Source organism: Lutjanus erythropterus, chromosome 17 (genome assembly GCF_056507025.1).
Source record: "Lutjanus erythropterus isolate fLutEry1 chromosome 17, fLutEry1.hap2, whole genome shotgun sequence".
Taxonomy (NCBI): domain Eukaryota; kingdom Metazoa; phylum Chordata; class Actinopteri; order Lutjaniformes; family Lutjanidae; genus Lutjanus; species Lutjanus erythropterus.
The window spans coordinates 30906314-31024142 of NC_139333.1; the positions used below are offsets into that span (position 1 = coordinate 30906314).

At 38.4% G+C, this 117829-nt stretch overlaps 4 protein-coding genes across 5 annotated transcripts in view; 2 read left to right on the forward strand and 2 right to left on the reverse strand.

The window, feature by feature from the left end:
- Positions 1 to 20770: 20770 nt before the first annotated feature.
- On the reverse strand, positions 20771 to 23485 carry LOC146312507 (NHL repeat-containing protein 3-like). Its single transcript, XM_084740892.1, has 3 exons — positions 22948 to 23485; positions 21963 to 22165; positions 20771 to 21825 (listed from the first exon to the last, which is right to left on the reverse strand). Exons 1-3 carry the CDS (start codon positions 23204 to 23206, stop codon positions 21226 to 21228), a joined length of 1062 nt encoding a protein of 353 aa, XP_084597018.1. The 5' UTR covers positions 23207 to 23485; the 3' UTR covers positions 20771 to 21225.
- Positions 23486 to 24648: 1163 nt separating this feature from the next.
- On the forward strand, positions 24649 to 31755 carry nrbf2b (nuclear receptor binding factor 2b). Its single transcript, XM_084740867.1, has 4 exons — positions 24649 to 24838; positions 28120 to 28204; positions 28660 to 28700; positions 30563 to 31755. The coding sequence occupies exons 1-4, from the start codon at positions 24746 to 24748 to the stop codon at positions 31268 to 31270; spliced, it is 927 nt and encodes a 308-aa protein (XP_084596993.1). The 5' UTR covers positions 24649 to 24745; the 3' UTR covers positions 31271 to 31755.
- Positions 31756 to 47812: 16057 nt separating this feature from the next.
- On the reverse strand, positions 47813 to 95495 carry reep3b (receptor accessory protein 3b). 2 transcript variants are annotated; one of them, XM_084740261.1, is made up of 8 exons: positions 80423 to 80551; positions 71085 to 71161; positions 67503 to 67623; positions 67231 to 67344; positions 58478 to 58640; positions 49001 to 49134; positions 48723 to 48840; positions 47813 to 48656 (listed from the first exon to the last, which is right to left on the reverse strand). In XM_084740261.1, the coding sequence occupies exons 1-7, from the start codon at positions 80549 to 80551 to the stop codon at positions 48769 to 48771; spliced, it is 810 nt and encodes a 269-aa protein (XP_084596387.1). In that variant the 3' UTR covers positions 47813 to 48656; positions 48723 to 48768. The 2 variants fall into 2 exon arrangements, with proteins under 2 accessions (XP_084596387.1, XP_084596388.1); XM_084740262.1 differs by lacking the exon at positions 47813 to 48656 and adding an exon at positions 95131 to 95495 and having other exon boundaries at positions 48705 to 48840; positions 80423 to 80495.
- A 10312-nt stretch (positions 95496 to 105807) lies between these two features.
- The window catches only part of jmjd1cb (jumonji domain containing 1Cb), a 157103-nt gene continuing 145081 nt past the window's right edge, over positions 105808 to 117829 (forward strand). Inside the window, exon 1 of the mRNA XM_084740890.1 lies at positions 105808 to 106195. Coding sequence (XP_084597016.1) covers positions 106040 to 106195 — 156 coding nt within the window. The 5' untranslated portion in view covers positions 105808 to 106039. The remainder of the gene's footprint in view (positions 106196 to 117829) is intronic.

A 117829-nucleotide genomic window follows, 5' to 3' on the forward strand; every position in this document is an offset into this window, starting at 1 on the left:
CAATCAATATCTCAGGGCTTTAAAACAGGGCTTTTGGCAACCTTTATTTTACCCTGGGTAGAATCGTTCTTTTTCAGTAGTGGTCTGAAACACATTCACATCTGGAAGCTCCAAAGTCACAATGTTAAACCACAGAAAAGGTTTAAAGGAAACTCAATTAGACTTTACATAATGAACAAATTGAAATCAGACTAAGATAGATTACTGTTTTGGACAGAAATCTATCCGTAAGTTCAAAGAGAAACTGTGTGGGAGAAATATTTCTTTCTATTTCCATTATCAATTTTTGGTCCAAAGAATTTTTATGTGAATGGGAACTCACCGGACTGCACACCACTTTGCATATTCAGTGAAGTTAACCTCGAAGCTAGAAATCTTATGTGACAGGCGAGCAACTCTTATTGGACTGAATGGGCACCATCTTTGTATTCACTATCTAGTTCTTTATAATATATCAATGCTGGAAGCAGACAGAAACAGCATGTTCCCTAATTAACATTTTGTCAAATGTAAAATGATATTTTGTGGTTTCATATCATAAAATATCATCCGCCCAGTACATCTGTGCAGAGTCTCTTGCCATAGCACAGGTTGCCACACAGTCAGTGAGCAGAGGTTTTGGTTCTGGTCTCTGTACAGGCATAATGGTACTTAAATTTGTCAATTTTACATTTGTTTCTGTAAAGATCAAATAAACATGATACAATGTGGAAACCAGCAGGCTCTACAGATGTTAGCTGTTTCCCCTGCTTCCGGTCCTTTTTGCTAAGTTAGGCTAACCACATCCTGACTCCATTTTTGTTTCCATTTCTATTGGCACAGAAAGAGAGTAGGTCTATCCTCAAGTGTATTTCTCAATATGTTGAGCCATTTCTTTAAAAAAAAAAAAAAAAAGAAAAGACGTTTTGAAAGTTTGACTTATTACTTCTCTATGCAGCATCTTTTTTAGCATCTTGAAATTAGCCTTCTAAGCTAACTCTGCCTCATTTAAGCAGATATTATGCTTTATTATGCTTTTTATGATTTATCCTTTTTTTTATGCTATTTGGGAGTGAACACTCAAACTTGTCCACGTGGCCACCATGCTGATCTACTGCACACGTGTGGAACACATCATCCAAGCCGACTCCAGAAAGTAATGTAAACAGAGCTACTGTCCACCGCTGTCCATGTACGTGCTCAGATCAGAAGAGAACATCCACAGTATGAGGATGTTTGAGCGTACACTGCACATTCAGGGTAAAGGAAAAGATAAAGGTCAACTTCATTGTGGCACATATAGACCTTCGATCAGATTCAGTCTCTGTGTACCAGAGACTGAAGTAGAGTAGTAGCAGTGAGCAGCCGCTGTGCAGCACCAGGGGACCAACTCTAGTTGTGTGCCAGCACCTTGATCAGGAGTACTGAGTGGAGAATTGATCTACTGTACATGTTTTTGATGTTTTGAAACCAAAGCATCCACAGGAAACTGACACAAGCATGGGAAAAACATACAAACAACATCCTTGCTGTGAAAAGACAGTGATAACCACTGTGCCACTGTGCTGATGATGAAGATAGGTTAGCTTTTTTTCCCCTGCCTCTAGTTTGTATGCTAAGCTAGGCTAACACCATAGATCTACTTCAGTTCCTGATGCACCGATGTAAAATTAATATCAATTTCTCACTCAGGACAAGCATGCTTTTTAAAATAAAAAAATAAAATAAATAAAATAAATGAATTTATGTTGCAGAAAATGTGGTTTGCCATTTTAACACATAAGGCCAGTGCCAGCTCAGCACACTCTTTGTAGCCAGTAATGGATATGACTTTACATGTGTCTTCCACCTCCGTACTTCCTCTCCTCTGTGGCTTCCTCCCTCAGTTGAGTAAAAACTACAGACATGGCCATTATGGCTGATGTGTTGTCGCTCCTGTCTTGTCTCGTCCAGAGAACAAAGACACTGAGAGATTGACGACCTCTGTGTGTCTGTGATGAGACAGAGACTGCCATCCTCATCACTGAGATTCTCATTTTCAAGAAAACTACAAAATTAAAAAAAATGAGGCCAAAAGCTTGTTTTTGAAGCTGACGTCAGATATTGGTTTGTATAGGGTTAGCTCAGTCATCAAGACTGTATTCTGCTGCAGTGGAACCATTGATCAAGACCATTAAACACTGATGCAAACAGTTGGGGTGCTTATGAGAAGCAAGAATGTACTTTAGTGGTAGATGCAATTATGTATTTAGAGAAAACTATGACAGTACAATATGTGATCTGATATTAATCTGCATAGTGTAGACAAGCAGATGCAACCAGCAAATATGCTTCTGAACTCATTGACATTGTGATGATGCATAGTTTGACACCAGCTCTACTTTACTTAACTTTAAATATTTTCAGCAGAACTCTGGAATTAAGTGCACAATTTGGACACCTCTACAGCTGATATCTTCTAAACTCTGGAACTCACACCAAAATAATCTGGATGGATAGACAGCACTACAGGCATGTGATTTTGATTTTCAGGTGAATTGTCCCTATATATGTGACTATACAGTGTGAAAATAAAACAAATGAAAGACTATGGTGAATGATGAAGTCTTCTCCTTGCTAATTTTGAAAGTGTTAAGTCAGGTCAGTTTGATATTTTTACTGCAGCTTTGTTGGTAGAGAGTATGACGTTTTAGAAAACATACTCATGTGTTAAACTGTATAAGCACTATTTGTTTATTATTATCACTGCATTATAATGTGATTATAAATTACTCTGAGCGGGCATTGAGTTCTTTAAGAAAAGTCATGAAGCTGATACAATACATCACAAGCTGTTTATAAGTCACAATAAATGGTCATTGTTTGATTTAAGTTAAAAGGAGGGGGTGGAATACATAAAAGATAATAAAGAAAAATGTAAGTGAAAGACCAGCAGTTATGAAGTTGATTGATTTATAGAACCAAAAATCACAAATTACAGTAACATTGAGCATCCTCTATTCGTAAACCATTGATTTAGACATGGAAAAACAAAATACCAAAATAAAATAAAATATTACAAGGAAAGCTTTTTTTAAAAAAGTGTCCTAAAGGAAAAACAGATTAAATTCTATGTGAATTCTACAGTCTTTAGCTGCACTGTACAATAAATTTGTCATAAATCGGCTCTACATGTACAAACATGATCCTGGTGTGGATCAAACCTCCAGTACAGGCAACCATGTGGACAACTAACTGCTTGATGAAAGCTCAGCGTAACACTTGTCGTCCACCTCCCTTCTTCCTCTGCCTTCCTCTCTGCCGCTGACTGAGTTCCTGCTGCAGCAGAAAACTACAGACAAGGCCATTATGGCTGACGAGTTGTCATCCTCGTCGTGTCCCGTCCAGACAGACAAAGACAGAGGATCCTGTTGAACGGCTCTGTGATGATGAGACACTGGCGGTCTCCTGTCTGCCTCAGCAGGGCCTCAGGATGCAGCACAGAGCAGCAGCTACATTCACTCCCATTCACTGTGGCAGCCTGTGATGGAAGGCCTGTTAATGTTCAACCACAGACAGGAACTGACACAGAGCAACTGCCAGGGAACCACACACCCCCTCAGAACACCAGTACACCTCCTCATTGGTTTATTCATTGTCCTTTGATTAAATCTAACAGAATATAATATTATGTTTGATTAAGTATCAATTACCTTGTAATTACTATATATAAATACTAACATAAATATATGGAAAAATAATACACATGCATATACAGACAGGTATATTGTGCTATATAATATGCATACACCGTATAAACACTAGATTGATACAAGTGCAATTTCAGCATCACACTGTCCCCCTGCTGATGTCCCAGTACCAGGGTATGGGAGTGCTGGTGGAACTGGGAGACTCATCCGTCTTCCAGGTGACAGTCAGTACTACTCCACCAGGCCTCCTCCCAGCGTGCAGCTCCACATGTCCTGTTGCCCCCTGCTGCTGTCTATCTCACTGTCCTCTCAGAGAGACGATCAGTCCATCTATCCTGCTGACCTACACTCTAGTCCAGAGGAACATATCTTCACATCGGCTAGATGAGGACTGGACATACATGTTTTTCAGAGGATGAACGTTTTGACCTCAGGACTTTGATTTAGTTTTATCATTATCATCATCATCATTCCACTTCTGGAGCACATTCATGAAAGAGGGGACATTTCTTTTATATAATAAGAATAAGAATAAAAATAAACTTTACTTGTTCCCAAAGGACTACATGCACCAATTGTTTTACATAAATGAGACATACAATAAACATAAAACTGATAATATAATGCCATAATTAATGTGAAATAAGATGAAAAAAAAACCCACATGTAAAAATAAGATACATAGAATTTGCCTTCACAGAGGTAAAAACCCACTTGTAAAGAAAAGTAAAGTAAAAGTAATATAAAAATAGGGATAAACATAGACTGATGACATAAGATGGAATATGATGACGCAAAGTTAAAGTTAAAAAAAAGAGTATATAAAATGCATAAAATAAAACAAAATACAACATTTAAAAAGACTAAAAGCTAAAGTGAAGAGATTTGTTTTAGCTTTCTTTTAAAGACCCCCTCCAGTGAAAGTTATGTTTTTAACCTTGTTAATATGACCATGTGGTGTTTTCATGTGTTAATAAACATACCTGGAGTGACATAAGCAGTAAACAGCATGACTGAGCATTTCTTGCTTTGAAACTGCAGTGAGCAGAGGCAGTCTCAAAAAACCACATTCAGTCAGGCTGGGTATATGATTTCATAAACAGAGGGGGCGGTGCTATAATACATATCATGAGCAGCGATGCACAGCCCACAGCAGAAGCCAGATGTAGCTAGTTACAGCGATTAGCTCGCAAAACAGAGGAGAAGCCAAGTACAGCTTCAGGGTAAGTGTGGGGGTCGGGGGTGTGGGGTGTGTATGGAGAAGGCGGGGATGATTTGCATACTCATAAATCCTTGAATACTACATTTTAACAAGGTATTTGAACTTATTTTGAAAAAAAAAAAAACATATCAGACACAATTTATTATTTCTTGATGAACATTTTAGATTTTTTAAAACATGACAGGAGGTGGACTTTAAATATATTTAGCGCACTGGCTTCTCTGATACTGAGAGGATAGTGTGTTCGCTAGTTTTGGGGCATAATGCCGATCTCAGCTTTCTTTCAGCTGTTTCAGGGAACCTGAACCTGGGAGCCTGAAGGCAAGTAGGGAACAATATCAGCCGAATACTTTGAAAGCCACCAGTTTCCAAAGCCACCAGAGAACACAGGAGTTGTCAGTCTACAACTGCCTCAATCGATTAGTTTGTCTGTGTTATTGTGTGACTTTGGTGAATCTGAACTAACCTCAGAAAACACCAAAGTTGCATAAAAATACAAACAAACTAATCAATCACAGCAGTGGAAAATCAGTAACTTCCATGTCCTACAGAAAATTATATGAGTGGAGTCTACTGGCTTGAAAAGCTGTGCAAATATCCTAAACATAGCACACAGATGCATTGCTTAGCTTCCAACATTGATACTGCTGCTGCTTTTCCAGACTGGGGTGTGTCAACCACCACCTACTGCAGGTAATACACTCAATGTGGATAAGTACCTCATACAACCACACTTGAAAAGTACAAACTATCCCTTTACGTATTGAAGTTCATTACTAAACAACTCAGACATAACATCACCTTTGTTCAGCAGGGACATTACAGTGTGTGTGTGTGTGTGTGTGTGTGTGTGTGTGTGTGTGTGTGTGTGTGTGTGTGTGTGTTTTACCTTACACTTAGCAGTGCACTGTGTTAGCCCCCTGCTGTTTCCTTTCTCCTTCTCCCCCAGGACGGCCATTCAGCAGGCAGTACAGAGTAAATCAGCTCATCTGTCTGTGTTAGTGAAAGTCACTCTGTCACTTGGTCCCAAAATGTTTCAAAAGCTTGTGTGCACATGTGCCAGCCCATCATAAGATATATATCTGCACCTATTTTAGGCTTAGCAGCCTATCCAGGTACTTCTGCCGCATGAAAACAACCTGATTCCAAGGTCAGTGCCAATTTAAACACAGAAACCAAGAAAACCATATAGCTTTGTGAACAGTTATGCTATATCTTTGTTACATTTCTTATTTTATTTTTTATTTTACTTTTATTTAACCAGGATGTCCCATTGAGATTCAAAATATCTTTAACAAGAGAGACCTGGCCAAGGCAGCAGCCAATCACAACATATTAAAATGCAACAAACACAACATGTTAAAAATCCACAATAAAACAACAAGAGCTATTCAAACATAGTGACCTCTCAAGATAAACAAGCATGTCTCCATCACCACATCCTGTATGATGCCCATACGTTTATCAATGGATACCAGTGAATCTAATTCAAGATCTTTTTGTAGATTGCTCCATGCCCATAGTGCTTAGTAGGAAAATAAAGTTTCCCCAGATCAGTTAAAACACAGGATACATTAAAAAGTTACCAGTTGAAGCAGCGCAGCTGGTAACCACCCGAGCTGACACAAAGGAGAAAACAGAGGGAAGCTGAAAGTTTGCCCAGTATCGATTTATAGATGAAAATATATCAGTGCTGTTGTCTGCAAGTGGTAAGTGATGTCTGCGGTGATAAATGAGGGACTGTGCATTTGTAAGGAAACATAAGGATGCATGGTACACTGAATCAAGTCTATATAAGATGGAGGGGGCTGCAGACATTATCAATATGTCATATGTGCATTAAATGAAAGCTTGTCATGTATTCATGTACCCAAGCACTTGTACGAAGGAACCCTCTCAATGGATTCACCATCAGATGTGAAAATGCTAAAATCACCAGGCACCTCTGAGCAAACTTTCTGAGCTTTTACAACCAATTTTAAAGTCAGCAAAGTGGTTTGTAGTGACCGACTGACGTGGAACATGACATGGATAAAAATAAAAGAAACAGGGGTCCTTTCAGTCTGTCTCCATCAAAGTGGATGAACCTGACATACAACCTCCTTACTGAATCCTCAGGTGATGTATTTTCACATCTGTCACTTTTTATATGGTTAAGACACTTTATTTAGCTGTTTTTGCAGTCTGTTGAACCTAATTCAATCCTAAAAGCAGCTGTTTACAGTAGCAACATATTTATTTTCTCACAGTTCCACCATCACTAAAACTCTTCACTGATTCACTTTGATCTACAGTCACAATCTGTTCACGTTATTTACTCAGTAACATCGTTAACTAACCTGTGATAAAGTGCAGACACACATACTGCCTGACTGTTTTTACAGTGCTTGTTTTCACCTAAAGGGGGTATGGTCGTGGGTTGTGGTTTGCCTGGTCACACTAATCAAAAATGTTGTGCCTGTTAATGCAGATGTGGAGCTGTCTGACAGAACTCTGCACCTCTTAATGCAGAAGGATGCTGTCAGTATGTCGTCACACAGAGACAGCCTCGTATCATCCATCTCACAGTGTCTTTGTGTCTTTGACGGGACAAGACAGGAATGACGACACAGCAGCAATAATGTCCATGGCTGTAGTTTTAGCAGGAAGTCAGTCAGTGGCTGACAGAGGGGAACACACAGGAGGTGCACAGCCTCTAAAGGTCATGGGAAAAACTCATGCAATGCTGTGGGATCATCAGGGATTTTATCAAGTAGTAGCGTGTCGGTAATAAAGAGCTCACCAATGGTTACCTTTACAATCACATTCATACTGGGAGCTGACCAACACGTTGGCAATTCATTGCCATATTACTGAACACAGAAAGGCACATAACACATAGATTTAAATATTCAAGGTGTTTATTGTCACACTGGTTTTAGTGCAAGTAAGTACAATCATGAGAAAAACTTTGGCTGTGATGCTCTGATATAAAATAACAGTAGGCAAGGAACAGAATAAAAGTAATACAAGATGAGATTATAATAACAAATATATATATGTATATATATGCAATAATAAGATGAAATGTTTTTAAAAATAAAAAAAATAAAATATACAATACTGAATAATAACAGAAAATAATAACAACAGAAAAGTGCCTAAATTTATTATTATCTTTACAGGTGTAAAGTACACACACACACACACACACACACACACACACACACACACACACACACACACACACACACACGACCATGTTCCTACATTATATCTAAAACTACTCCATAAGGTATTTCATTCTGCTCAAAGTAATAATGTAGTTAGTAACTGAAAGAAATACCATGGCAATTTTTGTAATCAGTAATATGTAATCCACAGGATTACAAAAACTAGAATCTAATCTGAATATCTGAATACGTCAGGATTTATTTTGGATTAGACCTTCTTCAAAATCAAACACTGAAAATATTACACCTTATACTAAAAATGTATGCACACACAAAATTCAACAAATATACTTTTTCCTATTTAAACATCTCAGAGCATTTTCTATAAATAAAGGTATTCAGTAATCATTGGCAATGTAATTATAAATATTTTTTTCCATTGCTGATAATTTGTTACTTATTTTCATGTTGATTGAAATAACCCAGTAGCCCAAGTAGCATCAAAACTTCCTCTGTCAAACGATACTCTGATTCAATCCTTTTGATATCCAGATCTACAAAAAAAATTACTATTGATATGGTTTTGTTCTCAGTCAATCACTGCAAGAAGAACCTTCAGCCCCAACTATACTCCATCACTACCTAACTCTGTTTACTTTACAACAAATAGTTTTTGCTGCTGCTCCATGCAGCCAGTAATAAAATTCTGGAGAAGAAATACTGAATCCTTGTGGAAAAATACAAGGTCCAAAAGTATTAGAATCAGTCTAAAAACCTGTCGAACATCCCTAATGTTACTTTAAAAAAAAAAAGGAGAGAAAAACTCCATCGTCCTCAGTGAGAGGATCATGTGCGACAGGGTAGAGAAATTAAAAATTTGTAGGATTTGTTGACAGTAAAACAAATACAGAATATCACCAACTCTCTCTGGCATACAGGTCAGCTGATGTTAGGCTAAGAATAACAGCATTTCTTAAAGCTTCTTCCTCCTCCAAACAAAAATCCTGGTGATTCCTTAACATGATGCATTTAACAAATGAATACACATAACAAGGAGCTGTCCTTTGTGGAGCGTGGAATCCCTCCTGGGTGTGTGGGGAAGGTGTGTGGGAGTGTTGTGTGGGCTTTCCCCATACAGAGGGGCTCTAAAGGCCAGCCTACACACTCAGGATCCCGCCTCTCTCCCAGCCATGACATCCAGCTGGAGTCTGTCAGCAAAACAGCCAGCAAGGCAGAAACCATAGAAGAAGAGGACAACAAGGAGAGCGCAGGAGAACAAAGGCCGTGTGAGAGCGAGAGTGTGAAGAAAGGAAGAAGAGTGTGTGATAGGGAGAGTGCGAGGTGGACCGGGATGCAGAAAGTGTGTGTCGGTGTGACCATCCTGGTGTGCAGAATAGGCCTCACTCCTACACTCACATTCCTCTGTATTATATGGAAGTCAACAGGAGTGACAGTATGGACACGAGCATCCTGGACAGCTGCACAGTGAGCAGGATACACACACTACCTGCAGCAGGAGGACATGTGTGTGTAGGAGGTGATGCTCTGAATGCAGCGGGAAACCTCGGAAACAGCAACTCATGGCTTCTGTTTAGACTTCCTCAGGTTGCAGAGGTCCAGGACCCCACTGAGCAAGACAATAAGACGGATACTCATTTATATTTGCATAAAAAAGAATGTAAAGTCATGTAAAGTCATGCACAGTGCTATTACTTATTAGTCAATAAATATACATTTTAGAGCAGTGTTTCCCAAACTTTTTTCCTGAGGACCTGCTTTTTAAAAATGACAAACCGTCGTGACCCAGTTCACAATAAGCCTTTATCAATTAATCTTGAGAGAGTTCATTTGTGCATTAATGATCACTGTTACGGCCATTTCTTCATCGCCATACAGATCTTGGCACATGCATATACACATTAAATACTTTAGAAATAGAAAAAATAAATGCATTTAGGTTGAGTGAACAGGCCATTTCAATCTTTTTGTTTCTTCTCATCAAGAAGAAAAGTTGAAATAACTCAAAAATTTCAAAGCAACTTTACTTCATTTTTGAAATACAGTTTTTGGGGGTTTCTAAAACTCAAAGAGTTTATCAAGTTTATTGAAAGAAGAAAACTAAAATATCTCAACAAGATATTATTAGGTGGTAAAACATTCAGAATTTGAGTTGGGTTCAAAAATCTCAATCTCAAAAAAAGTAAGTTGCCTTGAAATTTTAATTATTATTATTATTATTTTTTTTATTTTTTTTTAGGGGACAAATAAAATCTCCTTTAGGAACGCTGGGCCAAAAAAATGGGTTTAAACCAGTAAATGTGTTTGTGTGTGTGTATTTGTGTGCATGGGTATCATGTTTTCTATATGTCTGCTAGATAGATCAAGATATATTTGTACATTCAAAGATATTATCTTTCATGTGTCCCTAATTTTGTGATGATTGTGTGATGTAGTCAAATGCAGCTAAATTTGCTCTATGTCCCTCTCCTAGAACCTTTAGCTTTACACTGTCATCTACTTCTCTAAAATTCAGGATTAATAAATTACATTTCTTATAGTATTCTGCTCTAATTTTATTGTATTTTAAGAGGCAGTGCATCTCTGTCTTTACCTCATCTGCCCTGCAGTGACCACAGATTCTTTCCCCTCCTGGTTGTGCATCATCCTCTCTCTGTGGCCACACTGTGGTCGCTGTATCCCTGTATGTGTTTTTTTTTAAAGACCTCAGCAGAGCTACAGACAACCTCAAGGGTCAGCTCATGCTGATAATGGGCTAAATCTTCCAAATTTCAGATGTTATTATCTAGTTTCTCAGTTCCGCCTATTGTGGATCTGGTTACATTCAAGAAACAGTGATGTGAGATGTGTCTCAGTAGAGCAACATGAAATGAAACCTACCTCACTAACAATTATCCCTTTCCTGGGTTTGAAAAAGACACTTTGCTGTGTATTCAAAATATCTGGTTCTTTTGGGTTCCTTTGGTGCAGGGCAGGAATCATAGACACTCTTACGTTTTACTACATTGTTCTATTACTTGCAAACACAAATTTTAGTGACAATCCTAACATCCCAAGTCCTATTGCTGGCTGTATTCTGCAAAGTTGATGTCAAAACAAAGGCATAAAAATGACTGGTGACCTACATATTATTTGATTATTATTTAAGGCCACTGGATTAGAAGTCCTAATTTCCTAATTAGGATTTCCTAATATTCCTGAGGAATCCTGACTGGACATTTCATTTATTAACTCGATCTTTAACAAAGCAAAAATGGCTGTTGGGCCTTAAGTGTTCTTATGATGGTGGGGGTTGGGGTTAGGGTTGACTTCTGTATTCTGCTAGAAAAGTAAAAGTAAGTTTTCACATATGAGGAACTTGCTGTTACGGTGGTGCATAACAATAAACATAGTATTGAAAACATAAGTAAAAATTAAGGCAAGTACTGTCATATATATATATATATATATATATATACACATATATAAACAGACAAATTCAGTGAAACACAGAGCACATTCTACTCCTCATAGACTAAATAAGCTTAATGATGGAGTCTCTACATGAGTCAGAGATGAAGACTTTCTTCAAGGACTCCTCTTCAGCAGCTGTGGAGCTGTCCAGAGGCTGGAGGGTATGTTGTGTTTTTGTCAGCTATTATGATGGAAAAAGGGAATGTACTGCATTTACATATTTCACACTTTGTATATTTCCAATAACCATACTATCCATACAAATTAGCTTCATCTTGACCAGCTACAACATTAAAGCACTGCATATATTAATCAATCAATAATAATGATCCACAAACATAATGAAATAAGACTGACAGGAGAGTCCTGCATTATGAGCACTGTTACTTTTTCACGCTTGAAATGCAGATTTTGACCATTAGTTAACTAAGATTTGAATGCAGGATAGTTACCGATAGTAGAGTACTTTTATATTGTGTTATTGTTGCATAAATAAAATGTTTCCCACCTTCACATTTAATAAGATATTTGAAAGATACAATTAACATGTTCAGATTATCCTATTAAAGGCATAAATTTGAAGTTGGTCGCCCAACTGTTATTTTAAGAATATAACAGTGCTGAGATCTTATTGGCCCCAAATCCTTTTTTTCTCTCAGCATCTAGTAACACATCACAGCAAATAATCAATGATGTTATAAAGCACAAAATATCAAGAAAACATAACAATATAAGAGAGTATCACACGTGGGGTGCAGAGGGGTTCTCAGAGCCAGAGTTTGTCAAGTGGTGCCCCCTGCTGGTCAGACCATACTGCTCTCTGTCAGTAGTGCACAACACAACAAAGACATCAAGGGCTTTGCAGATGTACATAGAGTCAGTGCTTTAACATTTAATGAGGATATATTCAATTTAATTAGACTATTACAATAATTACTGGTTGTACTTTCATTTACAGGTTGTAAAATAAAAGTCCATAAGATGAGTACAAACATGTAAAACAACACAGAGATCACATGAAACAGACAAAAATAAGAAAAGTTTATTATTTACTAACTTAGTACTGATTACCAACACACTCCTCAAGATTTTCCCATTCAGTCAGTGGTGGAAGAAGCACTCAGATCTGTTATCTAAGTAAAAATACCAATACCACAATGTAAAAGTACACATAAGTAAAAGTTTTGCATTCAGAATCACACTTGAGTGAAGAAATATCAGCTGCGTAAAGTATTTAAAGAGTGACCATTCTAAAGAAAATCTCCATTATTTTATGAGATGTTATACGATTGTTAATTCTGATGCATCAGATGCATAAATTTACTGTTGAAGCTGATGGAGGTGGAGCTACATATACCTGACTCATATACTGTACAGTCAGGCAGTTTAGTCCCTGAAAGAAGAAAAATCAAAGTTCTGAAACACAAATCTGTTTTCAGTTTTATAACTTTTCTCTAATCTGTCAGGGGGTTTGTGAAGTGCTGGACCCCTTTGGGCCTCAAACTGTTACTGAAATGAAACTATGTCAGAGGTTTAGAGAAGAAACGTTTCTGTGATGGAATTAACAACTCATACACATAGATGAGGAAACAAAACCACACGCTGCTTTGACTGTATTATAGTTTCATATCTTAATTTTTCTGCCATATTTGTGTATAAAAAGTTTTTTTTTTTTTACAACCTTGAACTGTTCTATAATAAATTTTGAGTGATTATCGGCAAAGACTTCTCTTTTTCAGGTGGCTGTGTTAATTTTCTGCAGCTTTAAACCTTCTTAAACTGACAAAGTGTCAGTCTCATAGCTGACTTAGAGAACATAAGCAGATAAACAAGCACAGAAGAGCATGTTTTATGTGCTTAGTTCAGAAAGATTATTCTGTATAAGACCACAAACCAGTTCAAATATTTTTATGGATCAGTTTATTACAGCAGTAGTTAAAAAATGTAGTATTTACATGACTTTTTATTTAATACTTGATGTACATTGATACTTAATCCTTAAGTACTGGATTTCCATATGGGATTATAGATAGACGTAGGTTTTGTTTTTGAGTCAAACACTTTTTTTTCACAATTTTTATGCACAAATTTCTACCTTTTTGTGTTGATTAATGATGGAAATATCTTTATGTAAAAAAAAAATCATGAATATTTTAGGCATTTCAAACTTGCAAAACTGAAACTTAAAACTGTTTTATTTGTTTATGTGCTCAAATATTTATTCTCCTTTAGATCAACTCTTCTCATTCAGCATGATTCCTGCTGAGTCAACACACATTTATGTTGGCATGATTTACTCCTCTATAATCTTTTGCTTTGCTAATTCGTTTAAATAATGTATTAACCCCTGGGCTTTAACAGCTCGGATGTGTTTCTGCAGAAACACAGCCCACATGTCTGAGTGTTGGAATGATTTGGCCAAGTTTTGAAACACTTTGGCACACGAGAGAAAATGTCTAATATCAGACCTCCACCTCCATTTCCCTTCTGAGTCCTCTCTGGTTATCAACCGTGCAGACGGCTTCTTCTTTCCGTTGTTTGTGAGGTTGCATTCTGCCACCACCTCTTTTACTGGAGCATTTGCATTCCTCAAAATAAAAGTCATCTGATACTTTCATGATATGATTGGAGGGGGACAAACGCTCATGTTCTGGGTTTATGGTTTATTTGTCTTATACAACTTAAAATATATAGCAAGCTATGAACTCAACATGACTAAAATGAGATTCATGTATTTGTTTAGTACCTAAGAAACAAAACATTTTTTTTATATTTATTATCACTTGATGCATCATCTGTTTTTGTGTGGAATTGATTTCATTTGGATTTGTCAAAAAGTGCAACATATATTCAGTGCAGCCTTTTAATTTTGGCAGTGTTCTTATTTTATTTAAGATATAAAACACAGTTGTGAATCTTTAATTATTTGTGAAACATTTGTTTGAAGAACAAAATAGCCCCATAAAAATTACAATCATGTATTTTATTCCTGTGTTATCTATCATCTTAATTCAGTTGTATTCCAAATAATGAATATTTTATCAGTCACATGTAAAGTTTGTGTACATTTTGAGGTTAACTTGAGAACATGAGTCCAGCCTACAGTGAGACAGAGCAGAGTTTCCAGCTGCCCTGCACCGCTCTGCTCTGCCCTCACCACTGTCTGACAGGAACTCTGTAGGCGTCCATGCAAACTATTGAGTCATGGCTCATTGAATAAAAGATAGAAGCGGAGAGAGACAGAGGGAAAGAACAGAGAGAGAGAGAGAGAGGGAGGGAGAGAGAGAGAGAGAGAGAGAGAGAGATGAAGAAGGGGGTCTAGAGCAAGAAGCTGGCAGAGAGGCAGAAGGCTGTGGGTCAGATGAAGAGGGGGGTGAAGGGGTGGGGAGCAACACAGAGCTTAATAACACAGTGGTGTCATTGTCACAGGGCTGAAGTGGCCTCTCAGCACAGGAACATCAGTGAAATAAGAGCAGAGCAGTGAAGAGAGCACAGCACATTTAATCTTAACATGACAGCAATGATTCTGTCTCTGTAAGTCATGTTAAGGAGCAAACACACATTCTGTAGACTCTGGTAAAAGTAGTTCTTCACTGCAGTAAAAGTGATAAAGTTCAGACTCTGACAAAGTCTGTACTCAAAGTATGAAAGCAAAAAGTTGTCCTCTGGACATTTCTACTGACTGTTTCTGTACAAAGCTAGCTGAAACTCACCTTTTCTCTGCGCCTCCCTCTGTCTCTTTTGTTTGTCTTTTAGTTTTTAGTGATTTTGCATATTTTTCATCTTGTTAGGGTTTTTTTTTTCTTTTGTCTATTATGTGTTTTTATATGTCTTCTATATTGTTAATTTTTGTATTCTTTGTCTTATGGTTTTAAGTTGTTTTTGTCTTTTTGCATTTACGTTTTTTTTGTTGTGTAAAATCTTTTTTGTCTTGTTTTTTTCCATAATTTTTCATCATGTTATGTCTTGTTACATGTTTTTCTTCTTGTTATGTCTTTGTTGTCTTGACACGTCTTTTTCATCCAGTTATGTCTGACATGCTTGACATGCACTGATGGATACACCACAACATCATTTTTTCTATGTGTAACTGTCCATCCATGAAGGGCTCATTGCATGGGTCAAACGGTCTCAGGAAAAAATCAAAAATGCAAGGCTCCAAGACGCATTGTAAGGTTTTTATAAAATTAAGATGCCTCTGTTTTGCATAGTAAAAACAGTCAAAAAGAGTTTTTAAAAAAATTACCAACACAGTTGATACGGTTTATAGATTTAAAATGTGTTTTTGGTGTTTTGAGCACCACAAGCCATGTGACATTTAGTCTCATTATACTGGAGAGAAGTCTGATGTCTCTACAGCTGATGTCTCTAAAACTCTGCAGCTTAGACTAAAACAACCTGGGTGGATAAATAGCAACACAGGTAAGAGAAGAAATGTGTATTTTTGATTTTAGGGTGAACTGCCCTTTCAAACTGTCCATGAGTTCATGATCAAATAAAATTGGATATATTCAGTCTCTGGTTACATTTAGCAGATACTGTTCACCTCTAATCCAGCTACAATCAGCATTCAATCAAGAAAATGAATCAGCAGAATAGTGACGTATCAGAGTTGATCTCTTCATGGAAATAGAGTTAGACAGGTTGTATAAACTGTATGAACTGAGCTCCATCTAGTGGTACGATGCAGACTATCTGCTGATTCTACCCATCAGACTGAAGGGACTATTAACAATCATCTCCAGTTCAACCAAAGTACTAATCCATCAAGTTCATCAGAAATTTGATGGAACAATTCTTATCAAGAATTCTTTTCATTAGTTCAGAGGATATCTGCTCTGCTCCTGAAATGATCTACATGGAAGAAATTCAGGGCAATAAAGACTAAAATTACACCCATATCTTCATCATGTTAACTTTGTTAGCATCTTTAAACCACTATGCGGATGTACTGGTCCGGTTCTTATTAAATATACCAAGAGAGGAACTCAGGCAACAAGACAATGGATGTTGATCTGATGACAGTGAAAGTACTAAATACCAAATGCTCTTTTTCTGTTATTACTGTTACAGCTACATATTGGACCATAAAGCACTCGACACTGACAGTAGAACTTCATAGTTTTATGTCGTAGTTTTATGTTTTATTGTGAATTTTTGTATATTATGCTGTATATGCAGGAGGGTGAGGGTTACTTTAAAAAATGTAGTCAGTAACAAAATTCAAGTAAAGTAACTTGATTACCTCAGAATGATTAGTTGATTATAATTAATCCTGTCATAATCTTTTCATTTGAAAAATGGGTCCAAATATATGGAGCACACAGATGTATGTCTATGTATTTATCAAGTCATTCTGATAACAGTCATTGATTAGACTGTTGTTTGGTCCAGAAAATTCCAGAAAATTACAAAAAAAAGTCCATGTCTTGTTTTGTCCACAACAAAGTATGACTTTTTTATATTAAAATAGTTTAATAGATGATTAACAATTGATTAATCATTGCAACTCTAAGTGTTTTATGTTCGTTGTTAAGTGTATTAGTTCATCCAGCTCTTCCTTGCTGTGTTGTGTGCAGTTTATTGATTGATTGATTGATTGATTGATTGATTGATTGATTGATTGATTGATTGATTGATTGATTGATTGATTGATTTAAAGACAAAAAATGTTGAAATATTTCCACCCAGTGAAGCTTTTTTCACTAGTGGTCATGATAATGATTTGGCAGCTGTGTGTCACTGTGCATGGTAGGATATCATTCTTTATTTTGAAACTGTAATCCTACTGATAATCCATTATTTCTTTTATTAAATGCACCTATAATCTGATTATGTCTTTCTTTATCTGTAACTGTAATGGAAAACTGTTACCTTTTTCAGTATCCAGATTACATAATGTAATGTAATCTGTTACTCTCCTAGCCTGTGTAAATGTTGTCTTTTAATATGTAGTGAATTTGTATGGCTGCTACCTTGGCTCAGTCTCTCCTGTAATAGAGATTTCTGTTCTCAATGGTAAAATAAAGTTGTTATGATTTAATTATCTTACTGTCATCAGCCTTTATGTTTCCAGCCAGTATGAACACAAAATGACTAAAAACTTGTTTATCCATAATAAATTTCAAACAACTTAAAAATATATAGCCCACAAAACAGACACAAACTAAGGCACTTTTTTAACCCATATACACACACATGTACACACTGTATATTCAGACCAAATGACTGTGTTGTTTTTATTGGGAAAAGCTTAATATGCACCACCTAACAAAATAAAGAACATGATGCAAAGACATGCATGCTTCTGTTTTTCACTGTACACATGGAAAATGATACAAATGAAACCAATTAATCCAAACATGTCAATTATAATTCATTCATTATATCACTTTAGCTGTTTTATATAGAGTACATCACCTTCAGCATAATATACAACACTGCTTCTAAAACTGTATCAGGACATAAATGCATCATGGACACAGGTCACACACTTTTCAAGGCTGTTATCCTGAGATCACAACTGAATTCAGTTATTTATCTTCAGATTATATTAAAATTAAAGGAACAGTTCACTCCAAAACCAAAAATAGATATTTTTTCCTCTTACATGTAGTACTATTTATAAATCTATATACTGTCTTCTCTCCAATGTAATGGAACTAGAGTCACTCCACTTGTGGTGCTCAAAGCACCAAAACTATATATTTGAGGGTGCTCCCATAGCTCAGTTGGTAGAGTGTTCACCCCATGTACTGAGGCTTTACTTTATATATATATATATATATATATATATATATATATATATATATATATATATATATATATATATATAATTCCACAGCACATTACACATATATAATTCCTGTTAATTCCACAGCAATGTCTCTTTCCAAAATTCTTGAGCTGGTCACTAAAAATAATACACAAACTTTGTTAGAGTAAAAAAAAAGTAGCTGCAGTAAATTCTACTGAAGAAAGAAAGTAGTTCCTTCATGAAACTTCTCACAACAGGGTGTGTGAAATATCTTGAGACATTGGTATTGAATTCAAATGTATTTTTGGTGCCTTGAGTAGCACAAACTATTTGGTATTTATTCCCATTATACTGGAGAGAAGGGAGAAATCTCTACAGCCAATATGTCCAAAACTCTGCAATTCACACCTCAATTTTTTTGTTGTTGTTGGATAAACAGCACCAGAGGACAGAAAAATATTTACTTTTGATTTGTGAATTGTCCCTTTAAGTTCATGGCGTTATTTAAGAATAATACTCTACATTAAATATGACCTTAAGACATTTAGATCAGTCATTCATCACAAGGAAACAGTCAGCTTTGTTAAGTTAATTATGATGTAAATAAAGAAATATACTGCATGACAGACATGATACATATGATTACTGAGAGAAAACAATGGCAAAATAATCACACACTGTGTTTTCAGATTCGTTGATATTTCAAACAGTGCAAAATAATTCAGTTTCAGCCTTACACACATATTCATATGTAATCATACAAATCTCCTTAAAAACCAGCAATAAAGTGGCAAAAGGCTGAACCAGCAAAAAACACAAAGTAATTTTAAAGCAGTGCAAAGTCAAAAACACAAATGGCACATAATTTCACAATCATCAAACAACAATGAAAAACAATAGTAATAGCAATCAGCAATATGTTCATTTTAATACTATTGATAACAGTGTATCGATGACAAATTAGCAACAACATGATCATTCTTATTCTAAATTGAAGAAACCTGGTTTTCTTTAACTGCATACTGATTTATTAAAAGCAGAAGGGGGTTGTTTTAAACTACTAACTAAAAAGTATTTTCCTAAAACTGATCACTGAAATGACCCAGGCCCATTTATAAATATATATTTTACGATAAATTCTGACAAACAAGTGCTGTACTCTGTGCTGAATTTAATACTGAGTATTATTCACTGTTTAAATTGGCACATGCTTAGTCACAGGAGACCCTGTCTTAAAAAAGAACCATACATTTATACTGTGTATTACTAAATTGTGTTGCCAAATACAATGGATGGATTGCTGTAATTCCCAAACTTAAAGGACCCCCTTTTTTTTTTTTTACCTTGCAGGGTAGTTGGATTCACAAGATCACGTCAGAATTATCTGATTGTGTCCACACCAAAAGAGGTGCAGCCAATCAGCATCCTAGGATGGACCACTGGCAGCTGCGGGTGTGGTTTTAAGAGTGACAACATCAAGAAGCATCCATAGAAGCGACTTGTCTCAAACAAACAATGGCGGCTCCTGAAGAGGTCAGTGTAGATTCTGTGATAGCATCAGTTTAACTGAAGGGTGTTTCTTCACTGAAAGAAGAAAAAAGAACACTGAAGGCTTTTCTTCATGCAAAAGATGTTTTCGCTATTCTTCTGATCAGCTTCAGCAAGAGTTTGATCTGACTGGTTGAAGTTAGCCTGTGTTCATCCAATCACCTGCCAGGTTTTTTTTGAAAGTGCCTGCCCTTTTGCAAACAGTTTCTAAGGACTTCATCCAAGATGGTTCTGTGTAACAAACCATCTGGTGTGTCAGGTTACTCTTTGATGAATGAACTGACAACACCTAAGTGGTATTTCATATGATATTCAATTAAATAAAACTACATAGCAGCTGATAAACTGCACAATCAACCCAAATAGTCAACACAATAACTGCAGGAAGTTTGTGCAACAAAAGCAATTTGGATGAATTTTGAGCACATTGTTTCATGTAAATGTTGCATCAGTGATGAGTTTTCCTGATATTTTAGAACCTTTTTATACAGTTCTCTGTCTGTATTATGTGTTTTTACATTTCTAACAATCATACATACTTAATGGGCTTCTGTCTTGACTTGAAGTGTTTTCTTCTTATTGTTCTATCAGCTCTTTGGTTGTTGTAACTGTGTACTTTTCTGTCGCAGGACGAAGTGCGAAGTCTGTGAAGCTTGTGTTCAGGTCTTCACTGTGTCCTTATCCTGTGAGATTTTTTTTACTTCATATCTTAAATATAAACTGAACTTGGATTCACACTTTTTCAATAATTTCTTATCTTTAGGTGTCAAAAGGGAAGGGAAGGTGTCGAAGGTATTTTCAACTCAAAAGGCTCAAAAGTCCAAGTGAAGTCACAAGTCAATGATGTGTCATTTTGATTTTGTCGAGTCGAGTCTCAAGTCATCGAATTCGTGACTAAACTCTAATTCTCTGTGGTATACTGTGGATATCTTGATCTTAGATCTTAGGCAGTGGAGCTGATCGCTGCCATTCTACACAAAGCTTGTGATTCCACCAGCAGCACTCCAGCGCGTCCCAGAAGCAGCTCTCAACTCTTTGAGTTTACTTTTGACGGATCCAGTCAGTTTTCAAAAAGACCCCGTGCAGACTCACAATCAAAGACAGACAAAGAGACTATTTTCCTACATAACCTGCTTATCCATGGTAGCAGCACAAAAAGCAAAGAAAGAGGACCTTATCAACAAAATCTGAGCAAGTAAAAACAATCAGATGGACAAAACGCTCTGCTGCTGAAACGCTGCTCGTGGGGACATGCAGCCGTACGCAGGACAGATCAAACCCGTGGCGCAGACGTGCCGTGCTCAGTGGAATCAACCAGTAACACGTGGGCATTTTGGGATGATTGATCATTCTTATGTTATAACAGTCAGTTTGTGATCAGTTCTTCAGTTAAAGTCCAGTGTGGCTCTACAAGAAACTCCCTCCCAGACTGAAGGGGGTGAACTTCTGGGCCTGCTGAGCTCCAATCTCAGCCACGTACAGGGCCCCTGTCTTCAGGTCCAGGTCCACCAAGTGGGGCTTCACTTCATCAGCCAGCTGGATCACACTGACCACTCTGCACTGGCCAATCAGACCCACCGGTGGGGCATCCAGCAGCGAGATCTGATTGGTGTTGAGCTGGACGACAACAAAGTACTTCTTATCCGGGGTCATGCGGACAGAGTAAGGCGCGTCCTCAGTGAAGCAGCTCCCCCATGTCCCCAGCCAGTCACCAGTGATGGAGTTAAACACCTGGATCCTCTTATTCCCCCGGTCAGCCACCCACACCCTCTGAGCGTTGTCAGCAGCCACGCTGTGAGGGATGTAGAATTGAGCCAGGCCTTGTCCTTTCTCTCCGTGCATCCACAACACCTCCTGCTCTTTGGACAGCTTGATGAGGCGGTTGTTCATCCCACCATCGCCATCCACGATGTACATCTCTCCAGAGTCGTGGACAAAGATCTCAGCTGGCTGGTCGAACTGCAGAGGGTCCAGCCCAGAGCCTGCCTGCCCCGGCGTACCAAGCACCTGACAAATACAAGAAACATTCACGCAATTTAGCTTCATTTGACTCTTCTGATTCTGTAACATCACACTAAACCAAGCTAGTGGAACCTGAAACAAGGACTTCTAGTGACTAATCAAGTCCTAGATAAAGCCATCACCTGCAGGAGCTTCCCAGATGGCGAGTACTGTTTGATGCAGTGGCCGTACGGACCGTTCCCCACGTCTGTGATCCACACAGTAGGGTTTGACGACGCAGCATCTGCTAAAAATATCCCATGTGGCATCTCCAGGGTGGTTGTGTTCCAGGACATAAGGAAATCTCCATCGGTGGTGAACACCAGCACCTTGGGCACATTGTCACCTGGGAGCAAAGCAAACCAAAAACATCAGGCATCACTATTTATATTAATTTGATTTTCACTTTTCAAGTTAAGTATAGCCAGTATTTTGGATTCCTGTGTTAGTTGCCAGGAATAATAAGAGAATAGGGAATGCAACCAAAGGAAATATAAATAATAACACTATTCTGCAAATTATTATTTTAAAGATCAAACAAGTCAAGTGTTTACCAAATCCAACATGTGATAGGTGATCATCCACAGACTCTGGTATGAGCTGTTTCAAGTAGGAACTATTTTCTTTCTACCAAGCTACTAGTTCCATCATACTGGAGAGAAGGCAGATGATCGATTCACAGATATTCATGAACTACACATTACCTGAATGATTAATTAATATAGGATCTCCCTGTCTGTTCTCTAGTAGCTCATCAATATTTACTATATAGTCATCCATTAGGAATTATTAGGCAAGTACTTATTAACGATTCACTTAGTGCACATTTTCAAATACAGGTAAACCTTCACAAATCACATTTTTAAATTCCAGGCATATAAATACACACAGATGTACTTGTGTTGTACACGTACATGTCTGTATGTATTTGCACACCTGGAGTCGTATTCCAAACTATTGATGGAACCTTTCCAATTGATTTGATCTATTAAACTGAAGGTAAAGGTCTTAAATACCAAACACACATGCTTTTACTAATATAACAAAAGATATATTTCCAGTACCCGAACGAATCAAAGCACAATGTGGATTTGCTCTAACTCAATAAACTGAGTTGTATTTATGTACCTCTCTGTGCTACATAGACCACACCAGCATATTGGTTGACAGCCACTCCGAACACCTCCCCGGTGAAGAGCTCCGGGTTCTTGGGCCAGCTCAGGTCCAGCTTGTAGAGCGGTCTGCCCAGCAGCTGGTAGTCGTGTCTCAGGCTGTGGCCGCCCGGCTGTTGGGTGCTGAATGTGCCGTACAACACCATCATGAGCACCACTAATGAAGCCATACTGGACGCTATCAGACACGTATGGCCTCTCTTCTTCATCAGCATCAGTCGATGTTTTGCTGCTGGCTCGTGTTGCGTTCAGTATCCTGCTTCAGTGACGTTTGCAAGAAATCTGTTTCAGTATTTTAACAGGAACCTGACTGAAGTCACCTGACGTTACATACACAGACACACAGCACATGTGATATCTGTTAAGATGTTGTCAAATTAAAAACCTGATAATTTAGATGTAATTTAAAACCCTCTAACCACATTCAGTGTAGATTTTACTTCCCGTTAAACGAAAACAAAACAGTGTGGCAAGTCGGACAAATCAACACAGAGCATTTCCGTTAAAACTATCAAAATAAAAGTATGCCTAGCGCCGTGTAATATTAAACGGTTTCTGTCCAGAGACATACCAGGACAGGTTGGTCTGGTCATAGGACCAGTAACTGTGGAGGACCGAAACTACCAAACATAAAAATAAGTGAATATATAATTAATCAATATTTAATTAATAAATAAAACTGAATAAATTCATGAATATGACACTAAATGCACCACATACTTGTAATAAACAATTAATAAGAACTGAATAAATTCCTATAAATCGACATTTCTGTTTTATTACTGTATTTACTTACCTTTGTATTAATTCCCCTATTTAATTTACTTTCCCATTTAATTTCCAAATTGATGTATTAATTTTTAATTTCTGTATTTCTGTATTTGATTCCCTGTGCATTTTCTCTCTTTCATAAACGTATTTATTTCTGTATTTTTCTTTTATATTTCTTAATGCCTTTCTACTTCATTATCTTTCTTGACTGACATTACAGATCAACTATACATATGACTATAAGGGAAATTCAGAAATAACTCAGGGAAACAAATAGGGAAAGGGGGAATGAAAAGGGAAAGTAATCCAGAAAAATATTTATTGGGATAGTAAATAAATGCGGAATTAATGTAAAAGTAGATCGTTTCAGAAGCTAATTGAAGCAGAACATCATTATGTGGGACATTTCAAATTAATTAATGCCTAGATTTATTTTTAATATTATTTTTGGTACATTAATTGGCATATTAATCTATTAATCAATTCATTTATTTAATTCTTTATTCAGTTTTGATTTTGGCTCTGCCCATCCTCCACAAGCAAGAAGTCAAGCTCAACGTGTGAATAAATTTTAAATGGACTAAGAAGAAACCCCACATACTGCAGTTCAAAATAGAAATCAAACACTAAATTAAATTCACCTCCGCTTTGTTATATATGTATATAGTTATTGTCCCATTTTGTTTTATAGACGAATTTTACACCTGGGTTATATTGTGTTTGTAGGTATGACTTAAACATGATACAATAAAGAAAAGGGAAGACAAACATCTGCGACTTCAACACCATTATTATTTTAAGGCTTTTAATTTGACAAGCCTTTTCTCTTTCCGGCATCTCGACGCAGCAAAACATATGACCCAAACGTACTGTAGAACGGCCGTGACGTCACGACGCGTTGACGCAGCTCTGGCTGTGGAGGCGACTGTGCTTCCCTGTTTTACTTGTAATTATTTGTCTCCAGATATTCAACTGCAGGTCGGATGACAGTGGGAGAGGGACAGAGACACCTTTCATGTAGTGTGAGACACCGAACAATCGACTCCATGGAGGTCGTGGACAGCCCGCTCAATCTCGTAAGTGTCGCTCTTGATGTTGCAATAACAGGCTAACGTTACTGGAGCTAACCAGAAGAGAGCAGGGGTTAGCTACATGAGCTAACAGCTCCCTCTGTAAGTTAACCGAGCTGCTAACCGCTCTGTTGTTTGTCCTGTTCGTGTTGTCGTCTGACAGCTTTGACATATTGTACAATGGACATGACACGTTGAGACAAGGCTCTGTCTCATTTGAATGTGTAGTATATTATTGTGAACTGTGACAGGCGAGTATGTTACTAGCTAGTTAACTTGTTTGCGAGGCCATTTGATAATAACTAGTGTGAACAGCTTATGTTAATATTCCATATGGCTACAGTGTCTCCAGCCTCAGTTACACACTGTACCAATGAGACAAAATGATACTTAAACACTAATATGTCTCGTTGTTATTAAGGACAATGACAGTGACACCTCCCTGAAAACAAGGCGCCTGATTTGAGTTCCAGCAGTTTTGTAATCATCATTATAATCAGTGCAAACAACACTACAGGGTTAGTGTTTGAAATAGCAGTTACAACTTCTACACAGAGGGATGGCTGACAAATGAAAGGAAAAAACAACATAAAGTCAAGATAAGATAAACAGTATTGATCTCACACAGGAGAAATCCACTTGTTAGAGTAACTCAAAGATCAAAAGTAGAAATAGAAAAGAATGAGTGATAAATAAAAGTAATAAAATAAAAACAACTATATACACCTTTCACTTTTACAGATATATGGATGTACACAATATTTGCACATGTTATAAAAAACAGATGTGTGGATCATTGTACAAAGAAAAAAAATATGTCACCCATAAAATGCTGCCCTGAAAAATGAATAAGGATGTATGATAAATAAGGGGTGTAAATCAAGTTTCTTCACAATACAATATTAAATTGATTCTTTTGACAACATTACAGTATCTGCCAATACCACAAAGACTCTGCAATTTTATGACTGAACTCTTCTTGGCGTTTGCAACACAGGGATGTCATGGGAATTTCACAATAAAAGCATGTCTTTAAGATACCCAATGGCAATTTTTTTGAAAAAGAATAAATGTGTGACATAAAAATTTTTAAGGCCCTGACTTAAAAATATTGTTTTCCACTTGAAAACAAGTAGACCACAACAAATGTGATCTTATTACAAATTTTAATGGTTTTTATTCAATAAAAATGAAAATTGCAATGCAAAAATGATCATTACCACTAATTGTATCACATATCACAGTCGTAATTTCAGTCAAAATAACATGACTTTTCTACCATATTGTTTAGCCCTAAAATGGATAATTGCACAGAGGTTTGGTTACAGGAAATGAAAGCAGGAAATTCATGGGATAGTTGCACAGTATTGATAGATATAATTGCACAGGATGATTGTACAGTAGAGATATAAAAGATTAACTGTTTGGACATATATTAAAGTAAAGGAGGTGGTCAACTTTATTGTCATTTATCATACATAATTATACATATCGTGAGATTCAGCATTTCTGCATTTAACCCAGTATTAGTAGTAGCTGATGTGCTGCGTCCAGGCAGCAACTCCAGCACATTGGGCAGAGGTACTGACTGGAGAATGGACCTATGTACGTGCAACATGCAACTCCACATAGAAAGGCCCTGCCTGAATTAGTGTCAGTGCTCACCACTGCACCACCATGCCATGCCAAAAACAAATATATAAAGAGACTAATACACATACAGTGTGCAAAAGAAGGATATATTATACAACATGATATAAATATATAAAATATAGATGTAAAAGTGGATCAGTAAGGAGGTTAGTTCATCATGATCCTCCAGGACAGCTTCAGTGTTCCTCGTCGGAACTCTGCTGGAAGGATGAAGACAGTTCTCTCAGATATGAAATGTAAGATATTCTCTCTATCATAGAACTGAACATCAGAAAAAAGAAATCTCTGCTTGTCACACTTGCCACTGCTTTGAAGGTATTTCCGGAAACATCAGGATAAAAATATTCTGCACATTCTTTTCTTAGTTGTAATTCTATTTCCTAATCCAAACAACTGTCTTGCCAGATTTGAGTACTTTCATACAAAATTGTATGTTTTTATTTTTGTCTGTTATAGTAGACAACATGCAGGGGCAAAGAGAAGGGGGGTATGACATGCAGCAAGCATGCATGCTGGTCTCCAGCTGAACCGTGGACACTGATGTTGTATGTGTGCCTCTCAACCACTCAAGCAGCAAGACATTCTAAAATACATATTTTAATCCAGATGGTTTGCAGAGTCTTTGAGGAAATACCTTTAAAAACACTGAGAATCCTGGTTACCCCATGCAACCCTGTGAAGGGGTAAGTGGGTGTAGATAATGGATGGATGGAAAGCAGGATGTTTAGCTCCGTGCTTTTAATGTCATGTTTTACGAGAAGCACAAAGTGGAACTAACGTGTTACTCCAAAACCTCCCATAGGTTCAGTTGGGTTGAGATCTGCCATGACATATGAGTCACATCCTTTTCACTCGTGAGCCCTCGTGCACTGAGGGTGTGTTTTAATCCTTTTTCTGAAGCACCTACTTTTCCTCCTGCCATCTTTAACCAAAATTGAGGTCAACTGGGCCTGTTCAGCATTTTTATACTGCACCTGTCACAGAATATTATGGGATGTTAATTGCTCATAAGTGTCATTTCTGACATTTTATAGACCAACCAATTATCAATTAATCTAGAAAATAATCGATAGATTAATCAGTGAGGAAAATAATCATTACTTGCAGCCCTTCGGAAAATGCAGTGTACACAAATTTTTTCACACTAGGCCTGACGATTTTAATAAGAATATTCAAAATCAAGTACATTTGTTCTAGCAAAATATGGCTGCAACTATTTCCATGATGTGTGTAGACAAGAGGCCAAAATTACAGGAAAATATTTGTTTTCAGAAATATCAGTATTTGTGTAGACTAGAGCTGCAATTATTAGTTGATAAGTCAATTGAAAAAAATAAGCAGGTTATATTATTATGATAATTGATTAATCATTTCAGTCACTGGTTCTAGCTTCTTAAATGTGAGGATTTGCTTCTCTTCATCATTTATGACATAAATGAGGGACCTTTGGGTTTCAGAACAAAGAAGCAATTTGAAGACATTACTTTGGGTTCTGGCAAAGCCCTGGTAGACTAGACTAGACTAAACCTAACCACTGACTGTGCTCTTTGTATTCTGTGTTTTTGATTCACTTGTCTTTATGTAAATCTCTCTCCACCCCTCTCTCTTCCCTCCATGTGTCTGCCTCTCTTCAGGCTCATCAGCAGTGCAGGAAGGCAGACCGTCTGCTAGCAGCTGGAAAGTATGAAGAGGCCATCTCCTGCCATGGAAAAGCAGCAGGTGAGTTCTGTGACACGTATGATACAGTGGACTACACTTGATACAGAACTACTCTTTTAGAGTCAATGAACCCATCCTCATGTCAAGGTTTTCAGTGTTCTGTTTTTGAAGTGAAACAGTGATTCTGTGGGTGAAGTCATCTGGCTGGGGACTGTGTCCTCAAATGAAAGACAACACCAGAACCTCATGATCATTCTTTCATTTCCAATCCAATGCATAGAACCAACATAACAAACGATGTGTCACAGTCCTAACATTCTGACTGCAGTCCGTGCATTAAGCTGCATATCTTATAGAATGACTGCATATTACAGAATTCATTGTGTAAGCTGTACAGTATGTTTTAGAAGTCTTATGGGTTGCCTGTGTTTTGGGGAAAAAATGCAGCCTCTAGACTCAGAGGAAGAGGCAAGAGGCTTATGTTACTCAACTTTCTGTCTCTGTCTCTCTCCCAGATCTTTTGACTGATGCAATGAAGACAACAGAGTGTGATCAGGTGAGACACTCCAGTGTGCCTCTGTGCGTGTGCGAATTCTATGAACTAGTGCAGCTCTTCTGTTCTGCACCATTCTTGCATTACCTTGACTGAAAATAAAGTTCTGTTTAACACAGCCTTCACTCAGGTTATCTGTATCCTACAGCAGCACTGCAGCCAAGAGTGCTTGAGAGAGAAGTTAACTAATATCAAAACCAGAACATTGGCCTGCAATACCACCCTACTGAAATCCCAGAGAATTATCTGTTAACTGAGTGCTTGGTCTAAAACCTCTGAAGCAGAAGTGTGTAATGTCCACACAGCTCCCTCAGCTAGAGGATGTATGCAAGTGGCAAATTCACCATATTACATACACTGTGTACGTTCACTATGCGCAATAAACAGAATAAACTCACAGTGTCTAAAAATTCACACCTATTTTCTTTTTTAAACAGAAAAATACAACTGTACACACACTGAATTCTTGTTTCTCTGTTTTACCAGACTAAGACAAGCTTAATAGGCTCATCAAATCGATGTAAAACACACTTCATTCAAACAAGACAGAAAAACATAAAACTCAATAAAAGTGTCTTTGTTAGTCTGTCCACTCTTCTCACACTGTGAAAAGAGTGTAAAACGTCTGACTCTGCAGGGTGTTTCCTTCTCACTCCTCATGAATGGGCATTGAGACCTAGTTCCATTTTAGAAGCTGTTTTAAAGTTAGAATTTCATTGACATAAGAAATTGGATTTTCAATTCCGTTCTTGAGTCCTTGCACGAATGCATGTATGGTTGGTCTGCACACACCAGTTCGTTCTGCTTCTTTACAGGATTCAACATTAAAATTGGAGTCTTATTTCTGTTTTTTGAAGTAGAGATTATTCACTATGAAAGGCATCCCTTGCCTCTCTTTGGAAACCCCAACTGTAGTGGTGAAATGTACAAGTCTCCTCTCTCATGGTGTCAAACTAAAAGGTCTCCAAAGCAGCACAAAAATAACAATTACCAACATGAACCACCATTTTGTGAACAACCACGTCATCAACGCTAACAGAATGTAGCAGCTGCACATTAAAAGCACCAACAAATTGTAACATTTGTATTTTGGAACATAAAATAATCAACTTAAATTCTCAGCAATGCATCATGGGCTGTGTCTCAACATTGTGTCTGTAGTACATGTGAACCTCACAATGGTTGAATGAAGCCATGAACATTAAACAAGCCTCCCAGATCCATCAATAGTTCTCACCACTGAAGTTCAGTTCCAGCCTCATGTAATCCCACATATAATACCAATAGTAATACTAATAATAATGATAATAACAGACCTACTTTTTTCCACAAAGAAAATCCACAGGAGTTGAAGAATCGGCTCGATAAGCAGAACCTCCTCACCCAGCTCAGATCACTCATGGTCCGGCTGAGTGTGTGTGTACTGTGCTGCTGGACGAGAGGAGTGGCTGTCACTCTGCAGACCATTACATTAGCAAAATAATATGACAAACATTGCCCAAAAATCTGCCCAAAAACAACTGGCTGTGGATTCAGCCCATCGTCAATAGGTGATATATTCGTCCAGTCGCCCAAATCGATCATATACTTTGGGTTTTCAGCCAAATTAATGCTTTTGAGATGTCTAATCCAGCAAAAGGAGATGGAATAATGTTTTGAGTGGAGTATGTGTTATTATTTTTGTAACACAGTGGTATTATATTGTCACTGTAACAAACAAACAAAAAATACTGTGATATAAATTTGAGGTCATATTGCCCAGCACTACTTTACAGACAAGGCTGCACACTGCCAGACATTGAGTTTTAACCTTGTTACAGTTTGATGTGAGTGCTGTGGCTGGTGTTGATTCTCTGTGTCCTCAGGCTCGTCTGTCCATGGAGCTGCAGAGGGACAGTCATATCAAACAGCAGCGACTCATCCAAGAGCGCTGGAAGAGAGAAGCTCGTCGGGAGGCAACAAAGTCCCGACCTGCCCCGGCGCAGCCGTCCGGCGGCCCGACCCTCCTCACTCAAACCCAGTCCACAGGCCAGTTCCAGCCCCACGGCCCCACAGGCCTCGCAGAGCGCGGAGGACTCAGGGAGAGAGAGTACGACACCCTTCTGTACCAGCTCCAGACACGACAGACTGGAGGCAGTCAGCCTTTGACTCCACCGTGCCCTGGAGCAAAGGCCGCCAAAGACGACAAAACTCGCCTGGAAGAACAACAGACCACCATCGAGGACCTACGGCGCCTGGTCGACCACCTGATTGACGAAAACCAGCGGCTGGCGGCCGACAACGAGCGGCTACTGTCAGAGAACGCCCGGCTGCGCTCCGAGGCGGTGGAGGCAGCAGACTTTGTGGAGCGTTCGGAGCTCTGGGTGCTCCCGCAGGCAGGAGGTGCTATGGGAACAGGGGGTGGGCAGGAGAGGAAGAGCACGGGGAAGGGGAAGGAGATCGCAATCCCCCAGCTGCCCCCGTTGGAGATGCCGGCTCAGGAAGACCTGTGTCTGGATGACCTGCCGGCTCTGGAGCTGCCAGAGGACATCCAGAATGAACTGCAGGAGCTACTGGACAGGGACAAACTGTGATCAGAGACATGTCTCTCACACACTAACACACACACAGAAGGCACCAGGGTTCCACCAATATGGCTTTTGAGTTTGGATGTCGGAAATGTTTGACATCTGAATCCCACAGCTGTGTGTGATCAGACTTCTGCTCAAGTTAAAGGTGGACAGAGCGACCATTCCCCCTCTCTGCACTAATAACAACAATACAGGTGCAACAAAACCAATATCAGCACGAGGGAGATGTCAGTCAGTCTCATCCAGGCTTGAGAGGAGGTCTAATCACACAGATTATACCACAAATACAAAACAGTCTGAGTCAGAGATAAAGGAGTAGTTCACCCACAGGTAACGTTAGTTGGAACTTCAGTGAGGTTGTATGTCAGTGAGCTCTGAATCAGCAAACAGCTGAAACTGTGAAGTTAGTCACATGTCCATTCTTGGCCTTTTTCACAGCTTTCAGACACATCTCACCATCCTCCTCTGTGTTATCATATCATTAAAGACCCATATTTGATGACAGCTGAGCTCTATCCATGGCAACTGAGCAACGACCGTGAGATGCAGTTGATAGCGAGGAGGTGGATGTTAATATTCACTGAACAAAACATATTTTCCACAGTGTTCGCAGCATAATTTAAGTGTTCTGAAGCTAAATGATAGAGCTTTTTCATAAAGCTGGGGCTGTAACCAATGATTATTTTCAATGTCAGCTAATCTGTCAATCATTTTGATTCATTGATTAGTTCTTTGGTCCATAAAATGTCAGAAAATGTTGATCAGTTGCCCAAAGCTCAAAGATGACATCCTCACGTTTTTTTTTTTTCGCAGAGGACTAAAGAAGCCAGAAAATATTCACATATGTGAAGCTGAAATCAGTTTTTCTTTTTGTTTTCTTTTTTTTTGTTAATAACTCAAAATCATTAATCAACTATCAAAATAGTTTATGGCTGCAACTAAGGACTAATTTCATGGTTGATTAATCTGATGATTATTTTCTCAATTAACCATTTCTGATTACTTTCATCATCAGTTAATCTGTGGACCATTGTTTTGATCAACTGATTAGTTGTTTTGTCCGTGAAAACTTCAGAAGATGGAGAAAAATATTGATCCGTGTTTCCCAAAGCCCAAGATGACACTGGAAAAAAAACACGGAAAATAAGAAGCTAGAATCAGAGAATTTTGACTTTTTTCTTAAAAAATTACTCAAGGCAATTAATCGATTATCAAAATATTTGACGAATAAATAAGAGATTAATAAACGGTTATTCAGTTAATCATTGCAGCTCTAAAATAGTTTGCATTTCATTTAATAGTTAACTAATTGAGTAATCAACTAATTGTTGAAGGTCTACATAAGTAAATGATGGACATAATATTTTTGCATTTTATTGAAATGTCAGTACAATAGCAACATATAATGATTTTGAAACTTGCTGGAAATATTACATTTAGCTGAGAGAATAGAGAAAAACAAGCACATGAAGACCTCAGTGTCTCTGTAGGACAGACAGCCAATGGCTGCAGTGAGATATTAGTGGAAAGGTCTTAATTACTTTTTAATTTAGTAAATATTTATTTAGCAACAATATAACATTGTTTTACGGTCACGTTTTTGTTTAAATTCATGTTATTCCAAATGTCAGTGTGATTTTTCTTCTTACCCTTTTACCTACTTGACTATTTTCTTTGTCTGGTGAATTCATGTTCTTGAAAGACAATAGCAGATAATCATGTAATCAGAGACCTCTTAGCAAAATAGTTCAGTTTCAGAGCACTTAATATGCTGCTGGAGCTGTTTGGAGCACAGCTCTGGTTCTTTTCTGTGATTCGGTCCTTTGAACAGCACCAACACACTCACCTGATGTTACACTGACATACACACTCCACCCTGGAGAACAGCTAACTGTGGATGAACTGCTCCTACAGGGCGTCTTTGGAAGTACTCAGCACTAACCTGACTGCCTGTTAACAATGCCAGAGGTATTGGTCTAACCGTGCCACACACACACACACACACACACACACACGTATAGATCAGGATCATGTGCAGCGTGATTCAGACAGAGAAGCATATTGCTGTTGTTGAGGAAAAACTACTTTGCTGCATTTTTTTATTTTAGCGTACTTGAATTAAAGGCTTCAAAGATCATTTGTGTGTGTAGTGATTTTTTTTTAATGACATGGTTGACAGTGAGAGAATAAGGACTCTGTCTGATTTTCTTGCAGACTGGCGTTTTTGTGCAACAACAGCAATATAATAACACACAAAGACAAACACACAGAGACTGATAGCATGAATAAAAGCAGAAGTTAATGGGAATGAAGGCTGAAGCACAGACAGGTGACAGAGACCTGCAGACACATCCAGTCACTGCCTGTTCACACTGTGAGCAAACAGGTTCATTAGTCGATGTGTTCTTACAGGCTGGTGTGTGATATTTGCTGTTTAGATCATGTCTTTCATTATGCTGTCAGATAAAATGATCATACCAGTGTTTTTGCCTGTTTTAGCCTTTTTGCTTCAGTTGTGAGGATTTTCTGATTCTCTGTGTTTCATATCATTTTAAAGTGAATAATTGTGTGTTTTGGTCTGTAACAAGTAATGCAAAGATCTTTGTCTTCTTTGGTTTCAGGAAATCTTGATAGAGACAAACTATTTTCAGAGCAAAAGATTAATTATTAATGAAGAAAATAACTGGCAGATTAATAATGAAATAGTTAGTTGCAGCCTACTTGGTAGAGTGACATGGTCCATCACATCATGTGACAGTGTAGTTGTAGAGTTATACTGCTTTAAACTGAATTAACAGTCAAGGTGACATGTCAAACATGTGCAAAGTAAATTTTCATACCTTACAGAGCCTGGCTGATACTGGCTTTTTGGGGCCCATGTTGATACAGGTAGTAGGAGGTAAAATAATTTTGATATTGATATACAGGCCCATATTTTTTATTTATGCATATGTATAAAATGCCAAATGAGATCAGCACATTGAGTAAACAGTAAACTTTCACTGGATTTTTTTATAACTAGAAATGCGGCTGCAGCTAATGACTTTTTTCATAGTTGACTGATCGTCGATTATTTTCTTGATAAACAATTAATAGTGGTTTGTTTTAAAATGTCAGAAAATGGTGAAAAATGCCGATCACTGTTTCCAAAAGCCCAAGATGATGTCCTCAAATGTCTTGTTTTGTCCACAACCCAAAGATATTCAGTTTACAGTCTCAGAAGAGTAAAAAAAAAAAAAAAAAATCACATTTAAAAAGCGGAAGTCTTGAAAATTTTGACTTTCTGTCTTAAAAAAAAATATTTGAACCAGTTAATCGATTATCAAAATATTTGGTGATTGATTTAATAATCAATTAACTGTTGCAGCTCTGACTATAAACAACAATAAAAACACAAATAGAACAACTTGACTTAAGAAAATGGATCAGATATACGTACATAAAATGCTGGCTATGAATAAAACCAAAACAAAAAAATAGAAGATAACAAGAAACATTTGGATCTGTAAAAGAAAAACAATGGTGTACAACGTATACATTAATACCTATGTAGACTTGTATAGCTGTGCTAAGCCAATATTAGCCTGATAATATCCCCTAACTAATATATATGTCTGGCTTTAATTCCCAATGTGAATCATTGAAAATCAGCTGCCTGGATGCTGAAGAAGCACAATTAGATGTTGGAAGTTGGTCAGCATTAATTAATGTAAAAGGACTAAAACATGCAAAAACACAGGTGTGGTTCTGTTAAAGCTGCATTAATCAGTTTCTCTTTACTTGGGGGTAAAGAACTCCAGAACGAGTCGATAGATTGTAAATCTGTTTTGGCTGCTGTGTTCGCAAACCAGACACAGAACAACATTATCATTCATTTAAAGTGTTATTTCTGGCCATCTGATGATGATTAGTCCATTCACTGTTAGCTCTGTTTTTGGTCTCCACCAGCACCTGAGAGAATTATCTGTCTCTTTAGCTGCTGAATGCCCCACCAGCTCATCTCTAACTGTGTCAGCTCGGTGCAGTTAGTCATGCTGAGAAAGCACAGACTGAACCGTACAGTCAGTGTGCTGTAAAAAAAAAACAAAAAAACACAGTCCTGCAGAGTTGCTGATAATTATCTCTGGACTCATCCCTGTGAGCCTTACCTGTAACATCATGACAACATTTGATTTGTTGTTAATATAAAACACAACTGTTCATTAATGCAGCTTTAACTGAACTGAGCATTAATCTGTAGCAGTAACAACTGTGAAACTGATGTGATCAGCAGCCTTTCTAATGAAGATATGTGATTGGCTGTTGGCACAAAGGAAAGAAAAGAACTTGAGGCAACTTGTTGCCTGTGTTGCTCACAGTCTGACTGTTTGTGGCCTGTGCATGCACACACTATCACATACTTTGAGGCATTTGTACAAACTCATGGACTCACACTCAGAACTGTGTATTTCCTTACTGGAACAATAATGATATGCAGAACTGTCTGCAAACAGGACATTGTGCTGCGTTCACGACCTATGCAAAACGTGACAGATCCACATTTCCAACAAAAATATAAATACTCAAATAGTGTTTACCCTACATTTCATCTGTTCAATACTAAAATACATGTACGTGTCAGCATTAAGATGGACCCTAATGCTGACATGGTGGCTACTGTAGAAGATGTTTTCTTTTTAGACAAAGCTAAATAATTTTCATCACTTCTGATCACAGCTCTTGAACACTATGACAGGATGAAGCTTTGCTGCATGTTTGTTATCACTGACATGATAGTGTTTGATTTCCTGTGGAATATTTCACATAATCAATGTGTGTTAAATGTAAAAAGGTAAATGAGGAGCTACAGACTTCTACATTCATGGACTCTTGAATTCAGATGTGTGAATAACTGTCTGGTTGGTTTGATTATCATTCTCATAGGACGTGAATGCAGCATTACCACTTCATACAGCTAAAGGGAGTCACTTCTCACTTTTGATCATCAGAGTACAAACTGAAAGCTTAAACTGCCGGCTGGCCGGCTAGCATTAATCAAAGTAGCCGCAACAGCTTCAGCGACCCTCCAACACTCTGAACCTTCTCAACAAACCCAACCCGTGCCTTGGACAACTTTCTGTATTGAGGTGGCAGTCACATCTTTGGATCTACAGATGGACCGGAGCAGTTTGACTGAATGTCTGATGGATGGTTCATCAAACTGTCAAACAGACACTGACTGAAAACAACAGTTCTGAAGTCATCTCAGCTCCTCTGAGTGCAGCTGGCTCTAAATAAAGCCCACATCTGCATATAGCAGAATATGTATCCAATGATGTTTTACCATGGGCCCTGTAGAGCCCGTGAACCACACTGTGCCAGGTCCTGATCATGTGTTTCCACTGTGGCCTCGCAGCAGGAGGTAACTATTCTTACTGTGGCCTTCTGATCCTACTTGGTAGCAGAGTTGACAGAAGCTGACCTGTGAACATCTCTGCCATCAAACCAAAGCTGTGGATGCAATCAGTGGAGTCACACATTCATAATATGTTTCTATCTGGTATTTTACATGAGGTACTATTCATTGAAGGACAGGTCACACTAAAATTAAAAATGCATGTCTTTCCCCTGGTGCTGTTTATCTATTATCTACATTTTTAGTGAGTTGCAGAGTTTTGGACGTATGGACTGTAGAGATGTCTGCCTTCTCTTTTCTCTCTCTAGGGAACGAAGTGGCACTTGACTTGTGGTGCTCAAAGGACAAAAAAGTTACTTTGCAAAAGTTCTAAAACCAGTGTCTCTTTCCAAAAGTCACTACACAGAGTAGCTGCATATAGGAACTACTTTCTTTCTGTTAGAAAGAAAGTAGTTCCAGTAGATTCTAAAGTAGTTCTGAGAGATTCTACCGCAGAAAGAAAGTAGTCCTATAGGCTACAGAGCAATGGAGCAAAAGGATCAGTTGCACCTTCACTAACCTTCACTAATGTGTGCAAATCTGTACGTTTGCATCCCTGCTTTTTTATCATATAAATTCTATTTTTAAAAATTTGATCCATGTTTAATATTATTTGATGGTACTGTAGGTGCACTCTCTTCAGAACCAAACAGGAATCAGCAAACCAGGTAGTTACCAAAAATGGCCAAAAAAAAATCTTAAAATACCGTCACACGCAGTAGATGGTGAGTTAACAGTGTTATGAGTAAATATTTAATTTACTATGTATCTGATCCACCAACCAGCTCCTATTTTTGTGAGAAATCTTCATTTTTTCACTAGTTTGCCTTCCATTCCCACTGTCTTCTCCCACTGAAATAACACAGCTAACAAACGGAAGCCGGTAACAAGGCGAGGAGACAAAATCCAAAATGTAAAGTTTGTACGGAAATAGTTTATCTGTGTGAGTTATATTGATGCCGAATTAACAAGAAGACGAATTGTGTGTTTTTCCAGAAATATAAAGAATTGTTAATATGTTACATTTATTAAATGTAGTTTGGCAGGGGGGTATAGTTAATTAAACTGGTAAAATATATTTTTTTTTTAAAAAGTTGTTACTGTGCCACCTCCCCTTGCCTGGCACTAATCTTGCCCCCCAACCTTTAACATTGCTGTTGAGTTTTCCAAATGTATTGTTTTGGCACTTGGAGCACCACAGAACTCGTGCCATCTAGCTATATTATATTGATGAGAAGGCAGACATCTCTATGGACGAGAGGAAGAAATATATACTTTTGATTTTGTGATGAACTGCCCCTTTACATCAATAATGTCAAAATGCATTGCCAGCCAGCCGCACTGCGTCAGAGCTCAGATGGTTTCGGAGCTGCAGACAGTGGAAGGATCTGACGTTCTCTCTCCTCACACCCAGTCCTCTTCTCTCCCTCTCTCTCTCTCTCTTCAGATGAAGACTTGTTTGATGACTTTACTGATGTGTGTGTTGTTCTGATGACATGTGATATTATGTGATCTGGAGTAATCATTTGAAAGACTGATGTGTTTTCGTTCTACCACCTGCGAGACAAAACACTGTTTGTGAGCGTTGTGTTCTTCATGTGTTATTGAACATGTGTGTTGTATGAGTGTGAGAGTTTATCAGGGTTTGACCGATATGTGGTTTGAAGGCCAGTTACTGACGTTTTGGCTCATAGTTCTTTGATCCTGATATCATAAGAGAATAATAAAATTATTTGATGGCAAAAATTTTTTAGAAGTACTCAGTGTTTTTCTCAAGAATTTTACTTGTAGCTCAGGGCTGAGCATGCTTTTACACTTTTTGATAACTGGAAATGGTCCAACACCATTTTCACCTTCCTGATACTGATTCCCATACCTGAGCTTTGCATATTTACTGACACAGAGTACCTATCTGATACCAGTGTATGCATATATTGGCCTACTATTCTTATTTTTGAGCAGCTGTATACCACTAACCCTGTATGGATGTGATATAATTGCTGTCATTGTTGTATGATCAGGCTCAGGTTACAAAAGCAGGTGTATGGAACACTGTTTGGAAGTAGCAAGGTTCCATTTAGGGGTTCATAAATTACATGGTATCAGATTAGAGCACATACTTGCATGTTTGCTGCTACTCAATCCAACATTTCAGGCTGCAGAAACAGTGCCCACATATCATTACCAAACTGAAACAGTACTGTTACTGTTGGACAAAAACAATCTTAACTCAAAGTCCACTTGCTGCATTTTTCTGGAGTATTCTGCTTCATTCTGTGGTCTTCATCAGCAAATGGAGGTTACTTTAAAAACATCTTAAAAATGTGGGATAAAAGTTTTCTACAAAACCTTTTTTTTTTTCATTTAACAAGAAGTTGTCAAATATTAAATATGTCCAAACACAAGGAACCAAAACTTTGCCAAAAATAAAATAGTTTAAAATTGGAAGTAATTAAAATTTCAGATCATCTAAATAAAGTGGAAAGACTATGAATGTGACCATTTACTCAATGCCAATGTTTTGGTTTGGACTTGGTGCTATGGACACGTGTCTTGTGTCCATCATGTCACAGTATTGACTATTTTAACCTACAGCTCACTGACATATTAAAACAACTCTTCTTGACAATAAAACAACCACACAGACTCATGTTTATTGAATTTTATACAAATTTCTATCAGAATTCATTCCAGGTATTTCCCCCATTAGACAAACTAGATCATATATTCCATATCAGTGGACTAAGACAGAGTGGACAGAGACATGTTGGCCTTATATCAGTCTAATCCTCATACACTCTTATACTAACAGTCCTTTGTCTGGTTTCTTCCCTTTCTTCTCCTTTCTCTGTTTTGCTCCCATCTTCCCTCCAACCTGTGAAGGAAGCAGAATGTTTTGTTTTGTTTTTGTTTTTTTTTTTTTGGGGGGGGGGGGGGTTGGTTTTGGAATTTTATTTTTGTTAATTCAAATGTATTTGCTTGTTTTACAATGTAATGCAGTATACTATTTGTAGTTAGTCTGCAGATAACAAGCTTATTAATGTGGTCATGTTTTGCCTTATAAAGGAAGAAGCGAGATATACAATATGCTTGGTCTCAGTTTCTTATTGGCGTTCAGGTGTCCCCTGTTGTCCACTGACAATAATAATAATGGTCGTGCACGTCATCTGTGGCAGATGGGTAGACGATGATTTCAATTCTAAATGAATGCAACATCTAAAAGCTTTTGGAACTCTGCTGACTGATTTTCTGGGACTAATTAAAGTTTTTGGGAATCCATGGTTAGTTTGGTCTGGAATTCACTGTTGAATGATTTAATAAAGTGAAGAAGATGGCAAAGTTTGCTTTCAATAATGGCAGGAAAATCCGTCCATCCATTCATTTTCTGCCGCTTGTCTGGGTCGGGTTGTGGTGGTAGCAGGGTATTCCAGATGTCCCTCTCAGTATCAGTGCTTACCAGCTCCCTAGGCGTTCCTAGGCCAGATGAGATGTGTACTCCCCCCAGCGAGTTCTGAGTCTACAGGACTCCTCCCAGTTGGACGTGCCCAGAAAACCTCCAGAGTAAGGTGTCCAGGAAGCACCTAATCAGATGCCTGAACCACCTCAGTTGACTCCTTTCGATGTGAAGGAGCAGCTGCTCACCTCTGAGACCCTTTCAGATGTCCCAGCTCTTCACATTATTTCTAAGGAAAATTGTTATGGGCACTTTTTTCTGCAACCTCATTCTTTTTGTCACTAGTCAGCTCGTGACCATAACCATGAACATCATGATGTTGAGAACATAGATCTGCTGGTAGATTTAAAAGCTTTGCCCTCTGGCTCAGCTGTCTTTTCACCACATCAGTCTGTCAGTCATGTGGTCCTTTCTAGTGCAACTCATGAAGAAGACCCCAAAACACTTAAACTCCTTCCCTTGGAGCAGCAGCTAACTCCTTAGACTTACAATTCTTCGCTCAGTGTAGATTGAGATTGCCCAGCTTTTGTTGCTAAAACTGTGTGGAAACAATTTAAAAAATATCTGCACTGCAGAACCAATCCAAAGTCTTAAAGGTGACCCTTCATATTGGGGTGGGGTGGTGACCACCTACGTTGCTGGTGAGAGGGACATCCAGAATACCCTTAGGATGCTTTCTGGTCAACTTCCGCTGGAGGTTTTCTGTCCAGCTGGGAGAAGCTCAGATTTCTTTTACATTAGCATGGATATTAAGCAATACATCCACTAGGAGAAAAGAGATACCCACATACCAGTCTGGCTGAGCTAGAAAGCCACAAAAAGTCCACACGCTGAGATAAATGCAAAAATAGTTTATTTAATTAAGACATGAGCATTCAAACAAAGGGTGCTTACAGTGTAAACAATAAGACGAATAAAAACATCATCATGTTTCCGTTTCAATCTTTGACTATCATCAGTGCTGCTGACATGAATGCTTCACAGTGTACATAGAGACAAAAGACCAAGGCAGATAACCAATCAGGTGGGACCAACCAATCAGCTGGTGCCACTAATTAGATGAGACCAACTCACTCATTTGAGGACACACCAAATCACAATATCATGTCATACAAGTACTGAGCTCTTTACAAGATTCTGACAAGGAGTTAAACTGGAGAAATAAACAAAATGAACATATGATATGCATAGAATATACATGGACACATAAAAATACACAACTGTGTAACTAATGGTACTAATATGTCCAAGAGGAGCCATGCTGGTACTGGAGGAGAATCTGAATGTCTATAGAAAACAAGACAAGTTTAGTGTTTCATTAAGACCGAGGGGCTGTTCAGTCGTCAGGAGAAAGATCCATCTACTTTCACACTGAAAGATTCCACACCAGGCAGTACAACTGGAAGAATCCAGAGGACTGATCATCAACCTGACACATCAGCAGCTTGACAAAGATGAAGTGTCCATTCTCAAACTGTCGTTCTACCAACACTTGTTCCAGATCCCTGCCAGACGAAGATAGAATTGTTCAAGTTTTTTGGCAACATCAAGTTGATTTTTTTTTTCACAAAGAAAGAGTTAGTTTGCCTTTAAATGTTGTGTCATATGAATGTAAACCTGTTCTAAAACACAAAAGTGCTGTTTACCTAAATATCACTTTTTGCAGGTTAGTTGAGAGAGACTCACCATCCTCCTCAGGAAGAAAAAACATCTCGAAAGGTGAAAGAGGGGCCAACTGAACCAAGAGGCTCTACATAGTACCTAAAGTCCACTAATTTCTCACTAACGTACCAGGCAGACCTATAGTTTCAGGCATAGGGTTCCTCACAGAACCCCTTCTAATTCTGTTGATGTCCACATACACCCTGTTGTTATGAAATGACCATCCTACATCATAAGGACACCAGTGATTTTCTTGATCAGCTATCACACATCACTTTCCTGATGGTCACACTTCTTAGCAACACTAGATGGCACCAGTTTGTACACCAGCATTCCTCGCTCTACTGGACTGGAGGGGGATAGGGGTGATTTAACAACTCCTACACATCCAATCTCATTTTGATGAAGAATTATTTTATAAAGTATTTTTTTCTTACAAACACAGGGTGTTGCTATGGGTGCCACATTTGCTCCAGCCTACACAGTTTTTTTCATAGATTATCTTGAAAATCAATATATTCATTCCAATAATCCTTTTGATTCTAGCCTTCTAACATTGATGACATTTTTTTGATCTTCAGGGGTTCACAATCTGAGTTGACTGCTTTTGTTGAATACATTAACCCCCTTCTTTGATACCTCTACTATTCACTTTTTATATACTCAAGTTTCACTGACTAACAGAACACTGCACACATTCTGTTGATTTTGATTTGGAGGCAAAAACACTGTATGATCAATTCCTATCAAGGGGCTTCCCTCCGATACCTCACCCACTGGACCACCCAATCAAAAACCCTGATCGGATAACCTTACATGCTGCACTGACTACAGCCCATTGAGAGAGTAAATTAAGGAGGTCATAACTAAGCACTGACATTTTCTATCTGCTGCTGATGTGGGTAAAAGCTTGTTTTCTAATTTGACTTTTTTTTGTTCATTCCAGAGGCCACAACATCTGGGACATGCTGGACAAGCATGGACAACAATGGGTGTCTTTCCTTGTCATCAGGGGTGGAAGTAACTAATTACAAATACTCAAATTACTGTAATTAAGAAGTTTTTTGGGTACTTGTACCTTTAAGATTAGACTTACTTACTTACTGTCCTTACTCATACTTAAATAGTACTGAGTACAATTTGAATTCATATCCAAATTGTTTGTCTGCATTTTAAAAGCCAAAAAGGTGGTGATAACAATTTAACTAATGAATGGATTCATTGATATTTAATCAATAGTCATGGCAGTAACTGTACCTCATTTGACATAGTTTTGTCTCACAGAGACATTTGCTGAATAAGGAAATTTAACTTTGACTTAGAATTAGAAAAAAAAAAATTACAAACAAATGCACAAATATTGCAACAATAGTTTGGAGAGGTGCCTATGACATCAACAGTTAAAGAGTAACTAATACTCTGAGTAGTTTTTATGACAAAACCTTTGCACTTTTACTCAAGTATATTTCTAACACCAGTACTTTTATTTGTAATTGAGTAATATTTTAGCAGTGTAACAGTACTTTCCTCTTTCCACCACTGCTTGTCAGCTCCTGCTAAAACCACAAGAAAGTCAACACTTTTGTCAGTCAAATCACCAGAAAGCAGTACAAGATTAAGACATTCATCACTTGTTGTTCCACTGTCATTTATCTCTTTTTCTGCTCTTGTGGCCTTCAACACAGAGGCACAACCAACTGCCACCTCACAACCAGAATCAACAAACACAGAATCTCCATCCACAGAGGTGATCCTAAATCCCCTGTGGCCAGACATTTTCAGGAAACTAAACCTCCAGCTGCTGCTCTCAGATTCTGTAGCACTGATGTAGTGAATCACAGCTGTAGACACACACACCTTGAAGCAAAACTTCTTCAGCGTGAAAGTAGATGGATCTTTCTCCTGACGACTGAACAGCCCCTCGGTCTTAATGAAACACTAAACTTGTCTTGTTTTCTATAGACATTCAGATTCTCCTCCAGTACCAGCATGGCTCCTCTTGGACATATTAGTGCCTTTAGTTAAACAGTTGTGTTTTTTATGTGTCCATGTATATTCTATGCATATCATATGTTCATTTTGTTTATTTCTCCTGTTTAGCTGCTTGTCAGGATCTTGTAAAAAGCTCAGTACCTGTATGACTTGACATTGTGATTTGGTGTGTCCTCAAATGAGTGAGTTGGTCTCATTTAATTAGTGGCACCATCTGATTGATTATCTGCCTTGGTCTTTTGTCTACATCTGTTCTGTGAAGCATTCATGTCAGCAGCACTGATGATAGTCAAAGATTGAAACGGAAACATGATGATGTTTTTATTTGTCTTATTGTTTACACTGTAAGCACCCTTTGTTTGAATGCTCATGTCTTAATTAAATAAACTATTTTTGCATCTCTTTTCTCTTTTCTCCTAGTGGATGTATTGCTTAATATCCATGCTAATGTAAAAGAAATCTGAGCTTCTCCCAGCTGGACAGAAAACCTCCAGCGGAAGCTGACCAGAAAGCATCCTAAGGGTATTCTGGATGTCCCTCTCACCAGCAACGTAGGTGGTCACCACCCCACCCCAATATGAAGGGTCAACTTTAAGACTTTGGATTGGTTCTGCAGTGCAGGTTTTTTTTTAATTGTTTCCACACAGTTTTAGCAACAAAAGCTGGGCCCACACGCATTTGGGCGAACTAGTCAAGATTTAATGAGCTTTCTTCAACAGTGGCTTTCTCTTCTCCCATAAAGCTTTGACTGGTGAAGAACCCATCATTTAGTTGACATTACTTTGTAGAAACCTGTTTCCACTTTGACATTAAAGAGTTTTTTATAAATGTTGTTTTTGGTCAAAAAAGCCAAATTATATTGGCCATGTTTCCATTTATAAAGCAATGTTGGGAAAACATCCAGGGGAGTGAATACTTTTTTTGGCAGTATATCTCTATTAAAGTGCTTGCCCTTTTCCAAACAGTTTCTAAGGACGACCTCCCAAACCACCTGCCATGTCAGGTTACTAAAACTAAACCTCAGTGTGTGAAGTGTTTATTTACAGCAGCCTCAAACTACCAACTTAATTCAGAATTTAGAACATAATAATATGAAGAGACAAAACATCAGTGTGATATTTTGAAATTTCACAGATTTATCTCACCACTGGAACAAAAATAATAAGTTTAATAGTGAGTGAGGCAGAAGCCTCTGTGTGCTTTACAGATGGAAGGTCCACACCAACACAAACCCCCAACCTTTCTGCGATCACACTGTTATTGAAGTCACAGAGAATAAAAACACAACAGGCCACAGACTTACTTTAATCGGAAAGCCTTTATTGTATTTCATTTACAAATCCAGCAATCCACATACCACGCAAAGTCCCCACACAGATCAAAAACCCAGCCACACAGCTCCGGGTGAGTACATGAAGCTTTGGTATCATTAGTCAGTTTCGAGTATTAAATGGGTGCTGTGACACAAGAAAGTTTGGCTTGTTATTGTCCATGGACCTGTTTGGAACTCTGGTCACCCACAAGGTCTCTTCAAGAGGACAGTGATTAAGACTTGTACTGTTCAGAAGCTGTCCTTGAGACTCATATGGGAGATGAGTGACAAACAAAAGTAAAGTGTTTAAGGTCCTGATACACCCCAAAACAGACATGCCGTTGTATTAAAGCTGGGGTACGCAGTTTATTTTTGGCATCATTGAGCAAAGTTCCATAATATATTTTCAGCATAATGTAATTCAAGTGGTCTGACTCTGGCTCTATTTTCAGGCTTTAGAAAATCTAGCTTGTGACGGGAGACTTTGGCCAATCACTTGTTGGCTCAGACCCCAAAGATGATTTTATGACCTGGGAATGAGATTCAAGAATTAACTTTTTCTCCAGAATCACTTTTAACACCTTTGATTCATGGAGTGTGGACAAGAAGACGCAAGACATCCGTGTGGACTCTCACAAACATGGCCAATTTACATCACACAGATCCTTACTTGCCGACTAATTTCATAGTCAACTAATAACTGATTCATTGTTACAGCTCAAGTTTGGAGTTGGAGCCTCCAGAAGAGCTTCAGTGCTTCATAGATTTTTCAAGTGTGTGGAATGAACAGCATCTTTTAAAAAGATGTCCCTAACAAGACAAACAACTTGTTTCACCTCATCATGCTTTAATGTGGAAACCATTCATACCATGCCAGCATGGATTCAATGGTCTTACTTGTGGCTCATCTCAGCACGAGTATCTCCACATCTCACACTCAAAATGTTATACTGTGCCAAATGTAAACAGCAGCCACGGACAGCAGGGTGGACAAGTTCTTCTGTTTATACTACACTGGGTTTGTGCTTAAAGTAACATGTTCAAACATATGCAGTCTGTGTGTAAGGTCATAAAAACCCATGTTGCTTTAGCCTGACGCAGGACACTGACAGTCACATAAACTGACTATTCCTGCTAAACATCCCACAACAGCAACTGTGGAACACGTTTCAGCAGTGTAGCACCGACTGACCGCAGCACCACAGGGACAAAAACAAGCCAAACTTTAAAATGCCACGAGGGGCCGGTAGCATTAGCTGTGTGCTGCATCCTCCCACAGCAAAAAACATTATAAAATGAGATGACAAGCAACAACAGCATTGATAAAAAGTTTTGGGAGGAGGTATATGTGCAAAAACAAGTGATTACAATACAAAAGACTCCTTTTGATCCACACACACACACACAATAAGAACATTTAAAAAGCTAATCCTCACTAAGAATAGCTAGAAATTTACAACCAGGGCATGATCAGGACACACTGACACAGCCATATAAAAATATATGAGTAAAAAAAGCAGGAGTAAGAAATCATCATTAATAGTGAGTGGGAGTTCTGGGCCTTTATAAAGGCTGAAGTTATTCAGTTTTCCCTCTTCTCTTACTGTCTCTTCATCACTGTCTCCGTCCTCTCACAGGAACCAGGGGGTAGTGTTCATCTGCTGGTGTTTCACTCACACAGGCTCAGTTCCACATCTGGATCATTCACCTCTCCTCTCTCCCAAAGTTCAAGTGTTCATGACAGAACTGCTGGTGTCCTGCTGCGACTCAGGGCTCTCATACTGTCACCACGGTGACAGGGAATGTTACATGTGTCCGAACCTCCAAGTGTCCCGCAGGGTCAAAATCATCTGTTAGTATACTGAGTTAATGGACTCCGACACTGAGGTCAGAGGTTCATTGATAAAATACCTGAAAGGCAGCAGAAGCAAAACTGGTACCACATTTTAATAAAGTACTCTTTGTTACAGGTATGTCAGCTGAAATTCATCACTTACTGAGGCTTTCACTTATAAATCATTCATATGAAAGTGTTTTTGAAAGTGTTTTAAATTGTTATTAAGAATCTCTTTGGCTAAGTAGTAGAAGCGTTTGCAGTTAAAATGCTGTTTGGTGTTGAGCAGGTAGTGAGAGCAGCTGCCTGCTATGGCTGCAAACAGTCTCTTGTAATATCATGTCTTGTTACGTCTTTTTGGTCTTGTGTCTTTGATGTTTTTCCATCTTGTCACATCTTTGTTACATCGTTTTTTGTTTTGGTTGCATCTTTCTTCTTTATGTCGTTTTTCATTCTGTTACAAAATTTTTCGTCTGTTGTCTTTTTTTTGTCTAGTGAAATTTTTCGTCCTGTAACATCCTTTTGATTTTGTTCCACTTGTCTTTGTATTGTTACAGTCTTTTTCATCATCGCATCTTGTTCCGTTTTGTAGCGTTTTTTAGACTTATGTTGTTTTTCCATTTTGTTACATTTTTAGTAACTTGCTATGTCATTTTTTGTCAGTTGTCTTTTTGTTTTTGTTGTGCAATTTTTTGTCTTGTAATATCTTATTGATTTTGTTGCATTGGTTTTCATCTTGTTATATGTTTTGTGGCATTTTTGACTTGTTAGGTTGTTTTTTGTCATGTCATTTTTCGTCTTATTACATCATACATCATCAACATACATTTTTCATTTTGTTATGTCGCTGTTAAATCATTTGTCATCTGTCATTGTTCCATCTTTAACATCTTTTACGTCATTTCTTGTCTTCTTACATCTTTTTCATCCTGTGAAGTTGTTTGTCCTCTTTTTCAGCAGCTGAACACAGCACTATAAAAGCAGTGAGACTGAGCTTAATCAGCAAACAGTAGTGTCTGCCTTAAAGGACCAGTGTGTAGGATTTAGTGCCATCTAGTGGTGAGCTTGCAGATTGTAAACACTCACCTCACCCCCTCTTCCAAGCATACAGAGGAACCTACAGTGGCCACAAAACTTTTATCTAGAGCCAGTGTTTAGTTTTGTCCATTCTGGGTTACTCTAAATATAAAGGGCTCATTCAAGATTCTTATTTTCAGGTGATTAAACACTAATAAAAAACATACTTATGAATATTATATTCCATTTCTGACATATTCTGTTTGTGAACTCTTTAAAAAGAATGCCTTATTAGAAAGTGGTACCACGAAAACAATAAAAAAGCTGGATGGACAGATGGATCTAAAATCTAAAAGACTACACATATACATCATCACACCTAAAACTAGCATGAAACTACAATGAACAACAGATGAAACACACACAATACCATGCAAAAAAAAAAAACATTATGTATGCCATCAACCCAAAGAAATCATCAAAACTCTGACAGCAGCTTCTCTACTGCTGTTGGATGAATCAGGTAATAAATATGTGACTAAAATCAACAAGATACAAGAGTTCATTGTGAAAAGTCGGACTGAGACGAGCTGGAGTATAGGCTGACAATACTATCCACCAATCAGCAGACTGCTATGCTCTGTGTGTTTGTATGTATGTATGTATGTATGTGTGAGTGAGAGAGAGAGAGAGAGAGAGAGAGAGAGAGAGAGAGAGAGAGAGAGAGAGAGAGAGAGAGAGAGAGAGTGTGTGTGTGTGTGTGTGTGCGTGTGTGTGTGTGTCAGCAGTAGTCTGTTCAAAGTCCATAGTTAACAGAGCTCAGCGCTGGTCTCTTCTTGCCTTTAATCTTCAGGGATCCATAACGAACCTGGTGACAAAATAATGACAATAATACACTGATGAACATGTTCATACTGCACTCTGTCTGTTGTGATATGGAAGGCTTTCAAAAGAAATGGACATTATATGCAACAACTAACTGTTAACTGCTAACTGCATGAATGCCAAAGCAATAAGAGAACACTCACATCTTTGCGGACTCTGGATCGTGACATCTTGACACTCTGCGATCGTCTCAATCCTTTCTGGGTAACAGCCTCATCTTCAGAGAAGGTTGGCTCAGCCTCTTCATCCGTCTTCTCCTCCTGGTCATAAAAGTACTCTGAAAAACAGATATACACACATCAGAAACACAGACTTAGAACTATATATTTTTAAGTTATTGTTAGCAGTTCATTATCTGAACTGTTCTATATTTCTTAGTAATTTGAATGGAGTTAACTGATATTTTAGCAATGACAAAACATATCTGAGCACAATAATCAATGGTCCCAAAGACTGTTTAAAATGTTTTATATAAATATTTTCTCTTAAACTTGAGCACCTAGTCAATCTAAACACCACAGCAATGATGAACTTAGCACAAAGGCAGAAAAAGAAAGAAAAAACTGCAGGAAATGATTCATTTCAAAGGTAGAATGAAAGACAAAAACAGCAGTGAACACTGCATGTGAAATAGAGGCAGAAAATATTGAAATTGTGATAATGAAACTATATTTGCTGAATTTCTACTTGAAATGAGCTGCAGTAGGACACCAAATCATGGGAGGATGTGTTGTTTTTACTAGTGTTAGAGTGAATGAACCCTGTCGATGATTCTAGATTGTGATTCCAGGCCTGTGTTGATTTTGTGTTGAGGTGGCAGCGTAGAGTTGGGAGTGAGAGAGGCAGCTGGTCCAGCAGAGGTCAGCAGACACTCAGAAAACACACTGCTGCCTCCCTGCTCGGCTCTCTTTGTTTCTCCTCTCAGAAACACAACAGTTGGAAAGGTAATACACAAGCTGTCTATTTCACACTGCAGTAAAGAAATCAGCCTGATCACTACACAGTGGCCACAGCATCCACCACTGGGGTCAAATACTGAAAAAGCAATAAAAAACAAAATTAAAGCATTCTTCAGAGTGACAAGAAACATTCTTATATGACTTATGCAAACTTTAACTACAAAGCTCTGATCCACAGAGCACTACTTTACATTTGTAAGGACTTTTGTCAAATTAAAGCTCAAGATAAATTCATCAAAAAGGAGCTCCCGCATTTTTTCTGTTGCATTACAATGATTTACAGACTGTTGATCAGTCTCAACTCAACATTAGCATGGCCTTCAAGTCAATACATGCTGTAATATATTTCACTCATGTCAAGTTCATCAACAACATAATGCCACATTATTTTTTAGCACCCCAATTATCACAAAAAGTTTATTATTATTATTATTATTATTATTATTATTATTATTATTATTGTTATTGTTATTATTTAAATGCTTTAAGCAGAGTTGTGGGCTCAGGTCATATGACTTGGACTCACAAATTTGAAGACTTCAAAACAACTGGACAGCTGGCACAGCTGGACTTGGACTTTAACACCAGTGACTCATGACTTCACTTCAGTCAACACATCTGTCAAGGGCACCAGCTAATGATTATTTTCACAAATTATTTTAACAATCAACTGAAAAAAATAAAGTTAAAATATAAGCTAATTGTTGAAAATGCTCATTACTTTCATCAATTTCCCAAATTTTCACCCAAAGGCATGTTTTAAACTGCTTTTTCTACCCTCATCTATCAGTTCATTTCCTTTCATTTCCTAAATGAACTAACATTACTGCTATATGTACTCAGCAAGTCAGCACTTAATTCCCCACATCCACTTTATCTGAACCAATCTGACAGTGTCCAATCAAGTTGCAGGAGAGAACCATGACAACATCACGTTACTGAGCTCCAGTTGGAAAAAAAAACAGTGCCAAAGATCAAAGATTTTTGTAGTGTTCACGTACAAAAACTATGAGGTGGTCAACAAAAAATGAACTGCAGATTGCAAAAGTTGTGGGTTGAAAATTACAGATGGAGACGCAACAACTGCCAACTTTGTTCAACATTTCAAAAACAAAAAGTCAAGGCTGTGATGTTAAAACCACATTACATTTGATGAAGAGTGCATTATGACTTGGGAACTGACTGGGGACGAGCCACAGGAGTTGCAAAACAATTACTTGGTTCCACCTCTGGTATTAAGTATGTCAAATTATTGAGAACTGACATCCCTGTAAAGGATCATTAACTTGTGTCATGTCACATACTCTCATATAGTTACTAAATATTATCAGCTGGTCATTGAAGCAATGCCAAAAAGAATACTCTGGCAATATTAGTGTTTTTTACAGCCGAGTTAGTATTCGAACTGTTTTCGAACTGTTTTCTATGTGTTCTGTTTCTAGGTCGTCCTGCTGCTGCTGCTGTTGTTGTCACATCTGGAGTCTATAAGAGAAAAACCTCCCACTCTCCAGAGTTGGAAGCAACCTTTTCCCTCCCAGAGGAAACAGGGTGGGATGAGACGGAAGCCAGCTTCACATGAGATTTCACATTCCAACACCAGATCAAAAATACCATCTGAATTCTGTGTGTTGGTTGGATGGTGATCAGCCTTTGTCACAAAGAGAAAAACACTCCAGAGCTGGAGTCTGGAGGTCTGTAGTGATGAGAGAATTCAGTCCTGCTACTAAAACAGTGCTGCAGTTGAAAATCCTCTCGGTTAGAAAGCAGGCAGTTCAACGTCCTCAGCCTGCTCTGATCCCAGTCTATACTGCTCTATACCTGCACAGGAATAATGTTTTGCAGTAAATGTTCCAACGTGAGCTGAATTCTCTGTCTGGACTGCAGAGAACAGATTCAAGTCATTCCAGTCATTCCAGCGATCTGCAGCATATCCTGCGGTAAAACTGTCCAATTTCCTGTCATGTAGAGCTGAGGGCTTTATTAAACAATGCTCTCTCGAGCTGAGCCAAACGCAAAGACCTGGAGCAGCTTGTCTAACCAGCATTTTGGAATCCCTCCATGTCTCTCCAGTAAAAAGCACAATTTATTGTGTCCTTGTCCTGGACATTCCTACTTACATTGTCTTAAGCTACTGCTGAGCTTTGCTTTCTTTCTCAAGACATGTTCTATCTTCTCAAGGCACAGTGCAACAAACCTATGAGATCAAGTCAAGGTACACCCCATGTATTTTTGGACAAAGTAAGAAGGTGTGATGTTTTAATACAGCCGAACTGCAGAGGATCTACAAGATTTAAATAAACTCATAATAATAATAATCAAAAGGAAAAGGCTTCTCTGTCATATATTTAACTTTTTAAACAAGATAAAAAAGTGTAAAATGCAAATCGACCAGTTTCATGGCAGAAAATGAACTACTAATAGTTAATACATTTATCCTTTAGCTCATTTATCAAGTAGTAGTAGTAGCTTTTTACAGTTTGCATTTTTAAGATAATATATTTTTGTTATTTAGATGACAGTTATATATGCACTGAATGTGGATTATATTACAAGCTCTGGATGTCACAAAATTATCTTTAACTGAATCTGAAGACGTTACTAAACCATTACTAAACCAAATTCTGAAAAACTTTGCAGTGATACAGTTTGTTTCAAGCTAACCAGAGCACAGTGTACTATTAGATATTTGTCTAAATCCTGTTTTACATACTCTTTTTTTCCCATAAATAAAGATTTATTATGAGGTTGATTTTGTCATTTTGATATCGACATAAAATAATAATTGGCTTTTGATTTTTTCTTCAAAAAATCAAGCTGTGTTTTTCCATCACTCGGGGTTTGGTCAGTCTGCAATCTCAGGACCCATCAGTTATTGTCTGACAACCATTTAGCCTCTTTAAAAGAGCTAATAAAAAGTGAAATTGTTGTCAGATGATATCTTATGGGTTCTGAGATTGCATTTCAGCCATAGCGTTCAGTTCCTTTACTTCTCCACATAACTCTTTACCCACTCAAATGTGATTGGTCAATACTGCTCAAACTACAAACAGAAACCAGGACACTTCTGTCATCTTGTCCCCTGCCTATGAATTCTGCATTAATATGCAGATATTTGCTGAAAAAGATAAACTTTTGTTGGGCATTTGTTGTAGAGATGTTGATCCACTGTTACCCACTATTATCTTCTGTTGTAAAATCCTGGTGACCTTGGGGTGTTTTAAACGCTGACCACGTAACTGCAATAATCTCACAGGAGACTTTTGTTAGAAGTTACTTCTCTTTCCTCCTTCCCTGTCATCTCTCTGCTGTATTCTCTATTAAATAAACTCAAAATATGCCCAAAAATACTTGAATAAAAAAGGGACTGATCCAAAAACATTAAAGGACAATGAGCAAAATTGGTCCGTGCAGGGTTATTTGTACATAGCAGGGACAGAGGACTTATCCACTGCAGTCTTTTCAATGCCAATCTTCTACATCTTTTGCTACGTGGCAATAAAACCCATGAAAGGACCAAAGCCAACAATGTGTTAGTCTGTCTCTCAATACTTTCTGGTGTCTCTGCCCTGTCTGTGGCTCTCAGCCTCAAACCAACTGGTTCCTACCAGTTTAAGAAGAATAGTTTAGATTTAAAACAAATCTCAGTAATTTCCTACAACAGCTGTTTACTGTACTTTTTGAGCAAAAATCCTCAAACAGGTGCAATTGTTGGAAACTATTTTCAGCGGTGGATTAATCTACAATTGGTGCTTGAGAGAGTATTTGGGGCAGCAGGATGGTGTGCGGGACTGAGTCAAAAATAAACAGCAGTGTGTGTGTTCATGGTAATGATGGAACATGTCACCAAATGAAACAACAATGTGGCTCATTGATGTGTTTTTAAAAAATTTTGGGCATCAACACTCAGCACAGAGGAAGACAGTATATCAGACTTTGATACTTTGATATGGGGGCTGGACAATATATTGATATTATTGTGATGTGATATTAGATTAGGCACTGTGGTATAGGGCTGAACGATTTATCGTTTTCTGATCGAAATTGCGATTTCAGACAACGCGATCACGTGATCGCCAAAGCCGCAGTTTTTTGCAGTGCTCCTGAGGGCTGTACTACGAAGCAAGCTCAACACAGAGCACAACTCACTTTCTTAATCCAGGCTTTCGTCTTCAGACTCTGTGCGCGCTCACATAAAAGGGGCGTTTGTTGCATCATTTCACTCTTCTTCCGCATGAAATGAAGCGATCGCGAGCCACTTACTTGAAGCAAAATGATCAAGTTGTTATAATTACGAGCTGTGGAAAGTATACTAAATACATTACGGCAAAAAGCAACATTGTTGCTGCAAATAAAGCAGGAGAAGAAGAATGATGTCAGAAAATTACTGATGGACTAAATGTGGTCTTAATGCTGCGGTTTATTCTAACATGAAAACTGCTTATTAAACAATAAAACTCCATACAGCAGATTTAAACATGATAAAGTCTGTCTGACACTGTCCTATGATGACAGAGACGTGGACATCACTTAAGTTTTTGGCTAAACGAACGTAAAATGAGTGTAACTGATTTAAGATTGTCCGTGATAAATGATGATGAATTTTCTTATCAGTGATCTGAGCTGCAAAATCACAAAACAGATAACAGTAAAAAGTATTCAAAGTGTCTGTAGTTGCTTCATCATTATTTTAGTGTGTGGATTATATACGATGTCAATTTAAAGTGTTAATATGATCTGGAGCAAACGGGGAAAATGACTCTGCATCACCAAAAGGAGGTTACCATCATGACAGCGCGATGTATACCGTTTGTGCCGCTGTTACATTTTTACATTATATGGGTTCGTTCGGTGATATAACGAACATACAGCTCAGCAACTTTTCATTTTTAATGTCTTCCTTCAGTTTAAAAGCTATATCGCTCATAAACAACCTTGTTAGGACAATTATAAGTTAAAGAACGGCGCGTTTTACAGACGATTAAATCTGAAACTCTTAACATAACCTGCTGCCGACCAGGTTATGAGTTTAGCATAAATTACCACGGTCAACATAGCTCGCTAACACATTAATCTCGCTTCGCAGTACACCCCTCTGACGTGCATCACAACCAACAATGCAGCAAACATCATATGGAACTTAATGAATGGACCAGACCTGTGTGTGTGTGTGCGTGTGCGTGTGCGTGTGCATATACTGATTTAATGTGATGATGTGTGCGAATTGTCTTCAGTATAGTCAGTAGTTTTTCTCTTAATGTTATTTTTCTTTGAAGCCCTCACAAATACCTAGTTTGAATAATTAATAATGATTGTAAATGTTACTATACATTGTGAATATTGCACTGAAGCTTGATTTGAAGAAAAAAAAATCGTGAATCGAATTGAAATCGCAATATCTGCCAGAAAAATCGCAATTAGATCTTTTCCTAAAATCGTTCAGCCCTACTGTGGTAGACTTTGGATATCATTATATCATGATTGTCTCTTCCTGGTTTTAAAGACTGCATATAGTAAAGTGATGTAATTTTCTGGACTTTGTCTACTTGCTGTTACCCACTTAGTCATTATCTCCACATAACTGATGATTATTTATCAGAAAAAATGGGTTAATATTTTTGTGAAAGTACCAATAGTCATCCCCACAATATTGTTACAATATTGAGGTATTTGGCCAAAAATATTGTGGTAATTATCATTTCATTACCTCAGCTGCTTCCACCCCTTGAAGTACACACCATGTCATCAGTCACAACCTACATGATCAATAATTATTGACATCCATTGATATGAAACGTCACTATCATAGCCTAACTTTGATACACACACAATACTTATTAGTATGGATCAATGGTTTAACTCACACGCACATGATATTAATGGCAAGATAAATATAGAATACCAGTCTTCCTTTGAGTTATATGTTTAACAAAACGATCTGTAGGAAACCACTGTTGCCTGAGAACTGAGGACCTCCAATATGGCCACCAGAGGGTGTATGATGTCATGTGATGTCATGTGAAAACCTCCACGCAGTGAGAAGCATATGAAAGAGAGTAGTTGGAGGGTAAAAACATCCCTCTTCCTTTGCTTCTCTTCTTCCCTTCATCTCTCTGTGTCTCTGCCGGCTGTCTGAGCTGAATACATAATACAGTCTTTCCTCTCTCAGTATGCTAATGCTGTCTACCTTCCATCCATCCATCCATCCACCTCTTCCTTCAATTCAATCCTCCATCCAGCCCTTACATCTCCACTCTCCTCCTATAAATTCATCTCTGTCCTCTCCACTCCCACCCCCTGCTCTCTCTCCCTCCATGCCTCACTGACTAGCTCTGTGTGTGTGTGTGTGTGTGTGTGTGTGTGTGTGTGTGTGTGTGTGTGTGTGTGTGTGTGTGTGTGTGAGCGAGAGACACAGACAGGAGAAACAGAGAGACAGAGTGTGTGTGTTTGACATTCTACCAGCATCCCACCCAACCTCATCTCATCCCCTCTGTCTGCTGGGAAGTCATCTCACACACACGCAGCTTTCATTGACATGCGTGCCAGCCTGCAGTTATCATCAGGGAAGGACAGAAGGAAGGAAGGAAGGAAGGGATGAAGTAAACAAAAAAGCAACAACAACATAAAAATCGTGACTTCAAATGGTTGACAGCCATGGTGTTAGTGCAATATTAACATGTGTGTTCCTATAATTAGGACAGATATTTGGAATGACCTCATACTGGCAGTTCCACGGAAACCCATTTCTGCCAGGGGAAGAAAAATATCCCCAACATAAGTCATGACTACGGGATGAAAAAATTTAAATTATGAGATAGAAAGTCATAATTGTGAGATAAGTCAAAAAAGTGATGACTTTATCTCATAATTGACTTTTTATCTCATAATTTTGACTATTTCTTATAATTTGGACTTTTTATCTGATACTGTAATTTTTTTATCTAATGATTTTGACTATATCTCATAATTATGACATTTCATTGAATATTTTCATCTTTTTATTGAATAATTTTGAGTTTTTAATCTCATAATTATGACTTACAGTGGGGATATTTTTTCTTACATGGGTGAATAGTCTGAATATTTAGAAATATGCACTATTTCTCCAAACCCAGGTGTAGACCAAAAAACTGCTGTATAGTGTGTACTACCACTGAATGAACCTTGACGAGTATTTGTCATGACCTCATTACCAGAGATGTTCTTCTTGAAATACACTTTTTTTTCATATATTCTTATTTCTTATTTTATAAAAAAAAATATGGCTGCATAAATGCCATCACTTTGCAAATGAGAGGTACTATAAACTTGTTTTCAGCTGTCAGGCATTGTTTTTGCACATTTGTCCACAGGATTTCAGCACATGGGTGATGTGAAGCATACAGTTGTTAAAAAAAAACGATACAGATCATTTTAACATGCAGTGATTTTGCTGATATACAAAGTATAGGTATGAACTGATAGTGATATGCATGTGCACATTTTTCTTCTTTTTCATTTCTATTGAGGCTTAACATGTGAGTTTTGGCACTACAGTTCCCATTATTCTTTGGGTGATGGCAGTATAGTTTGAGTTACATTTTGGTGAATCTGTAACATGAAAAGTCATGCTGTATTTAAGGATAATATGGGCACATCATCAGAATCTGCTGATGAAGGCTCTAAAATGAAATATCAACATTTCTGCTGATATAACAGGCTGATAAGATGACGCTTTAATGACGTGCATGCAAAGCAAGTATGTCTGCAGTCTTGAGCTTTTTTGAAGTGTCTGTAGTGGATACCAGTGTTGCCACTTGCAATGACGGCTCATCGTCAGTCATGAGAAAAGGAGCCAGATCACATTTGTCCAACACTACAAATCTAATTGGCCATCTTAAGAGCCATCCTCCTGATCATTATGATGAATTTACGAAGAACAAAGAGAAATAACTGTCAGCAGTAATTTTCTTCCATTGCCCAGTGAGTGTGGAGATTTTGAAAAACATTGTATTTTATGCCTGCATCTGCCAGTTGATTATCACAGTAACAGTAGGCAAAATAATGTCAATATGTGCCTCTGACACTTCCTGTTTTAACTGTAACCATGGATGTACACACAACAATCACCAGATTACTTTTCATTTAGAAGAAGATGAAGAATAAGAAGTGTCTCATTCTGAGATTTCTACGTTTATTCTAAAAGGATATCCCCAGCACAAGACATTCCCCAGCAATATGAAGTTCAGATTTGGCTGTGTTAAGACTCAAATGAAAACTCAAAAAAAGATGCAAATTTTAACCCACAATAATGAGGTTAAAAGGGTTAAAATGCTTCAAAAAGAAGCTGTCAGATTTCTCATGGTTGGATTTTCACCTTTGATTTTATGTAGAATTTCTGCAGATTTGCACATACTTTATTCCCTTTTATATGAAGCACACAGTGACTCTTTGGAAGTTTTTTTTCTCAGCTGCCTTCAAACAAACATAACCACTGAGTAAACACCATCCATTGTTGAAACAAATCTGCATTGTGTGTGTGCGTGCGTGCATGCATGTGAGTGTGTGTGAGTGAGTGTGTGCATGCGTGCGTGTGAGTGTGTGTGTGTGTGCGTGCGTGCGTGCGTGCGTGCGTGTGAGTGTGTGTGAGTGTATGCTTAAGTGTGTGTGAGTGTGTGCGTGTACCAGCTTCGTCAGCAGCATCACTGCTCTGAGACCTCCTGATGGCGGGGTTTGCTGAGTGGGAGCTGTACTGGTAGAGCTGGTCTCCTCTGTCATCCTGCTGGCTAATCTGTGTGAGGTCATGCATACTCAGGCTACGCAGCTTCTCTGTGATGGCACCCTGACCCTGTGACACACACACACACACACACACACATATACGAGTCAACATTACATTATCAGCACCCAACACTTCTAACACTTCAGGGACCAACAGGAGAAAATCAAACACACTGATGAAGTGAGTGAGTGTTGACAGACTGTTAAATACAACTCAAACTGCTCCCCTCAACATCTACACACAGTGAGAGTCTTGCTCAATATCTGGATGATTTACCTTTATTTTTTAATATCCAAGTCTTGTTGTACCTACAAACATTTTAAGAATGTTTTAAAGTTTTATCACAATTGTTAAGAATGAAAGTTTAGTGTGACAAAAAAAACTGAAGTTGTTGAGACAAGAATGTGATTATTAGTGAGTCTGTTCTTCTGTAAATGAGAGTGGTCATCTTCTAATTTAAGGGCTAGTACCAAACTGTCCACTGCTGTTTAAGTGCTATATACAGATTGATGTTGCCGCATACTGACTTTGACTTTGCTACGACTGGTACGCAGCTATGTTCCAAGTCTGCAGGTCTGTCAGTTGGTGGTATGACTCACACCACAGTCAGAGTCAGAGCTTACTGAGCAAGATATCAGCAGAGCATGAATGTTCATTCACTGCACAGCTACTGAACCAGTTAGTGCTGTCTACCTTTCACAGCATTTTGACAAAAGTCCACACATTGTTAACCATTTTGTAATGATTTTTTTTCCACGTCATTATCCTTAAATCTCTCATCAGGTGTTTATTGCTGAGGCCTTTAATTTCAGGCCATCTACATCCCTCATTTGACCCATACACTGACAGACTGCTCTGACCTGTCCTCTATGATGAGAATTTAAATTAATCTCCTAATATTTCAACAGTTACTGTTACTTTTATTTTGTTGACGTAATGCTCATGATCTATTAATTTTTTCAATATTCCATGGGGTCAGGTGTCATTAAAATAAGCACTTGGGTGTCACTGCATAAGCATTATTACTGATTATTGATATACTGATTATTGTGTATCATCTACACTGATTCTGCACTAGAACTAGTTTGACATGTCTGTTAGTTTACTTGAGCTGAAGCTGAGGAGGCTTTGCCAACTTGCACTTTCCAAACCCAACAATCTGAATCTAGCATCGTTGTGGACGGATGCTCAGTCTGTCAGTTTACTTTACAAACTTCACAAACAACCAGGAGTCATAAAAATTATGGAACAAATTAATAAACCTCACTGCAAATTCAGCCTCTGTTGGCCTACAGCTAACAGTTTTTCTTTATAAAAGTGAGCTTTTTCAACTACTGCTTTTTTCCCCACACAGCTTAACGACTGACTACAGCAGGGCACAAAATGCAACAACTGTGGGGCAGAATTACTTTGGTAAGGCAGATGGATTGGTAGCGACAAGGGCAACTGTGAGGTTGTCTCCTGGCTGGCAGTTTATCAGGTGTGTCAGAGGAATAAATGTCAGTTTTCTAATACTTTCAAGCTGCTCTGTCATCATCCAGAGACATGCAGAGGAGAGAGACACCTGTCCACAGCTTTTAATGCAAGGACATAGCTGCCAGATTGCAAAGATATATGTTTGGAGTTGTGAGACCAATTTAGAAAGTAACGCGGGTACTTCTCAAACTTGAGTGAAGTGTTGGTTTTTACAGGATCTCTGATGTTGTTCCAAGATGTTAAAGAATAGGAACAAACAAATCATAGAAAAATGTACCTGAAATATATACTCAGATGAACACTGAAGAATAGAAAGTGATCATTAGGGAGATTACTGGCAAAAAAACAAATTCTACAATGATAATGACATCATCATGGAAACAGTTCATGATCATGTGCGACAGCAACAGGAGAGAAAGGGGAAAAAACTAAATGAAGAGGTTTTTGTGAATCATACTGAAAAGCAAGTAAAAAGGGTAACAAGAAGAATATGTCAAGTGTTATAATGAAATGAAAGGTTTAAACACAGGTATACAAGAAAAAAAATATATATATATTAAGGATATAAATGAAGAAAAATTAGCTTGTAGATACTGAGTTAAATGCATTTGCAGATACTCTTGATTCTCTGTTACAACACTAACAAGAAAATGGAAATAAACACACAGATTTATTTTCAGCTACCAGGTCTGACAAAAGTACAGAAAAATCAAAGGATGGGGAACATGGTGTGTCATGGGAGAACAATGCTGATATGAAATGGAAAGGGAACGTTCTGTCCATGCCGATTACACTGACTGGTTTTTACCTCCCAGAGTAGCCTGCTGAAGCACAGAAACCCTGAAGAAAGAAGGATGTCAGTACGGAGAGAGAGAAGGAGAAACAGAGTCACAAGAGGGTTAGCTAGTCAGCAGGTAGGAGCAGATCCACACATCAACTTGACCAAAAAAGTAGAAACCTTTCAATGTGGCTTTCAGGTTTAAAATCAGCAGCAAACATGCTGGTTAGATACTTAGAGCAGAAATGAGTTTTCCCACAGGCTTTCAATATAAACTGTTTACACCAGATTAAGTATTAAGCTGGAAATCTTCTATTGTCCAAGTTGTGCAGGAGCTGACAACCTACAATCAAGTCAAAACAATGAGCATCATCTATAAATCCATCACTTAGTTTGAACCACCGGCTATATACAGAAGGATGAAAAAAGTGAAGCCAAAACATCTGGATCGCCCCCTGATGGCTGGCTGCAGTATAGATCACCCACCTCCATTTCAACAGATCCGACAAAGGCCAGACTAAAAATGTTCTCATCACACTGATGTCTGTTCATTTTTCTCAGGGGTTGGTTTTAATTTTTTTTTTAAACGCCATGATCAACAGCAACTGAGTCAGCCGGGTGATTCTAGCTAGTAGTTTTTCGTAACTACCATCTAGTTTCAAACCAGTGATTCACTACATCAGGTTTTCCTATGTCAACTGGAAGTCACAGGTGGCATCTCAAGCTAGCATAAGATTAAAAAAAATACAGTTTTAGAAGTTCAAAAGTTATATGATTTGTTTTATTTATGTCAGCATTAGGGCTGCACAATAAATCAAAATTTTATCAAAATCACAATAGGGTTTTCTGCAATTTTCAAATCACAGGAGGTGCAATATATTTTAAAGGCAAAATGTGTGTCAAAAAACTTTTAAATAGACAGACTTAAAAACAAAAAAATACAAAACAGATTCCTGCAAAACAAATTCACAGTCATTTTAATGTTTTTCAGTCATAATAAGAGTAAGTGTAAATGTAAATGATGTAAAAATTATCATTGGTGGTCCCATTTGTGACACAGCAGTTATATCTGGCTGTCAGTGGGTGTAAATATTCAGTAACAAATAATCTATATGGAAGAACTAGTTTGTTGGTTGCAACCGGTTTTAATTCAGTGATGCATGAACTTACTAACAGCTGGTACCACCAGCTCCTGAACTACCTGTGACCTTGACGTAATACACTTCTATAAATTGTTATTGTCACTGGCAGGAGAATGTTATCCTGTGTCTGTCTCCAAAGGCTTGCTGTAGAGTGTCTAGGATATTGCAGGACCCACAGATAGAAACTGCTAACACACAATACAAAGGAACTGACAACATTAATTCAAATTTAGAAAAGTCCAGACAATCAAGAGGCAAGACATATAGCTGTAGGACAGGGTATGTAAAAGCAAATCTCCATGCAGCACGGCAGGAAAGCCTATTATACTGCTGCTCTGTCTGGCTGAAAAAAAAGGCTATGATTACTACAGGGGAAGCAACTTACGAGCTCAACGCTGAGTCGGCACTGCTTACTGGTATGTTTTTGTGGGTATAGCAATGTACCAATGATGCTGTAAGAGCCTGAGTTAGACATACAATGAAAACCAAAACGGGCATAGTATCGCTTTTACTTAGCCATGCATCTCACAAGATGGATGGATTTTGGCCCAAGATGACCTAAAATTTGCATGTATGGGACATTACTACTGCTAAACATTTGTCAAAGCTTCCTATGACTTCTTGTCAGAAGAAGAAACAATGACATGCTTTGGAAAATGGTCGTGCAGAAGAGGAAGAGAAGGATGCAGAAGAGAAAGAACAAGCAGCAGAAGAAAGTAGAAAATATGATGATGAAGACGACAGCAAAGAAGAAGACGAACACAACGAAGAAGACAAAGACAACAAAGAAGAAAACAATGAAGAAGATGACAAAGGAGAAGATAAAGACAACAAAGAAGACAATGAAGGAGATGATGAAGACAAAAAAGAAGACAGAGAAGAAGACAAAGACAATGAAGACGATGAAGAGAACAAAGAAGACAAAGATGACGAAGAAGAAGACCAACCCAGATTGGTATACTATTGGAGTAAAAGAAGAAGAGGAAGAAGGTGAAGATGGCCAAGAAGACAAAGAAGAAGATGACAAAGAAAATGAAGACTGAAGAAGGTGAAGACAATAAAGAAGAACACGACAAAGGAGAAGACAAAGACAATGAAGACGAAGAAAATGAAGACAAAGAAGAAGACAAAGACAACAAAGAAGATGAAGAAGAAGGTAATGAAGAGGACAAAGAGAACGAAGAAGACAACAAAGACAAAGATGAAGAAGTAGATGAAGACAACAGGAAGATGAAGAAGATGATCAGCCCAGATTGGTATAACACTGGAGTAGAAGAAGACAAGGATGACATGGAAGACAAAGAAGAAGAGTTTGCAGAACATGAAGAAGACAAAGGTGAAGGAGAAGACCAAAAAAAATATCAAGATGAAGAAGAAAAGACAAAGACTAAGAGGAAGAAGTAGATGATGCAGAGTGCATATTGGTAAAACAAGAAGAAACTGTGGCTTGCTTGGCTTTCTGTGTGCGACATGGCCACAAGCACAGGTGAGTGTTAACACAGCGGTCACTGACAGAGCAGGGGGCAGAGCAACAACAGCAGCAGATGAAGAAAGCAGGAAAGAAAAGTTCAGAGAAGCCGCCTGCTTCTTCACACCTGTAGAGGCTTTACAGATGTAATTTAACTCAGCCTCAGGCTACATACACATCAGTATGTATGTATGCTGCATGCATAATAGAGGACGGTGCATATAGCTGCTTGCAATGTGCGGGTCTGAGGAGTTTCTTACTCAGTAAAATCACATGCTAAAAAGGCTGGATAGCCATGCTGGAAATGGTGAGATGCATTTGTAAACCAAACCACAGCTCAGCTCTCTGCTGAAATCTCTGACCCCTTTGATTCAGGCAGATTCAGACAGGTGGATTTTATCTTCGATGCAGCTGGTTTTATTGTACAAGCTAAGGTTCATCAAATTCCAACTAAAACACTAAAAGCTTTTAAAGGATTTGAAATAACATGGTGACTTAAAACAGTGAAGATACAACATGGAGGGAGCAGGAAGAAGAGAGAAGCAGTAAAGACAAAGTGAGTCTATAGAAGTAAATAGGAAATACAGAGGAAATAACAGGAGAGAGTAGAAGTGTTTTCAGGCAGAGAAAAGACAAATAAAAAAAGAGAAGAAGAAAAAGTGTGGTAGAGACAGAGGGACAGCGTGAGATTGGAATGTTGGACATAGAGAGAAGCATAGCTTTGAAGCAGTGATTAATGGCATGTTTAATGTAAGCAGAGACAGGAGGGTTTTACAAGTCCCACACCGGTGTCACTGCAAGGACACACACACACACACACACACACACACACACACACACACACACACACACACTACAGTTATTTCCTAGTTCACACAGTCACACTCTCGACACTGATCCTTCTGATACACATCTCCTTTGTTTCAATATACACACACTTTGAGTCTATTTTTGTATTTTGTTAGAAGAACTCTCTTCACATTTTAAGTCCAACACAAACTAATTGAAGAGTAACAGCGGCCCAGTTATCAAAGGAGTGAGTTGGAGCAGCTTGATAGTGAGCCAGAGGACATTAGGAATTAAAGGGAATAAATGTAATTTCCTGTCTTGTGGCTTTTTACAGAAGCAAGTTCATCCTGAGACATCCTAAATGGCTCCTGACTAAGAGTGAGTTTACATCCATACTTTTGTCTCTTTTTATGGTCAGGTTTTGAAGTGTATGCAGATGCATATGTACACATATTCTTCAATATACATCACTGGACTTGTGGTTCTGGTTTAAAGAAACTTGAAAATGCTAGCAGAATACTGGGACATGGACATCTAAACATCTGATCCAGGTTTCTGACCATTGTCTGCCATGTGTGTCCAGTACTGTGGGTGGACCCTCAACTAGAGTTTTCTGACAGTAATTTTGTCAACACTAAAGTGGGTGTGCATCTACTCATGGATGCGAGGCTCATGCATGTGACAGCATGGGATGTAAACAAGATTGGCGGCCTCCCCGGTTGAGCTAAAGTGAGCACCACTGACCTAGCTAGGGGAGTGATAAGGCTGACGAGTATAGCTCAGTAGGAAGAAAAGAGTTTCTACATGAAACTGTTCACAACAAGGTGAGTTTGAATTTTGAACTTTAATCATTCCACTGCTTGTAAGTGTTGGCAGAGACAGTACAGGACATTTAACATCTGATTAATTCATGACAAGCCATGTAAAATAAGCATTTATTATGTAAACTGTGTTATTTAAAAGGTGTGGTACACTGCACAGAGTGTAAAGCCCCTTGAGGCAAATTGTGATTTGGGATGATGCAGTATACAAATAAAATTTGACTTGACTTGACAAAGCTGTTGGTTTACAAGGTATCTTGCTGATCTGAGATGTGCTGCTTTGTGAGCTGAAATGAAATGGACTGGAAACCAGGTCAGCCTTTTTTAAACTGGCATTGTTAGATTTTAAAGTTCAATGTAAACATCATCTCATATGTGATCAAAACCAAGACACTAGTATGCATGTAAATGTGTTCAAGAGCAGAGTAAACTTCTACCCTGACAGCACTGAATATGATCTGAAGGTATATCAAATAATACAGGCTACTTCCTGATTCAAATCCTCCCTCTCTTATTTACTTCACCATATACTTTTGTCTGGTTTAAAAACAAATATTTCAAACCCTTTCATTTTAACTGGCTTCATTCTTATTTTTAAATCTTGCAACGACTTTTTCTGCCATACATGATAAACATACTGAAATATCTATGCTACTGATTATTAGTAAAGTTGGGGAATTATAACTAGGGCTGCATCTAACAATTATTTTCATGATCAATTAATCTGTCATATATTTTCTTGATTAATCGATTAGTTTGTTGGTCCATAAAATGTCAAAAATAGTGAAAATCAATTGCTCAGTGTTTCCTAAAGTCTGACGTCCTTAAATGTCCTCAAATGTCTCCAAAGTTAACTAAAGAAACCAGAAAATACTGACATGTGAGAAGCTGAAAACAGAGAATTTGGGCCTTTAAAAAAATTATACAAATTGTTTAATTGATGATCAAAATAGCGATTAATTTAATAGTCGATTAATAATTTATTAACTGATTCATCATTGCAGTTCCAATTACAGCTTTAAGCTCATCCAATTTTGACCTTTTACCATCACAAGTATGAAAAGATGGTATTTCAGAAGAACTGAGACATGAATAACAGAAATGTACAAGATGACTCAGCTGAACACAACATGAAAAAAATCACACATTGGGCTTCTTCTCTATTTCTGCGCAGCGTCTGGAGCCAACCCACATGATCCAACTCAAAAAGAACAGCATCATTTGTTTTTATTGTCCTCTAAAAGACAATTGTTGAAGAATGCTTTTCCATCTTGATTGTCTTCATTCAGATTTTACTCAACATGACAAGAATCCAGTCTTGTATCAAGCTGAATCATGTGTATGCTTGATGGCTTCTGCTGTGAATGTGGATCTAATAACTTGACTTTCTATTTTGTAGTAGATTCCCACTGCCTGGGATTACCTCAGTGCAGCGAAGCCTTAGACAGGAGATCAGCAGGGATTATCTGATACACTCAGGTATTCACGCAATGCTGATGAAACCAGTTCTCACACACACTCTTCATTTATACTGACTCTGCTGTGAGTGGTAGCTGAGAGACAACAAGGTGCTTTAGAGACACGCTCACAGTGGAAACGTTTGCCTGAGCACAGTGTTTCAGACACCGTCTCATCTCACAGTTCAGGTTTTATTCAGGGCTGGCTGTAGATTTTTATGCAACCCTCCTGCATTCATTTACACACCAATAAACACATTTCTGTGTGTGTTCCTTTAAGTGTGATTTAGCAGACCAAGTGAGTACACTCTGAACCAACAGGTTGAATTTGTTAAAACAATCAGCTGGAATGCTTTACTCTATAAAACAGGTAGAGGGCACTGTTGTATTTAAGCAAAGGAAACAACAGCTTTCACAGATTCTTACAAAGTCAGATTGGAAAGAAAATAAAAAACTTTCATAATGTTTATCCTCCTCAGTAAAGCCACAGGTGTTAGGGAGAGAGAACAAGAACCAATCACTTATGGGAAATGTTGTCTCAATCTGATCAATAGAAGCCTCAGCCATGCTATTGTGAATTTCTGGTAAATGAAGAAAACCATCTTAAGTAGAATGATAATAACATTATATTAATGAAGAAAATAATACATAAAAAGTAGCATTTTTACACAAATATCAAATACAGAAACAAATATTTTGTGTTTGTAGAAGCCGGAGACACTTGCCTTGACAGCTGCAGTGACAGCAGCAGTGGCTGCGATGCTCAGTCCCTGCTTGCCAAAGTTGACCATGGTCTCATAGCTCCTCTCTTTGGCCTGAACAATGTACTCATCAATTTCCTACAGGGAGACATCAACAACACTGTTCTAGTAGGCAGTTTAATCAAGTAAAATCTGGTGTGAATATACTATCCTCGACAAGACGAAGTCCACGTATACAGAGGCAGACTTGGATGGATGAATGGATGAAAGATGGATGGATGGATGGTTGGTCTTACCCTCTCTCTGGAGGACAGCAGAGGATGCAGACACTTCCTGTAAATGAGACTTGCTCCTCTAGTGTAGGGGGACAGCAGCCAGATCACAATGGCTATCTTCAGCTCGTAGTACAGAGGAAACCTGGACATGTGTGCGCACACACACACACACACACACACACACACACACACACACACACACACACACACAGAGGAGGCATCCCAACATTAATAAGGACTGAAATAAACTCTTGTTAAGACTTAGTTGTAGGGCTCCAATTACTTTGTCTGTGAGCTCCACATATTTGGACCTATTTTTCAAGTCTTTCCTGTAACAATTACTTTCATTGAGCATTTTCTCTATTAATCAATTAGTTGTCTGGTCTATAAAATGTCAGAAAATTATTTCAAAAATTTGTTGATCAGTGTTTCCCAAAGCCCAAGAGGATGTCCTCAAATATTCTGTCCACAACTCAAAGATATTCAGTTTCTTGTCAGAAAGGAGTAAAGAAACCAGAAAATATTCAGATTTAAGAAGGTGAAATCAGAGAATTTGGCCATTATTTATCTTTAAAAAAAATGACTCAAAATGATTAATTGATTATCAAAACAGTTGGTGATTAATTTCACAATCAATTAATAGTGGACAAGAGCAAATGTAATCACTGTCATTCTATCACTTTGTGGCATTTTTGCAACTTAATTTGGGCACAGCTCCAGAGGTGATACAAAATCCAAGTTCCAAGTACTTTTCAAGCAGCGCTGCTGATTGTGATTGTTCAAGCAGATGGGACTTCACATCACAACAAGAATGACAGCGAACACAAAATTAGCAATCATCATTTTGTTACTGTGTCTGTATCCAGAATACTTCTGATGGCATTTTAATGTAAGCAGAGAATAATAATAAGACAAGAGAAGGCTTGGAGGACAAACCAGCATATCCAGGCCCTCATCAGTATTTGTGGAGTGGAGGATATTTACTGGGACAGGACAAGGAGTCAGCAGTTAAAGCACAAGACGTAGACAAGAAGATTTCTCTGCATCTGGCAGAAATGGGTCACAACACACAGTCAAACAATTAGGGCTGTCCCGATTATTCGATGTAGTCGAATAATCATCCAATTTATGTTGACGTAAATACGTCGGCACGCACAACATATCGTCGAGCATCGTTGACGTAAATACTTCGACACGTGCATACCGTCAGTTGTAAACAAGCACGCACAGCAGAAAAGAAAGGAGAACAGCAGAGATGGTGGAGGCTCCGGATTCCAGCCTTCTGGGCGGGGAAGAGGAGAGCGGCACCACGAAGCAGCTAAAAAAGCGGACAAGAAAGTCCAAAGTATGGACATATTTCAAAGAAAAGTCAAACGAGTTGGTCGTCTGTAGTCTTTGTAAAGCCGAGTTAGCGTACCACAGCAGCACATCAGCGATGAATGAACACCTGAAGCGACGTCACCCAGGTGTACTGCTGGAAGACGACAGAAAGTAAAAAGCTGGAGAATCGTAAGTCCATCTAACTTACTAACTAATATGACCCGGTTTTACTGAAGTTGCTGTTACGTGCGACGTATTAATGTGCATCGTTAAGTGTCATTTCTCAAAGCAGCGGGTTGCAGTCACACAGTGTTGTGTGCCTAAAAGAGATGTGACTGTTCATTCAATTTCAAAGTTTTTTTTTACTTTAATAAACAAAGAATTTAAATAAGTGTTCAGAAGTATTTTTGTGAATTAATAATCGTCAACCAAAAAATAATCGCTAGATTTGTCGAAAAATTAATCGACTAATTGGGAGAAAAATAATCGTTTGGGACAGCCCTACAAACAATGCAGGGAACAAAATAAGCGGATAAAATAAGATTATTTAAAAAAGGTTCATAATGTGCACAGTGCAAGACTATGGAGGTGACTGGACACCACTCTGGGCCTTGTGTCAATCATTTGTTTCCAATTCAATTTGTTTTCAGCACCACTATTTTCCATGGTTGAGCACACGTGTGCAGTAGATTGCTATCTAGAGGATCAGGACAGTGGCTTTGTGAATAGATCCGTGGACAAGTCCGTATGATCACAAGAAATTTGGGGGTACCTTTAAGTACACAGAGAACCTATGCATACAACCTCTAGTGATGAAATTTAGGACACGTTGTGTCGACTGCACCAAAATGAGTCAACGAAATGATTACAAGTGAGAAATACTACAACGTTAATTAAGTCTCAAAACTTGTGCAAATCAAAAATAGGTGTGTGCTTGTGATTTTAAGCTTGGGCGGTATAAAGGTATAAGGAAATCCTGATGGTGTGATTTTCAATACCATCATAAATACAGACGCTCCTCTTTCTATTAAGCTGATACTGAGACACTGTATTGTACTGTGCAGCTTACACCACCAGGGGTCAGTCTCTGCGCAGCAGCACAGCTATGCACATAAACATGGCTTTCATACGAAGAAGAAACAAAGCATCTCAGGAATAAATTACGACTAAGTGGTTAGAAAGCAGAAAAATGCCTCTGCCCCTGTTTTGGATTATTTTGGATTCAGTCCAAAAGATAAAGGAAAGCTAACACTGCAGACTACTGACTGGTCAGAGTGGTGTTTCGTTGTGGGTGTGCAACTTTAGTGAGCATCACAGAGGGCAAGGGGCAGACTAATTACTGGTGACAGAGTTACAGTGAATGCACGCGGAGCAGAGGGAAAAGTGAGCAGTGAAGTTGTCATTCTTATAGAACATACAGATACCACACTGTAAATTTACAGTATAGGTGTGACTTTGTCGGTGGACAAAGTGGAGCTCCTGCGTGTGTGTTGTTTATCAGCTGTGAGAATAGCAGCTCCGCCTATGGAGTGGGAGTGTTAAGTACAGTGGAGTACATTGTAGTTGAACAGTATTCGCAAACAGAAAACAATCCATGTAAGAAAGCAATTCTGCTCTGCATGCACAAGCTCGATCCTCCTAATGCACTCGCTACTGTTCAACACTTAGTCTCTCATTAATGACTGAACCACACTGCAAGACGTTCAGAGACTTTGCCATTCACACTACACCACTCTCTTCCTTGTAATTGTGAGTCTTGAGGTTGCTGAGCTTTGCACACTACATGACTGATCAGAGACAAGAGGTCACTAACTCCAAGATCATTCACTTGGAGAAATTCCTGATCTGCTCTCCAAACCCTGTTTTGTCACAAAAATGTGCTAGAAGTGACATTAGATTATTAATACTGAAACATCAGTGTGCAGCACATTACTGTTGCGTTCACATTTTGGGGGATTTGTCTGCGTTATCCAGAATTTGTCTGTGTGCAGGAGATGAGGACTAAAATTGTGCAGTGTGGCCTTGTCAGAGGCAGAGACAGTGGCTGACATCCCCCCTCCATCCTCATCTCTCATAAATACAAGAATAACAAAGTATTTTAGAAAATAATGACCATTAAATCCATTCTAACTACATTATTTAACACAGAAATTCCTTTCAATATAATTCACATCAGTGAGGGATTTTCCACTGGTGATAGAATTTTGTGACGGTGTTAACTGAGACACAACCATATGTGCTATGATATATGACTACATGTAAGTGTATTTGGGAGTAACTCACCATGCCAGTGTTAGGTCAGTGATGGTCTCCACCACAGTGTAGAGCGCAAACACAATCCAGTACATCATCCATCGCACCTACACAGACACCCAAACAGAGAAAAAAGTGAACATTAGAGCTAGACTGACACATCGAGAAGGCCAATATATCAACCAGTATTAGCTGAAAAATGTGGGCAGTGACAGTTACATTGTTTAATCTGTAGAGCTGTAAATATTCAATTAATCACCAACTATTTTAATAATCATTGGTAGTCATTTTTAAGAAAAAAATATGTCAAGCTTCTCTCACTTCAGCGTCTTAAATGTGATTATTTTTTGGTTTCTTTACTCCTTTATGACAGTCAACTGAATATTTTTGGGTTGTGGACAAAACAAGACATTGGAGGGTGTCACCTTGGGCTACAGATTTTTCACCATTTTCTGACATTTTATACACCAAACAACTAATCTATTATAAATAACTGACAGATTAATTAACTATGAAAATAATCATTAGTCGCAGACCCGTTAAACTGTATGCATCTATTTTTGTACATAAGGGGAGCATAAACAGTCCTTTACTTGCTTATTAGAACAAAATCTAATTTTGGGGGTTACATGAATATTTAATTGTACCGTGTAGCCATTTGTGTCACCTCTCATAATTGTGGTGAGAAAACCAAAATGCAGCAACTGTCAGGGATGTTCCTGGCAACTAATTTCCCTACCAATCAAACACAAAGTTTAATTTAGACTAGTTGGCTAGTCTAACAGTAAGAAAACACTTAGAAACCAGGTAAAATTGAGCAGAATTTATTAATGGATAATGTTAAACCTTGTCCAAAAAAATACTGCATGTATTCAGAGTCATCTGAAGATGTTAATCACATTGTTACTGACCAAATTATATTATCAATGCCTCATACATTTGCACCATGCATTATGAATATTGAACATCATCCTTCAAAATATGACAGCAGCTCACTAAATGCTTCAACTTTTCAGACCGAACAAGATCACAGTGTCTCGGGTTAAACAACATACCCGGAGCTGACATTAGCTGCAAGCCATAAGCAGTGCAGCAGCTGCACTGCTTGCAGGTTAATGTTCTTGTCAACGCTGAATGTGGTTACTCATTGCTCCAGTCGAGTGGTTATGTACCAGTTTATTGTGACACAGCCTACATTCAACCTTATTTTCATTTTCTACATTAAAATAATGATAAACCGTGGTGTTCACAAGTCACCTGTCCCACTTTGGTGATAACAACATCTGGGCCATCAGGGCATTTGCAATGGTTGAAGCTGCTGAAGCTGCAGCACTGGGTAGAGGTGGGTGGTTGTGTATCATCTTAGAGGTAACAGTCAACTGGCTTTGGACTTGAATGAGATATTGATAAATAGCTTAGCTGCCTGGTTTGAAGTGGCAAAAGGAAATTATAATTGAGCACAGAAATTGAAAGCTGAGAAAATAAAGAAAATAACAGAAAGAGGTCTGACTATGTTTGGTGATGCTGATTCAGTCCTTTTTGTTCTTCTAACCCTGTTCTGAATCTATCTAACAGGTGAACGTGGTCATTATGGTCAATACTTAAGGACTTTAATAACTGGATTGAAGCCACTTTAATACTCAGCAGGGCCTGAGAGTTACATGGTATTCTTCTCTTTTCTGTCTCCTTTTATCCTGTGCCTTTTTCACTCTCAGGCCAATAGTGGTGAAGGGCAAACAGAGGTTTAGCATTTTTTCTCTCTTTGCTTTTATGCTTTCTGCTGTCCTCTCTGCTCTCTCGCTCCCTCCGTCCCTCTTTAAGGGCTTTCCAGGCTCTTCTGGCTGGATTTCCATATCAAAGCCAGCGGTAGACGGTGGCAGGCGGGCAGACAGTCACATGGCAGGCTGAGGTATTAGCCAGACCCGGCCGCTGCCGCATGACTGAACACACACTGACACTAGCTAATGAAATGTCAGTGTGTGTGTGTATGTGTGGGTGGAGGAGTGAGAGAGAAAAGTCTGTTTGAAAGAGGGAGAACAAGAGAGAGGAACAGAGAACACAAACACACACATTCACCTGTCTCACACACACACAAACTCTCACAATTACACACTTACCCGTCTGCAGTCTATCTCACATTAGGCAGACGCTGAACACACACACACACACAAACACACACACACACCGCACGGTCTCTCTGCTGCCTGCTCCATTACTGCTGGACTGGTTAATTGGTGACCTCATACTGAACTCCCTCCACACTTGCACACACAGAGAGGCTCATGGGAATGATAAATGTAAAGGAGAGAGTGAAACACAGAGCCAGTGAGATGGAGAGGACATCTAATTTATATGTTTCAATCTACTTTTGCCTCCACTGCTTCTGTCTCTCCCTTTCATCTTCCACTTCATACTCCGTTCTTTCTCTTCTCTTTCGTCTTTAACAGTATTTTCTCCTCTTTCCTCTTTCTCTTTCCCTCCCTCCTTCATCTCATCAGTAGGGAGGACATTAAGATGTGACCTCAGTGAAATATACAGCAGCCATTTTGCCTTCCTGAGGCAATAGCAGACATTTACTAGCCCCGTCTGTGAATAACTGCCTTCCATTAAAAGAGAGAAGGAAAAAAAAAACACCTGACATCAGCTCTTTACAGCCACTGGGTCCACTGGTAATGCTAAGCTTTGTAGACAGAGCATGAAGACAGAGCTGGGCAGCAGTAGAGACTGACTGACGGACAGTTACACCTCACCACCCAACGACTTTCACTCTTCATGCTGAATAACTAATTCATATTTAAGTGAGTAAATAGTGCTAAATGTTGATAATTATTACCTTCTAATATTTTTTGTGCACATTTATGACTGTATACTCAAGGACCTCTCGTGGCTGAGGTGATTAAATGAAGCTAATAAAAAAGCCCTGCAATAGTAGTATTTATGTGTATGGAAAAAAGAAGAAGAGGAGAAGAATCTAGGCTCAATCATAAAAGACGCCAATGTGGGATGCCAAATTTTTTAGCTTGAGGTAATGTTAAGTATTTGTAGTATGCTAAAATAGCAAACATATGTTCGTACACTCCTACTGGTTGATTAACTTTGAACATCTCTCAGTGCAACATAGGACCACCATTTTGGTAACCTGACATGCCAGGTGATTTGTTACACAGAACCATCTGGGAAGGGCAGGCACTTTCAAAAAACATTTGGCAGGTGATTGGAGGAACCATCTCTCTATCATCTCTAACAAAAGCTAACTTCAACCAATCAGATCAAACTTTTGCTGAAGCTGGTTGAGAGAAGAGTGAAAACATCTTTTCCATGGAGAAAAGCCTTCAGTATCATTCTTTGCTCTTCTTTCAGTGAAGAAATACTCTCCAGTTCTGATGTAACTGATGCTATCACAGTATCTACGCTAACCTCTTCAGGAGCCACTATTGTTTGTTTGACATGCATTGCTTCCATGGACGCATCTTGCTGTCACACCTAAAACCATGCCCATAGCTGCCAGTAGTCCCTCCTAAGATGCTGATTGGCTGCACCACTTTTGGTGCGGACACAAATGGATAACTTGAAGCCTGGCAAGAAGGATTCTTGTGTGATCTCACAAATCCAGCTGCCTCATAAGCTACCACCAAAAATATCGCCATGTTTCTTTCATGTTTATTATCTTTTCTCTTGACAGCCTAAAACCACATAGTATGTACCCACTTTTAAACCAGAGCTTTTGCAAATTAATTCCATACACTGTATGTTAAGATCCACTAAAGTTAGGCAAAATATGAGATGAATTTTGTTCAAAAACATGAAATTGTGGATCCAACTAGGAACCATTATAAAGTGAAGAGCAGATCAGGAGGAGAATACTTTGATCGCACATTAAAAATGAAGTGGATATTTAAAGCGAACCTGTTAGCACCAAATGGCGCAAAACAGTCAGTAGGTTCAGTTAAGTCAGTAGTTGTCAGTAGGGAGTACTTGAAGAGATCAATATTTTCTGAGGTGGTACACGGTGTAAAAAGTCTGAGACATTGATCTAAATAAATAACAAAATGTTCTCATTAAACAACAACATTGAACTGGAAGAAGAATAATTTGGACATATTTGTTTTGTTTGTTGCTTCCTTATTATCAACTCAGTTACAATACCATTACACTACTCAATGCATCTTAAAGAAAACTGAAACTATACTACACAAAATCACCTTATTAAAAACATTGCATACATCTAGATAAGGAAACTTGCACATCTGCATAGTACTGAGTGTGCTCTTCTAGTTAGAATTTTAATGTGAACTGAATGAGGAAAATAGTGCCACAGCGTCAATTTAAATGCAATGTAGTGAGGGATAGTGTCCAGTCCAGTACTGTTAATGAGGGGGAGTGATGGAAAAATGGAATTAATCTTCAGAAGGAGGGAGAAGAGGTTGTTTTAATCTGCGCTTTTACTTTTACTGTTCAACCAGACTGACTGAGAGACATGTCTGTCAGCATGCACCCACATGCACTGTATGTACACATGCACACTCAGAAGAAAGCAATAAAAAGATGAAAAAGAAGGCTGGGCCTCTGGAATGAATTTTAACAGCCAACTTTGTCATGAACTGGAGTAACCTCTAGCAGGGCGTGCTGCAGCAAGTCACAAAAGCAGCCACAGGCCCGTTTCAGCATAGGATAGCCGCTATCTTCAAGTAATGAACTCTGATTCATCAAAGTATACAGTAAGTCCTATAGTGCCTTAGGGTATGCCTAATGAAAAAATAAATTCAATTTTGTGAATTTGTTTTGGTCATATGATCATGAAAGGCTGGAGGGCTTATTTGCAAACAGCAGTGGATGCCACTTCTAGCTCCTCCTCCAGTTAGATCCAGTCTTCATTCACTGATTCAGCACTACTCCTGACATTTTCTCAAGGGGCCACAAAGTGCAAAGTGTGCAGCTGAGGTCCAGTGAAAAAGGTTAGTTCAAGATGAGGTTAAATTGTGCAGCAGGAGGAACTCATTCCAAAGTTTCTTCCAAATGTGTCACAGGCTTTCAAGGACTGTGTGACTGATAATGTCCCTGCATCACAAAAATGAAGGATTTCTGCTTGAATTTGATGAGACAACTAAAGTTGGCAAAGTGATGGTTGATGAACAGAATAAAGTAGGATAGACAAAAAGTTGGTACTGTGTGCATCCTTGTTCTAGAAAATGCATCATCATCTGCCCGGTCACAAGTAGGACTTGACAAAAATACAGTATTATCATATATTTGGTGGAATCATATCATGACAATGTGACTGTATCTTATTTCAGTGTTAAAGAGTTTTGCAAAAGAAAATTATCATTAAAAACAAGGTATGCTTCAGAGAATTCTGAAAACGTGTTGATACCTGTTTTTCTACAGTAATGTAAGTACTGGGGATGCAATTGTAAAAGCCCTGTCTGTTGTTAAGTGTCAAAAGGAAGAAGAAGAACATCTTTTGACACAGAAAAACAACAACCCGTTGAAGATGGCAGCACGTGCAGCAGCAGCTCCACCTCAATTTGTTGAAAGAAGAACGGTAAACAAAGTTGTGTATGAAAGTAGTTTGTGTATTAATAATACATTTGCAAAAACCAGGATGTTAACAGTGCAATCTAATTTTTAAGATTAAAGTAAGAAAGAAAACACTTACAACTTGGTGAATCCCATCAAAAAGAATTCAAGGGGAATGAGTTTAAACTGACATCAACATTCCATTAACAAAGTACCCAAAGTGTTGTCCTTGTCTTAAATATACAATAGCATTATACTTGTAAGGGATAGCTACAGTAACGGCTGCCATATTAGGCTAATGTAATATAACCATTGCTCATAGCACTAAGCTACCATCCTGTCTCCTTGCTATTACTGTAAGTCTGCATCTTCTGTTATCAAAATATAATGTTAGTATTCTAAATTTACAGATTGATGTAAATTTAAATGATTGCCGCACTGTGAGTTCAGCAACTATTTTAAGTTCAGCAGCAGAAATTACTTTTACATTCCATTACTGTCCAGACATGGCAACCTGCTCTCCTGATAATGATTTGCATTAAGCTTAGTAAATATCCTCCTCAGTCTTTTGTTCTGGAAACTCTGAGTTTTTATTTTCAGAAAAATGACAATGGCTGAATTTTATTATTGTTTGTGTGAAAATATTGCTGCAGTGGTAATGTTCAACAGGTGCCAAATCAAGGGAGCACAAACAGCCAAACATTCAAACTGAATATCCTGGTTATTTTTCTCATCTTCACTTCAATCCATTCCCTCCTTGGATTCAGAGCTGTTAAGAGAAACTGATGGCAATTTACTCCTACCAACCCAACTGCTTTATGCAACAAAGAAGTGGGCCCGAGAATCAGTAACAGAGGCAGACAGTGAGGAAGACAAAGAAAAGGCAGAGTCACAGCTTACTGCATCTAAACCTGTGAGCTGGTGTGTTAAAGCTGTGTGTGAATGTGCTACTAACTCAGCAGACTGGGATTTCACTCTCACTGACATTCGATGCATCACCCAACTCCACCAAGAAAACACAGCCAAGCTCTTAAACCTATATGGATGTATACGTCCCTGTGAAAAACCTGGGATAAAATGGAAATCATTGTTGGGACAGAACTTGCACTCTGCTCCAATGACTTTGGAAAATATACTACATGTCTACAAACACAGACAGCTACTTCCCTAAACACTGAATACTGTCATCAGATAACATTTTCACAGGTGAATCTCTGAGATATGGTTACCATGCTGGGAATTCAAAACTGTGCAAATTTTGCAGTAAAATAATTTCTTTAATATACATGTACATGGAGAACAACAAATCTACAGCCTGACAGAGATGCAGCTCAAATACATTCAAATCTGAGATTCAATCAATCAAATTCCTATGCTCATCTGAATTGCATTTAGAGAAATATTTATCTCTCTTTGACAAAATGATTGTCATCAAAAGAACACTTCATATCAAATTGACAAGAGTACCATATTAGGCCACATCTTTTCCTTTTAAAATAGTATTTATAGATTTCACCTGCAGAACTATGAGCAGTAAGGCTCAGGTAACATTTCCCCTTGCTGATATACAGTATATGCAGCATTCTAATGTGAACCCCTCCTACAACATTTGTTGGAACCAGAGTTTCTTGAATAGCCTGTGGAGAAGAGTTGGAGCAGTCAGTCTCCTGTCACCCTTTAGTGTCAGTTGCATTTAAACTTCATTGGGTGCCCTCAGTTAACCCTGAACATCTCCACCCTCACACTCAAGTAGCTCACATATTTATCTACAAGTATTTCAAACTACTGAAAAATATAAATACTCCCAATACTTCAGGTGGACCTGTAGTAAAAGGAAAAAAGAGGAATATTTGACAAATTTAGCAAACTAGACAAGGAAACTGACTAGTAGACAATGTCTACTAACTAGCCATTGCCACAGGTAGATCTATGATTTAAAGCAAACAACTTCATGTCCCTTCTATGACGATTCTGGGTCATATAGAAAATCACTAACATATCTACCTGAAGTAAATCAGGTACAATAAAAAAACATTAAGAACAAGGTACAAAATTAACACCTGCCAAGCGACAAAAAGCAGTAAATTTTGTGTTTGGCTGAAAAATGAATTAGGGCCACCAGCCAGGTGGTGGGTAAAAAAATTGTAATCACAGCTTAGGGTGCGGTTTACATCGCTGTGTTTCTTTGTGTACCAGCTCAAACTAACATGACCCTCACTGTCCACCACACCTCTTGTGATGACAAAAAAAATAAGTTGAAGCACCTTATTATTATTATTTGCTGCTTTGTTTTTGTCTGTTTTTTCCATAAGAAACATCTGCGTTACTTGTTATTAGAGATGTGGCGACAAGAAAAAAACGTAAAGATGAAGAGGAGGGTCACAGAGGTCATGTAACCACTGAATGGAGTACAGAGATCCTGGCTAAAATATGAAGCTCCAAACCACAATATGTACCGCAGCATTTACCAGCAACACACAAGAGAGAAAGAAACAATTCATTTCTCCTTGGCAAAAAAAGCTTGAAACATCAAGGATCATGAAAATTCAAGTGTCACAAAACTTGGACCAGCGTTATCTATTCTGCTGTCTCTTTGAAGTGATGCTAAATGTGAGTTTGCCACTAAAAATAAATTCTAGTCAAATAATGCATGATGCAGTTTTACAGCCAGTAAAAAGTATTTTGGTATGCCAGTAAATTTTCTAATTTTAATTGCCTTTGACAGATGAGTCACAAAGTTCATTTTGGACCCTGAGTAAGAGACAAAACTAGTAAATGCACATCAGACACAAGATTCATAACTGTACTTTCAACCAGGAGTTATGAACAGGGCTGAACAATTTAGAAAATATAAAACTGCAATTATTTTGACTGATACTGCAATTGTGATTTGATCTGCAACATTATAGGCAATGATAATTTTTACATCATTCTTCTTATTTTGATTTATTATTTTGATTTAAAATGACTGGTGTGATTTTTTTACAGGAATCTGTACCAAATGAGGATTTTTTTTTTTTATTTCTGTAGAATCTGATATGTAGTACAGCACATCTCTGCTTCACCACATTCATTAATTTAAACGTTTAGTTTAGTTTAGTTAAAGAACACTGTTACACATGAATAATGCTGGCTGCAAGAGAGTTATTACAGGAAAAGGAGGGTATCAAAGCTGTTTGGTTTTATGGGTTATCAAAAACATAGGAAGACAGGAAGAAGAGGAGAAGCAGCTACAGCCCACTTCCACATGCTGGAGCTTGTACACTGAACTGGCAGGACACACACAAGGAGCACAGAACAATTTCATATACACAAGGCTTGACTTGCCAGCCTACCCAAAACAGAGCAATTAAATGTAGCAGCTACTGTCTGAAGGGTGAATACTAAATCTAAGATAATCTAAGATCACATGCACAAGAAAAATGGCAACATGATTAGGCACTTCTGTTTTTGTTCTTATAAATGAAACACTGGTATGCACAAAAAAAGCGGTGCTGCCACATGTACATTAAAAATAATCAACATCTTCTCAGCTGTATTGCTGACACAACTATCCAAGTTACAGTGTGGCATGATGAGGATGAAAATGGACAAGGAACAAGGGAGAGCAGCGTCTCTAAAATGAAAATTTCTATTAGAGGGTTACTATAGCATTTTTTTTTCAGAGATACTGAAGCTTTGGTCAATGTGGTCCTTTCTATGCGCTCATAATAAATGTACTCTGTGACTCCAGTACAAGAAAAGTAAATGGTCATATTACACATGTAAGTTTAAGTGTACGTTGGGGGTAGCGGAATCAAACAAAAATCAAGCAGGTCATCCAAACTGCTGAGTAATGCTCATGAACTTACATATTCCTTGACATTTTTGGTCTTGACAGCTTTGTAAGAGTAGTACGCCGGATAAAGAGTTCCAAACACCAGCCTGCATGGGGAGAGAGAGAGAACACACAACATGAAGATCATGTCTATTACAATCATGTTAAATAAATAACCACAATTAGCTACTTACTATGATTTCTCACAAATCTGGAACCAACATGGACATTCTTTGCTGAAGTTTGATGTGCATTGTTTGCATTTCAGATATGCTACTGTAACTTGCCATACACTGGTAATCTGGATATAACCCTATATGTAATGGATCTATATTACGGTTTTATACACTATCAGTGCATTTTTTTAAGTTTAGAGCAAAATCAGGTTTGTTTGGGCTTAAAGTTGAAATTGGGTTGGTGGGTTTTCACAAGGCAGAAGAAACACTGATAGATACAATTGCTGTGATTATAAGTACAGTTTACAATCTACAATTTGTCTCCACCTTTACTGTCTGATTTCTACAACCACACAGTTTCTCACTTGTGAAGGGGATTTTTTACTCAAAACAAAATGGCAGTACCATCTAATCCTAAAGGCAAACTCTCATACAAAACTGTGATTTTCCAGTTAAAAGCCATCATATGTTCTTGCAGCACAATCTGGGGACTTATTTATATCCTGCTATGATGGGGTGTTGGGTCTTGACCCACAGTCTGAAAACCACTGGAACCCAAGACAATGACTCAATGTTTCCTCTGTAATCTTGTGTAGCAGCAGTGGTTAGGGGTAATGTGGGGGTTGGTTCCATGTTGCAGCGCAGTGCAGATTTCAACACTCCCTAAATGTACTGCTTGCTTCTTTTGTTCTTTTACACCCAGATGCACAGTATTTCTTATGTACAAATAACATCATTGTTTGAATTTTAGTGTCTTTAGGATATGGTGTTTTGAAGAACTGGTTCTGTAGGTGGTGCTGTTTGGTCTGATGAACCTTTCTAAAAGCACAGCCACCCTTTCAGTTATGGGAAAATATTAGCATTACTTTCTGAGTATCAGTAGATTGTAAAATAGCTATGAGACATTGAGTACTTTGACCAGTACAACTCAAGCAGCTTACAAGAAAATCAATCAAAATCATTGTGGCTTAGCTACTTTAATTTATTTTTTTCTTTGTCACTTGGGGGTAGCAGAAACTGGTAAAAATAAAACTGAGATATTATCACCTTATGAAGTTGTTACGGCAAATATGTTAGCAAGCTTCTTCCTATTAATTATACATCCAGCAGACCCAGAGCAATAGTATCATTCATTTAGTGTTTGTGTCCCTTCAGTGAATTCAGGTTCATCATTTTCACTCCTTTAGCTCTGTTTTTGGTCTCCACCACCTCCTGGGAAAATATCTGCCTCTTTAGCTGCTAAATGTTCCACTATGTTCCCCTGATAGTCTCTAACTATTTCTGTCTGCTTTTCAGGTAGTGTACGGTGGATTTCAGAGCTGAAAATAGAAGCCTTCAATATTCACTCTCAGCTATGAAACTGAAACAAAACAGTGAAGCTGTGGGCTTTCCAAAAATAAAAAAAAAGAACATACTGGAATGGACTAAAATGGTTTGTAGACAAGAAAGAAAAAATAAACTAGTCATTCTAAATATGATTTGTGTATTTGAGCAAATACAGCTTTGCAGAGATACAGATATTATTATAATCTTCACCTCAATGATAAGATAACCATCATTATCATGAATAAAGGACAGAGTAAGACTATAGGTCTTTGTGGTTGTTATATACCATCTAGTGAAATCAACAGAGCTGTCTCTCTATCCTGACTCCGACACACAAACACACAGTGAAAGCACCACAAAAGAATGAATATCCACACCCTCACTCACAGACACACACAGAGTAACAAGGGCAGTTTGTCCAACCTCTCTGCTCTCAGCTGCACACTATATATTCTTCCTGACAGGACTCTGTGTGTGTGTGTGCGCGCGTGCACGCGAGTGAAAACGACTAGATCAATTTATAGCACGACACTCCTTCCCTCCAATCCCTCTCTCTAACATTCTTGTGCTCCTCCTTCCTCCTCCCCCCGCACACTGAGCTTGCCATGTCTACAGCACAGTGTGTTCTCTGCAGATCTGCCTAGCATGCATGCTGGATCTGGATCTATTCAGCTGGAATACAAAGTGACTGACAGCTTTATTTTCACACGGTAAAACTCTGCATGTGTGTTGGTCACAATTCTTTAAGAAACCGTTTAAAGGATTTTTAAATTCAGAGCCTTTGTTTATCTGAATCAGACTGAAAAATCCATTTATCAGGCCATAATAGATATTGCGATATAAAATATATCCACTGTGATAGAATTTTTTTCCACCACTACCAGCAGAGACAAAGACATCCTGTTTTTGTTTGATGTTTGGGTCAAGCCCCAAACATGCTGGATCCTGCACTTCCTATAATGCAACATGTTTCATTCACCCCGCTCACCTAACCCTGATGACCGTGCCTATCACAATAATTGTGTTGTGGACTAATCATGCAATGCATTATGTTATGCAGTGCATGATTAGTTTCGCTGACCTCAATATTTCCTGTTGTGTTTACATGTGTTTGTTTACATAAGAATGTCACCGACAGGATAGCCAACACGATGCCAGAATAAACAGGAAGGTTTTCTAATTCCAATGTCTGAATATTGTGAAGAATTTAAAGTTCATTGCTATTTGAAAGGGTGTATTTGCATTATAATGCTATAATTTATTGCAATTATTTCTGGGACAATATATCATCCAACAAAGGTAGTTGTTGGGACAGGCCTACTGGTGACATTATCAGATGTGTTTTTCCACAGATAAAAGCTCCTGTAGAACCACATAAGACTCTATATAAGTAAGAAGCATTAACCATGACTGAACTTGATGTTGAAAATCAGCACTTTTCCTACAGAGCCGGTGTACACTGTACTCTTTTTAATATTAATTACATCATGTGGACCCTAGTAGACCATCACTACTCATGGTATTACAGACAATAATTCCCCTGCAGCCCAAAAAGCATTCTTCCTACCATTATAAGGTGACCCCAAACTGCAAACAAGGTCAGGTATGACTCCTCATTATGAGTTTTTGATCCATTAAGGTTTTATATTAGTGAAACTTTCTTTGTCCCGAAGAAAAAGCTATGATGGGCCAAGTGGGAACTCACATGCAGGGCCCATGGGAGAAACTCTGCTGCACAAATTCAATGAGCCGCATACCTGAGACGTAAACTTGGAATCTAAAAACTTTTTTTGGTGTATGTGCAATGCAAGTGATTCTCACTGAACTGAATAGGTACCATCTTTGGATCCAGTATATCCAGCCCTGTAATACATCCTTGGCTGTAATACAACCAAAGATAGCAGATACTGGGGTATAAATGGTATGGCAACATGTCTGACAACTGACAAATATACATATAGCTAAAAGCTGTAGTGAAGAAATGAGACTATAATTCTCCCTGAATTTTCTGTCTCCCTTAAAATGATTTAAACTGACTCATGACTGACTGAAAAACTGATGCACGAGGATAAAATCAAATTACACCTCCCAACTGCTAATACCAATGTCATACTGAACAGGACGGAAAGGAAAAGGAGAGGGAAAGTAAGAGAGAAATTGAAGGAGGCATGATTTTACTTACAGCAGTCATGCTCTGGACTGGCAGACTTGAACTGCTGAATTTAAACTGACCCAGTATTTAAATTGGCATCAGGAGGGGAGGAAAGAGGAACCCTGGTGACTCCTGGAAAGGGCCCTGACACTCCAAGACATGCAAAAAACTGGTACAGTAAAAGTGTGCGCATCTCTTTTCACTGTCTCCGTCAGCCCTCAGTCTGTTGCTTGTGGTAAGAAACAAGAAAACACAACGACAAAAAGTCGGGGAAACAGGTTTAATTACAGATTTGCTTAGCTGAACAGGATTCAATATTCAACATAAGGCTGCATAATATGGTAAAAAAAAAAAAAGGCATGGCACTAAATTTTGACTAAAATGGTTAATGTGATATGCAATATTAGTGAGAATGATCATTTTTGCCTCACAAATGACATTTTCTCCTAAAAATAAATAAATAAATTGTGATAATGTGTTATTTGTTGGGGTCTGTACCAAACAAACACTTCCTTTTCCAGAAATTGCAGAATTCCGCAATTTGGATATTGCACTTGGCCATATTGTGATTACAGTACTCCTGTAATCATGATTATAATATTGCAAATCATGAAACCCAAATTCAACATAATCAAAATGGACAAATGGCCATTAATCAAGAAAATGATTGACAGATTAATCGATGTGAAGATAGCCTAATCGTTTATTGAAAAATAGGTTCAAACATCTGTGTGCTATGTTTGGACCTATTTTTCAAGAGACATGATTGTGACAGTATTAATTTATCAATTAACTGAGAAAATAATCAGCAGATTAATCGAGAATGAAAATAATTTGTTGCAGCCCTACCACCAGCTACTGCCAACAATGATGGATACTGCAAAAAGTATAGGTAATGGATGGTCACAGATGTGAAGAAGAAGGAGCCAAACACCTGTAAGCCAAATGCAGACTTGGATCCAAATGTTGGACTTGAGTGCACCTTATGCAGGAACTCAATTCCTTTTCAGTCAGTAAAGTTATTCTCATTTTTATCTTCTCTTTGGACTTTTGACCTTTTCTTCTCTCTGCTGGTTTCATAGCTTATCACTGAGACAGTCTGAACAGTAATGTTAAGCTCTGTTCAAAAGATTACACCAGGATTTCAGCCAGGTATGTGAGCAACAAATCAGAAGGAAATCGATGAGCATAGAGAGTCTGTCTGAATACATCCTGCATCAGGGCATCGTTACACTTTGCCTGCTTATAAAACTAACTGTTATTCCTTCAGTCCATCCCTCTGCTATCAATGCTTTATAGTTTTTTTAAAAGCATATGGGCCATATTTTTACTTTAGCTTTGCCCACTTTATTCTTCATGTGGTCTGGGATAGAGACGAAGCAGTTCCGATTTCTCACTGTTGATCACCAGTAGCACACTGATATTTTTGCACCATCAACTTGTTTTTTAGGTTTAAAGTCAGGTACATATATTTGGAGCCATATGCACTTTGATTGCAAATTGTCTAAATGTCTCAGTCACTGTGGTGGTCCTGTTATCCTACATTGTTTTTATCCTATTGCCTATAAGTTTTTTTTGGTGGAGCTGTTGTCCCACCTCCAATTGATACTCCAGTCCCACCTCCAATTGATACTCCGGGAATACTCCAGTGATTTACCACTGCACTTCTACTCTATTGTTCACTCACAATTGACAGTTTTAGAATCAATGCAGCAGAAGCAGATATCATTTTTTCATTCCACACATTCTTCTTCTCTGTGAAAACCTGGCACCTTATGCTAGTAGTGGCCAAGGAGCCTCTAACTTCAAGCACAGATGAGTAGCGGTCTACAGACACTAAAGGTTTATACAACTTTTTCCACATATGCAGTATTACTCCAACACCTGGAAACTAATACTTTGATGTGTAAAATAGGTTGAGTTCATAAATGTATAAAGAAATCACATCAATGCTGCCACAGCAACAGCTGCCAAATGTCACATACTCTCACTGGAAATGACTGACTGCTGGCTAGTTTTGCTCCTCATAAAACCTCTGGTGTGATTGCACCATTCATGTAAAATATATCTGCTCTTTTTCAGATCATCTCTTCCATCTACCCACCAACTCTCTGGCTCTCATTATCCCCGACACTGGATTCATCTCTCTGCCACTCTTCTTTATTTCTCTCTACCACATGCATACATCCTTGCAATCAGTAAATCCTGCCATCTCCAGACTGTCACCTTTATGGGGACTGATGTCGAGATCAGACTACATAATGTCAGCCGAATAATGGCTTGCGCTGACAGACATGGGGTGTATAGTGTGTCTAAGTGTGAGACAATATACACAGCATCCAAGACACCTCGTGACATTCTGACAAAAAGATGTGTCATAATTTTCTGGCTTCTCTTGTTTGACAACTTCTACAACAAGTTCTGTGATATTGACTGATCATAATGCTCTTTGGGACATGACTACATGAAGAAGAGGAAGAGGAAATGGTTTTATTTAATTGAAACAGTAACAGTGGACCCATTTAACAAGCCCAAAATACCATGAAGTGAGATCACAGCAGAAGAACAAGTCCTATTTTAACCAGACAACCATATGGTTTAGATTTCATCTTCCAAAGGTTTTAGAAGTCTGAAGGGATGACAAGCATCTGGTGTGGATGCATTGTTACCATGGTCTCAACTCATTTGCTTGCCCTATTGCCATGACGAAGGATGAATAAGTGAGTTTGGATAAAACAATTTAGATACTTTATATTCATGGAGGAGTATGGAATCCTTTAGCTTAAGTTAAATGATAACAGTGTGGAGGATTTCACAATAACAGCAACCTACATACATATACACACACAGACACACTGTATATAGTCTTCTGTACAGACACACTCCCTCTGACCAGAGTCCCCTCAACAGCAGGCGAGCCGCCAACAACCACAGCAGTTTATTTTCCTGTGGTTGCCATAGAAACAGCCAGGCTGCCAAAGCTTCCACACTCTCTCTTCACGTCTACATTGCTGTCACACTCTGTAATTTCAACTCACAGGGCTCTATTTGCATAAAGGTAGAGAACAGAGCCATACTGCTGGAACATCTGCCCAAAAAAATGAAAGTTTGTATATGAATCCCCTTCCTCTATTACACTGGTATGTGGGTGTGTTTGTGTGCATGTTTGTGGTGGAGAAACTGGTTGCACAACAACCCAGACCCTCCACTGTCCAAGCACACAAGAACAGCAGCCTGCTGGGGGGGGTTGATGCGTTGTCCTAGAAACGGAAGTATCAGGATAGTCTCTCTAAATGTCTATACTGCTTCGTCTGTCAGTAGAGCAGAGCAACTACATGCAAGTCTTTCCTTTCCAATACTATAATTTGAAGGCCCTGTGTTTGGCTAGCAGATCCTAGTCATGCTAATGAGGGCGACTGCTGATGCTGTGATAATAGCAGGTATTTGTGTCTCAGTTGCTCCTAATTTGCTTTGACTGCAGTCAGAGTCTAGCCACAGAGCTCCTGCACACACATGGCTGAGCCCATGGTGTGAAGGAAATCAAGACAGCAATAAACATGCTCAACAATAACAACATCAACACATTCACATGTCACACCACATAAATGATGTGCGAGCCTCTTTTATACTAATGACTGCTGTCATTTCTTTCTACTGTCACTGAACACTGTCCCACTTGTTATGCAGGAAAATAGGGGTTAGATTCTGGAAGGCTCCTCTGGGACAGCAGGTCAATCAAGGACAGGAAAAACAATCCTCAGTGCATTTTCCTTAACTGACAGCTGACAATCGAACTAAATGTGAAAATAACTGGAGGGGAGTGAGTGAGGGTAGGATATAAGAAAAATAGCAGGGAAAAACATGTTCAACCAGAATTTTTTCACATCTAACTCTGAATTACGGAATTATTTCATCCAAATAAGAGTTGGTGACTGAAGCAGTGGAAAGACAAACTAAGACTGTTTTGGTGAGTTTTATTTTGTTTCTGACAAGTTTGAATGAAGTGTGTTTTACGATTATAAAATGAATTGGTGGCTTTGATGACAGCAATAAAACAGCTGTTTCTGGTTAAACAAAAAGCATCTTACTGTTTAAGAAAAATGTCTGCCTCTGTAGAGATCTTTTCCATATTCTTGTCATACCCTTTTATTATTTTTTTGTTGTTGTACTTATTGCAGAGTACAGCTGAAAAGTGACAGGAAATGGGGGCGAGAGAGAAGGGATGACATACAGCAAAGGGAAGCAGGTTGGAAACAAACCTGGGCCGCTGCAGAGGACTGACTGACTGTAATTGCAATACAATTAGTGGGAGTGATCACTTTTGCATTGCAGTTTGCATTTTCACTGAAAAAAGAAAATATTAAAATTGTGATGATGTGACATGTGTTGGGCTCTGCACCAATCAAACATGTTTTTTTTCATCTGATGAACAATATTTTTACACCAGGGCATCTCAGCAGCACTACAGTACTTCATTTTAATGTTGCTTTCTCACACAGTCTTACTCAAAAATTTGCAATTTGGTTGTGGTTCTGCGATTTGGATATTGCAGTTGTCCATACTGCAATTTCAATTTGATTGTGATAAACTGTGCAGCCCTACAAAAAAGTATCAACTTTGGCTAGCCTGCCCTACCAAGACGTGTCTTTGTAGTTTTTAAAGGTCTTAAATGTACATTTCTTCTTTCAAAGTAACTACAGACCAGCAGAGACTCTTCCAAGTGTCTCCATAAACCCAGCTCACACAAAAGGCATTGAACATGCACTGAAATGTTCTTGAAACAATTAAGTGAAAAGCAGGGCCCCTTCTCCATACCAAAACTACCATCTCTCTGTTTCTCTTCTCTACCTCCTCATCCCCCTTATTCCCATTTCAACACCTCCCCCCCCTTTCTCTGCATGCAGCTGAGAAAATAGCCCTGTTGCTTTTAGATGGGCCTTGACTCTGGGCTCCAGGTCAATTTCCCTGGTTTCCTGACACCGTACACCACCAACAACCAGATGGAGGGAGGGGGGAGGACAGGATGACAAGAGAGAGAGCGGAGAGAAAGAGAGAACAAGAGCAATAAAACACAGGAGACACGCCGAGAGGGAGAAGCGGAGGGAGAAACAGAGAAGAGAGAAAAAAAGCCAGAGATCTCCAAGATTTGAGCTCCCACCATCTGGTTTGAGCTTCAGGAATAAGAATTTGATTACATGACTTTTCCCCTAAAAACACAGAGGGAGGATTGTTGAGAGAACTGCTGCTACAGCAAATGAGACTGGTTAGAGCCCAGGTCTGTACATCCCAAGAGTATTTCCTCATGGGGAAATAAATGACATACATCATTTAGACTGCTCTCACAGCTCTCTGATTCTTCCCACAGTAAAAAACTTACTTAACACATCAGACACCAGTTTGAACTTCAGCTCAATATTTCTGGAGGCACAAATCTCCCCACAAAAAGTACAGAGATAGCCTAGAATACCTTAATAACAATAACAATTGAGCAACCGACTCTCATAAGGCACAACAATTCAAAATGAACCATTCTGGTTTTATCAACACTTTTACATTGATAGATTTTCACCTCCAAAGTCCCATAGGGCAAGAAAAACAAGCTGACAAGTTGAAAATAAACCAACAGTTTATCCAGATTATTTAAACCACTTTATTTGGAGATTAAACTGAAAGTGAACACATCTGAAATGCTGCTAATAATCCCCACCCGCACAGCAACATTGTGCAAACTGTGCCAACTGTTGCATGCACTTGTACCAAAACAAACATGGATGAAAACCAGCAGCTTGCACTGTTTATATGTAGCGCAACTTGTGCTGAACAGGCCAGAAGAGAAGGAACAAACAGCAGAGTCTTTGTGAGATCCTGGACAGAGTAGTGCATGTGATGTGGACTGTAGAGCCTGCAGGGGGATTTGGAGATGAGTGAACCTTGTAAAACGAAGCTGTTTATTGTCTCCCTCAGGCGAGCAGCATCAGTCTCTGATGCCCATCAGTCATAGTAAACAACTGATTGACAACTGTTTTCAGGCACTTTAAAAGGCAGATTTTCTTCATGGATTAATATAAATAACAGCTTCTCTGTGCTCCAGGCAGTGAAGCACACAAGCATTCTACTGATCCTGAAGGGCCTGTTCTTCACTCTGCTGAAAGGAACAAGCAGACCTCATACAACATTCCAACATTAGACAGTGTAACCAGTGTAGTTTAATAACTCAATAAATTTACACTCACACGTGCACAAATTGGTGCAATCCAATACCATAGCCCTACCATATACATAATCCCAATAAAATCATACGGTAAAAAATCTTATCACAACTATTTTAACAGATACTGTGATTGCGATATGATTCATGATTAGTGGGAATGATCATTTTCGCATCACAATTTTCATTTTAACTAAGAAGAAATATGGTGATGTGACAATTGTACCAACAGATGTTTTCTTACATCTGGAGAACAAGGTCTGTAGGCCAGGACATATATGAAGCACTACAGTATTTCATTACAATGCTATTTTGTCACATATTTGATAATAGTTTGATTAAATGCATACGTATAAAGTTGAACTTTCTAAGCAATAAGACTACCAAATCAAACTAAATTACATTGTCAAGAGCTCATGGTAGCGTTTACTGGGCTTTCTAAATTTTTATGGCTGTTCAACTTTTACGGTGCTCACACAAGATAAGCGGTTAAACTGTTCTGCGCTGGCTGTGCCATTGTTTTCAGATGGAGAGAATGATGTCACACAACTAGCCAGAATTGCTAACCTTGGCAGGCTGCACTGCTCAAAATTGCCAGTGAACACAGCGCTCAAAATTCAAATTATTTCAACTGTGAATTAGGTTGCTGCTGACCTTTCAAAGCATAACCAACAATATTACAGCTGTATCTAATTTATTTTCACTGAAAATATATAACAAGAGGCGGAGCACAGCCAGTTTCCCTTTTTTGTGTGAGACTTCCTGTCTAGCACCTCTGCTCACTGGTTAGCTATTAGCTAACTTAATGTTCACCATAGCAGCAGCAACAATACAACAACTCTTTGGACAAATAACATAATGGCTTTGAGTAAAATGGAATTGTTGTGCAGTCAAGGGCTGTCACAAAACTGGTACAAACACAACCCTTTCCAGAGCAGCAGTGTTTTGAACATCAGCCTGCAATGAATGAGGAATCCCTTCTTCTGTGGATAAACTACCAAAGCAACTTTATGTTTGTTCTTTCCACTTCCTTGACAGAGGACTGAAGAACACCAGTCCTGTCAAGAGATAAGCAGCCGCAGGTAATGGATGTTTAACAGCAAATGAAGCTAGCTAACTCATGTTAGTGGTCTCCGATTAAGCTTGCCCAGCCTTGTCTTTAGGTTCATCCTGTCACATCATTGTATACTGCTCTTCACTGGTAGCACAGGGCATCTGATGGCATAGCCAGAAGTAGGGTGAAAGTGTTGGAAGAAAACTGTTTTTGAGTTCACTGAATTCTATCACTCATTAAAACAGACCGCAATCTCAAAGGAAAACTAATCCATGGCCAAATTTCAGCAGCCAGATGAAGCTACCAAATTTGTGAATATACATGTAATTTGCAACCTTAGCTAAATCCAATCCTACAGTTTGCTTAGCTGTTTAAACATTATGTACAGTGCTGCACTTTGCCTCTGCACTCTAACTCAATGAGCCAAGAGCAATTTTTTTATCATCTGAAGGCAGCTTTAGACAGAGAGCTCAAATTTATTTGTCAACACCAACACAGATGCTGTAACAAAGAGAAAGAGCTGGACAAATAAAGACTAAGAGAGATGCATTCATGACCCTGGAACCATTCCTTGCAGGCTGCTGCCTAAAATTAGCTGGTCATGGAGTGCTGAGTTGAAAATCAGCAACTGACTGTTTTTTAACTGTTGCCTGACAGGCATTTTAAATGCCTGTTGGAAAGGAGATGTGTAGAGGTAAAAAGGGTGACTGAAGACACGTTTCAATAGAGTGAGGGTCTGGCTTTAAAACAATCCACAGGACAGATTTCAGCTCTCTGTTAATGGAAAGAATTAATTCTTAAAAACTAAGAACTTGTCATTTCATGATTCTAATATTATGTATGAGGGCTTAAAGCATCCTACATTTAACACTAACACTGTAGCAGTAGCTACTGCCTGAGAAGCCACTGTAATGAAAATGTATGAACCCTCCTGACATGGGCACAGATGAGGACACCCAGCAGAAATATGAGAGCTGCGCTCCACAGGGCAGAATCTAGGCCAGGATACTTCCAGATAAGTTTAAACTTGTCTAGATTAAATTATAGCAGACTCCACACTGCACACCATTACTGAACTTCACAGTTACTCATTTATTTCACTCAAGTTCAGTGAGGGGTAATGAATGAATTATCTCATCATCAGCCTGTTGCAGTATTTGCTTTGCAGATGTCTGTGAGTCATAACATCAGCAAGGCATTTGCTGCAAAGGATTTAAAACCTAATATGATGACTTAAAGTATATCTCAATTTGTCCAATTACATTTTGGTCCCATAAACCTGCAAAACCAAGTACAGACAGGACTACAGTTCCAGCAGTGTTCGTTTAATGTTGACTCTTTAATCTTATGGTCACTGTTACACCTCAAACTTAATGTTGTAGATTAAGAGGCACACCAACAAAAAGTGTGTCAATGGAAAAATACTGGACTGTGCTGTATACTGGAAACCAGCAAAGGACTGAATCTATTATAAATGGACTGTTGTGGTAATATCTAAATGTCTTTGAGCAATGTGAATCCTTCAGCTTTAACTTAAAAGGACAAATATTTTTTCAATGATACAGTTATGCAATTTATATTACCTAAAGGAGATACCAGATCATTGTTTTGTGCAGTAATTCATAGTGAAATATTTCATTTGCAATAATTTAAAGTATTCTTATATCATTTCAGAGTATCTCTTTATTAAGCGTGTAATTTCTGTATATAATTCTAGTTTTTCTTTAATTGCTGCTTACAAGCTTCTTTTATTATTTTTTCCTTTTATGTACCTCCTCTAATTTTTCCTGCCTTTTTTAAGTAAACTTGACACTGAGATACCTGTGTATCTACTCATAAATCTCCTGACTCTTCTACTCTCACCTGCAATTGCAATCTATGTTTTGGTTTGAAACAAATGAGAGCTAACATGTGATTAATCTGAATTCTGAATGCAGCCATTGTCTCCACTGCTTCACTTGAGTAACAGACTAACAGGTGAAAGCATTTTTGTGGTGGAGTTGTCACAATACTAGAATTTTAAACCTTGATACAATACTATTATTTAAAGAAACAATATTTTATTCCTCTTTTGATAGCACAGTAAAAAGGAAAAAAAAAAGTCCTGGGCTCACAAAATGGGATAATCATATTTCTCTTTTTTTAAATTAATATTTCTCTTTTTAAAATTGCACACAGTCCTGGCACACAAAAAGTCACTGAACTCTGTCTGGATTTGCTGCTGCATGCCAAATGTCATGTCTTAAATGAGCCTTTTTTTATAGTGTCTGCACTTTCTATACTATAATGATGGATATTGTATCGTTTTAAAACCACATATAAATGAAGAAGTATCAGTGCTTTGATACCCTTAATACTTTCAGGCTTTACTTACTTTTATATTTACATACTTTTATATTTTTAAATTTATGGCATAGACTCCAAACTGCCACGTAAATATTAATGTGGTACATTCTGCAGATCAATTGCACTATGCAAAATGCAACATTAAGAGTGAGGGAGAGCATACAAAGTTATGGGCAAGTTATGGGATGAAGGGCCTACAGGCCTAAAATACTCATCTACTTCCTGTACTTAGACACAGGCCGTGACTGAACAGCGATAAACCATGTGCTGAGTCTGACCTGTGACAAAAGAATGTGTTTATTATCCCACAACACAAAGCTCGTGTCTGAAAGTTACAATAGAGAAAAACAAGAGACATTTTGTACTTTCCCACCACTCCCTTCTCTCCTTTCCACTACATTCCTATCCTCCATGACACCAAGTTATGTAACTAACGTTGCTGGATGTATACAGATAGACGGATAGGGACAGCAGGCAGAGGAAAACAAGGATAAAGAGATAAAGGGGCAAAAGGAAGGTTGTTGAGTCAAAAAGGGCATTTTTACCCCAACTAATGCCATCTGCTGTGTTTTAAATCTGAATCTGACTTCTCCTTCATTCACAAGGGATTTCAGATTCATGACAATGGATGACTGAGTATCCAGCAGTGACCTGACAGATGCCTACAAAGCCACTCAAATTGGGTTTTGAGGACGACTTTCTTGCTGTGTCCCTACAATGTTCTGGTTGCCAGGTTAAATTGGCCAGGGCTGGCTAATAATATCTTCAAGATGACAGCTGTACCTGACACTCCTTCACACATGAACATGTAGAGACGTGAAAAGTTCCACCTCACCGATACTTAACAACGGTTACATATTATAACGGCTGACTCACCGGCAGTGTGCATGGCCATGATTCATAAACAACATGTTAGCATTAGCTTTAACCTCCTCAGTATATCACAAGCCACAAAGATAACCACAACTAATTTTATAACAGTTGTTTTAGGAAACAACACCGCGTGCTTGAGGCGTATTCTAACAACTTACTAATACAAATTATGTTGTTTTCATGTTGAAAAAGTTTCGAATGGAGAAAACTGAAGGACTAAGCTAATAATGACGATAACAGGTTAGCCGAGCAAGCTAACAAAGCTCAATCCCATCAGTTGCCCTAATTTTCTGTCGTGTTAAGAAGGGAACCGTAATTCTGAGAAACTCTCGCGAGATATTGCCGCATTGTTTCTACATGTTGCACGTTGGACAAACGTATTATGTTACACAATGTGACAACGCTGTGATTAAGATTTGCTTCAGTTCAGGGGTATAAACACCTAGTTAAGATCAGGCAAAACTCATGCTTTGTGTTAAAATCATCACTCTCGCGAGATGTTTCGAGGGTATGGGGTTCCCCTCTAGACACGAAGCCTAATTTTCTCCATGAGCTGCAAACACCATTTTAGTTCACTTCCACTCCTCTAAGTTGTATTTGTACTTACACAACGCTTCTCGAGATTATCCAGGACACCATTGTTCCGTCTTTGTTGATTAAGAAGCAGAAGACAGCCCCGGTGGTAACGTTACTGGTTAGCCCGTGCCGCTGTAAACTTCTTCAGCCTAAACTTCGATGAGCGAATCCGGGAGCAGATAGCTGTCTCGCCGTACGTCAGCCGAACAACATGTCTGACAAACAGACTGTCTCACTGCTCTGTCTTTGTAACCATACCTAAACGATGGAATATCTCTCCAATATGATATCTGTTGTTTGGTAGCAGCCTCTTGTTCCCTCCAGCAGGTTTCCTCCTTCCTTACTTTCCTCCGCACTTCAGTTCCTGGCACCAGAACGGTGCTCAAACAGCCGCTGACGTCAACAGGAAAAGAACAGCCCTTTCGACCCAGCCATTGGCCAGTTCAGTCTGTTTACAACAAACTCAAACTATCATTGGTTGGCCACGGCTGCCCATGTGACTTTTGAGTTTGGTAGAAGCTATGGAATTTCAAACTCAGCGATGTGTGCTCTGATTGGCCTGAGTTCGATTCGTGGCGAATTCTAACCAACGGGAGTGAAGCAATGAGGGGGTACAGGGTACGCTCAAAGTGTTGTTGTTCGGGAAGGCAGAGGACCTTGTTTTTAGTTCCAGGTCAGTCCGTATAGCAGGTTCAACAAACATAATATTCTATCTATCTATCTATCTATCTATCTATCTATCTATCTATCTATCTATCTATCTATCTATCTATCTATCTGTCTGTCTGTCTGTCTGTCTGTCTGTCTTGATCTGTTAGCCCATCTTTTCTTGTATACCACCAAGAAGAGGACTAAATGATATCCTGCAAACTCCTGCGCATCCTAAAGGTCTTATCTCGAATATTTAAAGCATTATTATGTCATTCAATAAAGAGACACTTAATAAGATCCAAGTAGACTGGGTGGAGCTTGGAATGAATATATCTGATGCAACATGGGATAGAGCTTTGGAAAGGGTAAATGGTTCAACCTCATGTGCTTGCCTTGGCTTAATTGAAATCAAGGCTCTCCATCGAATTCTTTATAGAAAGGCCAGACTGTCTAAGATCTATCCTAATATCGATGGAATATGTGATGGTTGTCACACTGGAGAGGCAGACCTGACCCATTATGTTCTGGTCTTGTCATATGCTTAACAACTACTGGGCTACTGTATTTCAGACTCTATCTGAGGCTTTTCACAAGGACATTCAACCCAGCGTTGAATTTGCAGTCTTTGGAGTCCCTGGGGGGGGGGGGTATTATTGACAAATAAATGAAAGATGTGTTTGCCTTCGCTACACTACTTGCATGGAGAAGGATTTTGTTGGAATGGAAGTCAGAATATCCACCTTAAGTTTATGCTTGGATGAATGACTTGATGTTATTCCTCAAGTTAGAAAAGATTAAATACTCAATCAGAGGGTCAACCCAAAAATCCCATGCAACATAAGACTCTCCTGCAAAACTAAGCAGGATTTGTAATCTTTGTTGTTCATGAATGGCTCTCTCCAGGGACCATATATGGAGCTCTCAATATGCCAGAGTGAAGTTGTAAGAGTTGTAGGTAAATAAGCCTATATACTAGGATATCCACAGATTGAATTTATTTTTATTCCTATGTATGTATTTGTATTTTGTTGTCTGTGAAGTTTTCTATTACATTTCTTGTGTCTGTCTCTTTATTTTACTCAATTTGGTATTAAAATCTCCTGTGAACTTTCTTGTACGTTATCTTGTATAGGCAGTATGGGTGGGTGGATGGGGGCTAAATGAAAATGTTTTTTGTTTTTGTTGTCAATTGCTGGTATGCAATGCCCTTTTTCTTAAATGAAAATATGCATCACTAGCATCACACTACACAATAATAGTAATATAAGAATTAACACAACATTCAGATCGATGTATATTGCAGTAATTATATATATATATATATATTTTTTTTTTTAACTGCTAAATGTCCTATAGGACTGTGAATTGGCAAGAATCTGGCATTACGATATGAATCATGCAATACTGCAAGCAAAGTGATATATTTCTATTTTTTTAAAGCTAATTTTAGGAGAAGTTTCCTAGTATAGAGAATACAGCATCATAATTCTCGTTAAAAAAGTTACATTTCTATGCAATCGTGACACTGATATCTTGTCGGGGGTTTAAATGACACAAAATGAACCACTGCCACGAATCTTTGCATGTGTCACGATATCACAACAACACAATCGATATGTCAGCTGCACACATTAATTGGTCCTTTCCATTTGAATCATGAAGAATTCATCTTTGTTCAGATCACTACATTAAATCACAGGTTCGTGAATTTTGTCATCCTTGAACAAAATACACAAATCCATTTTTTTCCCATATGGAATAGCATATTGAAAACATTAACCTCTATTTATGATGCATTCTTTATACTTATTAAGTTTTGTTTGTTTTCTATACTCACTGAATGTGGGCATTTATCTAGATTGCTGTATTATGCGTGCAATACAGAAATTTAAGGCCTTAATTTGTAATATCTTACATAGAACAAGTTAACACATTAGCAGCCAAAGCAAACAAGCAAAACTTAATTTATATAGCACATTTCATTAGAGGTGGACAGTGCACAGAGAGTGAGCCATGAAAGTTTCAGCCATAAGAACAGATGCATGAAAAATACTGAAGTTAAAACCAATTAGGATACACAACAGAATGGTTTAGACCAGTAAAATCGTAAGACATGAGAACTAAAACCATTTAAAGGGAAGAAGTGATAAGATATAATAAGATAAAATAATTAAAACCAACAGTTGGCTAATAAGAATATAAAAGCATGTGAGGTAAAAGAAATAAAATAATTATACATTAGAGAAATTAAAACAGCAGTACAATACCGCAAGAGAAGATGAATGAGAAAGGAATGATTTGATTCATTTATTCTTGTCCTGACCTACTGCATACCTGAGGTGCATGCAGTGGACTGCCTTTGTCTTGCTCATTACGTTAACCACAGCAGTCTTTAGGTCGTAATCATATTCATTACAGTTTTCCATACATAGCACTTGGCAGACACAAACCCCATCTGTGAGCTTCAGTGTGCCTTTCTCTTTGTGTGTGCATGTCCATCTGTGTGCACAGATAATGATATCTGAGCACATAAACATGTGTGTGAGCTTGTGTGTGTGCAGCTATGAGCTTGTGACTTTATATATTTGCAGATGTGCATGTTTGTGACCACATGCAGATACGTGCCTGTTTTGTGTACATATGATGTGTGTGTGTGTTGGGTGGGGGGTGGGGGGGTAGACTCATAGTTACTTGTTATTCATGAAGGCGGCTGCTGCAGTGTGCAGCAGTGTGAGGGAGATTCCCAGTGGAGCCTCTGTGGTCACACTGGCTGTCTGGGACAGCATCACAGGATCACAGCTGAACAGAGAACACCTCCACACTGAGCGTTCAGCTGCTCCACTGCTAACCTCACTATACTGTATAATGTCAGAAACAGATGCCAAATCCAGTAAGAAACATACATATTTGCAAATAAATTAAACTGAGCAGAGATATGCTGAACACATAGGTATATCACTGCTGCTGTTAAAGAGCATTCACTCAATATTCAGTTATATACAATGTGACAATGTGCCATAACAACCTGTTCAACAATATCATATTCACAGGATTGGGGAGTAATTACATGTAACGGGACTATGTAGACTGGATATAAAAAAAAGGTAACTGTATTTCATTACAGTTAAAGATAAAAACAACATGATCAGATTACAGTTACATTGAATAAAAATGTGGATTATTAGTAGGATTACAATTTTAAAATAAAGAACAATATGTTACCATGCAAAGAGCATACACAGCTGTGAATTCATTATCATGGCCTCTAGTGAAAAAATGCTTCTCTGCATGGAAATGTAACAATTTTTTTGTCTTTAAATCAATCAATCAATTGCGTGCTACAAAGGAAGGGACAGCTGGACAACATAAACAACGAACATAAAACCATTAGAGTGGCAATGATTAATCTATTGTTAATCGACTATTAAATTATTCTGCATCTATTTTGGTCATTTTGAGTCTTTTTTTAATATAAAATATAAAAATTCTCTGATTTCATCTTCTGGTTTCTTTACTCTTCTCTGGCACTAAACTGAATATTTTTGAATTCTGGACAAAACAAAGACATTTGAGGACGTCATCTTGAGCTTTGATCAACATTTTTCACCATTTTCTGACATTTGATGGACCAAACAACAAATCACTAAATTGGGACAATAATCGGCTGATTAATTGATGATAATTGTTAGATGTGGCCCTAAAAACACAACTGAGGTAATCCAAAAGTAATGGAATGTAATTGAGTTACATTACTTTAAAATCCTGATACCTAGATTGTGTTACTGACTACATTTTTAAACAGGTAATCAGTAACTGTATCAGAATACATTTTTAAAGTAACCCTCCCAATCCTGTAACCACAGTTGTGCATTTTATGCTTCTGATTTAGGACTTTGCTTTGTGAGTGTGTTGCAGTGTTTTGTTTAGGATTTTCCCTATATATATTTATACATATATATTTTGAAGGGACGATTCACCCCCAAATCAAAAATATATTTTTTTTCCTTTTACCTATAGTGCTGTTTATCCATCTAGATAGTTTTGGTGTGAGTTGCAGAGTTTTGGAGATGTCAGCCGTAGTGATGTCTGCCTTCTCTCCACTATGATGGAACTGGATGGCACTTGTCTTGTGGTGCTCAAAACTCCATAAAAGACATTTGAGCATCATGAGTCACAACCCGTTTACTCAAGATAATCCACAGGGCTTGTTGAGAGCAGTTTCATGTAGGAACGACTTTCTCTCTACTGAACTGCACCTGCCAACCGTCACCATGCAGAAGGAATCTGGAATTCTATAATTTTATTTATCTTTACTATCAATTCCAATCAATCAATCAATCAAACAAAGACTGAACTACAACAAAATCTCATCTGCAAACCTGTTGTAAATGATAAATAAATCACCCTTGAATCAAGCATCTACTCATGAACGGTAGGTTAAAGTTCCGCCAAGTAAGATGCCATTAATGTTTTCATCCTGTGCTGTCATGAGCCTGAGCCTCTTGTACATGAATAGGCAGACTTCTTCAAAACTCTACAACTTACATGAGTGTGAAGTGTGGAGTGACTGTCCCTTTAAATGAAAACAGTGTGCTGATTTCTAGTATTCATCAAATCATCTGTAATGTCAGGTGATACAATAGTGGCTAGGTACCTTGTAAATGGCGGGAATGCCAATTTCAAATCAGACAAGAATTTCTATTCAACCTTTTGTCCCATCTGCTTACCTGAAAGTAGTTACTTAAAGGGTGGTTCCACAATATCTTGAGCAAACACTTCATCCACTCATAAGTAGACTAAGCAGGAGCGTCAAAGCCTTCCATAAGAACATATTTGATCCTTACAGCGCTTCTTTCATGCATGTTTCTTTAACATTAAATGTTATGTCATGTATATGTCTATATATAATGATATAACTTTTTGTATCTGTGTGTAGCTTTCAGTCTGCTTGTATCAGGGTGCACATTTTCACCTCACTCTGTCCTCACAAATTTGACCACCAGAGTGTTTTCGTAGTCTGAGTTCATTAGTGAGCTTTAAAGGTGTGAGAAGGTGTAATTTTGAACTTTGAACAGAGCCAGGCTGCAGTTTTCCTCTTCTTCTAGTCTTTAAGTTAAGCTAGGGCAACCACTCCACACTCCAGCTCTGTATTTAAAGGTGCACTATTTATTATAATATATTATTATTTATTATAGGATTTATTGTCAGAATATGTCAGAAATAGAATATAAAATATTCCTAAGTATGTTTTCACTAGTATGCAATCACCTAAAATAAGAATTGTTGGTTGCAATCTCCAAGCTCACTACTAGATGCCACTAATCGTACACACTGGTCCTTTAAGGTACAAATTTTACTTTTTTTTTTTTTTTTTTTTTTTAACTATTCTCACAAATTTAGCCACCAAACTGGTTTTGTAGTCTGTGTTCATTTATCGTTAAAGGTGTTGGTGGCTGTATATATTTTTTTTTCTAACTGAGCCAGGCTAGCAGTTTCCCTCTGCTCCCAGTCTTTATGCTAAGCTATGCTAACCATATCCTGACTCCAGCTCTGTACTTAACACACAGACACGAGATTAACATCCACTAATATGCAATGATGTACAATTCCTTTAAATAACATAGCTGTTCCCTCAGTTATAGCTATAGGCTGAGAGCAAGTTTATCTTTGGCTAAAGGAGCATTCCAAAATGTTTTGCCCTCTTAGCAAGTCAGATGTTATCAGTCTCATGATTTAAAGGCGTGGGATTTAGCCTGGTTTAACACAAAGATTGCAAGCACAGGGCAATTGTTTGCTTAGATCTGTTTGAAGTGAAAAATAATAATCCTTTTCATTGTCGATTAATCTGTTGATTATTTTCTCAATTAATCAATCAGTTGTTTGGACTATAAAACGTCAGAAGATGGTGAAAAATGTGAATCAGTGTTTCTCAAAGCCCAAGAGCCAAAGATATTCAGTTTACTGTCATAAAGGAGCAAAAGAAATCAGGAGCTGTTCACATTTAAGATGCAGGAATCAGAGATTTTTAGTTAAAAATACTCAAGCCAGTTAATCAAAATTAAAATAGTTGGTAGTTAATGTAGTAATCAATTAATCAATGCTGCTCTGCTGACAAAAAAACTTTCTATCAGCTCTAAAGCCATCCAACTGCCCAGCAGCTGCTGGTCAAGACCTGTAATCTGTAAGAACTGTAAATAAATCACAATATGTGTTTTTTATGGTACCACACCTGGTCAATAACAATGGCACTGTATGTAAATAAGATGAGAAATATGTTAGTCTCACTTCTCCATAGTTACCACTGTGCTTTTCCTTTCATTGTTTCATTTTCTTACTCCACCACCACGACACCTCCGCTCTACTTGTTTCTTTTCCTCTTTTTTTTTCTTGCCTCTGTCCTCTTTTGTCTCGTGTCCTCAGTGTGACTGGGTTTCTTCAGCATCTCTCCCCGTTTCTTTCTCTCCCCTCCCTCTCTTTCTCCATCATCCCATCTCTTTTTTTCTCTGCTTCTCTTGTATCCCACCCTGGAGGTCGCTCCAGGCTGATTGCCTTCTATGCTTCACACACACACACACCTCTATAGTGTCCTTAAGATCCCTACACTCTGCACACACACAGACAAACGCATACACAAGCAAAAGCACACAGGAGTGCAATCCTCCACGGAGCCACATTTGCAGAGAACACACACACAAACCTCCCCTCTCTTGTTCTCCTTCAGTTCTTCTGCCTTATTCTCTCCTTCACTGATTCTCTCTCTGTCTTGCTCCTCACAGCCCAGGAGGCCTCGGTGAGACATCGCAAACTAGTAAATCCACACTGAAAGAAGAGAGCGAGCATGTCAGGTGCATTCTGAAACAATGGTCACATAAAATATAGCAAGATTAAAAAGGCATGAAATACAAAAATAAACATAATAAATTAAATGATAAGTCCATATGACCTTATATTCCTTGTGCTCTGTTCGTGGCTTTATGGGCTTTAAAATCTGCTGTAATTTTTAAAGATCCAGTGTGTCAGATTTAGGGGGATTCATTGTCAGAATATGTCAGAAATGGAACATAATATTCATAAGTATGTTTTCATTGTGTGTGTGTGTGTTTTTATTATTTCAGGCTGAACCCTTTATATCTACAGAGGACACAAGTCCTCTTCCAGTGACGCCACATGTTGTACCACCATGTTTCTACAGTAGCCCAGAATGGACAAACACTGGCTTGAGATACAGCCTTACGTTTTTCTTGAGTTTGAGAGTGAGGTGAGTGGTATTCAGTTGGTTGCAGTCTACAACATCATCACTGGGTGCCACCAGGGTCACTTGTAGAGGGGGGATGTTAGGGGCCACTGTCCATCCCTGAAATCTGATTGGCCACCCTATTATCTTCAAGTATGACTGGTTATCCATCCAGGGAGAGGTGGACCTTAGTTTGAACTGTGTGACAAGTATTTTTAAAGATGTAAATTGTTTTCTTTTGTATGTAGCCTACTTTTATTTTTTATTTTCTACAAGGTTAATCTACTTAAATAATAGTATTAGTATTGAAGCTTTATATTTGTATGATGCCACTCTGTTGTGCTGTGATTGGTAAGACTATTTATCTTAGTATACTTCATATTTTTGCAGACCATTCTTGGTTGCATACCACACATATACACATTACATGTTTGAATAATAGGACATACTAAATATTTTTATGTTTTAAAATCCCCACCCTACACCTCACCCCACCCTCCTTTTGGCTATATTTATTCCTTTACATGTATGGCACTTACTGAAGGAAGTGCCCTTACATGTAGGTTATTCATTCATTTCATTCATGCAACTGTTATTTGCAAAAGGTGGTCCAATGAGGGCTGTTATCTCTATTTTGCATAGGTGCCCTGTGTACACAGGACACACATGCAGAGATACTGTGCCACATGTTGCAATTATGAGTAAAACATGAAACTGCAACCGGTCCAAAAGAGATTAAACCAGACTTTGTGGACAAACATGTAAAATTAATGGCAATGTTAGAATATGGCAGTAATGATTTATAATACACATAAATATGCTTTCATTCATGTATAACCACCTGAAAATAAGAATAGTCGTGTTTTTGCTGCCTTAGAATGAGCCCTTTACATCTATAGAGGTTACAGGTCCTCTTCCGTGGAAGTTGCCACGTTGAACTGCCATGCTTTTATGGTAGCCCAGGATGGACAAACCAAACTCTGGCTCTTGATAGAGCGTTTTTCTCCTGTTTTGTGGCCACTCCTACATGCTTGGAAGGGGAGGGTGAGACACCCTGCAAGCTCACAACTAGATGTCAGAGCCACTAAATCTTACACACTGGTCCTTTAAACCAGCACTAAATAATCAATTATGTGACCATGGGTTAAAATGGTCATTCCCAGAGACTGGGTTGGGACACACAGGTAGGTCACAGGAGATTTTATTTGGGTCACTAAATAAATAAAAGACTGTGGAAAAAAATCTGTAAATTTAAGATTTTAAATGTGCATATTGTTTTACTGATGAGAGGAAAAATTAAAGACTGTTAATTCTGCCAAAATGCACTTATTTTGTCTCATTATGAAGCAGGCTAGAATGCCCTATATGTTTTATGTTTGTATTCCAAATATGTATGATTTTAATAAAATGCATCATGAAAATACGAGGTGATGCAGAAATGGCAATAAAAATGGTCAGGCACATTTATTTCTGCACAAATGATCTCTTCCCAAGATTTACTGTAAAGGTTTAAATTGGGTTGTGATGGTTTGTCATTTTTAAATGGTGGATCCCCAGAAAAACTAAAGTTTGGGAAGCACTGAGTTAAAAGACAAATTGAACCTAGAATATTGTCACATCCATGACAAATGTCAATAGATTTTTTTACAAAAATACCTGAAGTGTAAGCACAACAGAGGATCAAAAACATGTGGTGTGAATGTGGGTTCACAAAAGTTTAAACTGACAATTAGTTCATTTGTATGAATGGCACTTTGTTGTCTGAAACTAGATCAAATTTGTTTTACAAATAGGACTTTAAAAGGCTAGTTCACCAAAAAATTAAAATTCAGTCATGATCTACTCACACACATGCCTATTTAGGGTCGGGTTTGTTTTGTTGTAAATGTAAAACAAGCAATTGGAAAAAACAAACAAACAAAAAACCTTATAAAATGCCTCCATACAGTTCATCTGGCATAATCCAAGTCACTGTCACAACACACACACCCAGTTCAGACAAGTGTACATGTGCACATAAACATGGGTCCAAGCTAAGGATCTAGAGTGAAGATTCAGACTAAAAACATGGATTTTTAGTCAATTTGGCATGTTGGAGCTTTAAGAGACTTAGATTACATGGGGCAAGCAGTATGCAGGCATTTAATGTTTTTATTCCGTTGTTTTTTTACATTTGAAATCTGGTCACCATTCACTTCCATTGTTTGGGAGATTCTGCAACACTGTTTTCCTGTGAAACTCCAGCAGTGCTTTGTGGACTAAAAAACTAACCCTGACCTTCAGTCAGCATGAGGGTGAGCAGATAATGACTGAATTTTCATTTTTGAGTGAACTATCCCTTTAAGTATATACAGCATATGTCACATGCTTATTGTATTCTCTTTTCTGTCAAGGAGATTTGTCAATTTAAAAAAAACAATATTCAGTTGAGCTCACAAACAAAACCATCCTGTAAAACTGTAACTACATTGTAATGGAATTGATGATCATGACTAATATTTGCCTAACCTGTCATTAGAGCCAACGTGAATGCTGCTGTTGTTTATAGTAGTGGCACTGACAGTCCACCAGCAGCAGCACTCCAACAAACAATAGAAGCGTTTCTTTAAAAGTGTTAAGAGAAGCAGAGGTTGTCTGCAGCTGAGGTTCGCAGCAGTCGTGGCAGCCCTACACAGTTGTAGGAATAGTTTTGCGAAAATAGTATCGATGGAGTTCAATTGAGCGGAGGGACACAAGCCGTGGTGCGGTCCGTGAATGCCTTGGGATCCAGCGGAGAAACACAGGCATGGATGGCGGCGGTGATGCGGTTCAGTGTTCCACCGTTTTTTCACGCGGAGAGAAAAGAGACTGACGCTCGAGCGGGTGGAGACTGCTACACATTTAAATCCCCCGGGTCGGTTTTTCAGCGTTTAGCAACCAATAACTTTTCCTTTTTTTATTTTCTTTCTCTTGTTGGATTCTTTAGAGGTTGGTTTAATGTCGTAAATGACAGGTCTGTAAAGGGCGTCGTTGTTGGGAAGTTTTTTCGCGGGGGGGTTTTGACCAGCGCAGGGCCATGGCAGTCGAGGCTCGGCCGGAGCTGGTCGGGAAGCGGTTCCTCTGTGTCAGCGGGGACGAGCCGCCTGAAATCGGCGACTTCGCCCGGTGGCCGTGGAGGTCCGGGGTCATACGAGCCGTTAACCACCGTGACAACGACAACCCCGACCTGACGGTAAGGAAAACGCTGACTTCGTTCTCCTCTCTGCTCGGTTACATGCAAAGCAAACGGTAAAATGTGTGTGGTTGGTGGGCAGCCAGCGAGGCGGTGTTGCAGGCTGCCAAGCGGACATTATTCTGTGGCTTCTCCTGCTTGTTATCATGGCTCTCTGGACTGTTGACTTCACCGCTTCTATCTATCACTGTTTGAACAAAATATCTGTCATTGTCGTGTGTGTAAGTTTGGCTAGTTATTTGACCACTGAGCAGGTAAGTTAATGGGAGGCAGACTGCCAGCAGGGGGTTATGGAAAGCAAACAGCTAGCCAGGGTCCAGACAGTAACATTACTCTGCTTATTTACATCAAAATCTTTAACAATATCTCACTCATAAACCATCTACTGTGGATAACACACACTGCCATGTTTTCATCTATAGTTGGAGCTGATCACAGTGGGTCCATGTCTGTACACTGTGTCAGAATCAGAATCAAAAATATTTATCCTGTTTGAATAGAAAATATAAAAACAGAGAAATGATAAGAAAATAAGAAGTAGGTAAACGTGTGTTCATTCTACTACCGTTAATAACAAAATGATATAACAGAAATACATACAAATAAGTCGTATGCAAAAATATGTGCCAGTATATAACAGCAATATAAATATGCATAAAAGCAGTATATGTAGAAGAAATATGAGAATAAATAGGAAATAACAAGATAAGTGTAATATATACGCTATAAAACGGTGTTAATAATAACGCTGCATGTATTGTATATTTCAGTTATTGCACAGATTATTGTAATGTTATGTCCTCGAGCCATAAGGTATAATATAAATTTCAAAATTAGCAATTTGTCAACGAGGAGCACCTGGAATTTGAGCTGATCTGTCGTGTGCATGTGTAGGAATTTGAGTGTGGAGCAGCTAAACGCTTTAATCTGCTGTATACTGCAAATCAGCTGACGGAGGTAAAGGTTAGCTTTCTAGATTTACAGCCTTTACGTTAGGCTAATCCTTATTGCCTCGTGGTTATTGGTCACAATCCGCGTTATTTGAGCGTGATGATCGACCATAAAGCCTCGTCTGCCTGTGTTTTTCTGGCGGACAACAAGCCCTCCGACTTGGACAGGGGACGCAGGAATGCTGGGACTTGTAAAAACATAAAACTGGCTCGCTGCAGGCTGAACAATGGGCAGTTTGTCTGCGTGTAAAATATTGTCAAGACAACTCCGTGGATATTGTCACTTTTGGGGCTTTCAGGAGCAGACATATTTCCTGCTTGAGGTGTAATTATTGCATTCTTAATACAGTCATTAGGCAGGCAGGGGTGGATGAGAATCTTGGCAGTATATTGGTCTGAATTTTCTTCCTCTTTTTAAAAAAAGAGCTATTTTCATAATGGGTTAACATGCCAAAACCAGCAAACAATGAAATATTTGCCCTGACAAGCCCTTGGCTGGCAGAGCCACAGTACTGTCTCACTGTACAGTGTGCCTGTTCCCTGCTTTCTTTTGTTCACACAATCCTTCTATCTGCCTATGCAGATAACTGGCCAAACCCCAGCACAGTTCTCATTTGATTATTTGCTGTGATTTCAGTGTACATACTGTATGTGCTGTTTTATGAAGACAGCATGTCATTACATGTTACATCCTCAAACAAATGTTGTCATCTGATGATTAGGGCTGCAACTATCGCTTCTTTTAATATATGATTAATTTCTCCTTTGTTTTCTTGATTAATTGATAAGTTGTTTGTAGGCTGGGCAATATATTGATATTATATTGATATTGTGATTATGAGGATAGATATGGTCTTAGATTTTGACATAAGTATTGTCTTTTCCTGATTTTAAAGGCTGTGTTACAATAACCTGATGTTATTTTCTGAACTTCACAAAGACTTTGTCTTTACCCACTTAGTCATTACATGCACATTACTGATGATTATTTATCATGAACTTGATTGTGTTAATATTTTGTGTATGCATTAATAGTCATCCCCACAATATTGTCAGAATATCAAGAAATAACGATGTGCAGTTTTTTTTTTCCATATTGCTCAGCCCTACTTTATATACTGTTAGGTCATTTAATTTACAGCAGTGCAGTCAGGTTCACTATTTGAGAATTTAGGGTATGTTATTTGAGAGGAAATGTGTATATCAAGATATATATTGTTTAATTGACTATTATTTATGAGCCATATTGCCCTAGTTGTTTTTAATATATAAAATGTTAGAAAATGGTAAAAAAAAAAAAAAAAGGGGGGGGATTAGTGCTTCCCAAAGCCCAAGATGACATCCTCAAATGTCTTTTTTTGTCCATAACCCAAACATATTCTGCTTACTATCATAGAGAGGAGTTAAGAAACCAGAAAACATTCATATCAAATAAGCTGAAATTAGAGAATTTTGACATTATATTATTAAAAAAATACTCAAACTGATTGTCAAAGTATTTGGCAATCACTACTGATAGTCATAGGTCTATGGCAGGAATATTCTCTATGTGTGATTAAATTTGAGAGTCATCGTTGGTAGTTTATGTGTATTTTAGAGCCTAAATTTATACCAGCACACGTCACAGGTCCTTGCATGTCATTGACTACTCACGGTGCTTTCCATGCGATGTAGACAGATAAATTTCAGGTTTCACAGCTTCATATCTCTCTGTTATTCTGCGTTTCACTCATGCGTTTACATCAAGTTGTCTGTGTTTTAGACAGGAATGGTGAGGTGGCATAATTTCATGAATCAATTACAGTGTTGTAGAAAAACACCCCTTGCATGTGTAATAACATGTTCTGTCATCTCTGCAGTGTATCGCATGTATTTGTTTATATCACTCAACAAACATGCTTCCAGCTTCCTAATTCCCTTGTAGAATTGGTCCTTGTGTGTGATGTGATTTAGGCAGTGAGTAGTGTTCTGGTTTAATTCCATACAATGGGGCACAGTCTCATTAGCAAGGGGCTTAACTAGCTGAGTGAATACAGTGGAGAAGGATTGGAGATTAGATTAGAAGAAGTGTGTCAAGCCAAGCTGTCAGGCCTTTGTCAAGTGTCTGTGGTCAGATAGGCCAGTAGTGCAGGAGTAAAGCAACGGCTCACTAAGGCTTATTGGCTCATGCCTATATATCTCAATTGTAAAACAGTGCAGTCTAAGCAAATCAATAAGTATGACTTTAAATTGATGTGGAGATCAGTCTGAGATTATCACCCATCACGTGCCAAATGTCTGAAATCTGTTGGGCTAAATCAACAAAGATTGGTAGCTTTTTATGGATTATTTTTGTGGTTTGAGCTGTTGGTTGGAAGAGTGCAGTTAACTCACAAACCATTTGAGGTCTCGCTGTCTGTTGCTGTCCACCTGATAAACCTTACAATACTTTTAATTAGCCTGGCTCTTTTTGCACAGTTCAGATGATCTCTGCACAAGATGGAATCTTAGCATGCTTTGTGCAGTGATAGGCAGACCTTGGTAATATCTTGATATTGAGGTATGAGACCAGATATCATCTTAGGTTTTGGATATCATTGTATCATGATATGGCATAAGTATTGTCTTTCACTGGTTTCAAAGGCTGCATTACAATTAAGCGATGTAATTTTCTGAACTTACCAGGTGGTTCTAGCTGTTCTGTTATTTGTCAGAAATCTCAGTTAATATCTTATGAAAGCAGCAAAAGTCATTTCTTCAATATTGTTGCAATATAGATATTAATATTGTAATATTTGGTTTTGTCCATATTGCCCGGCCCTAGTCAGGCTTATACAATATACAATATGTTACTGTGCTAATATGCACCATAGAAAAAAAAACCCTGCTGGATGGGGTTATTAGGCTTAATAACCCCTTTGAGTAGGTAAATAGGTATTATTATTATTATTATTATTATTATTATTATTATTATTGTTATTATTGTTATTATTGTTATTATTATTATAATGTTAGATAATTTAAGACATTTGATGGTGTATTTGTGGTTAGGGTGGTTCTGTAATAGATATCTGGTCTAGCAGTAGACTATTAAACAAGGGTGACGAGCCAAGAGCCAATGTGTGTCAAAAAATGAATATGAGTTAAGGTAAATAATATTAGAATTACTGATGCATTTTGCTTATTTGCTTTAGAGCCAGTCCTATGCAGAGGTTCTGTTTGTACTGTTATTTAGTCTTTTGGACTAAACTATTTTGGACTATTCCATCTGTGCAGTATTGTTAACCTTTAGTCCGTACTACGCAGTGACCTCATAATCACTTGGTGAACATGATGAAATGGTAGGTTGAGGCTCAGTCCTGGTATTTATTTTCATATCTTTCTTGCTGCTCATTAAAGATATTGAACTAATAGTATGTGCACAAGAGTCAGTCTGGTTGTGTTCAGTGTATATCTGAGCTAAATGGTACCACTAATGTTTATAGCAATCATGCAGTGGTTATCTTCAAGTCCACTTCATTGGTCTCATTATTGGAGTGCTCTGCACCTGATAACCCTGACAATACTTTAAATTAGCTCAGCTCTAAAGGAAGAAGGATGCTTTGCTTTTTGGGTGCCAGCATAAGTAAAAGTTCAAGAACGCCCGCAAGTATTAAACTACAGTACTGCATTAATGGCATTGTAAATTCCTTTGCAGTGATCCAGTATTGGCGCTGCAGGAGCCGAGTCTCAAAGAGAAAACAGAAAAATACATGACAGAGGAGTTCAGATGGCAACAGCAGAGGCTGAACATTAAAACTGAACTGAGAATGAGCACAGCAGGGGCGGACAGAGTGAAATACAGAAACAGCATTGTAATACCCTTGCATATACTTAGTTTTTGGTGGGACTTGAGGGACACCGATATGCGCTGAAAGAAAAAGAAAAAGCTCAGCAGCAGAGCCCTAAGCTGGCACATTAGGCATAAAACTGCCACACTCATCTGGATTCACAATGAATGGAAAGAGCGGGGCAGCCAGGTCATTGCCTATAGGAGCCTTTGTTTTCCATTACAGTCCACTGCGTGTGTGTGTGTATGTGTGTGTACAGTAGCAGCGCTGCTAGTTTGTTTTTTAGGGCTGTGGCCTGAGGTTCATCTCTGTGTGGCTAATCAGCAGAAAATGACAGGCTGTGACCGGGGAAGAACCTTCCACATACAGAATCCATGCATGGTTGTTGCAGTGCTGCAGTTCACCCAGCTCAGAACCATTTCTAAGCTGTGAGTAAGTCTATGTCGGGCTTTGAATAGCAGCATTGTTTAGAGTACAAACACAAACCAGAGACACAGAGAATAAACATGGCAGGAGAGAGGCTTTCACCTTCTAATGTAAATGTTACAGTAGGGCCAGAATACATATGTGCCATAATGTGTATAGAATGGACTTTACTTTAATGGACTTTGTATTTTTTTGTAATGTGGTTCAGTATATTCAGCAATTAGTTGATTAATCAGTTAGTCGATTGAAAGAAAATGAATCGCCAACTATTTTAATAATCAATGTATCGTTTCAAAAAATGTCAAACATATTGTTAGTTCCAGCTTCTAAAATGAGGATTTGCTGCTTGTCTTTGTCACCTCTGATGGTAAATGAAGACTCTTTGGGTTTTGGACGGTTGACTGTTGAAAGCTCTGGCCTTTGGGAAAGTGTTTTTCACAATTTTTTGAGATTTCATCCTCAAAAAATTAATCATGAAATGGGCCTGGAAGATCAAACAACAGCGATATAATCAGCAATAGGCACTTCATCAATAGCAATAACAAAATTGTTGATATAAAAGTTCAATAGGTCATTTAAATGTATTTAATGCAAACTGCCATGAAAACGCATAATGAATATACCCTGACTCATAAACAGCCTGTCATATCCCTTGATAATAGAATGTGCTACAAGTGACATACAGGTAATTTAAAAAAGCAATAATTATTGATATGGACTGAAATAAACATCTCATCGTTATAATGTTTTTAGCTGTATCGGCAAGCCTGTGAAAAAATTTTGGCAAATGCATGGATAATAAAATTCGTTAATCGCTAGTTGCAGCCATAATTGTGAATATTTGTGAAAATAAAAGTTTTTCAAATATTACAAGTCTGCCAAATTTGTATATTCTACAGGAACTAATTGGGTAACTAATAACTGTTAATATGCTAATATAAGATCTGCTGATGGTTACTAAAAATGGTTACTATTCCAGAGATCTGAGGCAAATAGTAATGAATTATGAGGGAAAAATTTGCAGTCAAATATATTTTATTAACTTCCAAAGTAGGCCTGAATCAGTTCATTGTTGTTGTTGTTGTTATGATTTGGTGGTTTGTTTGTCTTGTACAGTCAACATTAACATTGTCACATCAACAAGTTTAGATACATGGATCAACTGACTACATTTACAGGGACGTTTATTCTCTCTGATTAACCCTCAGATCTAATATAATGTATCCCATTGTTCACAGTGCAGTATGTCTTTGTGTTGATGTCTACAGGCAGCAGAGAAACTCCTCAGGCTATCGGTGTCATGTCAACATTGTAGCTGTTAACTGTAGCTGTAATAATGAATTTCTGTACAATCAGAGAAGTAAACATTGTGTGTAAAATGGTGTCATAATGAGTCTATTTACCAGGTGTGTATTCACACAGTAAGCTACAGTATGGCTATGTGACATGCAGGTTATGTGGTGTTTGTGCAGCACAGTAACTGGATACACAGAGTGTTAGTGGTTTGTTTTCTGGTGCCTAAGGAAACAAAATGTAATCTGAAGCCAGGATGGGCTGGCTGGATTGCTGACTGGATGTACCCTTCCCCCATCTCTCTAAGACGCACACACACACACACACACACACACACACACACACACACACACACACACACACACTGCACTAAAGCTCTACTACATCACAGTGCTACATACGGCAGCCATAAAGTCTCCTATAGGCTCGGAGGCTTCCCAGATAACCCTGGGAATACATTAGGCTCTACTACTCAACAGCTGCTGTGGTTCTTGCTGGACTGTTGTATCAGACCTGAATGCCGCACTGTGCTCCACTACTTCTATTCTCATCGCTAGGCTGCTATAGAATTTAGAGGCATGTAATGCAAAAAATACATAATAAGACAGATTGTGGTCGTACACACAAAGACTTCATAGTGAATTCTGCAACCCAATTTTATAGTTGCTCTGAACACAAAATGATCTTAAAGTGGCCTCACATAAGCTGATGTTTTATAATACTCTATCAATTATAAAGGATGATTAAAAAAACCCTGTGATACATGCAAAGATTCATGGCAGTGGTTCATTTTGTGTTGTTTATTTATGCATATGGTGATGATTTTTATACTGTGACAGTTTTCTTAAAACTCACCCTTTTACAGTATTGGAATATTTTGCAATATACTGACTACTATTGTGATTAGGGCTGGGCAAACAGTCTTTTTTTTCTGGATCTGTGTGCAAAAAGCATTGAACGCAGGTATTGTTTGGCTGGAAAAGTTTCAATACTACTTGGTACCGGGTTGTTTCAGTTGATACCTGAACGGTATTAAGTACCGGTAGCCAGTCCTAATTGTGATACATAATGTATTACCAGATGCCAATTTACAACCCTAGTCACCATGTTGTTTCTCCTTTAAATGGCAAGACCAGTGACAGTGAATAAGTGGTCCATTCACTTCAGGCGTAGTAAGGGTTTATGTTGACATGTGAGTGAAGGAGATTACAGTCATGATGTCAGAGCAGAATGAACAAAACTAAAACAGTGTGAAGGCTTTGCTAGATAAGCATCAGACCTGTAGGGTTGGACAATAACATGCAAAATGAAAAGATTATTCAGCCTCTATAATGATTTTAGTGCACCACTCATATGTGATAATCATCTCTGATAAAGTGAGACATTATGCTGTGTATTTGGGTTATCCTCAACAGTAGAGCCATAGTCTTTTTAGTAAAACATTCAGTGAGAAAGCAGCCCAGACAGACTGTGACTGTGTCCTGAATATGGAATGAGTAAACCTCAGCCTGTCTGACTGCTGTTATCTCCATCACACCCTTAGACAGCCTGTGTGCTCACAACTACTCTCAATGCAATCTTTCCTTCACTGATTTGAGATAGAGCTGATAATTGTATGTTTTTTTTCCCCATTGTCGGGGCTGTTTATAAAATTTAATAGTAGTTGATATTTCTTCCACATTTCTGTTCTTGTCGGAGTGGAAAAGCCTCTAGTATTGGAGTAAAGAGCACCATGGGGCACTAAAAACTCTCTCCTAAAACCCCATGTGTGTTTTCAGAAATGTCCTTTGCTAAGGTCCATTGAAAGAATCCTGTTAGTCCAAGTCATATCTTGGACCCAGCGTTGTTTTGTGTATTTTCGAACACTGCTGTCAGGGAATACTGGCCCGGCCCTCTAACTAGACTGTTTTACCAAAGAATGTGAGGGAAGCTATTTTGGTGAAGCCAGTAATGAGGAGGTTGTGCTTGTTCAGTTTGGAACATCTCCCAAATGGATCGAGCAACTGTGGCTCATTCGTGTTCATCTAGTTTGGCTGTATCTTTTCTTTTGAGCAGAAGATGAGATCTCACCTACAGCTATTTGTATTCAGTTTATTTATGGGACAGGGACGCGGGCTGAGTAAGTCGTCTTGCTGTCCACCCCCTGAGGTGAACCTGTAATCGTTTGTTGTTCCTACCTTGTTGGAGTAAGCTGGGGCTGATGGAATGTTGCCTTACCTGTCTGTATGATGTGTCTGTCTGCCGTCCTCACTGACACTAGTTGACCCTGTAATGTAATACACTTAATCTTGTCATCAACTAATTCATTATATTAACATGGTTGCTCTGTGCCAGTGGGACACTACAAGGGGATGAATGACAATAGACCTGCTTACAGTCTCTCTAGTTGAATTTCAAACAGGCTCCCTGTTGTCCTCAAGAACAGTTTGTTCTCTCAAAGCAGCAAAAAGAAAGAAACCAGCTTCAACTCAAAATTGGTGGTGAAGCTCCTGATGGATAATATAAATTGCATATTATGACATGCCAGTGTCCTCAAGGCAGACACTTGGATTATATTAGATTAGCTGTGTCATAGCTCCCTGAATCCCCTCCTTTAACCCAGCCCCTGTCCTTTTCTATTGTTTCCCTCCTGGCTGCCTTGTCTTGTTTGGTCTCTATTGCCCTTTGCTGTTATATGCTGTCCTGTTCTCCCAGTCTTGTCTTGTTCCAGTCCAATCTGACCTGTTCTCTCATTTCCTGTCTGTTCCTGATCTCTCCTGTCCTGTCCCAGGCTGTGCTTTCACATTCATTGGGCTTTAACTGGATTATGTGTATTACCAGGCATTGCAAACATGCATGTTTCCCTTACAAAGTCCCCAGGATAGAATAAATCAAGTCTGCTTCATGCTGTGTGTGGTTATTTTGCCAGAGTAAGTGTTTGTGCAGAAAATTATCACAAATAATCCAAAATGTTACTTCAGTTTGAGACAGAGCTGTATTCTTGCCTTTCATGGCTGGAATCACCATTAATTATAATGCTCATGAGTCTTTTTTCAAGATCATGCAGTAAGTTTTATACTAGATACATTTATCAACAGGAAGCAACAGGAGCTGAAATGGTTAGGGAACAAAAGTAGCACCAGCCACCAGCCAGATGCTAGTATGTAAGTAAATAATATGTAAGTGGTGGGTAGATTTGCTTCACCCACCAGCCAAGAAAACAATGGTAATCAATCAAGTGGCTGGTTAAATTTGAACATTGATTAGCTGTTTGGCATGTACAAAAAAATGTGTGGTCATTTGAAATTAAAGTCATTTGTAAAGGACAAATGCTAGATGTTTGCTGGTCCCACCTTCTCAAATGTATGGATTTGCTGCTTTTCTTTGTCATTTAGGACTGTAAATGAACCGTTTGACTTGTGTGAAACATTTAGACTCGTTTCTTGCCTGGTATGGCTTGGTTTGGCTCAACTCGCCTCACTTTGTTGAACAGTTACTTGTCTTGTTTTCGTTTCCAGCTGCAGATCATACTACCTGGCGGCAGGTTGGGTTCTTAGCTGATTGTCATAATGATAGACCTCATCTTCAACATGACCTAAAACACAGGAACACTTGAGGATATCAAAGGAATAGTGTTCTTTATTTTCAGTATGTGCCTGTTTATCAATGCAAGGAGACAAACTTTGTTTCAGAAAAGGCTTGGAAGAGAGAGTTTGGGAAGTCATACATCAGAGCACAAATGGTGAGATGAAAGGTTGCTGCGTGATATACAAATGATAATTATCTCTGACCAATCAAAAATAAATAAGAATGGTTTCGAGAGAGTCGAGTCATACCATGCAGAGAAAATGAGGCATTAGTGTAACTAAACACCTGTGATAGACATATTTCACTAAATGAAAGATTATTTTATCAAGAAAATAATTGTCAGATTGAATGATAATGAAAATGCTTGTTGGTTCCAGTCTTAAAAGCTATGGCACTAAAGTGCATGTCTTCATAATGTTGTGATGGTTGTCTCTGCGCTGCATAACCTGATGAATTCAGAGGAGATAGCTGTACACTTGACTACACAAAACAGAACTTCATGTCCTTTTACAATGAGTGTACTGCTTTTGTTGTTTTTCCTATCTCATCTTTGCTTTACTGCTTCAAGTAGTTATATTTAGTCATATATATGCTTCTTTTCTCAGCTTGGTCTCTTTTATTTGGTCTTTCAGTGCATCTTGACTTTATTCTGGTAACATTCGAAAGGTCTGGCATATTCAGCCTGGCCTTGTGCTGTTGGTGCATGACTCTGGCTGGATTTCTGATATTACAGAAAGACAGAGAGAGGGAGAGAGAAGGATGGAGAGTGACAGAATAAGGGAGAGATGGGCAGATGAAGGGAGGAGAGAGAGAGATGTTTCAGAGAGCTGAAGTGAAAGGGAGAGTGAATGTTATTTGAAAAATGAGGAGAAGGAGAGAAAGAGCGAGAGCTGTGTACTCTCATTAGTCGTTTGGTTTTCCAGCCAGCCTGGCTCTCTGGCAGAGAGAACGACAGAGTAGAGGAGGAGGGAAAGAGAACGAGAGAGAGAGAGAGCGAAAATGGGAACGTGAGAGAGACGGAGAGAGAGGGGTTTCTTTCTCCTCTGTCTGGCCTCTCTCCCATAGCAACAGCGGCTTAGCCACGTGAACGCCAGTTCCTTTGAGTTCACCCACTGCACAGAACTTAACTCCTTCAGTACCGGATTACAGCACAATACAGCAGCACAGAGCGAGAATACAGAAGAGAACTCCAGACAGAATAAACATGCAAAAGAAATATCATTTATCTGATTTCACCAGTGGAACTGGGTTTCATTTGTTTGGAGCTCTAGAATATCTTCTAAATGGTAATAGAAAAGAACAGAATTTAATTTAGACTGTGTAGAAACAAAATTCTGAATACACACCCTTCACACCATCTTATAGAGCAGAACAGAATGCTGTCATGTATAGTGGAATCAAATACTTCATGTTGAGCACATTTCATTCAGCGAATGCAATGCTGGCATAATTTGAAATTAAATGTTGTCAGATATGGCAGAATATAATGCCAGCACATTTGGTGAAACAGAATGGCATAACATAAAGCAGAAGAGTGGTGTCTCATATAGCAGAATAGAATGGCACCACATAGAACTGGAATAGAATTC

What these genes read in the sequence shown, in the direction of transcription:
- LOC146312507 (XM_084740892.1), bottom strand. Translation starts at nt 23,206, where the DNA reads ATGCTGATGAAGAAGAGAGGCCATACGTGTCTGATAGCGTCCAGTATG. An exon ending in GGTCTATGTAGCACAGAGAG is followed by an intron (nt 22,166 to 22,947) that starts GTACATAAATAC and finishes CTTTGCTCCCAG; the next exon opens with GTGACAATGTGCCCAAGGTG. An exon ending in CATCTGGGAAGCTCCTGCAG is followed by an intron (nt 21,826 to 21,962) that starts GTGATGGCTTTA and finishes TGTATTTGTCAG; the next exon opens with GTGCTTGGTACGCCGGGGCA.
- nrbf2b (XM_084740867.1), top strand. Translation starts at nt 24,746, where the DNA reads ATGACAGTGGGAGAGGGACAGAGACACCTTTCATGTAGTGTGAGACAC. An exon ending in CTGCCATGGAAAAGCAGCAG is followed by an intron (nt 28,205 to 28,659) that starts GTGAGTTCTGTG and finishes TCTCTCTCCCAG; the next exon opens with ATCTTTTGACTGATGCAATG. An exon ending in AGACAACAGAGTGTGATCAG is followed by an intron (nt 28,701 to 30,562) that starts GTGAGACACTCC and finishes CTGTGTCCTCAG; the next exon opens with GCTCGTCTGTCCATGGAGCT.
- reep3b (XM_084740261.1), bottom strand. Translation starts at nt 80,551, where the DNA reads ATGATTGTAATAGACATGATCTTCATGTTGTGTGTTCTCTCTCTCTCC. An exon ending in ACTGACCTAACACTGGCATG is followed by an intron (nt 67,624 to 71,084) that starts GTGAGTTACTCC and finishes ACACATGTCCAG; the next exon opens with GTTTCCTCTGTACTACGAGC. An exon ending in GATCCAGAGTCCGCAAAGAT is followed by an intron (nt 48,841 to 49,000) that starts GTGAGTGTTCTC and finishes TTTTGTCACCAG; the next exon opens with GTTCGTTATGGATCCCTGAA.